The sequence below is a fragment of the Mesoplodon densirostris genome, chromosome 10, assembly GCF_025265405.1.
Source record: "Mesoplodon densirostris isolate mMesDen1 chromosome 10, mMesDen1 primary haplotype, whole genome shotgun sequence".
NCBI lineage: Eukaryota > Metazoa > Chordata > Mammalia > Artiodactyla > Ziphiidae > Mesoplodon > Mesoplodon densirostris.
In genome coordinates this window covers 60,821,204-60,928,328 of record NC_082670.1, presented here as the reverse complement: position 1 = coordinate 60,928,328, position 107,125 = coordinate 60,821,204, and the positions used below count along the sequence as shown (strand labels likewise).

The following is a 107,125-nucleotide window of genomic DNA, read 5'->3' as shown; positions in this document are numbered from 1 at the left end:
AGATTCATAATAACCTTGATTTGGGCTGAGTTTTGCCTTTCTCAGTACTGTTCAGGGAGCCTCAAGGGGGTGTGTTTGTTTGGACAGGGAGCACTAAAGTACATCCCACCTTGGGACCTGTCTCCAGCTGACTTGATGCCTGCAAGGCTTCCTATTTTCCTTCTTCTGTCTGATTATCACACCCCAAGGCCTTCACCAGCCTACTGATCTCCACGGAACTGTGTCACAACAACATTCAAACACTGGGCTAGACAGAGCTTTACCACACTCCATCCCTCCAGGTGAGGTTGAAGAAATCATTCTAAAAGCAAACCCCTCCATCATCTTTCTTGTAGAGAGGTGAGCACTTCTCATTCTTTTCTACTTCTCTGTGCTTTGGTTGAACGGATCTTACTTAGATTGATGTAAAGACACCTGGAATATTTGCACCATCTGCCCATGCCTCCCTGCAGACTCTCACCCCTCATTATCAGATGCTTATCTGAGGGGCAGGCACAGAGCTCCACTATCCATTATTGGGACTTCCCTGGCAGTCCAGTGGTTAGGACTCTGCACTGTCACTGCCAAGGGCTCAGGTTCAATCCCTGGTCGGGGAACTAAGACCTCACATGCTGTGTGGTGTGGAAAAAAACAAAAAACAAAATCCTGCCATTATTGTAAGGACAGAGGAGGCAAAGAGCTTGTGGATTCTTTAGAAAGTGGTTTTTAAACGATTTTGACTTCTTGGTAAGACAACCTCCACGTACAACGTATAATTAAATAGCAAGCGAGTAAAACAATTTAAGAGGAAATGTTACAAAAATATACATGGTTTTCATTCATATTCAGAAGTGACACATTTGGAAAACACTGGGGCTGCTCATGAAAAATAATAATAAAGGAACATGATGAATAATTTTGAGCCAATAAATAAGACAACTTAATGAAATGGATGGATCCCAAGAAAGATACATATTATCAAAGTTCACTCAAGAAGAAATAAATACCCTAAGTATCTGAGGTTTAGATACATCAGGCTGAGGAAGAACTTTACATAAATATTTAAGGCATGGTCATTACATGATTGATTGGATTTACTGGTGAATTGCTTACGTGGAAATATGCATCCTTTGTAAACAAAAGTAATGCCATGGATCCAATCTAAGAAAGATGCAAAGGAGGATCTTAAGAAGGACCCGTGTGTTGGACGCAAAGCCTGTGTGGGTGAAAATCTTTGCGTGTTCGATCTGAAAGGGCTGGTAGCCCAACACCCTCAACTTTTAGATACAACTGCTAACCAGAGAGAGTAAGCAATTAGCCCAAGGCCACACGGCTAGTTAGTAAGAACTGAAAGAATTCTTCCACAGATCCTGAATCTTTTGGAGCAATGGTTCAGACAGGTTTGGGGGAGTCATTTGTAACCATGGAATAAAGCAAAGCTCACGGGATCATCCAGAGGAAATGGAGCCGGACTCAGACTCATCAACAGGCAACAATACCTACGCAAAGCAGACTCACTTTAGCTTTACTCCAATTATTAAGCCATCCAGCATCCCAACTTGGTAAAATAAAGTCACCCAGTGTTCCTGCAGCTGGCAATAAACAAGTGAGCTTGTCCCTGATGTCCCTGTAGACAGGATGATCTAAAAAAACAACTCCCTGAAGTGAATTAAGATTCCAAACAAAGAAGAGTGATGTTAGGGGAAAGCAGATTAAGGTACAAACTTTTCTTCCTTTAGGGAATTAAAACTGGGTTTGGTTTTCCTCTCATTGGAAAGTAGGGGAAATCACAGTGCCAAGACCCTGACTGCATCCAACAGGTTCTGTAAAGCTCTACCAGTGGCCCCAATATCCACCCTGAGTGCCAGAGCCAAGGGGGGCCTCTCCTACACCTCTGCTGGCAGAGTACCTGGTGGTCCTCACTGCCATGGGAGCCTGCACGGCCACCACCAGCCCCACCTCCCAGGATGACTACAAAGACCATAGCAAGATGACAGGCAGAAGGTCACCTGCATATAGTAAGCATTCAGTCCCTCGTGGTTAAATCAGATTGACAACAGCAGCACCAAGGCTACAGCTCTTCTATTAAGAAGCCAATCTCAGTGCGCAGAAACTTAGGTGGTTCACTCAAACAGACCGACTGCTGCATCTAGGCTTTTCTGCGGCCATGGCTCACGGGCCCAGCCGCGGATCTTCCCGGACCGGGGCACGAACCCGTGTCCCCCGCATCGGCAGGCGGACTCTCAACCACTGCGTCACCAGGGAAGCCCTGCATCTAGGCTTTTTGAGAGCATCATTTACAAATATTTCCACAAAGACTGCTGCCTTCCGAGCCTTGATAGGGGTAGACCTTGGCAGTTCTGGCTTCTCCAGCTGTGGTTAAGCTTCTTCAGGATCCCCTGCAATGCTATCTCTTGGCGTTTGCCCCAAAATATACGATTTGCAGGGGTGGAGTCTACTAAGTAAATGGGCCTTGCTTGGCAAGATTCCAAACACCCAGCCCTGATGCCAGGCATGTGTGGTAGACCGTCCATAAACAGGTATTGCATGAATGAACCCAGTAAATCCATAGTCATGTGCAGGAAAACAGCCTTGCAGTTGAGTTCACAATCCTCAGAATGTGCCGGGTGATCAAATCCTGTACTCAGGATTTTTCAGCTGTTTCTGCCCCCAGTAGCTTTCTATCGAAAGCTACTCAGTCATCAACACACTATGGGGTCAGCACAGTCATGGACCCTGCAGGTGCCCACCCAGATGCTCTTACCAGGGGGCGGCTGCCACTCACCAGCTCTTATGACTGATGACGACAGGAAGGGTACAAAAGACGGGCTCCTTAGCCCACGGTAAGACCAGCTCCTTGGTGCAGTGCAAGCCCCAGAACTCCCAGCTGAGACCACATCCTTGCTTAGCTGCGTCTCCCACTCACCTCACTCCCCTACCCCCTTCTCCTGCCGGCCCTCCCCCCAAAATCACATGCACAAGAATCCCAATCTCAAGTTCTGTTTCTAGGGAACACAGACCCACACCACTGCCCCAAATTATGAGAGGTCTTTATATTTTATTATTTTATTTTATTTTATTTTATTTTGGTGGGGGGCCACGCTGAGAGGCATGTGGGATCCTTATTTCCCCAACCAGGGATGGAACCCTCACCCCCTGCATTCAAAGCACAGAGTCCTAACTACTAGACCGCCAGGGAAGTCCCAAGAGGTCTTTAAATTTAAAAAAAAGAATGAACACTAAGTGTTTTGTGTTTCGTGGCATTTTCCGAATTCGTAAGTAGAAGGCATTCCTTCTCTTCTGTTTCATTAAAAACAAAAGGCAATTAATTACCCAGAGATGACTGGAGTGTCTTCAAGCTATTTCTTTCACACACCATTCTTAGCTTTGTTCAGGTCTGCGATGGATCTAATATCATTTCTCCAAGAAGCCTTCAACCCACTCTCAATATGTATGAATATGTATATGTAACACGTATGAAGACCCTCAACTGGGTCCACCTCCCTTCTTCATTCATCTTGCTTCTTCTTCATGGAAACTTACCACTATTGGTGTTACAACATTTGCTTTTGCTCTACAACATTTACAGATGCTTTAATCTGTCTCCCCAGCTCTCTAGGTCTGTTCTGATACAATAGCCATCAGCTACATGTGGCTATTTTCAATTTAAATTGAAATTAATAAAAATTGCTGTGCCTACCACAGTGGCATATAGTAGACACTCAATAAATATATGTGAGCCAAAAGCAAGGGTACAAATGAACTTATTTACAAAACCGAAGTAGAGTCACGGATGTGGAAAACAAACTATGGTTACCAGGGGATGGGGGGGGAGGGATAAATGGGGAGATTGGGATTGACATATACACACTACTATATATAAAACAGATGACTAATAAGAACCAGCGGTATAGCACAGGGAACTCTATTCAATACTGTGTGATGGCCTATATGGGATAAGAATGTAAAAAAAAAAGAGTGGATAGATGTATAACTGATTCACTTTGCTGTACACCTGAAACTAACACAACATTGTAAATCAACTATACTCCAATAAAAATTATAAATAAATAAATAAATAAATAAATAAAGGTAAGTGAAAGAATGGTTCCTGGTGATCATCTGTGATTTCCTAATATCTAATTTTGTAACTTTTTACACTTTTTATGCTTTATCAGAACAGGATGGAGAAATAAAGGATGGGCTAACTTATGTGTTGGCACCCCACAGGGACAGGGCTGATGCTATGTGTCAGGTAGGTGCCTCAACTGATAAATGCCAAGAAGCTCAGTGGCTACCATAATAAAAGGTTCTTGTTCCTATGAAATCTCATGTGGACTAAGCAGCCTTCCTCCATAGCACATCCTCCTGGGTTGCCGCAGTGGTGGGAGAGACAATGGCAGTGCCTGCTTTCATGAGAAGTGACACACAGCACTTCCACCCATAGTCCAGTGGCCCCAACCAACCCAAAGGTCTTGGGTTGGACTCTCCCCAAAGCAGAGGCTGGGGAAAGGATTTGGGTTTATTGGGGAGGTGATGCTGGGATGTACTGGAGGAGGCGAAAGAAATGAGGCAGTACAGCAGCATGAATGAGCAGGTTACTGCTGTGAGCAACCTGGACTCAGCTCTGCTGGGAACCTCTGGGGAGAACAGTAGAGCATGCCCAAGGATTGGCCCACCAGTGGGGCAAGGAAACTGTGATATGTATCCACCCATTCCCCTCCATCAGTGGTTCAGGGCTGCTTCTAGGAGCACTAACTGCCCAGAACTTCTGGCTTTCCCCAAGAATGGTCCAACCATGCCCCTGCAACCAGAGAAAGCCCTCCAGTCGGATTGCAGTGCATTGTAGGGGAAACATCAGAACGAGGACTGTGGGCAGGGACTTATAGCATCTGCTAAAGAAGGGAAGCATGTGGATATCTGGAGAGCACCAGCTGTCTCTATATAAAGACCCAAGCTCCAGAGGATTCTGGTTGTAGCCAATCCGAAACCAACACAGCATGTGAATGAAACTGAACAACCAGCTTCATCCAACCCATTCCTGGAAAGACACTCCTAAAACCAAGGCTATTATTGCTGGGAGATCTGCTCATCCAATCGGCCCTGAGGTCCAAAGATGCTCCTTGAAGGGTGCCCTGGACTAGTTTGTGGGTGTGGAGATGGCTGTTAGGAAAAATGCTCCACAAGTTTGGGGGGATTCCAAGCCTGTTCACAAGTAGTATGTGGTCTCTGGGGGTGACCGGTAAGCACTTGCTTACAAACCATTTATCACAAGTTCCAAAGAGATGGAGCAGAGGAAGGGCACATGTATCCCTGGAGGGCCTGAGAGGTGCTGCCATGAAGGTGATGCCTACAAAGAGGCCAAGAGACAAGTGGAAATTTGTCAGGCATGAGGACAGGCAGGATGGAAGCCACTTCCAGCAGCTTGGTCCCGTTGGTGTGTTAGGTTAGTAATTCGCACAAAGAGGAAATACCAAGCTACCTTTTAAATTAATTAATGCTGAAAACTTTCATTAACACAAGATTTCACTCTAACCACCAGAGATTTGTTTCTGTGACATTTTTACTTGTGTGTTTGGGTGGCCTCGTGTTTTCTGCCCTCTGCTTCAACAAAGTGCAGTTTCCATACTTCTTGCTATGTTATTACCTAGAGACCATTTAACTGGCAGCACTCCTGCTCTCTCCTCAGAGAATTTTGAGCTTCTCTGTCCAAAAACACAGAGTGGAAAGTGAATCGTTGGTGCTCTTAAAAACAAAGACAGGGGGCTTCTCTGGTGGCGCAGTGGTTGAGAGTCCGCCTGCCGATGAAGGGGACGCGGGTTCGTGCCCCAGTCCGGGAAGATCCCACATGCCATGGAGCAGCTGGGCCCGTGAGCCATGGCCGCTGAGCCTGTGCGTCCGGAGCCTGTGCTCCGCAACGGGAGAGGCCACAACAGTGAGAGGCCCGTGTATCGCAAACAAACAAACAAACAAAAAACAAGGCAGATCACTAAGCTCACATGATATGGGATGACAGCTTCAATCTCAAAACCATCCCCAATTTTTCAAATCTTTTTCACTTTCCTCAGACATACAGAAGACAAAAAAAGTGTGTGATTAATTAGGCAAAGTGTTGCCAGAGCCCTCTCCCACGGGTCAGAAGCAGAGACAGGCTAACTCAGAGCATCTGAATGAACCCTAACTAAATGTCCTGGTTAGGAAAAACAGATACCCCAAGATGCAACAGCTCCTCGGAAACTGGTTCAGGAGGGCTCAAGTCAGTTAGCAAAGGTGGGATGGTGGATATGGCTGAACAAAGCTCTGCCCTAAAGCTCATCTGTTCTTCCCGTGGATGCGTGTGGTGCTCCCTCTCCTCCCCCTGGGCAGCGGCACCATCAACCCTGTCCCCTGCCCCCACCCCAACCAGGAGTCAGCTGGGACTCCCATTCCCTTCCTTCACTGACCACATCCAGTCAATCTCCACTCCAAGTCCTGGAGATTCCATTTACTTTTTTTTTTGGGCCACGCCACATGGCTCACGGGATCTTAGTTCCCCTACCAGGGATTGAACCTGGGCCCTCAGCCGTGGAAGTGCCAAGTACTAACCACTGGGCCGCCAGGGAACTCCCTCTACTTCCTAAATGTCTCTCAAATCTGACACCTCCTCTCCATTCTCTTAACTACTTGTTGCTTGAATGCCCCCTCCTCCACCATGACATCGGACCTGAACCATCTGTCTCTGGCTTTTCTTCCTACCCCTCACCTACCCACACACCTGGACAAAGTGAGGTCTCTAAACCATAAAGTGGGTCATCTTTCCCCTGCCCCAACTAAACACTCCAGTGGGTTTCCACCTGTTTCTCTAATTCTGGGGGATCCTCAGACATATCTGGGGGTTCACAAGTTCTCCAAAATTATTTTTTGTTTAACTTTGTGCTTTCACTTTAATGAGCATCTTTTTTTTTCTTCCGGTACGCCGGCCTCTCACTGCTGTGGCCTCTCCCCTTGTGGAGCACAGGCTCCGGACACGCAGGCTCAGCGGCCATGGCTCACGGGCCCAGCCGCTCCGCGGCATGTGGGATCTTCCCGGACCGGGGCACGAACCCGCGTCCCCTGCATCGGCAGGCGGACTCCCAACCACTGCGCCACCAGGGAAGCCCAATAAGCATCTTTTTAATAGAATATCAATAGAAACATATTCTGGAACATCCAAATGAGCATGTTATGACCAAGTGCTGCCACATAATTCCACTGTGTGTATTCCTGCATTTATGGTATAGTTGGCAATAAGAAATATGATTATTATTATTATTTTAATTGCCATAGGCTAATGAGAAAACAAGTCAGACTTAATACAGACAAAGGAAACTGATGAGAAAATTGAGCCATCATATAACCTATGTGGTATGGCACACAGCCTCCCATAAGAATGGAACAACTGTTTTTAGACCCAGAAACAGTGATTTGGTTTTAGCAAGAATATCTTCATCCATCACATTAAATTCATGCAGTTAATCTGAATTTACTCGATTTGTAGCTGTGTTGATATTTTGTTCATATATTTGTTTTGGTTTTATGGTCATATGAGAGCTCTAAATATAAAGTGCTTAGACATATTTGAATTGCACTATAATAAAAATAATTTAAGCCACCACTAGATGCTATAAGATTTCTTTTTCCTTTAAATAAATTCACATATTACTCCCATTTGAGAAACTCGGGCTTTCAGAATGAGGTTTAAGCTACAAAACAAGGCATACGTGGGAGAGACAGTGACATTCTCTGAACTTTCATCCACACACCCCTCATTGTTTCCCAGCCCCCTCACCAATGGTTCTGGCCAATGGGCTGTGGCATAAGCAACGATGCATCAGCTCTAGGCTGAAACACAGAAGAGCCAGAGAGCAACTCTCCCACGATCTCTTCCTGCGCTGGTGACCACATAGGCCAATTTTTCCAAATGGTGTGGCTGCAAGATGGGAAAGCTCTGTCAGCTTGGCCCTCCACTGACCTATGAAGGACACATAGTAGAAGTGAGAAGTAACTGTTGTTGTGTGAAGCTACTAGATGATGAAGTTGATTTGTTACTGCAGCAGAGCTTAGCCTATCCTGACTAATACATCTTCAGGAACAGCAATCTACCTCACTGGCCAAGCCCTTCCCATCATACTCCAGGCTGCAAACAACTTTTAGTTCAATGACTTGAACACATCAAGTTGTTTCATGGCACCACCTTACCTTTGCACATGCTGCTCCTTAATCCTAGAATGCCATTCCCCACACTCTTCTGCCCTCTTCCCTATCCTGCCATTGTGATTCATCCTTCAAAACCTAGTTCAGATATAATTACCACCAGGACATTTTCCTCCCCTTTCCAACGCTCTTCCCCCCTTCACCATTACCCATCAACTCTACAGAATGCTTATCTTGCCATGTGATAATTACATGTTTACATGCCTGTCCCTACCCCACCTCCAATCACACTGTGGCAGGGTCAGTGGTTTATTCATCTCCACACTATCAAGACCAGCATGCAGCAGAAGTAGGCAGCATTTGGCCAGGAAGAGTTTCCTCCAGGGGGCTGGTCCTAAGGCACTGGAAGGAAGTTAAGTTAGATCCATCACGCCCCTGGAGGAAACACCTGACTCAACAGCAACAAGTCCAGTGAGTCTCAGCTGTCTCTGCCCCAGTCCCAGGCCAGACACGCCAAGGAATCCTGAACCCACCCCATCATCTCCCCAAACACATTGCTCTTCAGCCCCCAGGAAGGACTCAGACTTTACCTGGGGCGGTGGGGTTGGGGGACGAGGGGAGCAGCATAAGGCCTTGTACTCAAAGTGTGGTCCACACTTAAGAACTGAGGAGCTAGTGAGAAAAGCAGAACCTCAGGCTCCATCCCGACTCCTGGGTCAGAATCCACATTTTAGCAAGATCCCCAAATGATTCATATGCCCAATAACATTTGAGAGGCACTAGCCCAAGGCACCCAAACAGAATCGCTCCAACCTGAAAGGTAACTTTAATAACAATACTCTTATACACTGATGTATGCAATTATATCTCAATAAAACTGGAAGAAGAAAAAAACTCATGAAAAAAATAACAATACTTTCTCTTCATTATAATATCTGAAAAGTGCTTTACATCAGCGGTCTCCAGCCTTTTTGGCACCAGGGACCAGTTTCATGGAAGACAAGATGGGGGGGCGGGGGGATGGTTCAGGAGGCAATGCGAGCGATGGGGAGCAATGGGGAGCGGCAGATGAAGCTTTGCCTGCCCGGCCCACCACTCACCTCCTGCTGTGCGGCCCGGTTCCTAACAGGCCACGGACCAGCCTTTTCAAAGAACTCCCCCACATACGAATCTTCAAAAGGGGCTCTGTGTTACCACCAGATGGTTTAGGCATTAACAGGAGGCTACCAAAGGAAAAAGTGGGAAACTCTGGGTAGCAGATACAGTAGTCCCCTGGATGCAAGGAAAGGAAACATCATCAGGCAAGAGCCTCTGACTAATGAAGCCTGTCCAAGCCCCTCACAATGACCCCATGTCAAGGCAGAGGCCCCCTGGAAGGCCAGGCTGGTGGAGACACACCCACCCTCCCTGGAGTCTGTGGTATTGTGGTTCCACTGATCAAGACAGCCCTTTCTTTCCCTTTATTGTCTTTAGAAAGAAGCTAAGACATTTAATCAGCTCCACGTGTAACCAGAGAAAAGCAACACACCTGCCTGAAATATTCAAATATTTAGGAAAACATAGGAGGGAAATTTCCCTTGAACTGGTTAAAAGGGGGATGAGAGAAGCCAAGAGTGAGATCTTGGAACAATGAAGCAACTCTCCATTTTGTTTTGCTTTTCTGAGCATTACACCCAAGCACCATGCCACCCATTGGGCACCGCCGAAGGCACCCAGATGAGAAGTTAATGGCCTGGGCACAGGGTTCCATCTGCTAGGAGGCACCTTGTGAAAATTCACACCAAGGCACTCTGCAGGCTAGCGCAGGCTACCCAGTGCTGATGATACAGCCCTACTCTAGAAATGTTTGATTGGGTTCCCTAGAATCAGATCCTGAGATAGGAATCCCTAGGAAAGTGTTTTATTGGGAAGTATTCCTAGGAAGAAACTGGTAGGGGAGTGAAGAAGTGAGTCCAGAAAGAGAAGCAAGCCCAGCAATGACCCCTGGAAATCAATGTGACACCACTCCACAGTGGATTTCTACAGACAGAGTATGTCACACCTGGCTGTGTCCCAATCAAGGGCAAGGGAGCGAGACTATATACACTCCGGCACCCATCAGGCATTGGTTAGGGGCTGCCCCCAGGGGAGATGGCAACTCCCAGGCCCACCTTGCTCTCAGCTCCTTCAGACCAAGCAGACTCCAGCAGCCCCAACAAAGACGGTCATCCTCCAACGAAGGGGAGGGGCTGGCGGCTGGGAGTGAAAGCACCCAGGGTACCAGCGTGCACAAAGGGCTCTGAGGGGACACTGTGTCACACTGAAGTACCTGTGACAGTCCAGGGTCCAGTATTCCTTTCTCCAAGTTTTGCCCAAAGCCTGACCATGATAACGCTGACTCCATCTCAGCTATTCTGTGGCCTCACGGGGTTCTCACATTTCTTTGAGCTCACCATTAATGTACCTGGCTCAAAGACCTTTCAGACCTTCATGGAATGAGTTACAGAGCACCTTTCAGATATCGTTTTCTGCCTCTCTGTTCTTTTTCCAGGGAAGCATTTTCTGGCACCACCCAAAGCAATCCAAATATTAAACTGAAATGCTTTTATGAAGTTGGGCTGCCAGGCAAACCCAACATCCTTTTCCTTTTTTTCTTTCTTCCTGGGGCCCCTGTTTCTTGCTACCTTGCCCCTTAAGGATAAGCACAATGCTTGGCTACTACTCTAGATACCCCATTCATTGTGATTGTGATTGTCAGCTCAACACTAGCCAACAGATCACCGCTGTAAGCAGTGACATGGACTAACTTCACAGCTCCTAACACAACCATAAAGGCCCAGGACCACTTAATGCCAAGATAATCAGGAAGGAAGGACCCAGCTTCAAGTTGACAGCTGTCGTCTTGGACAACACAGCAAGTAAATGAAAGGAGGTGGAATCCACAGGGAAGGGGGTAAGACAGAGGGAGAACTAATGTTGGAAATGAATAACAGCAGAGTTCTCTCCACAACTTCTCCTCACCCCCCACTCCCAGCAGGCGGATACCCCGAAAAGGTGTCTCCAGACGCCTCTGCCCAGCCCTGCACAGTCTTCTCCCCACCTCACAACACCTCGCCCCCAGAGCCAGACACCCAAGGCAGTATAAATGCTGTCCTATATTTGAAATTATTGATGGGATATTTCATGAACTCATTTTCTTTTTTCTGTTCATGCCCAAATGCTCTGCCTTTAGCCTTTTCCTCTATAGTCTTTAGTTCTTCTGTGTGTTTCTTTATCTAGTTCTAAGGAGAATTTCCTTTCCTTTAGCTGGGTCACAAGAGCTGTGGAAACCTGGGTTCAAATCCCAGCTTGGTCGCTATTAAGCCATGTGACCTTGGGAACCTCCGTTTTCTCATCTGACAAATGGGGATAAATCCACCTTCCTTACAGGTCTGTGGAGAGGATGGATGAAATGAGGTCAACTCTAGGTAAAGCACCTGACATGTCGACATGCTCAATAAAGCCCGGCTCCCTCGCGGGCGCCTTCCCTCTCCCACAGCCCCACCGCACCTCCCAGGATGCCCCCGCGTTTCCCAGGCCGGCCCCTCTGGACAGCGAGGGACAGGAACCCAGATCGGGACAACGTTAACCCCGACCCCAAGCAGGCGAGTTTCAGCTGGTGTGGCCACACACACACACACACACACACACACACACACACACACACACACGCACGCACCGCGCTTGCTCCGGGCACCCCCGCGGGACCGGCACTGAGGCCCCACAGCGCACGGAGCGGGCTCTCGAGTCGGGAAGACAGAAGGGCTCCCCCTTCCCCGGCGGCGGCCCCGACCTGGTGGGCGCCAGAGCCCATGGCACTTACCCGGGGCGGGTCGAGCGGGGCAGCTGGGGGCGGGTCGTGCGGGGGGCGGCGGTGGGCGCGGGGCGGGCGCGGCGGCGGGCATGGCTCGGAGGCCTGGGAGCTAGGCGCGGGTCTTGGAGGCGCGGTGCCGCGGCTCGACGGCGGGGCGGGCGCGGCGTGAGCGGCGAGGAACCCGCTCCGCCCTCTCTCCTCGTTCCCTCCCGACGCCCGCCCCGCGCCGCGCAGCGCCGGGCAACAGCCACGGGGAACGTCTCTGGGGGCGCCGGCTTAGCAACCGCGAGCCGCTCAGCCTCTCTCCCCGCACCCGCACCCTCCCCTCCCTGCTCCGCGCGCCGAGCCGGGCGCTGCAGGTGGGCGAGGCCCGCTATGAACTTGCTCCCGCACCCCCAGTCTTCTCCAGGGAGCGCCCGAGGTGGCCCTCGGGGACCCCTCCGCAGCCCGCCTCTCTCCGCTCGCAGGGCGTGCCCTAGAGCCAGGCGTGGTCGGGCTTTGAAACTGAGCCTCGCCCACGTTCTCTGTGGGTGGCGGACCAAAGGCGTCCCCAGGACCCGGGCAGTCCTCGCCCCTCCTGGTCGTTCAGAGACCAGGCTTCCCTCACTGATCCCTTCCTCCTACGCCATCCCCGCTACGCTCACACATTGACCCTGCAGCCGTCCTATATCCTGCTTGCCCCACAGATTCAGAGAACTGCTCACACGCCGTCCACACCCGTGACCTCAAAGATACAGCCTGCAAACCTCCCTCCAGCCTCACGTCTTCCTGGTACCATCTAAAAGCTGCTCAATGGCCCTTGCGTTGTTTTACCCCTTCCAAGCCCACCACATATCTAATCCTCCCACTTGCAGATAGATCCCCCATGTTTGCAGTCACAATCCCATCTCCTCAAAGACTGGCTCCCAGGCCCCTCCTGGGAGAGATGATTAATGCTGGGAAGACCATGCCCATGTAGGGGAGCAGAATTTGCCACCCCAAACGATGTCTCTTTGGGATATTATTTTAAGCTGGTTATTTTCTGAGAAACAGCAGACATGGGAAAAACTCCGAAAACCAAGTAGGAGTTACCCCTGTGTAAGAAACATTTACATTGTAAAGGAAATCTCCATTTATTAGGTGTCTCCTTCACTGTACCTGGAAGAGGAGAAGAACCAAATCTCTCAAAATTCTTTTTTTTTCTTTCATTTCTAAGTCTTTCCTGAGTATTGTCACCTCATTTCTGAGTTTTTATTTTTTTATTATTATATGAAACATATATTGTTATTTCTCAACATTTTTAAAAGCCCTTGATATAGAGCAAGTATTATTTTCCAAAATTATTTGAGCACACAGTTATATTAATATATCATGAAGAAATGGTTCTATAGAAGGAATAAAAGAGAGTTCATGTGCAAGAACTAAGGAAAGGTATTTAAAGACATTTTTTTTTTCCCTTTGGTCCACTCTGCGAGGCTTGTGGGATCTTAGATGAGCCCCAGAACTCAACAGTGAAAGCACGGAGTCCTAACCACTGGACCATGAGGGAATTCCCTAGAAATTCTAATCAGTGGAGAAAGCAATGACAAATCTGCATCACAACCTTCCCCTTGTTTACTGTGCTTTTCATGGTAACCTCTACACCCTCAAGATCCTCTTTTGTCTTTAGTTGAGGATGGTGTTTAAGGTGAGGGCTTCAGCCATTTGGAAAGTTACTCAAGTTCTTCTGGGGCTCTCTCATGTATACATATTATTAAACTTAGCTTGATTTTTCTCCTGTTAGTCTGTCTCATGTCAATTCTGAGACCAGCCAGAAGATCCTAGAAGGTAGAGGAAAATTTGTTTCTCCCCAACATCCACATCTCCACATGGCCACTGACATGATTACAGCAATGGTCTTGATGTTGCCTTGATCCATCAGGTCACAGAGTGGCCTTGTCTGATGCTGGTGTTTTGTGAAATTGTTCACGTTCTGCAGAACACTAAGACTGAGGCCAGATCTGCTCCCGTATGTCAGGGTCTGTCTTTCTCTTCCTCACACATAACAAGAAGTCTAGGAGAAGGCTATTCTGTGCTGGTTCAGCATCTCAGGGGTAACCTTAGGTATAAATCTCTTTCCAGGCTTCCACATGGCCCCCTTCAACATATTGCCTTTTGCCCTCAGACTCAAGACTGTTGCCTCAGGGTCACAAAATGGCTGCAACAACCTCTGGAAGCCATTGTGTGCAAAGGAACTTCTGCTTCCAGCTGGTTGGATGGCCAGACAACCCAAAGTGATCATCAAGGACCATTTTCAGCAATCCAGTTCACCAACAGTGAACAAAATGACAAAGGACCTGCCTCCCAGTCGCTCCCCTCTAGTCAGGGGAGGCAGGTAATGAATTAGCAAGTATGGTGATAAATGACGTGGAGAAAACAAAGGAAGGAGAAGGGAATAGGGAGTGGGGACTGTTGTTATTTTAAGTTGGGCAGACAGGAAAGGCCTCACTGACAAGGTGACATTTGAGCAAAAGCCTGAAGGAAGAAACTATTTGGAAATTTCTCTTGGAGGTAAGTGCCCCTCAGCTACTTAAATATTTCCTTTTTAGAAACCATTGCAGCTACTCTTCCTGGCCCTATGATTTAGGAGTAAACAAAAGTTTTAAAAACTGAGTTTTAGGGAAAGGTTTAACTCTCATGGAGGAGAATTCAGATGACTTGTATTTTCTTTCTTGAAAAGCAGCAGTTCAGCAATGTTTAATTACTGGCTAGATAATCATTTATATGTTCATTATATATACACATTAAACATACAAGGAACAACTTAGTTCAAGTTATCAGATTACCTCCCAGCAGTGAGGGATAAACATGATACATCTTTTTTTTTTTTGGCCACACTGTGCAGCGTGTGGATTCTTAGTTCCCCGACCAGGGATTGAACCCATGCCCCCTACAGTGGAAGTGTGGAGTCTTAACCACTGGACTGCCAGGGAAGTCCCTAAACATGATACATCTTCTCGAACACTGGAAGAAAATGCTAGTTACCTACTCCTATTTTCCCTTTCTGACCTAGTAACAGACCCCAATTTTAAGCTGACCACACTGCAACCTAGAATAAAGAATAGATTTTCTAGCCTCCCTTTGTTACTGAACCAAACTAGGGTCTGCTCACCCACCATGCAGCAAAGACAATCTACTGACACCAGATTGTGATGAAGGAAAGTACAGTGTTTATTGCAGGACACCACACAAGGAGAATGGGCAGCTCATGATCAAAAGACCTGAACACCTCCATGGCTTTTAGGGAAGGGTTTTCAAAGGCAACATTTGGGATGAGGGTTGCAGCTCGTGGACTTTCTTCTGATTAGTTGGTGGTAAGGTAACAGGGTGATTTTTCAGGAATCTTAATCATCAACCTTCTGGTTCCAACCCATCTGGGGTCTACTTGCTTGAGGTCAGCATGTAGTCACCATCCTCCATCTGGGTAGTTGGTATCAGTTTCTGCAGAACAATTTAAAGATATGCGTCGGTTCCTTGTGCTTGGTGGCCATGGCGGCAACAGCAGCAGACATTGGCAGCCCAGCTGCTAGGATCAGTTCCCCTGGGTTTCACCATCCCAGACTTCCTTCAGGGTGCCCCAGGCAGCAAACCAAGATGGAGTATGAGTGGAAACCTGACGAGCAAGGGCTTTAGCAGATCCTGCAGCTGCTGAAGGAGTCCCAGTCCCCCGACACCACCATCCAGAGAACCATTCTAGAAACTGGAACAACTCAATCAATATCCAGACTTTAACAACTACCTGATTTTTGTTCTTACAAAATTAAAATCTGAAGATGAACCCACAAGATCATTGAGTGGTCTCATATTGAAGAATAACGTGAAAGCACACTTTCAGTATTTCCCAAATGGTATAACAGACTTTATTAAGAGTGAATGTTTAAACAATATTGGTGACTCTTCTCCTCTGATTAGAGCTACTGTAGGCATTTTGATTACAACTATAGCCTCCAAGGGAGAACTGCAGAATTGGCCTGACCTCCTACCAAAACTCTGTAGCCTGCTGGATTATGAAGATTACAGCACTTGTGAGGGAGCATTTGGTGCCCTTCTTTGTGAAGATTCGTGAAGATTCTGCTGAGATTTTATTTTTTATTTTTATTTTTTAATTTTTTATTAGTTTCTGCTTTATAACAAAGTGAATCAGTCATACATATACATCTGTTCCCACATCCCTTCCCTCTTGCGTCTCCCTCCCTCCCACCCTCCCTATCCCACCCCTCCAGGCGGTCACAAAGCACCGAGCTGATCTCCCTGTGCTATGTGGCTGCTTCCCACTATCTGTCTACCTTACGTTTGGTAGTGTATATATGTCCATGCCTCTCTTTTGCTTTGTCACAGCTTACCCTTCCCCCTCCCCATATCCTCAAGTCCATTCTCAGTAGGTCTGTGTCTTTATTCCTGTTTTACCCCTAGGTTCTTCATGACATTTTTTTTCTTAAATTCCATATATATGTGTTATCTGCTGAGATTTTAGATAGTGATGTTTTAGATCGTCCTCTCGACATCATGATTCCTAAATTTTTACAGTTCTTCAAGCACAGTAGTCCAAAAATAAGGCCTCATGTTGTTGCGTGTGTCAATCAGTTTATCATCAGTAGAACTCAAGCTCTGATGTTGCACTTTGATTCCTTTATTAAGAATCTCTTTGCATTGGCTGGTGATGAAGAACCAGAGGTACAGAAAACTGTGTGCTGGGCACTTGGGATGTTGCTTGAAGTTTGAATGGATCGCCTGCCTCCTCACATGCACAATATAGTTGAGTACATGCTACAGAGGCCCCAAGATCAAGGTGAAAATGTGGTTTTAGAAGCCTGCGAATTTTGGCTTACTTTGGCTGAGCAACCAATATGCAAAGATGTACTCATAAGGCATCTTCCTAAGTTGATTCCTGTGTTAGTGAATGGCATGAAGTACTCAGATATAGATATTATCCTACTTAAGGGTGATGTTGAAGAAGATGAAACAATTCCTGATAGTGAACAGGATACAAGGCCACGTTTTCATCGATCAAGGACAGTGGCTCAGCAGCATGACAAAGATGGAATTGAAGAGGAAGATGATGATGATGAAATTGATGATGATGATACAATTTCTGACTGGAATCTAAGAAAATGTTCTGCGGCTGCCCAAGATGTTCTTGCAAATGTGTATTGTGATGAGCTTTTGCCACACATTTTGCCCCTTTTGAAAGAATTACTTTTTCATCATGAATGGGTTGTTAAAGAATCAGGCATCTTGGTTTTAGGAGCAATTGCTGAAGGTTGCATGCTGGGCATGATTCCATACCGACCTGAGCTCATTCCTCACCTTATTCAGTGCCTCTCTGATAAAAAGGCTCTTGTGTGTTTCATAACGTGCTGGACTCTTAGCCGCTATGCACACGGGGTAGTCAGCCAGCCCTCAGACACGTACCTGAAGCCATTAATGACAGAACTGCTAAAGCGTATCCTGGATAGCAAGAAGAGAGTACAAGAAGCTGCCTGCAGTGCCTTTGCTACCCTGGAAGAGGAGGCTTGTACAGAAAGTGTTCCTCACCTTGCTTATATACTTGATACCTTGGTCTTTGCATTTAGTAAATACCAGCATAAAAACCTGCTCATTCTTTATGATGCCATAGGAACGTTAGCAGATTCAGAAGGACATCACTTAAACAAACCTGAATGTATTCAGATGCTAATGCCTCCACTGATTCAGAAATGGAACATGTTAAAGGATGAAGATAAAGATCTCTTCCTTTTACTTGAGTGCCTATCTTCAGTTGCCACAGTCCTGCAGTCTGGCTTCCTTCCATACTGTGAACCTGTGTATCAGCGTCGTGTAAACCTAGTACAGAAGACTCTTGCACAAGCAATGCTGAACAATGCTCAACGAGATCAGTATGAGGCTCCAGATAAAGATTTTATGATAGTGGGTCTTGATTTACTCAGTGGCCTGGCTGAAGGACTTGGAGGCAACATTGAACAGCTAGTAGCCCGAAGTAACATTCTAACACTAATGTATCAGTGCATGCAGGATAAAATGCCAGAGGTTAGACAGAATTCCTTCACCCTGTTAGGTGACCTGACAAAAGCTTGCTTTCAGCATGTTAAGCCTTGTATAGCTGATTTCATGCCAATATTGGGAACCTACCTAAATCCAGAGTTGATTTCAGTCTGCAATAATGCCATATGGGCAACTGGAGCAATCTCCATTCAAATGGGTATAGAGATGCAGCCTTATATTCCTATGGTGTTGCACCAGTTTTGCACCAGACCCAACACACCAAAGACATTGTTAGAGAATACAGCAATAACAATTGGTCGTCTTGGTTACGTTTGTCCTCAAGAGGTGGCCCCCATGCTACAGCAGTTTATAAGACCTTGGTGCACCTCTCTGAGAAACATAAGGGACAATGAGGAAAAGGATTCAGCATTTTGTGGGATTTGTACCATGATCAGTGTGAATCCCAGTGGAGTAATCCAAGATTTTATATTTTTTTGTGATGTTGTTGCATCATGGATTAATCCAAAAGATGATCTGCGAGACATATTCTGTAAGATCCTTCATGGATTTAAAAATCAAGTTGGGGATGAAAATTGGAGGTGTTTCTCTGACCAGTTTCCACTTCCCTTAAAAGAGTGTCTTGCAGCTTTTTATGGTGTTTAATCTCATACACTTATGCTGCAGTCCCATAATTAGGGGTCCTTCAGTCTTGGAGACTATGAGGGAGCCTCTGCACCCAGGGAAGATGTTACCCTTTACAGGGAGGAAGGATAAACCAGTAGGGAATACAGTACAATCCCAGCCCTACTGGGAGGGGCTGGAGGGAGGTGTTGCCATCACTGTATTAAGTCGCTGTTGGGAAACGTTTTAACATCTGGAGCCTTTGTGGGTGGAAATCTGTCTCCAATTACAACGCTGCACTAGATGTGAAGAGGCAAAAAAAAAAAAAAAAAAAAGAAAAAGAAAAAGTTATTCAATCTACTCACAAAACAATACATCCTGGAATATTATGGGGAATTGTACCAAAACAAGAACCATATAAATGATGCATAGGGATGAGAAAGAGGAAAAATTCTATAGCACAATAAAGGAAACCTAAGAATGGGGATTAGAAAACAGTAAAGTTTTTTTTTTAATTTAAAGGTTTTTATAAAATTTCCCACATGATGGGGACTTGTTTTTGCATACTGATGAAGAACTACACAAATGAAAGCTAATAAGAGTTAAAATCAGCTTGCCTACCCATAGTAGAAGTAGGTTCTTGGAAGTTACAATTTAAGGTACCCCAAAAAGCTAGAAATAAAACAAAACAAATTTAAACAATGAAGCACCCTGTGAAATGCCAGATGAGTCACTCCTTTTAACTCTGTGGGATGGGCAGGGAGGGAGGAATAAATGGGGTTGGACATATCAAACTAAAGATTGACATCTTGACTTTGCATTAAGACATTAATGTAGTGGATATAATTTGATGGTTGTACTTCATTAGATTTAATTTCTCGGCCAAGAGGTCATTTTTAAAGTGCAGTTTAAGGTTCAAGCATGCATTCTGGCTCACAGTGATTGAAAGTACTTTAAATTAGTGGGAAAGTAGCATGCTTGCATCACATAGAGTGAGATTGGTATTCAGTTACCTCTGTTGCGCCAGTTTGTGTTGCAGTTTACCAATTCAATATAGCCCTGCATTTAAAATTCCTTTTTAAGATTTGTGGATTTTATTTTTATTAAGAATACAGATATAAAGTACTGTAGTTTACAGCTAGGCCTTGAAATATCTTTTTAGGATCTGTTAGGAATAAGATTGATATTGTATTGCGTGTAACCTGCACAATGTGGAAAGCTGATAAACCTGTGCAAAATCTTTGCCTCTGTGCTGTCAGTGTGATGTGCTTTCTGCATGGCTATATACTACTAGTGATTTTATCAAAACTTCTAAAACTTAAATTACATGGTAAAGGATCTGTAAGAGGCTGCATAAATGTTAGTTGGCACATAAACACAATTGTAGAAGTTGAAGACATGATTGCTATATTTCAGTGTTTATTCCCACTCAACATATTACCTTCTAAGCTTTCTTTTTTTGTTCAAAGCATGATCTTAAAGATATGTTTAAGTTAATGGATGTAATGTAGGTTTCCTACACTGTACTGGCACATGTTGGTGGCCCTCTGTGCCCTAGATATATGTACACAGGGTGCAAGTAAAAAGCTACAGAGTGAAAGTTGGTTTGGATCCTCTTCATTTCATTTGTTTAGCTTTTCTGTTATTTTTCTCTACTGACATGTATTCCTGTGAATAAATCGTTGTTAAGTTAAAAAAAAACAGATATGCGTCAGATTGTTATATATATTCCTTGAGGAAGAACCCGGACTCTGTTTTATCATTGAATTATTGTTTAAGCTATCCTTACTTTTCTTGCTTGACTGCTTTTCCTTTGTTTCTGCATTCCCTCACGTCCCTAATTAGTAACTGCTTGAGTCCACTTTGGAACTCAGGAAAAGCCTAGGAGACTAAAGCGTTTTTCTGCAAACAAGAAACAGGGGACCCAGGGGACTTTTGAATCTGGAAAGGGCCCACAGGGACCTTCTCAGTGTTACCCTCCCCCACCTTTTCTTTAATACTCCTCCATCCTGAGGGGTACAGGGGCAGGAGAAGAAAGGGAATAAAGCTTTGGATAGAAACTTAGCAGGGGAACTCCATTTTAGGGGGTCTCAGTTTCACTGTCTACCTCTCAGCCCTCACCTCCTGCCAGTCCTCCAGGAATGCTCTGGGCTCCAGCTAGTGCAAATTCCTTGCTTTGTCTTGGGCAGCATCTGTTTCCATCCACTGCTCCATCTGCCCCTGTGCGGCCCTTACTCAGTCATCATCTCCTCACCCTAAGTAAACTGCCAATGCATGATTCAAGCCCTAACTCCCTACTAGCAGGAAGATAGGAAAGTAGGGTGTTTGAAATGGCTGCATCGTGGTCAATCTGGTTTCCCTCCAGTACTGACAAGTGACCCAGTCAGTGGCACATTCCATTCAGCCGGTGATTCCTATCGAAATTGAAGTCAGTCAGAATGCCTCCGTTGGCTTCAGCAGACTCATCCCATTTGACCCAAGTCCACTCACTCCAGTAGACTTCTTTCAACAAGGAAGTCAGGGAATTCCCTGGTGGTCCAGTGGTTAGGACTCAATGCTTTCACTGCTTTCAGCTGCTGGGGCCCAGGTTTGAACCCTGATCAGGGAGCTAAGATCCCGCAAGCCGAGCGGCATGGCCAAAAAAACAAAAATCAAGGAAGAAGTCGAAACTCTTGCCTAAGATAAAATGAAGGATTTCCTGTGGAGGACATTGATGCATACGATCACTCTTCTCACTCTGGTTCAGATAACTGTGTGTCAGCTGTGTGTAGACATGATTTCAGGAATATATCAAAGATACGATACCACTTTTTCTGGATACAAGCCCCTGCTTTTAAACGAATCAGTTTATTTCCGATGTCTGCTAAACTTACCATCTGGGCCCTTCCGATGCCCAAGAATATGGCACTCGGTGCAGTAAAAAGCAAGATGCAGATAATTGTTTCTGTATTATAGCAATAAAAACAAACTCATTTGCAAAACTACTAAATGATCTTCAAATGTGGAATGGTAATAAAAGGCAAGTCCGAAATATTCTCCAGCCCTTACAGTATAGTAGCAGATTCAGGGCAAGATTTCAAGTATCATAGGACATGACATTCTCAGAACACTGCCTATAATTAGGCATAAAAGCTAGAAAAATTGGGCTTAAGTCTGAAAAAGATAGACTGTAGTACAAAAATATGTGTAATCTCTCTTGAATTACAAACTTGCCTTCAAAAAAAAAGAAGAGATAATAAGTAAATGATATCCAGTCCTAAGATTCCAGAATAAAACACGTAGGCACACAAAGTTAAAGCTGTACATATACACAAACATGTTTGCAAAATGTGATGTATGGTTCATGCCTATGTATGGGCCACACTGAAACTGAGAATGTTATAAAGAAATTCCTCAGTTAGGGCTCAAATTCTCTTACATAAAAATTTTAAATAAATATATTAGTAGGGGCCTCCCTGGTGGCGCAAGTGGTTGGGAGTCCGCCTGCCGATGCAGGGGATACGGGTTCGTGCCCCGGTCTGGGAGGATCCCATATGCCGCGGAGCGGCTGGGCCCGTGAGCCATGGCCGCTGAGCCTGCGCGTCCGGAGCCTGCGCGTCCGGAGCCTGTGCTCCGCAACGGGGGAGGCCACAACAGTGAGAGGCCCGCATACCGCAAAAAAATAAAAATAAAAAATAAAAAATAAAAAATATATATATATTAGTGATTCAGTTGGCCTCAAATAAATTCTTCCTGTTTGTCTTAGTATCATATAAAGGATAGAAGTTCACCTTGGATATAAGTGCTGTCCTCAAAGATAAACAGAAACAAAGTAGACAGACCTTTCCTGATTCTTGTATTTAGCTGAAAGTTGCTGCTGTGGGACAGGGGTCTGCAGACTATACAGACAGTGCAGCCAAATCTGGCTTGGTGCCAATCTGTGTAAATAAAGATTTATTGGAATACAACCATGACTATTCATCTACATATTGTCTATGCTGCTTTTGAATAGTTGTGGCAGAGACCATATGACCCACAAAGCTAAAACTATTTATTATCTGGTCCTTTACAGAGAAGTTTGCAGGCCACTGCTGTTGTGTCAGCACATTCTGTGTTCTGTCTTTGGCTGAAATGGAGAAGTGCAAGCCACCAAATTTTACTTCCTTATGTGTTGAATAATGATGAGAACTTTTTTGGAAAAAAATTAAAGTTTCTCATTCTCAGGTTCGCGACAGTCATTTTGCTTTAATCTAACCCTTTTGGCGTCCAACCCACTTGGTAGATTTAGCTCCTTCTCTGAATATTCTTAAAATCTCTACCAAGTGGAGAAGCCCAGTATGGGAAGAGAGATGAACATTTCTGAACCATCTATCAGGAGCTTCCACAGAGGGACTCCTCTTTTAAAACCCAGAACTCTGTGAGATGGGGTCATTTTTGCCATTCTTCTGAGGCTGTCTCCTGTTTTTAAACACTTGAGAAAGCCGAGAATCAGAGAGCTTAAGAAACTCAGCCAAGGTCACACAATAGCATAATAATATGCAGAGGCAGAATTGGAATCCAGGTCTGTCTGATTCCAATGCACATGCTCCTTCCACCATACCTTGCTGCCTGATCAATGTATTCATTTATTCACTCAGTGAATAATCACTGAGCACTTTGGGGGTATCTGCTATGTTCAGTCATTATGTCAGACCCCGAGGACACAAAGATCACGAAAAACAATGAAGAGGAATTGACCAGGGTTACATTTCAAATAAGATTGATGTGACCTCCCACAGGTCAGAATCCTCTCAATCCATAATTTAATTTAAAAAATTAAGAGTATCCATATCCTTATGAAAGATAGTTCCATGATTATATCTTCCTAAAAGATGTAGTGTTGACTAGTTAGATTGTAACCCTGAAGTATAAGCATAATATATAGACTGTTGACATCATATCAGAGAAGTTGCCTGGCTCATGAATTAAAGCAATTTCTCAAACCAATTTAGTTTTTAAAAATCTAGATTACCTTTGAATTTCTATTAACCACAATACCAGACTTAATTCTGGTGTCCTGTTGGCATGGTACCCACCAGACAGTGATGACATACATAGTCACTATTCCCTAGTCTCTAACTTGGGTGTCTTTATTTCTTCAATGTAGTCTTGGGCAATTTTTTTTGGTCTAATGCTGAAGATATTGGAAGTTCATTTTACAGTCTTGACAGAGCATCTTTAATTTCCAACAGCTGCTCTGGTTACTTAAGGGATGATTATATTATTTCTTTCCACTGAATCTTCATAGCTGTATGAAGCCTTTCATAGAATCCTCAAAGTGGTAAAAAAAAAAAAGTATTATACACATTGCAACTCTAAATAGTGTTTTATATATAAATAGTGAAGATTCCAGTAGAAACAGCAAATGTAAATCTGTGCTGGAACAAGTGACTGGTATGTGGTTTCACACAGTCAGAAAGGTTGTTTGTTTTAAAAAAGCAAGTAGGATGGGAATTCCCTGGCAATCCGGTGGTTAGGACTCGGCGCTTTCACTGCTGAGGGCCTGGGTTCAATCCCTGGTTGGGGAACTGAGACACTGCAAGCCAGGTAGTGCAGCCAAAAAATAAGATAAAATTTAAATAAATAAATAAATAAGCAAGTAGGAGGCTCAACAGTGAATATGTGAAATCTGATCATCACTGCATCAGCAATCTACTGACCCCTAATGCTCAAGAGCTGTCTATCTTGAAACTGTCAAACAGTTGGCAGGAAGTTATCTATACATTTGTTATTCTCAAACTAAGCACAGTGACAGAACCACAGTTACAGGTAAACCAAATCCTCCCCACTCACCCCAGAATAAGTCACATATTCCAGTGTGAAACTGACCAATTATTAATTAATGGCTGAAAAAAAAAGACTAAGGCTCTTGTGCAACACTCCACTTTGAACTCCTTACAGCAAAAACAGGAGTAAATATCTTGTAAAATCAACCACAGTAGTCAGGACAAAATTATGCCTAGAGACAAAGCAGAGACGGTTATTGGCAAAAGTCCTTACCAAATGACAGCATAGGAAGCCTCGTAAAATTGGTGGGACATACAAGAGGAAGGAGCAGCCTGTATTGTGTGTGTGTGCATGATAGAAGTTTCTTCAACTTAGATTGGGACAAAACACTGCAAAATGTAATCTAACTGTTGACACAAGTGTGGCACATACACAAGGGAGAAGCGCTCAATGACTTTCATGGAGCAGGAGGAGAGATTGTTTGGGCAGCTCTGTTGTAAACTAGAAAACAAGTGTTGGGTCGGGGTTAATGGAGCATCAGCCACACCTGAAGCAAAAAAGAGTATTTCTGTACAGTTCAGGGCCTGCTGCTGCAGGCCAGTCCATACACAGCTTTATTGACAGAGGTCAGGCAGTAGTCGTCAACATGCCATCTGGTCGGGGTATCATGTCAGGTGAGCCACTGAAAATCACGAGCATGATCAAATCACAGCGACTTAGCCTCTGCCCTCTCGGCATGCTGTGAGAAGAAATCGGCAACAAGAATCTGTTTTGCATGATTTATATGAAACATACTCAAGTATGATAGCAGTCAAGAAGAGGTGTGCTTCCATTAAATTATGGAGAGGAGGATGAGGTTATAATAATGGTTTTTTCATGTCGCTGATAATGTAAAGAAAGACCTCTTCTGTGATTCCAAGTGGCAAGTGTCAGTGACATGCTTAGAGACGGTTGAGCTTCTAACCTCAAACCTCACAATTGTAAATATTGAAAATAAGATAGGGGAATTCCCTGGAAGTCCAGTGGTTAGGACTCTGTGCTTCCACTGCTGGGGGCTCGGGTTTGATCCCTGGTTGGGGAACTAAGATCCCACATGCTGTATGGTATGGTCAAAAAAAAAAAAAAAAGAGGTATCAGAATTACACAAGGAGGTTGAACTGTGGTACAAAAGACTCTATCACCAAGTAGGATTTTTTCCTCAACAATTATTTTCTTCATTCATCAGAGAAAGAAGTCAATATATTACTGAACCTGTTAAAAAGTCACATTCAAACACTGTACCAGACCATGAAGAAATTCTTTCCTGGGCCAAGTCAATCAAGGGCGGAACAGGACTGCAGGCAGTGTTCCCTTCCAGGCTCAAACATTCACCCTCCTGGGATCCTAATGCAGTGTAACTGTTGGCCTAGCAGCCCTGGAGTACAGCCTTCAGTAAGAAATTGCTCCAATATCCAAACCAATTAACAGAGCTATCAATACACCTTCTGGTGTCCTGTGTGCCTAAAATTATGATTTAGTAGAAGCAAAGAGTTAGAAAAGAAAACAGCTGGAGAGTTAGCATGACCTGCTATTCAAGCTGGCAGATATAGATACCTTAGTGAGGGAAAAAAAAATACTCTTCTCCTAGGTGATCTGAAACTATTATTATTAATCTTGAGTTTTTAATGTCTTGCTTTGTAATATTTGAAAGTTGTGATGATTTTTTTGAACCTAAATTTGGTAAATGGTGTGATCCAAATTCCCATGAGTTGTCTAAATTTAAAAATAGAATAAATTCTCAAATAAGCATATTAAAAACAAACAAAAGGCAACTGCAGCATAGCTATTTTTGCATTATGAAAGCAGGGCAGCCGTGGCTGCATCTGGATAGCCATTGTTCTGTGTGTAGTCCTGTTCTTTGTTTTTCACACTTGTATAGAACTTTTCCAGTCTGAAATTTCAAGAATTTTGCAAGTGTTCCATGAACCTTTAGACCATCCCACTTACACTGAGAGTAGGTGGAGAACAGGAGACCCAGGGAAATGAAAGAGCCTCTTCTGTGTCAGAGAAGAGAATAAGGATGGGAAAAAAAATGTCCTAACTTTGTTCTGGTTCATTTTTAATAATGTCATTTCTTGCAGCATTTTAGCAACAAGAAAATTGGGGAAAAAAAAAACCAACCTTAGGGGTTTCCCTGGTGGCGCAGTGGTTGAGAATCTGCCTGCCAATGCAGGGGACATGGGTTCGAGCCCTGGTCTGGGAAGATCCCACATGCCGCGGAGCAACTAGGCCCGTGAGCCACAACTACTGAGCCTGCGTGTCTGGAGCTTGTGCTACACAACAAGAGAGGCCGTGACAGTGAGAGGCCCACGCACCGTGATGAAGAGTGACCCCCGCTCTCTGCAACTAGAGAAAGCCCACACACAGAAACGAAGACCCACCACAGACAAAAATAAACAAATAATTTAAAAAAACAAAAAACCAACCTTAAATGATCCCTAAGTTTCAGAGAAGGTAGAAAAATGTAGATTTTTTTAAAGCTATTTTCAGGAAAGCATTTAAAAATCACAATTATCTAACAAAGCAAAACTGATAATTATATAATTCCACAGCACTTGGCAGCAAGATAACTTTTGTTTAAAGGGACAGGCGGGATTCATTGTATTCCTTCCTGTCTACAGAACTTGGTGCCTCAGGCCTCTAGAGATCTCTAGTGCAAAACAAGGTTAACATCAATCAAATGCCTTGCAGGAACAGACACTATCTTAGTCTTTAGGAAAACAAAAGTTGAAGAGTATAAATGGAAATTAATGGTAATGAAAAAGTCAAGACATGGTTGAAAGAAGGCTTTCTCTAAAAAATGAAAGCAAATGACACATAATCAGTGACAGAAGACTTGGTTCCCAGAAAGATGGCACTTCCTACACCTTGAACTTTAAGAAGGTATCAGCAGGTCTTTGGAAGAGGTGTTGGGACAGGAAGACTTGATTGAGAAGTGATGAGCACAGCAGGGAAACTGAGGCCCCAGGAGTGATGGAGACGTTTGGGAGTAAGATCAGAAAAGACAGAAGGGAGGCAGAAGGCAGAGCTCAAAGGACAGCATTTATTACCGCTCCCACGCCCCTGCCAGCCAGTTGTCCAAGCTCCTCCAGCACATGCCGCATCCTAGTTGACCAGATGACTAAAGCCTTTGGTCCCCTTCAGTCAGCCAGAACTTTCATCCCAGGCTCTGCTCTCTGTGACTTGACAACTGAGGCTAATGGTTCAACCAAACTCCTTCTTCCTCGAGTGGCTCAGAAAAGCTGATGCCGTAACCTGGTCTATGGGCTAAGTTGTGTCCCCCCTCCCCAGATTTGTGTGTTAAAATCCTAACCCCCAGTACCTCAGAATGTGACTGTGTTTAGAGAGAGGGTCTTTAAAGAGGTGATTAAGTTAAATGAGGTCATTAGGGTGGGCTCTAATCCAGTAGGATTGGTGTCCTTATAAGAAGAGGAAATTTGGACACAGACACACACAGAGGGAGGACCATGTGTAGACACAGGGAGAAGACGGCCGTCTACAAGCCACGGAGAGAGGCCTCAGGAAAGACCAAACTGCCAACACCTTGATCTCAGACTTCGAGCCTCCAGAAGTGAGAATATACAATTTCATTGTTTAAGTCCTCCAATCTGTGGTACTTTCTTATGGCAGCCCCATATAAACAGACTAATATACCTGCTTATCATTAGTGGGGTGACAGCCCTAGCCAAGAAGGGCTCTAGTTCTCCTTCCATATGTAGAAAAGGCAGCCGCCTCTGCAGTGCACAGAACTCCCCCTGCCCCTCCCTGACGAACCTACCCCACACACCTACTCCTATCAGTGCAGGGTGAAAAAAGGGTGTGTAGACCCTTCAGATTGCAGGCTCTCACTTGATTTTTTAAAATATCTCCTGTAAAAAGGGTAGACAAACAGTGTTCATCCCTTGGCAAAGACTCTTTCTCAGATATATTTGCGGATTGCCATTCACTTGGACTAAACTGCGGTGGCTTCATTCCACCTGGACACCCCCAGGAAGCCTATGCATTTTTTCTTTCTTTGAGTTAAATACAAAGAAGGAACAGAAGGGATGAGAAATTCAGCCACATGCACCTTCTTCCTCCATGTCCTGGTCCCTATACACACACACACACATGCACACACACGCACGCACGTGTGCACACACACACGCATGTGCACGCACACACACACACACGTGTCCTGCCTACTCACAGCTGTGCCCTTGGGGCCAGGCCACATTCCCCCCTCCTGCGGCACAGGCAGCCTGACAGACTAACATCTCCAGAGTCTACTTTTATTCTAATGGGATTTCTTCTTCTTTCAAAATTTTATCTGAAAGCCCTTGATAGGAGGAAGATTAAGAGTTCTTCCAGAAAATGCCTGAATTACAAACTCAGGTGTCCCTAAAAACTCTAACCTGACTTGGGTCCTTAAGAGCAGAGTTTTGATGAGCTGAGAGAATTGATGATCAAGGTCACTCATCCTGTGGTTGATTCCAAGGATTCCAATGTTTGGCATCAGGCACACTGCATCTTCTCCCTTTTGTCCAGCTGTTCAGACATCTCGCAGTCCCAGAGGGAGGGATAAAGTGTTTCCCCCTCGCTCTAACCCAGAAGCTTTGAGTAAAACGGAAAAAGTCACCAACCAGGTCTGTTGTGTTTCCTCCTCTGTAAAGTCAGGAACATTCTACGTGAGAGGCTCTTTCCCTCCCTTGGATATGGCTGAGCCCTGTACTGGCCCCGGGGTCCCACTCCGGGGCCGATGAGACCAAAGACATGGTGGGAAAGAAGCCCTGAAGCTCTCACCCAGGGAAAGGGACTTTGTGAGCGGTGACAAAAACCAGATGCTCCCCCCACCGCTGCCAAATTAGCACCTGAAAGATCAGCAGTCAGAATGGTCAAAGGACCCCAGAAAATTGGAAACACGATGACATCTGCATGAAGGAAAACTGAAGGGAGGAGGAAATTGGTGGACTAGAAGATGGAAGAAAACTGTTTTTATTTCAAGAAAACTTCTACCCTTTTAATCTGTGTACAGTTCAAACAAACTTACCTGTGAACCCCACGGGCTAGTGCTGGAGAGGAGAGTCCTGAGGGACAGGGCTAGATGGAGCTCTTAGAGCCTCAGTTCTCACCTGTGTGATGGGTGTGATCATGACATCTCCCTCATGGGGTTGCTGTGAGTACTCACTAGGGTGGTACCTGCATAAGCCACCACTGAAGTACTCACTCACTAAACGACAGCTGTTCTTGTTGCTGTTTGCTCTCCCTCAAGCCCCATAGCTAGGTGAGTGTGTCCTTAGAGCTTAGGAAAGACACCAGGGAAGGCAGCAGGAAGATGCCATCATTTGGGAGACTCAAGGGCAAGGATGCTCTCGGGGAGTATCCTTGAATTAAGATTACTAAGAATAGGACATAGCAGGGTCAGGTGATAAAGTTCAAGGTGTAATTGATGGACAACCTTAGAAGCTGAGGTGCCCTCTTATTTACTGCTGGCTGCAGATGCACACCAGTTGGATGGGGATCAGTTGGATGAGAAGCATAGGACAGAGTTGATCTGTGAGGCCTCAAGGGGTGTCTTGAAGAGCATCCTTTCCTACTGGATTAGCATCACCTCTTAATATCACTTTGTAAGCACCTGAGTCGATGGGGGTCAAATTCTTCTCTGACTGCCTCTTTGAGCAACAAATATCTGCCCTCCTGCACCTCTCTGTTTTGATCTCCATAAATATCTTTATTGTTTTTTGTGACCACACGTAGACTCCAAACTATTTTTAAAATCCCACTTACAGAGTACTCAAGATCACCATCAACAATTTGGAATTAAATTTTTGTTTTACAAAAGTGGGTTGAACCAAAGAGCCTCCTCTTCATAGCTTGAGTTTTCAGGGAGCAACTGACCTTCGCCACATTTCCATCTTTCTAAAACCCGACCCATATTCACAATGTTCAGCCACACCCCAGCTGAATACTTGAGTTGTCTGCAATTTTGTGCTCTCCTGAGGCTCCAGAAGTAGACATTTATTTGGGCACTTGTAGGAATGTTTCGCTAATAGAAATCCCTAGGGAATTCCCTGGCAGTCCAGTGATTAGGGCTCTGTGCTTCCACTGCTGGGGGCATGGGTTTGATCCCTGGTCGGGGAACTAAGGTCCTGCAGGCCACAAGTCACGCCCCCCCCCCAAAAAAATAAAAGAAAATCCCCGGGCTTCCCTGGTGGCGCAGTGGTTGAGAGTCTGCCTGCCGATGCAGGGGACACGGGTTCGTGCCCCGGCCCGGGAAGATCCCACATGCCGCAGAGCGGCTGGGCCCATGAGCCATGGCTGCTGAGCCTGCGTGTCCGGAGCCTGTGCTCTGCAACGGGAGAGGCCACAACAGTGAGAGGCCCGTGTACCAAAAAAAAAAAAAAAAGCCCTAAAAGTAAAAATGCTGGTAATATACATACAATGGAATATTATTCAGCCTTAAAAGGGAAGGAAATTCTGCAATATGCTACAACATGGATGGACCTTGAAGACATTATGTTGAGTGAAATAAGCCATTCACAAAAGGACGAATACTGTATGATTCCACTTCCCTGAGGTCCCTAGAGTAGTCAAAATCATAGACACAAACAGTGGAATGGAGGGTGCCAGAGGCTGGGCAGAGGGGAAGTGGGGAGTTGCTGTGCAATGGGTACAGAGTTTCAGTTTTGCAAAGTAAGAAAGTTCTGGAGATGGATGGTGATGGTGGGCACAACAGTGTGAATGTATTTAACACTGAAAAATGAAGACGGTAAATTGCGTGTTGTGTGTATTTTACCACAATTAAAAATGACAGCAATTAAAAAACAAAATGTAGGAATGCTGGGTCCAAAGTTGAATCCATTTTTAAACTTAACAGATACTGTCAGCATGGCCTCCAGGAAGGCCATCCTGATTTCATTCCCGCTGCCATGGGTAAGCCCACCTCCTACAGCCTCATCAGGGCGGGTGTCGCCCATCTTTTCTCCATCATGATTTGGTTTTGGCAAACAGAATGGCAGAAAAATGGAAAAGAGGGCAGATACTGACTCTCAACTTGAAGTGTAAAAAGGGATGTTCATCTGGGGACTTCCCTGGCGGTCCAGTGGTTAAGACTCTGTGCTCCCACTGCAGCGGACATGGGTTCTATCCCTGGTCGGGGAACTAAGATTCCTGTATGCCGCGTGGCACAGCCAAAAAAAAAAAAAGGGTGTTCACCTGCTTGGTCCCTCCAGACACTCTAGAGTAGCCACAAAGGAAACGTCTTGGGAGTTATTCTCATTCTCTTCTCCTATCCCACTCCCTAACCTTAAAATGACTCCAAATACCACAGGGTGGCTGACACAGTTGCCTGAAACAGCTGTCCTGCAGAATTACAAAAACTTGGGCTAAAAATAGTCTCAGTCTCTAAAAAGGTTAGGCCCCTGGGAACAAAGCCCTCTCAGGAATGTCCCCACCTCCGTCCAGCTGACCCAGCTCTGTCCCCAGAGCTCATCATCCTTCGTGACCACCCCTCCCTGCCCCGGAAATAGATGCCTGGAATCTTTTTTGCATTCTTCGTCCCACTAGGGAAGGGAGGCAGGGGAGGAGGGAAGATAATGTAATTACATGCAAGCTCCAAGCTTGTGTCATTATTTCCATTTTATAAATGCCTGAATGGGCTCAGAGATTTTAAATAACGTGTCTGAACGCCCATTGAGAGTAAAAGAAGCCAAATTTCAATCTTAGTGGCTCACCTCCAAGATCCCGTGATGACAGTTCTCCTTTTAGTGCAGCCCATCCCCCCACAAGGTCCTATCAGATGCTCAGGTCACATCACCACTGAGGAGGGTGAGATGCTGTGTCTTAAGCAGAGAACATAGGATTCTGAGTACAGTTAGGATTCTGCAGAACCGGGAGGCAGGTCTGTCAACAACAACCCACCTAAAGAACACCCAGTACCTGGCTGATGGCTTTCCCTCCCCCTTAGCAGGCGAGGAGACACGTTTTTCTGGGCGGCGGGTGGGAGTGAGGCTCAGCTCTCTACTGCTGTTGGCAGGCCTGCTGTCCCTGCTGTGGTAAGGTGGGCAGGTCTGTCAAGTTCAACAGGGAGACCCCTCCGTGGATGTTCGACCTCTCGGCTGCTACGGGGGGCTGCTGGGTGGGGAGATGGCTCCTGGTGTCCCCACCTGCCTTGCACTCTACAGGCAGAATCCCCGAAGCATGTTTAGAGGGACAGGATCGGACAAAGACAGTCTCAGGGCTGAGGAAAGATACTTGCGGCAGAGGGAGAGAAACGTTACCTGCTGTGTTGATTTACCCATCCTCTGGATCAGGAACTTAAGGACGACCCAGGGGTGGATTTCTGGCAACTACATGGTATCGATCTGGGAACACGCTGAAGGCAACTCAGACCCTGAGTCAGCCTGCTGGAGACGGCCAGGGAGAAGTGAGTGAGTGAGTGAGTGAGTGAGTGAGTGAGTGTGTGTGTGTGTGTGTGTGTGTGTGTGTGTGCGTGTGTGTGTGTGTGTGTGTGTGTGTGTGTGAGAGAGAGAGAGAGAGAGAGAGAGAGAGAGAGAGAGAGAGAGGAGAGGTTAGGCATTGAGATTAAGATGGTGTCATAGCTGGAGAACCCATGAATGCCAGATTCCCATCTTGCAAAAACCCTGAAGGAGACAGATGCGTGAGGAGAAATGACCAGCACAAGAGGCACAATGCTGTGTTGTTATTAAATATCGTGCCCCAAACCTGCCACACCAGATCCCCAGTCCCTCGGGGGAGGTGCCACATTCTAGCCCTCAGGGAGTGTGGACCGGGTCTGACTTGTCCCAGGCTATACAGCTCCTTGGAGCAGGACCAGGATTCAATTCCTGGTTTCCCGTCTCCAAGGGAAATGTTCTTGTTATGGGGCATGGACAAAACCCCTTCCAGTCCACACCCTGCCTGCTTGGAAACACCCAAAGGGAAAGAATTTACACAGGCAGGCCCTCAAGAGATGGTGCAGTCAGCTGCAGCTGTGGGCCCCTGGATTTCCCAGTTTCAGAAGACACGGCAAGCTTCTGTCCACCAGCTGACCAGAAAGAACCTGCTCCATGATTTACGCCTTTACTCTCTAAGTAGAGATGAGAAATAAACAAGTGGAGAGAAATGTAAGAGAAATGATTTAACTTTATAAAAACGTGATAATACAGCAAGATTTGATTGTTTTTTTTTCTTGGCAAGTAAAGTTTATAAAAACACCTGGAATAAAAATTAGAACTATAAACTAATAAAAATTAGATACCATACATTTCAAGGAAACAGGGTCATTTAGAAAGACAATGAAGAAAAAAACAAAGAGCAGCCAAAGCAGCAGCAGCAGCATGGGGAGAAGGCTGGTTCTGTGGTGATGATGAAACAGCGACGGACCAATGCGAGCCTGACCTTTGGCACCAGGCCGGGCTGAAGGGTGGGGGACAGGGAGGGAAGTGACCATGAGAGAGGCGGAAGAGCTTCCAGAAAGGGACATACCGATGGCTCAGTGGGCAGCAACGGCCTCCTGCAAACAGGCCCATGGCCCCTTCTTCTTCCCAGGCCTGCTGGCCACAGGGCAGTGATTCATGGCCGAATCCTTATGGATGGGCACCAAAAGGCTGGCTTCTCCTCTGTCTACTTGTCCCCAACCTCCAGCTCTGCAGGTCCCGGTGCTCCCGTGGAGAGCTCAGTGGGGGAAAACTCATTGGAATGTCAAGCTAAGCTAGGACAGCTAACTTGCCAGGGAGACCCAAGGAAACTAGACGTAGAGGGCTACATACAAAACACTGTTTGGAATGTCTGCACCAGAGCCAAGGTAGAGTTGGGACAACCTTGGAGAGATAGGCTGGGAACCCCCTGCAACATCCCCCAGCCTTTCATTCTAGGGGGCTGGTCCTGAGGCTGGCCGCCCAGAAAACAACGGGGAATTCTTGACTACGTTCTGAGGTAGTCTAATCGCGACTTGCACGGGCAGCTGAGGATGGTCTCAAAAAATGGGGGGAAGGCAGGCAGAAATGTTGCCACCGAGAGAAAAGGCTAACATATATAGCAGAAGGATTTAAGCCACAGGTGGGCTCAGAGATGACCAGAGTGTGGCCTGGGGTCGGGGGTGGCCAGCAGCATGAACAGAGATGAGAGGATCCAGGGGCAGTGTTCCTGGGCCAGGGCAGTGGCAACACTGAGGCGAGGGATGTCCCTGCTACTTACTGACCAGTGTCATGGTGATGACCAGCCAGAGAACCTGGGGGCCTCGTGGGGAGGATCCCACTGTTCCCTCCAGCTATGACTCCTCTCGCCTGAGCCTCTTTTAGGGGGACCTAGTACTGCTGGACTTGAACTTGGAAAACACTTAAGAGGCCCCTGCTCTGAGGGAGCAGTCAGACCCTGAGCCACCACAGAGAGAGAAATAACAAGAATGATAAGCAAAGACATTGTTAGAGCCCTTCCGCCACTTCTTATGCTAATGTATATTCTTCTCCTCTGCCCCAGCACTCGGGATTCTAAGTCAGGATGGAACGGTCCTGAAGGTTTAGGAAGCAGCAGCCGTGTGAATGTTACTACTTTCTCTGCTTTGCACATTTTCGAAAACGCCTTCTGGGACGGAGCTCACCAAAGTCTTCCACTTCATTTTCGTAATCATCTTCTTGAACGACACCTGTTTAAAAAGCAAGACAACAGAAATGAAGTGCAGGATGGTGATCTTTTCCACTCTACTGCAACATATAACATCCTAGTAAAACCTGATGTCTCTGTAATCGTCGTTTTAAATTACAGAAAAAAAACCCCAGCCAGAGCCAAAGTAAACACCCTTCTCCAGAATGTTCTTTTACAGGCTAGTTCTTCTGGCCTTATTTTAGAGGCCCTTTAAATGAAAAATTTGTCAAACAAAGCCTAAGATCAACCACAGCCTTGAGTTGGTATCCCAGTTATATTCTCCTGTTTGAAACAATCACAAAAGTCATAGTGCCAGAAGTGACTATAATCTAAAGATTTCTTATTGGCACAGACATTTGTGTCAAGTCCTTTCCAGTTTTCCCCAGCTCGGGGGTCTGGATTTTCCAGCAGCCTCTGGATTATGAGGACTCACAGAAGGGCAACCTGGGGCAGGTGAGATACTGGGAGGAAGAAGAAATAAGGTCTCCCCAAGAGGGGGAGACTTTCCAGATCAAATAGAACTCGGCAAGATAAGTCTGACTGTCAGGAAAGAAACCCAACTCACTATACACCAGCCTTAAACCCTCTGAAGGAAGATGTATGCAAGTTTCCCCAATGATTTTATGTGTTTTGTTCACAAATTTGTTTTATATCCCCAAGCCCAGAACAGTACTGATACATTCTAGACGCTCAATACATACTCATGGATTTACATGAATGCTTTGCACAGGCAAACATTTATCTAGGGATGGCTTTGCAACACTTTGCCCACCATGGGAGTAGTGACAGAGCATCACTGATAACAGCTCATGAGTGGCAAACATTTTTGGAAAAGCAACTGGCACAAGCCCTGAATAACAGCCCTCACAGTCAGATGGGGGAACCCAGCCACTCTATCACTATTGACTTGAGTCACTGGGGGCGGTGCTTCTAGATGGTGAGCGACCACTGCTCACATCACAGGCGGCCCTACTTCAGACTGACCTGGGAGCCAGCAGAATCAAGGACCACAAGACCCAGAGCATCACCCTGGGGTGAAGGACTCCTCACCTTCTTCCTTCAAGTGCAGCTCTGTTTTCCTCAGCCACTCCCGCGCATCCCTGACGGAATGGATCAGGACGCTGACCAGCCGAGCCATGACCTCCTCCGCTAGGGAACCAAAGAACGAGAGCTCTGAGTGAACGGGAGGCTGTAGGGACCAGGACACTCAGTACTAGAGCCAAAGCCCTCAGCTCCTGGGAGCTCGTCTCTGCTTTCCCTGTGGAGAGGGGCAGCATAAGACCACTGTCTGCCACCAGGAGCAGAAACCACAAGTAGATGCCAGCCTGATTACCAGTCCTGCCCGCCTGGAGACACTGCCAGTAGCAAGCCTTTCGAGGAAGCTTTTGTTCAAACTGTTATTATCTTAAACCAGAGTGTCTGAATTCTAGAATGATTTAAAAATATGCAGTTTCACTGATTTTATACATAACTTTCATTCAGCATTGCTAAGACGTAGTTAATAAGGATGTCAGAGGAAATCTGATTCACAGACCACATAAGAATTCTTATTAAAGGCTCACACTGGGTATGGTGTGAGGACCCTCCTAAAAGGAAGAGACCAGCTACACACCTCTAGATCTTAGTCAAGGGTTCAGCACATAGTAGGTGCTCAAGAAACGATCACTGAATGAATGAATCAGGGGACGTTTAAAGAGTTTCCTCAGACTTGAAACATTCCCCCTCTATCCTCTACATAGAATTGGTTAGCAAACACTTTTCTTGTCTGTTGTGCCAGGGGAAACCATCCTGACCCAAGATGATGACACATTGTTAACTGTGGGAGGGATGGTCCAAACAATGGGGCTTTGCTGTAACTGGAGAACGCATGGTCCTCACTTGTATTTCTGCTAATGCCAAGATTCCATCATCCCCAGGTCAGACATCACTACAAAGGACTGGAGTCGGACATGTGTTCTCAAAGCCCGGGTTCTGACACCATCTGCACCCCACTTCTGAGGGCCCTTACCGCCAGCCCAGGCCTTCCGTCTGTAGAGGTCCTCCACCATGTCCGAGACCTTCTTGAGGTTCTCCTGGACCTTCCTCTGCAACACGTGGCTGTGCTCTTTGGAGCCCAGGTGGCTGCCGACCCACACGTTCTGCTCCATGTTCTGCACCACCAGCTTGCCTTCATCAATAGCGGGGTCCACCTTCTTGTGGAAAAAGTCTGAGTACTTCTGGTAGGCCACTTGCTGCCTCTGGTGGCTTTGCAGGCGGATGTGCTGCTCGTAAGACTCATTGCTCCTCTCCCGACCTTGCTCGTCTTCCAGCTCGGCCCCGGAAAGGGCCACAGCCTCAGGAGCCGCTCCCTCAAATGCCTGATCAGGGATGAAATAGTTCTCGGGCCCGCGGGTGAACTTCACCCCACACAGGTCGCACTGGGTCCTGTCCACATCGGCCTTTTTGAAGCTCCCAGCCCCGGGTTCCCTGCCCTCCTCCCTGAAGTGCTCGGCCTGGGCCCCCACCCTCCTCATCCAGCTGATGCACAGGGACACCACCAGGTACGCCCTCCGCAGCTTCCGCTGGATGAAGGCCTTCCGCTGCTTCTGCGACAGGATGGTGGCAAGGAGGTGGTCCCGGTCTTCCAAGGCCAGCTCCTCCATCTCGTCCTGACCAGCCTCACACTCGGGTTCAACAAAGCAGCCCATGGGGTCCACAGAGAACAGGCGGTTCAGTCTGACCTCCTCGTGGTAGAGGCCTCGGACCGTGGTCCCTTTGGTGTGCCCGCTGTCCCACTGCCAGTGGCAGTCCATCAGGTACTCTTCATCCCGCTCAAAGAGCAGGTCCTGCAGCGCCTCCGCCACAGATTTCACGTTGACTGCCAGCTGCACCCGCTTCACCGCTCTGAGGAGCCTCTCGGGGACCTGGCCTGGGAAGTCCATGCTCATCAGCTGCAGCCTGGCCTCGATCTCCTGGAAGTGGCTTGACAGAAGAGGCTTGCATGACGGTTGCAGCACCCCCTCAGTGTTCACGAGCATCACCAAGCACAGCACCAGGGTCCGCTCCGCCTCCCCGGATACCACGTAGTCAATTTCACTGAAGGCATCGAGCAGGACATTGAAGTTCTCGTTCTCGCGGCCGCAGAGCACCTTGACGAGGTAGGACAGGTGGAACCGGAAATCCTGAATGGCTCTGGTCACGTCCTTGGGTCTGTATTCCTGAATGATGGCGAACACATCCCCAGGCTCCCGGTCCTTCTTGCTGAACAGGAACTCCCAGTAGTACAACAGCGCGATGTAGCTCTTGGGTAGGCACAGGACGGCGTTCTTCCAGAGGCGGGCCAGGACCGCCCCGCAGTGGACGAACTGGAGCTCCAGCAGGGCCACCGTGTTCCCAATGCTGGGGATGAGTGGCTCTTTGCACCTCTTGACAAGGACGTTCATGAAACGGAAAAAGCGCCTCTTGTAGTCTTCTGGGTTCCTGCACACGTAGAACTGGTGGATGGAATCCTCCAGCAGCCGGATGAAGCACAGGTGGGTCTTCTCCACGCTCTCCTCATCCTTGTTGGGCGTCAGCATGCCAAATTTCCCTTCTATTCCTTTCATCCTGCTGCCTCTCCCCCTGCCCCTTTCCTCTTTTTCAGCCTGGAGGGCTTTGAGTTCCTGGTTGTAGCGGTCCTCCTCCTGGTGGAGCAGCTTTTCAAGCTCATCAGGGTAGCTAGAAGAGAGAAGGAAAGCCTGCATGGCGCTCAGCCACAGGTCCGTGGACTCCCGGCGGCTTTGAGCCCTTTCGTTTTGAAATAGGACATGGATGTACTCTTTCAGAGCAGACCTGTAGGACCGGAAGGATCTGTAAAGTGGTTTCAGGACTTCTTTGCATGCCATGGGGTTTTCTGACAATACTCTCTGATGGAAATGCTTAGGGAAGAGGACATTCAGCAGGGATTTGCAAAGGCCATATTTATCCGGAGACAAAATATAATCGATTTCTTCAAGTTCTTCAGCTAAGACTTTAGGGAATACTTTTTTGGCTTCCAAAAGCAATCCGTTGATCGCCACCAGGTGTATTTTTGTCTGAACCAAACACTTGGCCTCATGACGCCGCAAAGGCTTGTGGAAATCTTCACAGTGTCCATCCTCGCATTTTAAGCCCATGATAAACTTAGTGCAGATACCCAGGTAGGTCTTCCCAAGCAGGCTCTGTGTGATCTGACACAGCCTGCTCAGAAGGTGTTTGTTTAAGGCTAATTTCACCTGGTCCGTCAATATCAAGAAATGCTCTTTCGTTTTCTTCTCTCTCAAGTTCAAATCCAGGTCAGAAATGATTCTTGATATGGGTCCAGGGTTGTTTTGAGCTATCTGGCAGTACTTGGCATCCACCTGCGAAATCCCAAAAAACTCAAAGCAAGACTTGACCATCTCCTTCTCGGCGTTGTTGGTCACTCTTCTGAGGGCCCTGACCAGACTGAGAAGGACCTCCAGGCCCGCTGGAGCCAGGGCCAGGACATCTTCGGGCTGGGCCTCACAGTGGCTGGTGGCTTCATAGAGTGCCTCCACTGCCCCTGCTGAGTGGTTGAGGGTGTCAAACCTCAGGAAGGCGTCCTTGAGCTTTGGAAAGTCTCTCAGGATCACCCCCTGCAGGAAGTGGGCCTCGGCGATGCCGGATGCCTGATTGGTCTGATGGCAGAGGTCCAGGGCTTCTTTGAGGATGGCCTTGGTGTGGTCGACATCGGAATCCCTGGCCACATTGAGGCGGGCGGCCGCCAGCAGACATGAGGCCTGGAAGTCCTTGTCGGCAGTGAGCCTGGCAGCCTCTAAGAGGCAGCCATGTTGCTTCATCAGCAGGGCGGCCTCTTCCCTCCGACCTTCCCTGTTGAGCAGGTCAGCAGCCTCTGCAAGCCGCTTCCGAGACTTCAGGAACACCAGCTGGTCTTCCGTGTCGAGCTTCGAGAGCACAGTCATCATCTCCTTCAACTTATTCGCGCTCAGGTACTTGGCTGCAGCTTCCAAGTAAAACTGGCTGGCTGAATAGGGGAGCTTGGAAATGGGATGGGTCTTGGCCCTTAGCATTTCTTCATACCTGCAATGACAGACAGACATCACCAATGTCAACTCAGTATCACCCAACAGAAACTTTACAAAATGCAGCACAGAACAACTTATCATAAAATGACCACTTGTAGATAGGACCTGCAGAATAGGACCTAAAGTTATCCAGCATCTTTATCAAGGCTTCATTTTACACTGTTAAAATTAATTCTTTATTCCTTGAAGGAACCAAGCAATAGTATGCTTAATTAATGAAATATAGTGGCGTTGCAGAAAAAGAAAAAATACTAAAAAAAAAAACAAAAAAGAAACACACACACAAAAGAACAAACCCCTCCCAAAAGCCAAAAAAAGAATAAAAATAAAAAACAACAACAACAAAAATAAATAAACAAAAAAGAAAAAAAGAAATATAGTGGAGTTGCAACCTAGGCAAGTGACAATTACGCTGGAAAGTCAATCTGTAAGGCAGAAATTATGCATAGCCAAAATCATCCTTGAAAAAAATCCCTTAAACTTGCATAAAAGCTTGCTAATCACTTTGGGTACACAACCCTGTTGAGTCTGATACCTGATTAATGAGAAAGAGTGGAGATGGGGGCTGCAGACACACCAGCCATTACATCAATCTTCCTCTTATTAACCAACCTGTGACTTTTCTCTTTTGCCAGGAATGTATGCGGTTGAGTTAGTGTGAGATGAATGAAGCCCCGAAGTCCCCAAAGTCAAGCTCCTCTTGACTCTGCTGATCCAAGTGAATATAACCCACATACGAATTTTCAAGGCACTGGGCCAATCCAATGAAACATGCTTACTTTTGAACTCTCACAGGAGACAAAACACATTTCCTCACAATCAGAGAGGTGCCCAGGGACCTCCTGCTGCCCCAGGGTCATCCCACAAATATCAGATCCCTTCGTATAACAGGCCCTCTGTGAAGGGGTGTAACTGAGGATGAGCCTCTCTTGTGAGCTTTGGCTGATGGAGTAGGGGGTATTTACAGCAAGTTTAAAAATTTTTTGGGACCTCCCTGGTGCTCCAGTGGTTAAGACTCCATGCTTCCACCGCAGGGGGCCTGGGTTCGATGTCTGGTCAGAGAACTAAGATTCCTCATGTCACGTGGCGTGGCCAAAGGAAAAAAAATTCTTAAACTAAGAAAATTTTCTTAGGTATTTTCTTTTCAAATCTAAAATGTCCTCATTACATTTTGAGTCAGGCCAGTTAGCAACTGAATTCTACATACATTATGTAGAGCATTCAAAAGACACTCAGAAAAATCAAGTGTGAGGCTCCAATTAATCCTGACGACATTAGATCTCAACTCAACATATCATTAAAAAGAGTCAGTTGAATACCTCAGGAAAGCTGATAAAGATAAACAAAATTATGAGAGACCCCAAAAAAATGTTTCTGGGAAAAATCTATGATTATTCAATGCTCTCCTGGAAAAGTGAGAACAGATTAACTAAATAATTGAAAGCATAATAAAACCCTCTCAGGTGGTCTTGTCATATGGACTCACAAGGGAATTGGCCTGGTTGATTACTCAGCGTACAGAGCACCCAATCAATGTCACAGGGGGCGCCCTGTTATGGATGACAATTTGTGTCCCCTAAAATTCATATGTTGAAGCCCTAACCCTTAGTGTGGCTGTATTTGGAGATGAGGCCTCTAAGGGAGTAATTAAGGTTAAATGAGGTCATAAGGGTGGAGCCTTGATCTAATAGGATTAGTGTCCTTATAAGAAGAGACACCAGGGAATTCCCTGGCAGTCCAGTGGTTAGGACTCTGTGCTTTCACTGCCGAGGCCCGGGTTCAATCCCTGGTCGGGGAACTAAGATCTCACAAGCCACGCAGTGTGGCCAAACAAGAAAAAAGAAAAGTAAAAACAAAAAAACAAGAGACACCAGAGAGGGAGCTCTCTGTCGCCCACAATCTCTCTCTCCCTCCATGCTTAAACACCAGGGGAAGTCCACATGAGGACATAGCGAGAAGGCAGCTGTCTGCAAGCCAGGAAGAGAGCTCCCACCAGTAATCCAATTGACTAGAGCCTTGATCGTGGACTTCTAACCTCCAAAACTGTGAGAAAATAAATTTCTGTTGTTTAAGCCACCCGATCTATGGCATTTCATTATGGCAGCCTGAGCTGACTAATACATACACACTGTGTATATCTTCCACATAATGGAACCAAAGATCTGGATAAAGGAATATGCTCAATTACCAACCTTGGCACTAGACACCTTCTTTTCCATTTCCAAAAATAAAACTCTATTTCTTTATCTAGGTGTTGGTTACACAAGTGTATTTACCTTGTGAAAATTACATGCTTTTAAAAAATATATGATATACTTTAATAAATGCTAACTTTAATATAAAGTTCAAACACCTGATCAATCATGTTCATTTTGTCACATGTATAATTTGGTAGAAAGCAAAGAAAATACAGAACTAAGCCACAGCCTACTTTTCCAGGAGGTGTTGAGCAGAAATACAGAACAGCAGACTCTGCAATTCTAGCTGTTACACTCCACCAGGAAGACCTCCAACAGGCATCAACCACATGCTGTTTCTAGATTCCTTGTCATCCATTAACCCCACCCATCTGCACTTCACCTTTGGCACATCAGTTAGGCTGAAGGCTCAAGGAGGCTCTACTGGGTCATGTATGAAACTTGTGTGTCCTACAACTGAGGGCGTGTGTATATACATATCATACATATCATACACATATGTATCAGGGCCTGGCTGGGCATCTGCCAGTAAATCACGATAAAGCAGAATCCTGACCGCCCACTAGTGCTCTGACCTCTATCCATCCACACATCAGTGAAATCGTCAACTCAGCAGGTAAAGGTGGAGAGGACAGAACTATCAGTAAGCACGAAATTGCTGGGCATGTTATAGACACTCGTAACGCATCCTTCATCTTCTTGTGCCCCTTCTCCTCATGACGCTGTATTCAAGGAGTTCTTGACTCAGCACGGAGGCCATCACCCAAGTGGAAGGAGGGTGACGGGGTCAAGTCACTTCAGAAGAGCAAGACAATACCTCCTCAAGGAGCAACAGGAGGGCAGAGCTTGGGGGGATGTGGGGGAGAAAGGAAGAGAATAAAACCACTTACTTTTCCACTGCCACAGCAGCTTCTTCAAAAAGTTCCTCTTGGCAGTACATTTTGAGGGCTAGATCAAATTCCTGAATCTGCTCAAAGCACCTGAAAGCATCTTTGTAGCACTGGCTTCGCTTATAGAAGGAGGCGGCATCTCTTATCTAGGACAGAGTAAAATTTTACTCAGAGTATTTATAATATAACTTTTCATCTTCAAAGTAAACCAACACCATGAATAATAAAGAGGATGTTCCTATGTCTGCGGTTTATTAGAATCTAGTGAAAAACACTAAAACATAGGTAATTTAGGAAAACTACTGCTTTATAGGGAGAAAAATAAAGTGAAATCCCAACCTCACCATACACAAATGGAAGCTCCAGATGGGTTAAGGGTCTAAATGAGAAAGCTATTGGTGGAGAATGTATGAGAATATCTTTGTGACCTTGAGGTAAAGAAAGTCTTCAACAAAACTCAAAACACATGAACTTTGGGGGAGAAATTGATGGATTTGATTACAGTTGACCCTTGAACAACACAGGTTTGACCTGCACGGGTCCACTTACGCAAGGATTTTTTTTTCGATAATAAATACTACAGTGTGACATGGTCTGCAGTTGGTTGAATTCCTGATATGAAACCAAGGATACAGAGGAACCTCGGCTATGGAGGGACAACTGTAAGTTATACGTGGATTTTCAGCTGCACGAAGGGTCAGTGCCCCAACACCCGCACTGTTCAAGGGTCAGCTATACATCAAAACTGTTCAACAAAGAGCACATCAAATAAAGTTAACAGAGAGAAGACAAACATTAACATCTAGCCCAGCACTGTCAGACAGAGCCTTCTGTGAAGATGGAAATGTTCTGTATCTACCTATCCAATATGGTAGCCACTAGCCACGTGTGAACAGTAAGCACAGGAAATGTGTGGATAGTGTAACCGAGGAACTGTATTTTTTTTTTTTTTTTTTTTTTTGCTGTACGCGGGCCTCTCACTGCTGTGGCCTCTCCCGTTGCGGAGCACAGGCTCCGGACACACAGGCCCCGCGGCCATGGCTCGCGGGCCCAGCCGCTCCGCGGCATGTGGGATCCTCCGGGATTGGGGCACGAACCCGTGTCCCCTGCATCGGCAGGCGGACTCTCAACCACTGCGCCACCAGGGAGGCCCAGGAACTGTATTTTTGATTTCATTTAATTAATGTTAATATAAATTGCCACATGTGGCCACTGGCTACTGTACTAGAGTGGGCAGGTCTAGAACATAAAATGGATTCCTGCAAACACACGAAAAAGACTTTCCAGAAAATTAGGCAAAGGGTATGAACTGGCAGTTTGCAGTGGGGGGAACTTAAATGACTAACAAATAAATGAAGATGCTCAACCTTGCTAATAACCAGAGAAATGTAAAGTAAAGCCACAGTGAGATACATCCATGAGGTCTGCAAAAATTAGAAAATCAGAACCCTCTGAATGTGGTCATGGATATGGGGCACAAGGTCCCCTCATGCACGGCTTTCAACTTTCACTTGGTGAAATTAAACACATGCACCCCCTGGGGTCAGCAAAACCACTCCTAGCAGTTCACAGCACTGGAAGGGGATGTGCTGTGTCATAGTACTTGTGTGTGGCAGCTGGGAGTTGGTGGCGACTCGGATGTTCATCACTAGGAAAATGGGTAAGTCAAACGCAGTGGATGCCCATTCTGGAACACGAACAGTGGTCAGAAACCTGGCCGGAGCTTAACACCATAGCAGAGGGTGGAAAAAGTAGCAAACAGAACAAGATGCTATTTAGATAAGCTTAAAACAAATATGTACAGAGAATACAATACTATTTATTCTTCAGTCATGCACGTGGATGGGGACATATATTAACTGCATTGGAATGGTAGCCAACGAGAAGAGAATGGAAATGGCCACGAGGAGGAAGAGGATGAAGAATATAAAACGATGGTGGGTTTGCGTGAACAGAAGAGTATATTGCACTCCTCTTCCTCTCACGTTTCCTGCCCAGCTTATCAGTTAATCGCGTTGGCTTAGCTCTCCCAACATTTCCCAGACAGGACCCCTTCCTAGCCCCTCCACCACCATGGAGGCAATCCAAGCCATAGCATCTCAGCCTAAGCCACTGTTCACCCCTCCTAACCGGCCTTTCTGCTTCTACTTTTGCTGCCTACAGAGCTCTCCACAGAGCATCCCAATAATTCGTTTCATGTCACCCCTCCAATCAAAACCTTCCACTGGCTCCCCCTCAGCCCGGAACAAATCCAGTCCCTACCATGGACCACAAGGTCCTACCTGATTTGTTCCTGCCACACTCTGGCTCATTTTACCCGTTCGACCCCACTCACTCTGCTTTGGCCAAACTGGCTTCCTTGCTGTTTTTCAAACTCGCCCATACGCTCCCACCTTGGGGGCTTTTATCTGCAGTGTCCTCCGGAGGCAGCTGTTCTCATGGTCTCCCTGCAGAAGGCAGCTCCCTGACCCCGCCTACACCTAAAGCAGCAACGCTTGACACCCTCTCTCCCCTCCCCCAGCCCTCATCCCCGCTGACATCTTCTGTACTGCTGGCTCTGTCACCTCTCTCCCACACTAGAAAGGAAAACTACAAAGGCAGAGGCCCCTGCTCTGCTGCCTGTTGGTTGCCACGCGCCCACAGTGCCTGGTACACACTGGGGGGGCAGCGGGGGGGGGCTACCTATTTGTTGAATATTTCATTTCCTAACTAGACTGGCTGCACCTGACATCCAAAGAGAAAACAGAATCAAAATGGAACAAAACAAAATGCATAAGCCAGACTCTCTACTAAATCTCAGCTGCGTTTTATTTAACAAGACAAGCTACACGAAATGCCAAAATACGAACAAGATCCAGGTGTGAGGTTCTTCTATGTCCAGAGACCTCACAGACCAGGGAGCTACGAGACCCATTTTGCCACATCAATCAAACCCCATAACCATAACCCCTAGCCACCTTTACCTCTCCTTGACAAGGCTGACTACTCAGAAGAAAACCCCCAGGGTGAACGCAGGCCCCCTTAGGTGCAAGTGTGCACCCAACTGGGTCGAGAGAGAGGAGGGCTGGCTCTAAGCAGGCCCCCTGCCTGGGTCTCTGGGCTCCTGCCGCCCAGAGCAAGGGCCCTGAGAGGTTTCCAGGGAAACCAGTGTTGACCTCTGGAGAGGCAGGAAGCAGGCAAGGCAGAGGAATCCCTGAAAGGAAACCTTCTGCTCCCACAGCCACTTCACACACCCTTCTCCCCAGGGTCAGCACACGTCTGGGGACTGTGAACAGGGAGGCGGTGTGGCCTAAGGATTTTGCAAAGGGTGGTCAACTTGAATCATACTGGCTAGTTTGGTGGGATGACCACAAGAGGTCTGATGCTGTCTGAGGGTTGAATATCCTGCCAGGGAGGGGCCTGAGCAAAGAAAGGGACCAGACTCTTCCCTAGCTGGGGCTCAGAGCTACTGGAATGTGCTGGCGAGAGAAGGCGGAAGGAGCTGGCACCGGTCAACCCTGGGGATGTGAGGAAGGCCGGCAGCCTGTGTCTCCAGGACCAGGGAGGCCTCCATATCCTGAAGGCACTGAGGTCCTGGAGAAGGGAACGCGGGCCGGACATCTGGCCTGCTGGGCCCCACCCCGCTTTCAGAGGTGGAGCTCAGTGGGCCTCGGGGAGGCAAGGTGAGCAGACAAGGAAGGGGGCCCTGGCTCAGCCGGGATGGGCGCTGTCAGGCAAAGAGGGAAAAGCAACAGGTTCAGCCCTGTCCCCTGTCGCTGTCACTGCTTAGGGCCCAAGGGGGTGCCTTGGAGATGGAGGCCGGGGGACAAAGGAACATGGAGAGTTCAGAAACCATTTTAGTTCCCGGAATCTTATGACCCAAACTTCCTTCCCACGCTGAAATCCCCATTCCACCCCCTTCTCCCACAGGCTAACTAGTCACATCCCACACTAAACATGGGGCACGGAGGGCAGCCTTGGGACGGCCTTATCTTCTCTGACACTGACTTGGGGCCACACTTCAAACTTCCCAGGAAGTCCCACCCCCACCCAGCCCAATGCCCAGGGTGCTCTGAGGGTCCAGGAGTTCCTCCAGTTCACATACAGACATGAACAACCCCCTCCCTACTGGATGGTCATAACACCTGACGCAGGAGGAAATGCAGCAGCTGCAGCCAGGAACCCTATAGCAGTGCCCGTGGTGAGGACTAGATGGTTTGACGTCCAACCCACCATAACGGATATGGTAAAAATGAACTGCTTCGTATTATTTACGATAGCCAAGATATGGAAGCAACCTAAGTGTCCATCAGCAGAGGAATGGATAAAGAAGATGTGGTACATATATACAAGGGAATACTACTCAGCCATTTGCAGTAACATGGATGGTGAGTACTGTGCTAAGTGAAAAAAGTCAGACAGAGAAAGACAAATACAGTATGATATCACTTGTATGTGGAATCTAAAAAATACAACAAACTAGTGAACAAAACATAAAAGGAGGAGACTCACAGATTTAGAGGACAAACTAGTGGTTACCAGTGGGGGGGAGGGGCAAGACAGAAGTAGAGGATTAAGAGGTACAAAGTATTAGGTAAAAAATAAGCTTCAAGGATAGGGGCTTCCCTGGTGGAGAAGTGGTTAAGAATCCGCCTGCCAATGCAGGGGACATGGGTTTGAGCCCTGGTCCGGAAGGATCCCACGTGCCGTGGAGCAAGTAAGCCTGTGTGCCACAACTACTGAGCCTGTGCTCTAGAGCCCTCGTGCCACAACTACTGAAGGCCAGGCGCCTAGAGCCTGTGCTCTGCAACAAGAGAAGCGACCACAATGAGAAGACTGCGCACTGCAACGAAGAGTAGCCCCCGCTCACTGCAACTAGAGAAAGCCCACAGGCAGCAACAGAGACCTAATGCAGCCAAAAATAAATTAATTAAATAAATAAATTTTTAAAAGTATATATATATATATATATTTTTAAAAAGCTACAAGGATATATTGTACAACATGGGGAATATAGCCAATATGTTATAATAACTATAAATGGAATATAACCTTTAGAAATTGTGAACCACTATATTGTACACCTGTAACTTACATATTACTATACATCAGCTATATTTCAATTAAAAATTTTTTAATTAAAATTTTAAAAATGAACTGCTTTATGTACAGCATTGTGACTGTAGTTAATAACAGTGTATTGTATATTTGAAAGCTGCTAACAAAGTAGATCTTTTAAAATTTTTATTTATTTTTGTTTTATTATTTTTTATCGAAGTATAGTTCACTTACAATATTATATTAGTTTCAGGTATACAACACAGTTATTTGATATTTGTATAGATTACACGCTATACAAAGTTATTATAAAATACTGGCTATATTCCCTGTGCTGTACATTATATCCTGTACTTATTTATTTTACACCTGGTAGTTTGTGCCTCTTAATCCTCTTCACTTATTTTGCCCCGACCTCCACTCCTCTCTGGGAACCACTGGTTTGTTCTCTGTATCACTGAGTCTGCTCCTGTTTTGTCATTTTTGTTCATTTGTTTTATTTTTTAGATTCCACATGTAAATGAAAACGATCTTAAATGTTCTCATCACAAGAAAAAAGATCATCACTATGTGTGGTGACGGACATTAACTAAACTTACTGCGGTGATCATTTTGCAATTTATGTATATATTGAATCATTATGCTGTACAACTAAAACCAATTTGATATTATACATCAATTATATCTCAATAAAAAGAAGAAAAATGAATCACTAAGAAAATCATCACCTCTCGGATGTCACAGCAATGCCAAATTGCCATAAAAATCTGTCTACTTTCCTCTTTGGAGTTTATCTTGCTGTGGATGATATGAGTCTGTGGCCTGTGCCAGCCTGCAGACCACACTGTGAGCCCTGTGCTCTGGACCAGCAACTCTGTCCACTAGCGCTTCTAGAACAATGGAAATGCTCTATCACAACATGCACTTGAGATGTGGCTAGTGAGACTGCGGAAGTGAATTTTTGACTTTATTACGTTTTAGTTAACCTAAATGTTTAATTAAGTAGCTACATGTGGCTAGTGGCTGCCAGATTGGTCAGTGCAGATCTAGAGTAATTGCTGGGACACAGAGAAACCACCATGTAACTGCCAGACCGTCCACCCAGGCTGACTCCAGACTGAACATGGAGAAAGAAAAGGCAGGAATATTCTAAAACCCATCTTCCCTTTGATGTGAACATTTGGCCTCCCTGTGGTTAATAACGGGTCGCAAACATTCGCAGACATGGACACGGACACACACACACACACACACACACACACACACACACACACACAGAGTCCCTGAAACCATCTAAATGTTTGAGCAGATGGAGGAAGAAGGGCCACCCACAGAGTTGACAGGGCCAACCTCTCCCTCTTGGGAGGACGGAAGCCCTTCCTGACACAGGCAGAGGGTGGGGGCCACCCTTCCATCTGCCCCACGGAGCCCAGTTCTCCTAGGAGCAGCTGTGGGCCAAACATACCTTTCCCAGCCTCTCGCATAGCTGGGCACACAGCTGGAACTCCTTGGCGTAGCTCAGACACTTAAGAGACAACTTTGGCTCCTTGCACTCCAGATACGTCTTGGCCAGTTCCAAATATTCCACCTGCTTTTCCCTGGGAGGGGGAAATAGAACAGAGTTTCCATGGAATATGATACCAGTAGATTGAACCGGCAGCTCTCTCTCATCAGAGCAAACCTGAAATGACCCTCGAGGCTCTTACTTGGGGCTGACTTTCTTGGATTTCATGTTCAGGGCGGTGCTGTGGGCCAGAGCCAGCTTCTCCTTTTCCAACGCACCTCCCTTTTGGAAACACTTGGCTGCAACCTGGAATAGACCAAAGGTTTCTGTTTCCAGCAAGGTCACGGAGGTGACACAGGAACAAGAGTTAAAGCACGCATTCCATGTTTGCATGGACAAAGCACTGGGTCTCACCCCAGCCAAATCCGAGGGGGAGGGGCAGGAAGGTGCTGAAACACTAAAGAAAACAGCCTCAATTGGGACTGACATATACACATTGCTACATATAAAATAGATAACTAATAAGGACCTACTGTATAGCACAGGGAACTCTACTCAATACTCTGTAATGGCCTATATGGGAAAAGAATCTAAAAAAGAGTGGATAGGGCTTCCCTGGTGGCGCAGTGGTTGAGAGTCCGCCTGCCGATGCAGGGGACATGGGTTCGTGTCCCGATCCCGGAAGATCCCACATGCCACGGAGCGGCTGGGCCCGCGAGCCATGGCCGCGGAGCCTGTGTGTCCGGAGCCTGTGCTCCGCAACGGGAGAGGCCACAGCAGTGAGAGGCCCGCGTACGGCAAAAATAAATAAATAAATAAATAAATAAAATAAAAATAAAAATAAAAAAGAGTGGATATATGTGTGTGTATAACTTACTATGCTGTGTGCCTGAAACTAACACAACACTGTACATCAATTATACTCCAATAAAAATTTTTTTTTTTTTTTTTTTTTTTTGCGGTATGCGGGCCTCTCACTGTCGTGGCCTCCCCCGTTGCGGAGCACAGGCTCTGGACGCGCAGGCTCCGGACGCGCAGGCTCCGGCCATGGCTCACGGGCCCAGCCGCTCCGCGGCATATGGGATCCTCCCAGACCGGGGCACGAACCCGTATCCCCTGCATCGGCAGGCGGACTCTCAACCACTTGCGCCACCAGGGAGGCCCTCCAATAAAAATTTTTAAAAAAGAAAAGAGAAAACAGCCCCAGAGGATAAAGCCTAATTGTGTTACCAGCTAACACTTTGGACTCAAAGCTTCCCTTTGGAAACACCTAGGAGCCATGGAAAAGGCACATATTTTTACAGGTCACCATAATAACACCCTCATCTGATCTTCAATAGCCGCGTGAGATGTTTCATCCTTCCCAATGTATTTGGTAAAAACCTCAGGTCAAGGACATGGAGAAACTGGCCCAAGGTTGCCCAGTGGCTTTTCTGTGCTCAACATAGGTCTCCTCTAGTTGGTAACAACCAAGGCTAGTGGGCAGTGTTGGTGGAGCAGCAGCAATGCACCTATTATGGTAGAAACGGGGACAGAGATGGTGTCCCAACACATCCCAGAAGATGACTGACCAGATCCTTGGCACATGCAGACCTGTATGTAGCAAATAGAAGATGGGCAGACAAGTGTCCCAGGGGAGTCAGTCTGCTCCCTGCTCCCCACCAGCAGAAAGCTGCTGACATCATGTCTCCAAGTACGGACTACAGGGCAGAAAGTTCATGTTCTGCCCAGCATGTAGAGATTAGGCCTCAGTGTGGGCAAGAGAAGGATTAAGTGGCACTTACTGATAACACAGACAGGATGGCATCTCTGCCCCCCGGGCTCTCTGTTCCAGCCTCCTCAGCCCCGTGGGCCTCCTTTCATTCCTGTGACATGCGAAATGCTCCTTTCTGCCACAGGGCCTTTGCACACACTCTTCCCTCTGAGTGAAATGCTCTTCCATCCCTCCTCTGCCTGCTCAACTTCATTTACCCTACAGGTCTCAGATCAAGGCTCCCACTCAAAGTAGCCTTCCCTGGCCACACCGTCTAGGACAGGTGGTTCTGGAGGCAGCTTATTCACACGTGACATCAGGAACCGCTGGCACTGTGACCTTTTCTGTACACCTGTCCTGCCCACTGTCACATCCCCATGACCTAAATGCAATGCTGGGCCCACAGCTCCACAGGATATACTGAATGAATGGATCTCAAGGGTTTCCACTTGTACGGTGGTTCTGAGACACTTACTGACATGCAGCCAAAAACAATAAACTCCCTGAGTCCCAAAGCCCTTTAGCAGAGTCAAAATAAAGTCAGGTGAGGAGGAGGCTTTTTATAACATTCTCATCTGTGCTACTCCCCTCAAAAGACTTTAGATTCAAACATTCAAAAGGTATCTTTCAAGGGATAAAGAATTGGAAATCCATGGGCAATATGTATAACACCAGCTGTGTTCTGAAGCGAGAAAGGGAAAGACTTTATACGTTTCTAATTTCATACCCACACCTGCTGCCCACATTGTCCCGCTCGACCCCCTCTCTGAAAAAAAAAAAAATCTTGGTTTTATAACAACAGCCAGGTGTTTAGTATTCCTTGCCAATTACAACAAGGATGGGCAGTGAATACAGTGCAGGACTCAGTCACCTTCTGCAGCTGCATATTTATGGAAACACTATCCCGACACGACTAAACACACAACAGTGCAAACTGTTTTCTCCTCCCTTACACCTGATTGCAGGGGTGACCACAGGCCTTCACCCCTCTCTGTAACCATCCTAGCCCCCTTAGGGAGCAACTCTGCAGCTTCCCCCATCGGGAGTGCAGCCTGTTCCCCATCCCTCCCGATGGAAGGATTCCTCAGCGGGCAGAGGCCAGGACCCTTCCTCTTCCTATGATCACACGCTGGCACTTGGCCAAAAGGAAGGCTTGTCATGACCGCATGGGGGTGGTGGGGAGCGGTGGGGTGCATGGCGGGTGACCTGATGTCACAGAAGGGGCAGCAGCACAAGTACCATGACCCCGACCCCCGCCCCGTCCTGGTGACAAATGCAGTGATGAGAAACCTGCTGGCGAGGCTTGACGAGGCCACAGGTCACCCACACCTCTCTCTCCTTACCTTCCAGCACTGGTGTTTAGCATAGTAATCTCCTTGGGTGATCCACTCCGCAGGGGTTGAGGTTTTAACAAACATGCTATCATCGAGGTCTAAAATGAAAGAGAAATGTGGGTTTGCTTCTCTGGGGATCCCTTCACTGAAACCTGTTGTTATGGGCTCTATTTTGTTCCCCTACACCCAGAATGTCAAGTGTTGAAGTCCTAACCCCCAGTCGCTCGGAATGTGACTGTATTTGGAGACAAGGGTCTTTAAAGAGGTGATTAAGGTAAAATGAGGTCATATGGGTGGGCCCTGATCCAAGAAGAGGAGATTAACACATATGAAGAGACACAGGGGGCTGACACAGAGAAAAGGCCATCTACAGCTAAGGAGAGAGGCCTCAGAAGAAATCAAACCACTGACAGCTTTATTGATCTTAGACTTCTCGGCTCCAGAACTGAGACAATAATTTCTGTTGTGTAAGCCACCCAGTCTGTGGTATTTGTTATGGTGGCCTGAGCAAACGAACACACCTATGTTGTCTGTCTAGCGTTCATGTAAGGTAGAGTGTAGTTTAGCAAGCCAGGTTGTGGTGGGTTTTGGGAGAAGGAGGTGGAGGTAAGAAAAGATGCTGTTTGATTTTTGAACTTTGGTCTGCCTTCCTTTCCTAGAGATACGAATTAGAAGACAGACAGCAATTTCCAGCTCCTCCTTGAAAACCCAAAGCCATGTAGTTCTTGGCAAACTCCCGTGCCGGGGCCTTAGCAAGGGAAAAGGTGATAGGATGTGACAGTATTTCCAAATGTGCAGACTTTGCCCTCATCACAGCAAGCGATCGGACACATTCTGATTGGTGGACGTTGACTACTGCCGCCACCTGCTATTGGTTCCGTCTGTCAGCCTCAGCAGCTGGCGGTGACTGTGCTGGCCCCCCTTGCCGAGGACCCCCGAGCACCACCAGCGGTGCTGGGGGTGGGGGCGGAGGCGACACTCTCTGGGGATTCTGAGCCACAGCCTCATGAAACACACGAAAGGCTGAATATCAGGATGATGCGGAAGCCAAATCTGAGCCGGAAAGGTCAGAGTCCCCTCAGCCAACAGATGTCAACCAGAGGGGCCAGGCAGACAGGCCAGCTTTGTTTAGGTGGTGCAAAAACACACGCCGATCCTTGTAGCCCTCCGCACGCACTGTGTGCAAAGCTGACTTTGCAGCATCTTGTTCTGGTGCTGTGTGCACTGTGAGTGTCCAGGTGACATCTTATTCCCACAGCAAAGCCCCACACAGTATCTCTGTCTGGCCGGTGACCTCTACTGGTGCCGCGTTCAAGAGACCCCCAATTGCAAAGTCACCACACTCATCCCCAGCTCCCCAGAACAGTGAGAACAGATGCCCTCAAAGACTTTACTACGTGCAACTCGTAACTCACAATTAAGACGGGACTTTTTCTTGCATTCTTAATGCAAACAAGAGATAATATTAATTGTAATCCTTTTTCATTTTGAATTTTTAAATTAAAAAAAAATCGTCAATCTTGATCTCTTATAATGGGTTGCCAGAACATATTGTGAGAATAGAAGGACTCGGAGCTGCGGGGAGGAATAAGAACCACCACGGTAGGCCAACGCGCTCGTTTTCCTTTTAGTAGGGGAAGTGGAGGCCCAGGGGGAGAAAGTGGTAGCTGAATTAAGTCCCATGGCTGCACAGGTGGCAAGTTCTAATGAGAAGCCAGGTTAACCCCAAGCCTTAGACTTTTCACATTACGGCACCACAGTCAGGTCCCAGGAATAGAGCTTCTAATCCTGGTCCCCAACTGAGCCACTGGCTGTAACCAGAAACAGTCTCCATAAAACTGGCTGGAAAATGCTCAGGAAACCAACAAACCTCTCTGCAGCCACAGAGCCGGGGCTTTCCCCCAGCTTTGGAGAAATTCACCATGGCCTGGAGCAGCCAACTCAACAGCTAACCCCCAAAAAACAGAACACTTTTCTCCTTCGTGAGGGCTGATTATTTATCTCCCAGTTATCCCATCAGGAGACCTTCATTCCATTTTTTAATTAGCTAGCTTTTGTAAATTATAAAAAACGATACATAATGATGTTGGTTTTCTTTTTTTAAACACTGCAAACAGCACAAAAATGGTGAAAAGTTAAAAAGAGGTCCACATCTAGTTAACAACCTCACACTCACTGGTCCCAGCACCAGAGGAGCCACTGCAGACACTTTCACCTTCATGGACACGTAAGTCATTTTTAGTTTCTTATCATTACAAACAGGGCTGTAATGAGTGCTCTCGTGCATGTTATCTTAGAGATTTTATAAAAGAGTATCTCTGGATAGATCCTTAGAAGTAGAATTACTGGGTCAAAAGGTATGTGCATTTTTTATTTTGATAGATATTGCCAAACAGCTGTCCAAAAGCCCACAGTTAATTTGTATTCTCCCAACAAAGCCTATTTTGTCTGTTCTTTGCCCATGATCCTTACCTTTTAGGACAAATAAAAGTTCTTCCCTGAAGGAGTTAACCCTCCCAATCTCATTACAACTTCAGTCTCCCACACACCTTAGCAATAAATAGGAACACTCATTTCTCAGAAGAATGTGGAAAGAAAGTGCTTTCCAAAAACTATACCCTTTACCCTTGGCCATAGAGCAGCTGAGAGTAACATGCTTTCTGTCCAACAGCCAGAATAGTTTAATGGGCGCTTACCTTTATTTTCATCCATTTTCACGACTTCGACAAAATTCCTTTTCATGAAATATTTGAAAGCAGGAGCCCGCTTCTCTGGGTTTTCGTCAAAGATCCAGAGGTTGACCCGAGCCCGGGTGATGGCTGTGTAGAGCTGCTTCAGCTCCCCGTTCAGGAGCTAAAGACAAGATCAGGACAAAGGCGTGAGCCTTCAGGCTACAATACAACGTGTCTCACTTCAACGGGCTTATTCTGATTTTGGAGAAATATTCAAAAAGTAAGTTTTATGAAGCATAGCCCAGGCCTGAGCAGGACGTGGGGAGCCTACTGCGGCTGCAGCACAGGGAAGTGAACTCTAGAGAGGGGGGCAGTGTTAGTACAGGCCCACCCTTGAATCTGCTGTACTTGTCCACTTTGAAATAATTATAGATCCCTAGGAGGTTACAAAGATACTGCAGAGAGGTCCCATGTACCTTTCACTCAGTTTACCCCAAAAGTCACCTCCTACGCAATTACTGTAACTTATTTTTAAAAATTGGAGCAGTGGGAATTCCCTGGAGGTCCAGGGGTGAGGACTCCACACTTTCACTGGCAAGGGCCAGGGTTCACTCCCTGGTCAGGGAACTAAGATCCCACAAGCTGCGCAGTGCGGCCAAAATAAAAAAAAAAAAAAAAAAAATTGGAGCAGTCCCACGCTGCTATTGTGACTACTATTAGCACTATATTACTCCTGACCTACCCCATGACTGAGGACTCTGGGTAAAAGGGGACTATGTCTTAGACCCAGGGAGGACCTCCTTGATTAAATCATGCACATTTCAAAACAACAACGGATTTGTGGCTACCCAGGGGTCTGCACAGCTTGGCGATGATTTAATATCTATGTACAGAGCCTTTCGGGTAGTTACAGAAATAGCCGGATAACTGCTCTTCTGTTTATTTGTTTTCTACTATGCAGGAGACATAAAACTAGGACAGTAGTTTCACCCAAAGCTTTTGGTTTTTGCTGGTTCGGTTTTCTGTGGCATTGCCCTCACTCTCGAGGCCTCTGTCGGCCTTCGTCGGTCTAGAACTCCACAGAGCTTTTCGGCTCTGGCCTACTTCTCGGTGATGTAGTGGGACGCCCAGGGGAAGGGAGACAGGGTCCCTTCACAGACAAGGCTGGAAGACAATGGTCTCCACTGACTACAGTCACGGACTTCACTTCTGAGTTCCCCGTCAGCAATGTCAGAGTTTCTGAACAGAGCTCCAGAGGCAAACAGAAGGTGCCACCCTCCCCCTTCACCCCCCCCCCCCCCCCGCCCAACATCAAGCCTGGCTCTCTGCTGAGAAGAGGGGGTCGCCAGCGTTGAGCCGACCACATTCCCTTTCCCATCCTCCACCCCCCAGTGCTGACAGACAGGAAGACCCGCAGCACAGGCTCTGTCTTTAACCCCATCTTATCGGCCAAGCCCTGCTTATTGGCTCCCTGTCAAGCAAGCTCACGGACCCATGGCTGAGGACCCGTGGCTGATACTCACCTTGTACATTTCCAGATTCACCATGAGAGCCCTGCCCTGGGAGGAGCTGCATTTCTCTAGGGGCACCTCAATCAGCTGACGGCTTTCCTCTCTGGACTCAGAGGATGAAGGGGTAAATGAGGAAATGATCTTCCATTCCTTGTAAGCCTGAACAACAAAGACAAATGAAAGACCAGCAGAATATGCTTCTGCCGTGCACACGCAGCCTCCCTGGGCCTCACAGAGAACCGAGCCCCCTTTGCCTGGCACGGCGACCAGGCCTTCAGCACCAGCTGTGAGGAGGTGGACATCCTATGGCCTCAGAGTGGGGGTTGGGGCCCAGGTGGTGCAGGCAGGGATCAGGGCAGCTACCGAGAAGACCCCCAGACACTCAGCTAAGACGGCCAAGAAGCAGGCACATATGCTCACTTCTAGCATGAGTGTTTAGGGGCTGGAGGTTCCTATTGTTGAAAGAATGTCCACAAGCAGAATGGAGAGAGAAAACCAGTGTCCTCACCTCTTTTCACAATGTGTTTAAAAAATGCCACTTAGGGTCAGTCATTAAGACACATGTGATGCTTAGGGTGGTACCCACGGTGTCCATCCATGTTGTCACAAATGGCAAAATATCAACTCTATGGTGACAAACAGAAACTAAAATTTTTTTTTTAAGGTTCACTTTATTTTTCCTTCTTTCCTTCCTTCCTTCAATTTTTTGGCCACGCCACACAGCATGTGGGATCTTAGTTCCCTAAGTCCCGGAAACTAAATTTTTGGTGGTAAGCATGCTGTAGGCTGTAGAGAAGTAGAAATACAATCTTGTATTTCACGAGCGACTTATATAATGTTATAAACCAGTGTTGCCTCAATAAAAAATAAGTCTAAAAAATGTAAATACAAAATAATTTGTGTTAAGCTTTGGGTTTCATATGACTAAGAGTCACAAATAACCAAGATAATAAAAATATAATTACTGCTGTTACATGTGGATAGTTTAGCCATGTTTAGCTGAGTAATAAAGATGTCATAATTCATACATTATTTTTACATCTATTCTATAAAATAGAGTCTTGCCCTTATGTCAGCAAAATTACTAGTTGTGTTATAACGGAATTTTCACATAATTTGTGTTATATTAAATGCCCAGGATTAAGAGATGTAATTGCATTCAAAGTGTAAATAGGGCCTCCCTGGTGGCGCAAGTGGTTGAGAGTCCGCCTGCCGATGCAGGGGATACGGGTTCGTGCCCCGGTCTGGGAGGATCCCATATGCCGCGGAGCGGCTGGGCCCGTGAGCCATGGCCGCTGAGCCTGCGCGTCCGGAGCCTGCGCGTCCGGAGCCTGTGCTCCGCAACGGGGGAGGCCACGGCAGTGAGAGGCCCGCATACCGCAAAAAAAAAAAAAAAAAAAAAAAAAAAAAGTGCAAATAATTTGAAACATTTTCACTGAAAATATGAATGCTAGGAAATATAAGAATAAAGAATTAAAATTATTTTCTTCTGATTAAAAAAAAAAGACACGTGACAAAATTTCCTAACCAAGTGATCCGATCAAGGATGGAGCTCGGGAATTCCTTGGCAGTCCAGTGGTTAGGACTCTGCACTTCCACTGCAGAGGGCCCAGGTTCAATCCCTGGTTGAGGAACTTATATCCTGCAAGCCACAAGACCCCCCCACCGTCCCCCCCAAAAAAAGGATGGAGTGAAATTCAGGAGCCGTGGGGTATGCTGTGCAAGGTGGACTCTGAGGTCAGATGGAACAAATTAAATCCCAATTTGTCCACTTATTATGTGACCTTGAACAAATGCCTCTTCTAGGTCTCATTTTCCTGTTCTGTAAAATGTGGATGACAGAACTAACCACATTTGTTGGAGAAATAAAAGGAGAAAATCAATGTCAAGTGTCTCTACAATGCTTGATAAAGAGTTGACATTTTAGCCATTTTCCCCTTTACCCAAATCAAACCGCAAAACCACGGTGACTTGTAGATCAGGGTCTGTAAATTTTTTTGCTAAAGGGTCAGATGATAAATATTTTTGGCTTTGTGGGCTATATGGTCTCTATTGCAACTACTCTACTCTGCTACTGTAGAGCAAAAGCAGGTCTAGTCAACAGTAAATGAACGGGCAAGTGTGATGCAATGAAATGTTATCTTGTGCCACTAAAATTGAATTTAATACTAAATTTTCGCATGCCACAGGATATGATTTTCCTTTTGATTTTTTTAACCATTTAAAAATGTAAAAACCATTCTTAGCTCACAGGCAGTGAGCTAGGTTTGGCCCCCCAGGCCATGGTTTGCAGACCCTGGGGAGGCAAACGTGACCAGATTATACACAGTATCTAGAGTGAAGAATTCCCATGAAATTTCAGATTTCATACTTTATTGTGTGTCTTGGGGGAGTAGGTAATCAATTCTCCTATCCTTCAGTTTTTTATAAAATGGTGCTACTTGCCACCTGTGTATCTTTTCAAGGATGATGGAAAGGTGGAGTGGATACAGTTCATTACCTCCCTTCAGTTCCTCTATAATGTAAACTCTATAAACATTAGGTTAGGGGCTTCCCTGGTGGCTCAGTGGTTAAGAATCTGCCTGCCAATGCAGGGGACATGGGTTTGAGCCCTGGTCCTGGAAGATCCCACATGCTGCAGAGCAACTAAGCCCATGCGCCACAACTACTGAGCCTGCGCTCTAGAGCTGGTGAGCTGCAACTACTGAGCCCACATGCCACAACTACTGAAGCCCGCACGCCTAGAGCCCGGGCTCCGCAACAAAGACAAGCCACAGCAATGAGAAACCCATGCACCACAATGAAGAGTAGCAACCACTCTCCATAACTAGAGAAAGCCCACATGCAGCAACGAAGACCCAAACACAGCCAAAACTAAATAATAAAATAAAATTAATTAATTTAAAAAACCACATTAGGTTAAATGCTTTAAACACTATCTATTAAATAAGAGTGGTTATGCTACTAACCAATTAGGGAATTAATTAATCTCTTCTCTCTGAGAAGAGATGTGAGTCATGTAATCAATTTTAGTAGTTGGAAGTTAAAAAAAAAAATCTTCAGGACACATCTGTGACTATCTTTTCATCTTTGTAAAGCTGTTTACACAACTTAATTGTTTGCCAAAGAAAGCAGGCAAGAGACACACATGCTAACATCTGAGGAGGTTCGGCAGACAGCAGGAGGTGCAGGCTGCCTGAACTTGGAAGGGCCAGTGAAGCACCTGTATCTTTTTTTTTTTTTTTTTTTTTTTTTGCGATACGCGGGCCTCTCACTGCTGCGGCCCCTCCCGTTGCGGAGCACAGGCTCCGGACGCGCAGGCTCAGCGGCCACGGCTCGCGGGCCCAGCGGCTCCGCGGCATGTGGGAACTTCCCGGACCGGGGCATGAACTCGTGTCCCCTGCACCGGCAGGCAGACTGTCAACCACTGCGCCACCAGGGAAGCCCAAAGCACCTGTATCTTAAAACTGCTCGAAGGAGATGCAGAAGCTGCTCGTATGGCTCACGACTAACCTGTCTCCATGAATAAAACACATTTCACTCTCAAGACAGAGTCTCCTAGGAGAGAGCACACGTGTTTACGGCAAGAATACAGGCCTGCAGCACTCGCGGCAATAAAAGGAAGAAGCATCTAGAAGTCTTCCAGCTTCTTCTCTGGGGATTAATAATTATGAAGGAAAAGGACTTAGACTCTACCAGCAAGGCTTCTTTTGTGGGGCCTGTTCTCTAGGTTAGTTCAGCAACTCTTAAAAGTTGTGGTTTTGAAAGCCTCTCCTGTCCTGGTCACACATGAGTGTGAAGGAAGGGACTCCCCACTGGGGCAGAGTGTCAATGGCAAGGACCCCTCCAAGTGCCCATAGGAGGAGAGTTTGGAGGTGACCAGAGAATGACTGCCCCTCCCCCAAATGAGGCAAAATCCTACAAGAGAAGGCCTTGACATAACCATTCCTTGGTTCCTTTCTCATCTCAGAAGATGACCCTGGTGTCCATGTGGTTGAACAGGTAACAGTGAATCCTCTGAAGAGAAAAATCACAAGCCAGGGCAACAAGAAGGCGCGCGCGCACACACACACACACACACACACAGACAGCACCTGCCAGACACATAAACGGGGGTGGAAGCGGAGGCCAGGGATGGAGAGAGGAGTCCTCTACAGTCTCCCATGTCAAACAGCAAGTACTGTTCAGCAGCCTTCACCCGTCACCCCCAAAAGAAACCCCATGTGAGCAGCCAGACCACAGACGCATGGGGACTTCTGTGACCTCTGTTTTTCCTCTCCTTTGATTGTAGCATCTCCTCTCATTTGCTGACTGGTGCCTTTTGGTCCTGTGGTTGTAAATGATAAACTGAGGGTGTGCTTTGTGCTGGGGAATGCACGATTCCATTCCCTGGTAATTGGGAAGCATCACATCAGAAGTCTTTTTAGAATTCTCATTCTGTGTATAGGATGAAGCGGATGTTACCACAAGACTTAATTTGTGATTGTTTTAATTTCATGCAACTCACTGACCCATTGGTGGGAGCTTAGGGTCAAGGGATCCAGGATTGTGCCATTCCAGGGTCAAGGTGAGAGAGAATTAAGTAGATTTTTCTTTCACAAAGAGTTGACCGCAAGTTACCGATCCATAAGTCCAGAGCTCCTGGAGCTTCTTACTAGCACAAGCATACAACTGGCACTTAATAAAGGACATGAACAACAAAGTCTTACCCTTTCCTCTTTTAGGAGAGCCTTGGTCCAACCATGACCAATGGATGTATTATGAGAAAAAAAAAGTTAGTCCTCGGAGATTAAAAATGGTTCCAGGATTAATGAGAGTGCATCTGATTTTATCAGAAAAGCCAATAGAAAAGGAGTGCACTTAAGGTATGGTAATGATATATTCATCGTGGAAGGTTCTGGAAGCCGATTTGCATGCAAGGTATTAAAAGGAAGGGAGTACAGTGGAAAGATCTTGAGATTTGGAACTCAAAGCATCTGAGCTCATCTCCGAACTCTGCCACCTACATTACGACTACAGGCAACTTATGTAACTTCCATGACCCTCAGCCTTATGTGTAGAATGAGGGTAATAAAAATACACACAACGTCAGAGGGTTGGTGGAGGGTAAATTGAGACAATGCCTTCAAAAAGCACTTTATAAACTGTAAAACATCCATAGCAATATTAGTCATAAGTATTATCGAGGCAAATGTGACATTTAAAAAAAGACCAGAAAAAAAAAAAACCCAAAGGACTCCATTTAAAGGGTCAGTTCTGGGGCAGATTTTAAGGAGTCAAAGCTAACAGTGCTCATGACTTGGGTATGAAAACAGCCCCTTCAAGCATGCACTGTGCACAGCGGGAAGTCTGCAACGGGGACCAGGGTACAGCCAGCTAAGTCCCCAAAGGAGACCCCACAGCATGGTCAGCAGCCAACCTGAACCTCCACCGAAGACAGTGGTGAAGAGAAGGCAGTGGCTATGAAACTGAGGACAATGGCCTTGAGCTGGCAGCTCTACCTATAATGTACTGAGGTCGGGAAGAAAAACCATCACAAGGACTCAGGAGCCAAGTCAAAACAATGGGCTGGCACAGGGACTTCCCTGGTGGCACAGTGGTTGAGAGTCCGCCTGCCGATGCAGGGGACGCGGGTGCGTGCCCCGGTCCAGGAAGATCCCACATGCCGCGGAGCGGCTGGGCCCGTGAGCTATGGCCGCTGGGCCTGTGCATCCGGAGCCTGTGCTCCGCAACGGTAGAGGCCACAACAGTGAGAGGCTCGCATACTGCAAAAAAAAAAAAAAAAAAAAAAAAAAAAGGGCTGGCACAGAGGTCACTGGGGTCAGTCCGGGGAGTCTTCTGCTGCCATTGTAGGCAAGGCTGGCAAGCCGTGGTAGCAAAGCCATGCCTGGAGGGAGCTCAGGCAGGATGGCTGTTCTCGTCCCCTGCATTACCTGATCCTGTGGGCAGGAACCAAGGCTCATGTGTCTTCCCTCAGTTGTCTCCCTATGAATGACCTTGCCCGGTTCTGTCCTCATAGGGTGGACACTGCTAACCTTGCGTTCATTTGTAAGGCTCTCCTTAGACCTTGCTCCAACTTGAGGATCCTTGGGAGTCAAGGATAACAGTAGCTAGTGAAAACCGGAGCTGGCGCTTGGGTACCAGGCATTCAGAAAAGACGAATAGAAGAAAACAGGGAAGGGCAAGGCACGGGGATAGCCATCCCACAACACACTATGAAACAACCCACAGACATTGTCAAAAGCCGCATCCAAACACACAAAACCCCACACCAAATGGATGATGCTCCAAAAGAGAAACGGTCACCTGTGACAAACTCTCATCTACTCAGCTCCTAAATTCTCTTTCCTGGAGTGGAAGTAGAGCTCATACACACACATGCGCTGTGAGAAAAAGAATTCAGTATGACATACCTCAGAATCAGTGAAAAAGTTGTAAAGGAGGACGTCATCAAATTCTAGGCCTTTGGCTTCGTAAACTGTTAGCACAAGCGCTAATCCCAGCTCTTCTGGAATTTTCTCCTTTGCCATTTCATTGGCTACAAGGATTACCTAGGAACCAAAGGGGGATAGAAGAGAAAAAACTTCACATTGTACAAAGAGAAATCTAGTAAAGCTGAGTCTATTTCTGTGGGAGGCAAGTAATGTCTTTGAAAAGGAGCGGCCGTCGTGGTGGGAATATTAATAACACTTAGTCACTCACCCATCTCTGAAACTTCCTCGTTCTGGGACAGGGGCTACTGAATTCTACCTTGTGGAAGAACTCGGCTTCTCAAACCTTTTTTCAACTGCAAACTGCCTTTTATTTTATTTTATTTTTTTTTATTTTTTTTGCGGTACGCGGGCCTCTCACTGTTGTGGCCTCTCCCGTTGCGGAGCACAGGCGCCGGACGCGCAGGCCCAGTGGCTATGGCTCACGGGCCCAGCTGCTCCGCGGCATGTGGGATCTTCCCTGACCGGGGCACGAACCCGCGTCCCCTGCATCGGCAGGCGGACTCTCAACCACTGCGCCACCAGGGAAGCCCCTGCCTTTTATTTTAAAACATACAATCTCAAGAAACTCACCTGGTGGGCTCCAAATTCAATGGGCTGGGTTTTTCTTTTGTTGCCTCGAAGCAATATTGCCAAGTCACTTACACTACAGGACTCTAGGACAATTGGTCTGGGACCATCAAAGAGGCCAGAATCCCTTGGAAGGCGATCAAAAGATTCCGGAAAATAGAACTGAAGTAAATCTACCACTCCAGATGCCAGATTGAGGATTCCTGGGATAAAAAAAAGTCAGATACTGTACAACACGCCAACATGGCTGGGGTTTTTGGTTTGTTTGTTTTGTTTTGTTTTTGGCCATGCTGCACAGCTCGTGGGATCTCAGGTCCCTGACCAGGGACTGAACCCAGGCCACGGCAATGAAAGCCTGGAATCCTAACCAACTAGGCCGCCAGGGAACTTCCGTGCATTTTGTTTTCTTATTTTGGTTTTGCTTTGCTCCTGAGAAGCAGTATTGGTCCTGAGAGTACATACAATTGCAGCCAATTTCCAGATCCTGTTAGATTATCACTTTGGCTCCGAGCTGTATTACTCCGGGTACCACGGACAAAGGCAGAGATGTGTTTGCTGTCCTAAGAAGGTTTTGTAAATCTCATTCCTGGACTACATTCATGTGAGAGAAAATGACCTCATGGAGAAGAGTCAAGGCAGAAATGTAACTAAACACTTAGAGCTGTTAGAATGCTAATACAGGGGCTAACATACAGTTAAAAAACAAGAACTATCCTGTCCCCTGTCGTTGGTACTTAGAACACTGGAAACAACATTACATGGTAAGAGCTGGATGTCAGGTGGGGCAGCAACCTCGACTTCCATTGCCGTTTTCCACCAGGTTTATACCCAGCAAAGAGAGGAGTATACTAAATAATTGTCAGAGCTGGATAAAGGATTTTCCAAAGAGCTTTCTCCTTGGGTCCCATTTTTGTCTAAGTGCTAAAGTAACACTGACAATGATGTCGACTAAACAAGAGGCACCTTCATAAAGATTAACCTGTTTAATTCTCACGACAGCCCCGTGAGACAGACCAGACAACCCCACTTTTACGAACAGGGACTCCAAGGTCCGAGAAGTTAGTCAACACCTCCAAAAGACGCTGGACTGAATACAGATCATCCTGGGTCTCCCACTATTCTTAGGGGCCATGTGCCCTTTGCCCAACACCAGCTAGAATTCTATGAAATGGGCATATGTGTACCCATTGCTATTACCAAACAGTAAAGGGAAATTTTACTATCCAATGCTATTATTATTAACACTATGCAATATAAAGAAATCAAGAATACAAGTGGAAACTGTTGAATTTAAGCAGATCAGCTGCGACTATGGTTCAGAGATGTACATTAATGAGAGGATCAGAAAAAAGCATGGAAGTGTTCATTTCAGTGAAAAACTGGAATCCACTTAAATGCCCTTCTAGGGAACTAGATAAAATTTTTTATACAAACATGCTCAAAGAATAAAAGATGGTTCAGCTATAAAAAGCAATGAAGTACTGATACACGCTACAATATGGAAGAACCTTGAAAACATTGTGCTAAATGAAAGAAGGCAGACATAAAAGGTCACATATTGTGTGATTCTATTTATATGAAATGTCCAGAATAGGCAAATCCACAGAGACAGAAAGTAGATTGGTAGTTCACAGGGGTGAGCAGGGGACAGGGGTGAGGAGGGGATAAGGGTGACTGCTAACGGTTATGGGGTTTCTTTTGGGGGTGATAAAAATGTTCTGGAATTAGTGGTAATGGCTGCACAACCTTATGAATATATTAAAAAACCACTAAATTGCACATTTTAAACAGGTGAATGTTATGCTATGTGAATCTCAATTTAAAAAAGAATAAAAGATGGGGGGAAGTATTCACTAAATATTCATTAAATATTCACTAAATTATGATTGATTAAACAATGTTAATCCATCATAACATTGATTATGTAAATACACATAACCAATCAATAAATGTGTGTGATAAATGCATATTTGTATATGGCCAGTAAAGAGATCAGAAGGAAATGAAACAAAATGTGAGTAGTGAGTAGCCTTACAGGCTTGAATTTTTTTTTTTAATGTTTTATGTGTTTTCTAGTCTCTCAAATCTAATACATATTATTGGGGCTTTTTCTGGTTCTGTACACAGAAACATTTATGCACAGTCTTCCCTCTATCCTGACAGGAGGTGGAAAATGGAGTTTATGTAGATTTCATCTGGGTGGGTTGCTTACTACGTAAAAAAAAGAACAAAAAAAACAACTGCTCACAGGACAATTCCCTTTGCCATACTCTATCTTGCTGATCATAAAGGCTGCTGCCCCAGACCAGTGGTGCTGAACCCACGTACACCATCAGAATAAGGGGCTCATTCAACTACTCATGTCAGGTCCCCTCTACAGAGTCCGACAACAAAAAAGGGGGTGCCATCTGGAGCTACCCCCTGGGGACAGAGAAATGTGAACGTCTTGGTCAAGCCCCCACACAGTGCCAGGTAGGGGAGGAGTTCAATATATGTTTCCTGAATGGATAAAATCTCGTATTTCCTGTTAAGAGCATAAACTTCTTTGTGCACAGCACAAGTAGAAGGTCATGGAAGAGCAAGAAGCTGAGCTGCTCAGACCCAGGCAGACCCTGTAATTGACTGGCAACATCAGGAAGACTGTGAGGGCCCTGGAAAGCTGGGCTGAGCTGTGTGGTGTATGCTACACTCTGGGAGGCCACCTGGCTTCTAATTGTTTTCTGAATCCTTGGCTAAACAAATCAGAATGTTAATCTACTTTTACATTGTAAGGGTGTTAAGAGTACCAATGTGTGTGTGTATGTGTATGTACGTGTGTGTGGCCTGAGTGTGCTTTCTCTTTTCACCAAACCATAGCCTACCTGAAATGCACCCAGAAAAAGAGAATCTATCAAAAACCTACAATAAGCACCAGACTTAAATGGTGAAATGTTAAAAAAATATTCACATTAACTTCAGGAATAACACACGGATGCCTGTTACTGTTTCTGTTTAAGGTCCTAACCAATAAAATATAATACAAAAAAGAAATGACAAGTATAGAAGAGAAGATCAAACCTGCCCTTACCTGCATAAAAATGTCAAAATCTAAATGGTAAATGTAGTAAGAGTGTTCAGCAAGATTGTGAGATATCAGATCAATACACAAGAACCAACAGCATCCCTCTATACCAGCAAGACACGGCTAGAAAATTTAAAAAGAGAAAAAAGGCACAGCCATGATAGTAACAAAAAGTATAAGGTTCCTGGGACAAATCTAACAGCTGTGTAAAATGTCTGGGGAAAATTATAGAATATTATTGAAGGCAGTAAAAAAAAATCTGAACAGAGAAATATGCCAAGGTCATGGTTCAGAAATCCCTACAATGTAAAAATGTGAATTCTTCCCAAAGAGTGAGAACTTCAATTCCAATCAAAATTACAAAGAGTCACTGGAGAAATTTGATAATATAGTAAATAAGACAGTGTGATAATAGTACAAAAATAGACAAATTAGGCAAGTCAAAAAAAATAGTGAGCCCAGAAACAGACTCACAGATATTTGAAAAGGAAGAATTGCAAATGAGGGGAAAGGATGGACCATGAGGTAAATGGCATCAGCACAACTGTTTATCCCTATGGAAAAAAGGAAAATTAGATCACAGAAGCGTTATTTCAATAAAGACAATGTCACACCACACATACATTTTAAATTGAATTAATTAAATTTACCTAAATTTTGACACCTACCTAAATATAAGGAGCACAATTTAAAACCATTAAAAGACTATATAGGAGGTTACCTTAACCCCAGGTCAGAAGGATTTAAGTAAGACAATCATCAGACCACCGATGGCCAGTTTCAAGATGACTGTCAGAGCTGACAGTGCTGTTTCTGCATGTAGCCTCCTCCCTCCCTCTATAAAAGCTCTTGCCCACTGATTGGCAGGGTCGGGGGAAGGGGAGTTGGCCTTGGGACGTGAATCTGACACCCCAGCCCCGGGTTGCTGGTCTCTGAAATAAAGCAAACTTTCCTTTCCACCAACCTTGCCTCTTCATTGGCTTTTTTTTTTTTTCCCCCGGTACGCGGGCCTCTCACTGTTGTGGCCTCTCCCGTTGCGGAGCACAGGCTCCAGACGCGCAGGCTCAGCGGCCATGGCTCACTGGCCCAGCCGCTCCGCGACATGTGGGATCTTCGCGAACCAGGGCACGAACCCGTGTCCCCGGCATCGACAGGCAGACTCTCAACCACTGCGCCACCAGGGAAGCCCTTTATTGGCTTTTGAGCAGCGAGCACCTGGACCCACTTGCAGGAAGTTTTTGACACCCAACGTGAGGATGTGCTCTCGCGATATCTGGCTTCCGGGGTTTTCCTGAGAAGAGCTGCTGCCATGAAGAAGCACTGGGATGGCGGTGAGGAGCCCACTGCTCGTGGCTCACTGGATTCGGGAGGGGGATTTGGGGGGATGTTCCTAGCAGCTGCCCTAACCATTTGTTTCGGAGATCCTCCCTGTTTCCTCCCTGCTCGGCACTGGCTGCCAACATAAGCTTTTCCTTGGTGCAACGGAAACATGCATCTGGACGAGCTGACGAGCTCCAAGACTGAGTAAGGGCACCGGTGGGCACATGGCAAACTTTTCTTTTGAGCATGAGGTGCTGTTTGGGCATTTTGCCAGTTGGTTCTGACGTGTGTCTGACGTTGAGGACCATCTGTGTTGGGAAGTGTTTGTCTGGGACTCCGTATCGGTCATCCTCTCAGTGCATTTGTGACAGTTCTGCCTTCTGGTGTGTGTGTGTGTGTATTCCATTTGTGTGATTGGTATTCTTGTTGCTTTTTGTAAAATGGGAAATTCAGGTTCAATTCATTAAGAAAAATTTTGGCTATGAACCTATGACTAAGAAAAAGACGATTTTCTTTTTAACACTGTGGGCCAACAGTATTCTTCAGACTCCAGAGAAAATTGGTTAAGATGAAACTCTTCTGATACTCTAAACTGGTTCTTTTTTGCATATGCAGTTAGAGAAAGCTAGCTTGATAAAATACTGTTTTCAGAATTCTGACCCTGAGAGAACAAAAATATGCCTAGGAGAAAGCTTGAAGTTAACTCTTAGCATGTCCCTGAAATACAAACACAGCCCACTTTGCCTGAGACTTCAGCCTTGGGTTAATTAGCAGAACTACAAAAGGTGTTTGGGTTCCTTAAACAGCATGTTGTACCACATTAAAGAGAAATTGTGCTATGAGAAAAATATATGTTTTTAGAGTTTATGGAATATGTTATGTTCTTAAGCTTGCCAATCAGAAAATGCTGATATAAACAAACAGCTCAATTACTTGTTTCTTGGTTTTGTTAAGCTCTTTTAAGTTAAAAACTGTAATATGTAAAAATGATAAGGGAAGGGCCTCCCTGGTGGCGCAGTGGTTGAGAGTCTGCCTGCCGGTGCAGGGGATACGGGTTCGTGCCCCGGTCTGGGAGGATCCCATATGCCGCGGAGCGGCTGGGCCCGTGAGCCATGGCCGCTGGGCCTGCGCATCCGGAGCCTGCGCATCCGGAGCCTGTGCTCCGCAGCGGGGGAGGCCACAACAGTGAGAGGCCCGCATACCACAAAAAAAAAAAAAAAAATGATAAGGGAAGCATTTCAGTGTGTAAAGCAAGTAGGATATGTGTTGTCAGCAAGAGAAGTAAAAAAAACGAAAATATTTTTGTTGAGGGATAAAGGAAGAATAATTTTGTCTGGAAAGTGGATAACAAAGTGTGGTGCAGTCATGAATTAGATTACTAACAGCACTGAGAAATGCATGGACTGCAGCTCCATGGTATCAACATGCAGAAATCCCAAAACATTATTATAAGCAAAATTACAAAGTTGCAGAGAGGTACATCTGGTATGAGTCCATTAAACAAAGTTTTTAAACATGTAAAATAACACTCTATGTTGTTCATGGACACATGCAGGACATAGGAGGTGAACTGGTGACCATTCTATAAACCACAAAGGAAGTATTCTTTGTGCCTCAGTTTCTTCCTTTGTAAAATGGGAATGATGTCTACCTTGTAGGGTTTTGGGGAGGATTAAAAACAGGTACCCATGGGGGTTCCCTAGTGGCCTAGTGGTTAGGATTCCAGGCTTTCACCTCCGTGGCCCAGGTTCAATCCCTGATTGGTGAACTAAGATTCCACAAGCTGCACAGCATGGTCAAAAAAAAAAAAAAAAAAAAAGCAGGTACCTATGTCAACTGCCTGGCATCCTGCCTGGCACAGGGAAGGGGCACACGTGAGGCACAAATTAAAAGCACCTGAGAGTGCATTATCTCCCACCACCTCCCGCCCCCACCCCCATCTTTTCTTGCTTCTCTTCAGAAGAAAAGCTGCTTTCTTTCAGGATTGATGACTTATAATTGACGTATTACTTTATTTTATTTTTTTTTATTTTATTATTATTTTTTTTTTGCGGTATGCGGGCCTCTCACTGTTGTGGCCTCTCCCGTTGCGGAGCACAGGCTCCGGATGCGCAGGCCCAGCGGCCATGGCTCACGGGCCCAGCCGCTCCGCGGCATATGGGATCCTCCCAGACCAGGGCACGAACCCATATCCCCTGCATCGGCAGGCGGACTCTTAACCACTGCGCCACCAGGGAGGCCCTGACGTATTACTTTACATTTTAGAAGCAGGTGCTTCCAAAGTGCTTTAACAAAAGTTCTTAAGCAGTTTAAATGTTCCCCTGAAATGTTTTCATGTCATGGCCAACACCTTAAGCTGTAACTACTTAGAGGTTCATTTCCATTCAACCACAGCTTAAATCATCAACCTAAGAATGAGTAGTGATGACTACTGAACTTAATGGTTACCAAAGGGGGAAGGAGGAGGGGATAAACTAGGAGTTTGGGATTAACATATACACACTACTATATATAAAATAGATGACCAACAAGGACCTACTGTATAGCATAGGGAACTATACTCAACATCTTGTAATAATCCATAAGGGAAAAGAATCTGACAAAGAATATATATATATATATATATATATATAACTGAATCATTTTGCTGTACACCTGAAACTAACACAACACTGTAAATCAACTATACTACAATAAAAAAGAGAAAAAAGGGGAATTCCCTGGCAGTCCAGTGGTTAGGACTCTGCGCTCTCACTGCGGGTGGCTCGGTTTCAATCCCTGGTCAGGGAACTAAGATCCCACAAGCCGAGTGGCCAAAAAAAAAAAAAAGAGAGAGAGAAAAGAATGAGTAGTGGCAAAAATCATAAGATCTCTTGTTCATGTGGGTAGTTACTAACAAACTCCAAAATATTATCCTTAGCTACAAGAACCCAACAAAAGCTAGGCCACAGCTTCAAAAGTAGCCCAAGGTCAGTGCCCAAGCACCTCCCCTGTAGGGAGAGCCCAAGGCCTGGACGTACCTGAGTGGGACCTGTAGTTCTGGTACAGCTGGTAGATCTTCTTGGGCTTGCGCACCGCATACCGCTTGTCCATGGTGTTCTTGCTGGCATAGTGGAACAGAGAGCGCAGATCACTGAAGCGGAAGGCCACGCCCTTCATGATGCTCTGAGCCGTGTCCCCGGTGAGGAACATGGCGTTGGGGTCATTGATACATTTCATCAGCAGCGCCAGCTCCGCTTGGGTGAAGTCCTGGATCTCATCACCATAGAGCTCATGGATGGACCATGGGAGCACCTTGAGCTTCGACAGCCTCCGGGACAGGTTGTATAGCACATCCTCTTCATCAAAGTACCCTTTCTGAGACCTGATCTGCTGATACAGGCAGAAGAGGCCATAGATCTCACTCCGGTCTTCCTTGAAATTGGGGCACCGCTTCCGCCCTAATTGCTTATATGCTTCTTCTGTGAGTCTCCCCTGGGGGCAGCTGAGGGCCTCAAAAGACCCCTTCAGAAAAGACTTTATTTCTTGCCAAATCAGGGCAGGGTTGTAGGAAGTTTTCCCTTTGATCATTTTGGGCCATATTTCATTGGCAAACACCTCAAATGTCACGTACACCCGGGGGTCACTGTCACATGGGCGTGTCTCCACAGTTGTTTCCTCCTCACCATAGTCCCCGTCTGCCTCAGCCTCCTCCTCATCTTCCTGCCAGTTGGTGACAGTCAACTCTTCCTGCATGGACCATCCTACGATGGATCTTTTCAAGCTGCCGTCTTCATTTCTCAGAAAAAATGGTTTGGGCAGAGAAGCATCAAGCAGGAGGAGCAGCTGCTTGGAAGTGACAAACAGAGGAAAGTTCTCATCCCGCAGGTCCTGGAGTTTGTGGACATTGGGTTCCAGTGGTTTGTAGTGACTGGTGGCCTTGGTAGACTTGGAAAGCTCAATGAAATTCCTCTGCACCTCCTGGCACAGGACGTGGTTCTTGGTCACGAAGATCTGATGTAAATGCTCCAGCTGGTGGGGCTGTTCTGGGGTGGGTCCTTCCACCCCTTGTTTAGGGTCCCCTGGCTCCCCACTGGCTCCCCCTGCACAGGCTTCACTCTCCTGCTCCTCTTCTAGGCTGTCCACTGTTTCCACCTCAGTGGGTCCTTCCTCCTCATCCTCGTCCTCCTCCTCCCCACCTGGACCCTCCATTCCGGGTTCCAGTTCCAACCTTCGCTTCAGCCAGATCTGCCTGGCCAGCAGTGGGCTTCCCGCCTGCTCGGCTTTCTCCCAGTAACCGTGGAATTTCTTCCACAGCCTGTACAAGCAGCAAGTCGTCTTGCCGGTGCCGCTCCGCCCAATGAGGATGATGGTTTCCGGTGGCCTGGGGTTGAGGTCGATCACCGCGTACTCGAGCTCGCCCACCCGGAAGGGGTACTCCACTGTGGCCGTCGTGTCGTTGAGGATGTTGGAGGCCATGCTGGTGCTGAAGCTGTGGAACTTCATAATGTTATACTCTGTCTCCACTGCGCTGGCAGGGGGGAAGTACTCAGGATCCACGTGCGCCCCGCCTTTCTCGGCCTCCGTGTCCTCCACGTAGCAGCGGGGTATCCGCTTTTGGATTTTCATACTGGCGGACACCTGGTCCTTGTTGATACCCTTCAGTTTCTTGCGCAGGATGCAGGACAGGCCCCGGTTGTAGGCGCTGCAGATGGCCCTGATGGAGTCCGACAGTTTGCTGTGATCTAAGATGATGTCCCAGATCCGGATGATTTCCGTGTAGACCTGCCTCGCCTTCTCGGTGGGGTGCACGCTGTGCTCCGCAGCCATGATCTTCTCGGGGTTCTCGCTGCACCGCGGGGAGAAGTCAATGGCGAGCTCCCACAGCATCCGGGCCCCTTTGTCCAGCTTGGCCTCAAAGAGCTGGATGCTTCCTTTCAAGTTCTTCAGCCGCTTCCGCAGGCCCCTGGTCCATTCACCATTGCCGAGCTGCTGGATGGCAAGGATAATTTTCTTCTTCATGAACTTGGTCATGACCTTGCTGGACAGCTTCTTCAGCATCTCCGAAGTGCACTCGATCTCCCACGTCATGTTCTCGAAGTCCAGGAGGCAGGCCTCCATCTCCGGCACGTTCTGGTCGTCCTGGTCGTCGCTGCCCTCTGTCCCCCTGCGACCAGCAGGCACGAGCTGCGGGGTCCCAAGGCCTGCCTGCGCATGTCCCTCTGCAGCCTCAAGGACTGCGGGGTTGTTCCCGCTGCAGTCAGAGCCCCCTGCCCCCAGGGCGCCCTGTAGCTCCTGTTTCTCTCCTGCAGTGCCAGCTTCTGTCTCCAGAGGCTCGGAGTCCTGTGGACAGTCCTCCTGGAGTGACGGATCCAATTCCACCTGCTGAATCAAAGCCGTGATGTCCTGCACAAGGCGGTCTCTCTGTGAACAGGGCCTGGCAGCCCCAGGCTCTGGCCTCGTAGTCTGGGCATCCGGCAGGGTCTCCCAGCTTTCAGGGACCCCGGCTCTTCTGGGTGGGGCTCTTGCAGTGCCGCTGCAGGGCAGTAACTTGAAGGAGCCCTTGAGTGGAGCTGTGTGAGCCGGGGCTGCACAGCGTGGGGGCTTCCCTGGGTGGGCGGCAGTGTCCTGTCGGCCCCGGCGCCTGCTCTCCCCCAGGGCTTTGTTCCAGGCCAAGAGCAGTGCGTCGTTCTTCTTCACCCGGTGCCGGGCGTCTCTGCCTTCCTTGTTCTTCAGGTTGAGGTTGATGTCAAACTTCACCAGCAGATCTATCAGCTTCCCCATGCGCTTCAGCATGCCCTTCTGGAAGAGGATGTGCATCAGCGTGTTACCGCTGTTGTCCTGGATATTAGGGTTGAGGTAGTAAAACTCGGTGGGCTTGGACCAGAACAGATCCAGCAGGTGGCTGAGGAAGTTAAAACCGATGTCAGCTGAAAGACACAAAAGTCCTGTGAGTGCTGAACAGCTTTTCTGGGCAGCAGAGATGCCAGCCGGGGGTCCTCAGAACACAGAACTTCCCCAAGGATTTGATAACCCAGTGGTTCTCAACTGGGGGCGATTTGCTCCCCAATGGACAGGTGGCCGTATCTGGAAACATTTTTGATTGTCACAGTTTAGGAGGTGCAACTGGCATCTAGTGGGTGGAGGCCAGGGATGCTGGTAAATATCCTACAGTACACAAGACAGCGCCCCCAGCAAAGGATTTATCCTGCCCAACTGTCAATAGTGCTAAGGTGGAGAAACCCAGAAATCACCGTAAATATTCCAGTAAGAGCCTTTAGGTCAGGACCCTTGAAATGGTGTAAATAAATGGAAAGTATTTGCAGCTATAGACAGCCAATTCTTAAGTTTGGAACTTAAGAATCCTCCTCCATCAACCCACCCTGACTGTTCACCGTGATGGTCACTCCTTCCCATCAAGCTATGGGTGAGGGGCCAGGAGATACAGGCCTGGCCAAGAAATGGGCCTTTTCCAGATGGTTAGTTTTCCCAGTAGGAAAGACCAAGGAGCACAGCATCCATTCTAACACCCAGCTTCCTCCTCAAGAAAAAGACTGCTTACAAAGTAAAGGCCTACCTTTGATATCTAGAAAGATGTGGAGCGCGGCATGCAAAGGAGTGTCGCCTTCCGTGAGAGAAATGCTACGGGGGTCCGCACCCTTGGTCAAGAGGAAGAAGGCCAGCTCAAAGTCCCCGTGCTTCAGGCACATGGCAAGCGGCTGCTCCTGGCTGCCCTGGAGACCCTCGGGCGAGGCTGGGGGAGGCAGAGAGAAGGGCCCGGTGAGCAGCATCCCTGAGCCAAGGTCAGCAGGGCCCACCTGAAGGGGGCGGTACCGATTCTGCCCTTTATTCCAAATCAAGAGGGGGTGCTGACCTGACTTCTGAGAGCCTCCTGCCACTCCCCCTTTCTGGGAGGCAAGGGTTTCCCAGTGCCCTTGGAGGGAAAGCCTGCCCCCTTCAGGTGTCCTGTCCCTGGGCCTCACCTCCTCTGTCTCTCCATCTCCCCCTCCCACTCCGCCATGGAACCACCATCAGCACTGGAGTAGGGATGGCATGAACAACGGAACTCCCAGTGTTTGCCCAACACAGTCCTGGACATACACTCAGTGACCAGGACGTGAGCGTGCTTCCCACATCCTTTGCTTCTAGGAAGCTTCTTCCCGAGAATGCCCATCGGCCCTGATTTGCCACGTTCCCTGACACATCCCCACTGCCACATTACCTTCTTTTTAGCTCAGTCCACACCTCCCCTCTGCGCTGCAAGCTCCCTGACCTCCACCCCCTGAGGACTGCAGCCCTCCTGCATTGCCACCCACCGGCAGCCGTATGTTCACTGTCCATCCTTGGGCCCAGGCACCTGACCCCAGGGAGGCCCTCAATAAGTGCTTGCTTCATCAGGAACAAAACAGGAATTCCCTAACCGCCATCGTTTCTGGGCAAAGGTAGTAACACTCCACGCAAGGAATGGGTTTGAAGACATAAACCACAGGCGGCCTTCCATCTATCTCCTGAAACCCGTGGGTAGAGCCAACGCCTGAAGGCGTTGTAAGTCACTTTGAGAGTTGGGACCAATGTGGCATCACTCCTTCTGAAGGTCATTTCCCCTTAAACGGCAAGGCAGGCGGAAAACCACACAGCCAGGGCGCTCCGCCAAGAGTCTGCATCCATGAACTCATTGAATATTCAAAACAGCTCTTAGAAAGGGGGACTAGTTTCATTACCATTTTATAAATGAGGAGACCGAGGCATAAATAGCATGCCCAAGGCTAGTTAGTAGTGGCCTAAGTGGCGGGGGGGTAGTGGGGAGCGTAAGGAGGAGGTTAAAATAAAACCTGATCCAGCAAGACTTGTGCACACTCCAAACATACATCCAGCCAAGTCTGATTGTGCCGATTAAAACAGCAGATCTTTCCACCCACCCATTATTTGGCTGTTTCTTTAAAAAACAAGCATCACAGGGCTTCCCTGGTGGCACAGTGGTAGAGAGTCCCCCTGCCGATGCAGGGGACATGGGTTCGTGCCCTGGTCCGGGAAGATCCCACATGCTGCGGAGCGGCTGGGCCCGTGAGCCATGGCCGCTGAGCCTGCACGTCCAGAGCCTGTGCTCCGCAACGGGAGAGGCCACAACGGTGAGAGGCCCGCGTACCGCAAAAAAAAGAAAAAAAGAAAAAAAGAAAACAACCCCCCCCCCAAAAAAACAAGCATCACAAATCCCAATCCATGGATCAGAAAAGAATATCACAGAGTTTGACAAGGACCCATGCGGCATACTGAGTGCAGGGAAAAGTCCAGTCGGAGGTTGGGAGGAAATGACCGCTGTGGCTACACCAGGGCCCAGGCCCCCTCCACAGGCCTGAGGTTTCTTACACAAGAGAGAAAGGGAAGAATTCACAAAAATGCATCAACCCTATCACTGTTTCCAATGAGAAGATAGGGAGGAGGAAGAGAATGAGGCAGAATTTAAAGGAGTCTCTGAAATCAAGCGAAAAGCCCCATGAACTGCAGCACCTGGACTCCCCTGGGATGTCCCCCCGGTGCTGACTCAGCATCTGGGACTCACCTCCGTGGTCTATCAGGTGGCCCAGGAGCAGGGTCCTCCGCTGGTCCCAGGTGCTGAGGTGGGGGAGGATGGCACAGAGGTCGAGGTTCGAGAGGTCACAGTCTTTGATGAGACAGTCCCCAAACGGTGGCTCCCCGCTCACTTTGCGGGTCAGTAGCAGAAGCACTTCAGGCCATTTCTGTTTTTCCAGTAGAAACTTGATGAAGGCGTTGGCACAGTCACGGTCAATGTCATAGACCAGGTCGGGAGGGATTTCTTTCAAAAACAAGAACACACCACACTCCAGAAAAAGATTCACGTGATTTCTGTCCCCAGCCAAAACCCAACACACAGGGACATCATCACCCCAAGTTACGGATCAGTATTTTTAAGACGTGGGGAAACCATAAACAAGTACTTAGTTATTTGGGTCATGCTACTCAACCACGGGTGAACCTCAGTGTCAGCACTGGTGTGTGAGCTTCTTGGGAAGGTTGGAAATACCCAAGGAGTGTAGAGTGCTAGCCAACAGAAAAGAGAAACATCTGTGGTATTTTAAATAGGATAGTATATGCAAATTCCAGGAGGCTGCATGAAAAACTAATAAAGAGGTTGCCTCTGAGGATGAGATTTAGAGACTGAAGTTCAGGGGTGGATGATCGACTTTTCACTGAAGAATGTTCTGTGTTGTTTGAATGTTTTACATGTAGATCATGACATTTATTTTTTAATCAATGTTTAAACAGATAGTAGAAAAGAGTTTTAAGGTGCATAGAGCATCTTTGAACACTACTGAAGGTTGTGAGAAACCTTACCTTGCCGAGAAGAAAGAAGGCGCAAGAACCTCTGAACCACTTCTTGCTTCAGAAATTTTTTCTGCAACAAGGGGCTTCCTGAATTCATGTATGTCACTAGCTGCTCAGAGGCCTTCCGGAAAATGTCGCCCTCGCTAGCTGGTGCCCCGCCATTGCTCAGTCCTGCAAAATACCCCCGAATGATGCTTGTGACTGCAGAGATCACAGCCCCGTAGATTGCAAGGATGACCACACCTCTCCACTCCTCTGTGGAGCCAGGAGACTTCGAATTGCCTGTTCTCCTCCCCAACCCTGACTCTGGCCTGGCTTCATGACCTGCTGTGACCAGGAGAATGCAGCAGATGTGATTTCTGTGCCAGTTCTGAGCCTGGGCCTCAAGAGGCCTTGTTTAGTTCTATTCAGGTCCAGGCTAGATAGGAAACATCATAAAACAAAGAGGAATCAGTTCAGTTGTCCAAACTGAGCCCCATAGATGTGAAAAAGCCCAGCTAAGATCAGCAAGAAGCAGACACTTGAAGGAGTTCTGTTAAGGCTATGAGAACTGCCCAGCCTCAATGGCTGAGCTGCAGGATCACGAGCTAAATAAGTGCTTGTTGCTCTAAGCCACTAAGTTTGAGGGCTGTTTGTTATGCAGCAATGGATAACTGATACAACAGTTCAGGGAAGTGATGGCAGGAGGGTGGCTTACTGCAGCAGCAACATCCATCTACATGCCAGCCACCCATGCATCTAACTGGCAAGTGGAAAAAGCCAAGAGTAAGGAGCCACCTCTCTGGCCATAAGAGGGAAAACATTATCCCCTTGGTTCAATTTACTGAGAAAGTAGTCATGATTAGAAATCAACCACTGAAGAAAGGTTGAAAAAGGGCAAATGTTTTATTTGGTATCAGATTATACACTCAGAAAGCTCTCTTGGTTAAAATGGAATCCTACTGAACAGATAACTGGACATCTGTTTTCACACCCAATGAGATGGGCCTGGCCCACAGCATAAGTGCTATCATGTGATGAACAGGTGAACGCATGTTCAATGTCAAGTTCTAACAGAACAGGAACACTTTAGGGATGGAAAAATAAAAGCATCCCATTATCAGCCACGTCTCCCACAGCAGACCCTGAGGCAGGGATTTGTGTGCAAGTAGTTTATGAAGGAAGAGACCAGTGAGGGTGGGGGGAATCAGGTCAGGGTCGGGGAGGAACCAGGCAGGGTGTGAGCTCAGGCTGAGTCCCACGGGGTGGGGGTGGGGGTGTGCCTTGCCTGACCCCTGGGGGGATCTGGAGTGAGTCACACCTCAGAGCTGTGCCATCCAAGGCAAGAGAACCGGGCTTTCAGATTCTCACCTCTTTCTGCCACTGGCCACAGCCTGCCTTGGGAGGATGTAAATTCCCAGGCACTTCTGGTTTGAAGGAGCCTGAGCAAAACAGGCGCCATAAACCCATAGGCTGTTCTCCTTGAGAACGAGCCTTAGGTGCTGGCTTTGCAAAGTGAAGGCACACCAGGGAGCACACAACAATGGGAAAGGACCCAGGGGACCCAAGCAGAGTTCCGATGTCAGCTGCTTGCTTTCCGATACACACCTGGATCACCTTTCAACAGATCAGAGCACCAGAAACACACTCCCACACACACACACCCCAACTTCTGGGGCAAACGCCCACTGCCCTCTAATCAAGAGACCTTCCGGTGCCAGATGGAAGCAAGAACTAACATTAACCCTAGCACTAACCTCCAGAGAAAAGGAAATGGAAAACCTTGGCAAAAGAAGACTATCACCTCAGTGAGCTGCCTATTCTGAGGCAAAGAACATGAACTGTGTGGTGTAACAATGATCGACTAGCACCCCTGGGTTCGGCATCCCACCTTCATCCTAGAATGCCTATGAAGACACAGAAAACAGTGAAAACTCACGAATCAGGAAAAGAGGACGCTTGGTAAAGGAGGAACTTCCTTCACCACCAGGCAGATGCAAACCTGCCACTTGTCCCCCTGCCTCATGCCTCAGGGCATCATTCCTCCACCAGGGCAGTTAGTTTAGTACAAAAGTCACTTGAAACTGAACAGAAATATACCAAGCTTGACAAAAGACACAATTAGATGCAGTTGTATACTAAAGGCATGGTTGTGTGGTTCAGAATAATTAAGAAGGCGGTCAGATCAGAGGAGTTTCCTGAAATCAGAGAAGAAACCAGAGAGTGATATATCAACAACATAAAAAAGCATAGAAGGAAAGGTGTGAAACACTGACAATGGTAGCCCTGAGTCAGCATCTCTGGGTAGGTACCGGGTGATTTGTTTATTACTCTGAACTTGTCTGTTTTTTTTCTTTTTTTTCTAAATTTTCTATAAGCTTAATAAGAGAGAAAAGAAACATCAGGATATAAAATTGCTTATACATGATAATCACAGGTTTTTAAAAAAGATGACTACGTAAGTACTGAACAGCAACCAAAAGACTGGATAAAAATATGCCAAGGTGTAATTACAATAAATTTTTGTTTTTATATAAAATGAAATTTTTACAAATTTTCTACAATGATCATATTTAGTAGATACATACAAGCAGATTTGAAATTAAAAATTAAAACTACAAGAGATCTTCCGAAGCTGCAAGCACTCAGAAGTGTTAGAAAATAGAAATAAATCATTTCAGAGATTTTGTTTTTGCATGAAATCTTCCTTTTGAGCTAAAAAAGGTGAAACTGGTAAGTTTTATTACATATATTTTATCAATTGAAATTTATGTAACCATCTCATTTTTATAAAAGAAAATAAAAATGTGTAACTATAAATGCATGGAATAAGAGTAAATGACTAAATCACAACTATACTAATTTTTTCAGGCAGGTGGGCTTATGCAGAATTAATATTTTCTTGTTTTCCTTTCCTACATTTTGTAAATTTTCTTTTTAAAAAAATAATCTATTGCTTTATAATGAGGAAGAAGTATCATCAATACCGCCCATCTGCATTTACTGAAAACAGGGCATTGTGTGGTGCTGAGGGATTTGAGGATGACACACCATGGCCTCTGAGTCACAGGCTCCATTTATATGGGAAACAGACACACACAGAAGGTTCGCGTCCTCTTAGTGCAGAGCTAGAGGCCCCTTAACAGAGCAGAAAGCAGCTGGCGCCCAGGGCAGGACCAGAGAGAAAGGCTTCAGAGGCTTGGATTCGTTCTTACTCTGAAAGGCCACGCACCAGTGAATCAGAGAAAATCACAAACAACGAGAAAAACAAAGACTCCAATCTTGTTGGTCTTGAGGACAGTCGAGCATCAGCTGCTGGAGAAGGTGGACATGCTGCCATCTAGTGGTGGCTGTGAGAGGCCGGGAAAGACAGGTAACCCTGACCACTCAGGTTCACACCCCCACCCTGCCCACTCCCCGTGGGGTCTGGCTTCCCCCAGCAGCTAGTGAGAAAGGCAGAATCAGCAGATATTTAAGATTCTATTATACCAGGAAACTGAAAAAAATCAAAACTTTAAAAACAAAAACAAAAGTGCATGACATGCTAAAGTCTACAGCATTCTAAGAATTAAGATTAGAATTAATGAACAATAAATTTGCAAGCGCATCAGCCATTTTCTACCATTCAATGGTGGTCCTTCTCTAAAAGCTTATTTTAAAACCTTGAAATTCATTGGAAGAGAAATCTGTTTGGTTAGTTTCAATTTCTCAAACAGTAGAAAGCATCCTGAAACTGAGGTTACAGGTATAAGCTCTCAGGAGGCCTCTCACAATAAGTTATTAATTACACCACCTCACAGAATTACAATTCCTTAAAGCAGAAGTCATTTAAAAACTAAACATGGGGCTTCCCTGGTGGCGCAGTGGTTGAGAGTCCGCCTGCCTATGCAGGGGACACGGGTTCGTGCCCCGGTCCAGGAGGATCCCACATGCCGCGGAGCGGCTGGGCCCGTGAGCCATGGCCGCTGAGCCTGCGCGTCCAGAGCCTGTGCTCCGCATCAGGAGAGGCCACAACAGTGAGAGGCCCGCGTACCGCAAAAAAAAAAAAACACTAAACATGACATATCACAGCTTTAAAAGAACATCCCAGAAAAACAGGACTCTGCGAATACATTTATTCCCATGTTCTCACAGAAACAACAGGAGATATTTTAAATAAATGAATAAAAATTAAAACATAGATGGGGAAACGGGGCAGTGTTAAAGGAAAAGCAGCTTCAATCTCCCTCACATAAAACTTTCCTGATCCTGAAAATTGCCACGATCCCCAGCCTGGAAGGGTGCCTCCCACTCTCCCCACCACACACACCCCATGTGCTGCCTACAACCTGCCGCCTACTCACCCATTCCAGTGGGGGAGTGTTTCTGGAGAAACACATCCAAATAACTTCAATAAATGCACACTAACCATCTATTAAGTATTAATAAGTCTAGTTGTTCATTCATAAATACAAACCATCCAAAGATCAGAAGATAAAATAGGAAAAGCAATAGCACAAAAGAGAAGCAAGAAGAGGGATCAACTAAGCCCCCCAAAAACATAAATAACTCACAGAAGAGAGGACAATGGTCTTTAAAAAAATTGTCACCATTCTTTTTTTTTTTTTTTTTTTTTGCGGTACGCGGTCCTCTCACTGTTGTGGCCTCTCCCGTTGCGGAGCACAGGCTCCGGACGCGCAGGCTCAGCGGCCATGGCTCACAGGCCCAGCCGCTCCGCGGCATGTGGGATCCTCCTGGACTGGGGCACGAACCCGTGTTCCCTGCATCGGCAGGCGGACTCTCAACCACCGCGCCACCAGGGAAGCCCATTCTCATCATTCTTAAAGGCCATTCAAGAAGAAGTGGCAAATGTCAATCAAGCACAAGTTGTCACAGGTAGGAAACAATCAGAGAACCAGAAAGAGTTCTTAGAAATGAAAACTGAGTTTCCAAATTAAAAAATGCAATAGGCAAGCTGAATTATAAAAGGAAAAGCTAAAGTCCTAGTTAAAGATCTCGAAAGAAAATGTTAGGGAAAGTAGAGAGATGTTATAAATTCAGGAAGCTCATCCACGTGAAAGTGGTGACAAAGAGATGCTGGAAGTGAATGAAATTATAGAAAATAGTTTCTCTGAGCTAAAAAAAAGTTAGATTGAAAGAGGCCAGCAGGTACCAGACAAGAAGAATGAATAAGGACCCACATCTAGACACATCCCAGGGAAATTCCACAACTCTAAGGACAGAAAATTCTAAAAGGGAAAATGAATGAAACTGACATCTAATCAGTAACGGAGCCTAGAATACAAAGTTGTAAGGAAAGAGGTTTTACAGAGTATTTCATAAGTCTAAGAGACCCCAGATTGTCAGACACACCAGAAAACGCTGCCATTAAACTGTGTCATGTCACTGATTGTGAAACACATTCCAGTTTCAAAGATGGCACAATGTGGGGGGAAAGTGCAACTGAGGATCGATAAAATACAATGCCTATCTGCAGACCAATTCTCAATCTAAGGATAAAGACATTTTCAAAAACACCATAAGTCTACTATGCATATCTCCTCCATGAAAAACTTACTGGAGTTGGTACCTAGCAGAGTAAGAGAAAAATCTAGACAGACAGTGTGAGCCACAAGAGCCACATATGAGCGCAAGAACTAAAAGAAGCATAATATATATGTGCTGGGGCTACCGTCTAAGTTAAAGTCTAAATAAAGTCTAAAAATATATGTGTGTACATACATATATACACATATACAATAATGTGTATGTATATGGTTCATCAAGCCAGGATGCTCAAAGAGTATCACATTTAAAGAGCAAAGTTTTCGGGGCATTTGGTGATTCTTTTTTATGAGTCCAACTATGCTACTATTTGTAGAAATCATACTACCATGTAAATGTGATTTAATGGTTTTCAATGTTCAGAATCAATCTATAGATGAAACACAGAAAACCCAGAGTTAAGGAATAGGATGTAAATGACAGAAATAACTTTACTAGACAAAATTCAACAACGAGGGCTGACTTGTTGCACTTTACCTTATACAGCAGTTAGTCCATATATGCCATCCCAAACTGACAGATCAAAAAATAGAGCTATAGGGCTTCCCTGGTGGCGCAATGGTTGGGAGTCCGCCTGCCGATGCAGGGGACACGGGTTCGTTCCCCGGTCCGGGAAGATCCCACATGCCGTGGAGCGGCTAGGCCCGTGAGCCATGGCCGCTGAGCCTACGCGTCCTGAGCCTGTATTCCGCAACGGGAGAGGCCCCAACAGTGAGAGGCCCGTGTACCGCAAAAAAAAAAACAAAACAGAGCTATAAGTATAGTTTTTTGTTTTTGCGGTACGCGGGCCTCTCACTGTTGTGGCCTCTCCCGTTGCGGAGCACAGGCTCCGGACGCGCAGGCCCAGTGTCCATGGCTCATGGGCCCAGCCGCTCCGTGGCGTGTGGGATCCTCCCGGACCGGGGCACGAACCCGTGTCCCCTGCATCGGCAGGCGGACCCTCAACCACTGTGCCACCAGGGAAGCCCTAAAAGTATGGTTTTAATTGTTAGCTATGGTTGTTTCTGAAAAGTGGGCTTGATTTTTGTTATCTCATGTTCTGTCTGAATTTTTTCTTTCTTACTGTGTGCATGCATGGGAAAAAAAAAAATCACCCTTACTGCCCAAAGGTAGACTTGCCAAGTTTCCAGAAAGTGGTAGACACTCCCACAGTAAAAGTTGTCTCATTCTATCTTTCACAAAAAGCAAACAAGGTTTCCAAAGATTGGGGGTGGTGGTGCTCACTTCCATCTTCATGTACCAAGAAAAGATAAACTGATTTATACCTAATGGCACAGAACCAGTTTTGCCCCCTCTAAAAAGTTAATTCCCTGGAAACTGTACCTGAGAGGTCCTTAGAACACGCTGCCAGCTTTGCCAAGTGACTGTTGATTTTCTCAATGGCTCTGAAGTTCTTGCTCCTCTTCAGGACATCCACGGCAGACTGGGACTGTCGATCCAGCAGAGTGGGGTCTGCCCCAAAGCTCAGGAGCATCTGCACATCGTCTGTTTGTCCTAAAGCAGGCCAAAGTGAGAAGCGGGGTGGGGTTTGTCATGGCTTCTTCCATAAGGAGACGTCCCCATGAGTGCACTTCCTCCCAGTTCCCGGCCTGAGCAGCCTGGGGCAAGGGGACCAGTGTCCCTCTCTGCTTATACAAACTGACGGCCTTGGGCAATTCAGCCACGTCCCCAGAGCAAGGAGTCCTATGTGGAGTGGGAAGGACAATAGCTTTTAAGAGGTTCAGAAGTGCGCTTCTCTCTACCTTTCTCCCTTCTCCTTGGCAACAAGCAAGGAGAGGGGGAATCTGGTTACTAGGCAACAGTTACAGCTGTAAGGATGACAGCAAGCTGTGACTTCAGATTTCTTTATTCCCTAGAGAGGAAACAGAATATACTCCCAGAAAAAAAGCCTGTCTGGAGACAAGAGAAGAAAGTGGCAATTGCTTTTGCATCAGTCTTCTTGTCACTGTTTCAACCCTTGCACCTCCACCTCTGGCTGCCAGCTCCATTTGCTGCTTTGACGTATCTATTTGCCAAGCATCAAGGTGTCTCTGTGATCACAGGTGCAACAGATTTCAGAATGTAACAGGTGTATCCCTGGAGGTACCAAGACTTATGTGAGCACAGAGGGTTAAAGGAATCAATGCCCAATTCCCAGCTTCCATACCCGTGCTTTCCTAAAATTCACCACCTTAACAAAGCACCTCCACTCCAGGTATCGTCCTGCTGGTGATGCTCTCCTTCCCCATCTCCCCAGTCACAACTGCTTTTCTCCCATTTTACAAAAATAAGACAAAATTTAAAAGTCATACTTCTTACCCATCAAGTACCTCACTGTGATAGGCAGAATTCTCAGACAGACCCTGAGATTCCCAACCCCTGGTGTACACACACCTTCTCCCAGTTACCCATTTAATACTAATCTAAACTCTGCTATGATGAGACTTTGCAAATGTATTTAAGGTCCCAAAGCAGTTGACCTTAAGATAGGGAGATTATCCTGGCCTGATCACGTGAGCCCTAAAGGTCAAAGGTTTAGAGGTCAGAGACAGAAGAGGGCAGAGATTCAAAGTATGAGGAATCTGATGCACAAGAAGTTTTCCCCTGCTGGCTTTGAAGACAGAGGAGGCCATAGGACGAAGAATGTGTGCGATCTGTAGAAGCTGACAGCCAGCAAGAAAACAGGACCTCTGTCCTACAACTACAAGGAACCGGATTCTGCCACAATCATGTGAGCTTGAAGGAAGGCCTGGAACTCCAGATGAGAATGCAGCCTCAGCCAGTACCTTGATTACAGTCTCAAGAGACACTGAGCAGAAAACTCAGTCAGATCATGTCAGACTACTAACCCACAGAGTTAGAGTATCATAATAAGCCACTAAGTTTACGGTGATTGGTTACATAGTATAGAGAACTCATGCAATTACCAAAGTATTGCCCCAAAGGAGGTGAAAGCTCCTGACCTCCAGAGTATCAACCTAAGGGAAAATTACGTAGCTGCCAAGCCCCTTTTAAAAGGCACCATGACACATCCTTCTCTCACCTACCTCCCAAATTATTTTTTTAACAATTACTTACAGAAAATTTAATGTATTTATGTTGCTTTGGTGATCTCTGTAGTAATAATAATTTTGTAATAATTAAATCCAGAAAAAAATTAATGCTTAGAGTCTTAAACCACAGAAAGTTTTTTAAAATTTAAAGCTACGTAAGTACTTTTGCTCAAGAAGAGTATCACTGGATAAGACTTTCAAGGATAAAATATATTAGAGTAAACTTCTTTCTGAAAAGCAAACTGAAAATATGATCCCCTCAAAAAAGGAATGCATAATTTGGTATTTTTGACTATTAAAGCCTGTCACAGATGGCACGGGTAAAGCAGTCAGTTGTGTGGGTTCCCGAGCACCTGAAGTCACTCCACCCACAGCACAGCTCTGAGTGGTGCTGCCACTTACGCTTGGTGAGGTACCCTGGGGAGTGGGCGGCAACCACGTGCAGGACAGTACGGCCATCCTCGTCCTTCTGGTTGATGTGACCTTTCCACTCGGGCTTGTAGTCCATTAACCACTTGAAAAGATGGTTTTCCCCTGAAGGAATGAGTTACTGATGTTATTTTCAACACACAGAAGAGCTGCAAAGCAAATCACTGTGCACCACACCGAGGGAACCCAAGGGGCATCCAACACACATTGTCACTTGCCACAAACAGGTGTGGAGACACAGAGTCTGTGCATTGAAAGGATGAGTCATATAAAGTTATTCATAGGAAACTTAAGTCAGATTCCCTAGAAGCAGAGCCTGAGACAGGGATTCTTGTACGTGTGACTTATTGACAGAGGGAGAAAGACGGGGAGGGAAGCAGGGCAGGGCAAGGGGATGAAGGCAAGCAGAGATGTGGCCTCAGCTGAGTCGGCTTCAGGCTGATCCCACAGGGAGCTGTGGAGCAGGAACTGCACTACAGTGCTGACCCGCCTTGAGGCAAGGGCACACCTTTTGTACCCCGGTGTCAATCAATCCAGAGCTACAGAACCGCCTCCAGAGAGGGAGATGGTGCCTATTGGCAAAGGGCAGCTCCCTGGCCAAGGAGGCAGCTGTGATGCAGCAGGTGGGGCTGGGGGCACTGGTCAGAAAGAGGACCTGGGCAGGGCAACCATCATTACCCCACTCCATGACTATCAACAGGACAGAGATTTCAAACCCTTTCCCCAGACTCCTTCCTTGTAAGACCTGGAAAGCCACATAATTCTGCCAACTCTGTGGACACCATTTGTCACCATGTCAGTTTTCCTCTGAGAGACGAATCGGGGATAAACGTGAAGTCCTGATCTCATCCACCTCATCCTGCCTCTAACCGCAGGAGCAAACTTAAAAAATAGACACAGAGAGGAATTGTGAATTTCATACCCAGAGGCACACCTAATTTGAAACTGGGAGGATTGGATCAGATTGCTTTTCATCAGACTTCATACTTTTAAATGTTTTATCCACTGTATAAGAGTGAAACCTTTTATGGATTCTCCAATAGATGAAATGTACAACAGGGCAAATCTGGCTGAAGTAAAGATGGGGGCTCAGGTCTTCAAGCCACTGGCCACCCCCACTCCCATCTTGAGGAGATGCTACAGCCTAAAAGAGGAAGACAGTATAGACAAGTTCTCTTGGCTCCTTCTGGCTCTAAGATAGTGTGGGTCAGTGTCCAACAGTGAAGCTACATATGCTTAGAAAAGAAAAACAGACTTCTATCTAAAGTGTAAATGTGGATATTGTATGTGTGTGTGTTTTAATGATAAAAATATTTTAAAATTCAAATCCTATAGCCAGGTGGTGAAGACTAAAAAAAGAAAAATTGTATATACATATATGAAAATAGGATTCCTTTCAAAGAACCACAAGCAAACTGTATCAGCAATAGCCAGTGTTTCCCTTGGGGTTTCCCCCCTCCCACTCCCCACAGTAGTTGGTCCTCTAGTCGAGAGAAAATGAACTCGGGAAAAGACCATGGCTGCCTTTGCCACCGGGAGGAAACTCCCTCCACAGCTTCCCTGAGAGCTCTGTCCAGCAAAGGCTGTCTGTCCCAAGGCCTGTCCTTGAATCCCAGGGCTCCACTCTGCTGCCAGGATCTGTCTGAGAACACAGAATCCTTTCAGTGTGGGCCTCTAGCTATGAGGTCCCAGGAGAAGGAAAAATGATGCTGTTTCCCTGCTGCCTTCATTTATCTGAATGATCAAGTCACGAACTATTCAAATCATCTGAATATTCCACATTCTGGTTTCACTTGAGCTAAGCACAGTCCCTGAGGTCCGAGCTGGAGGGCAGCGTGGAGGGCGTTCCATCAGGAGAGAACTCACTGGCCTGGATGCAGAGGTGCATGAGGGCATGCAGAGGGTACGGTCCTATGGTCTCGATGCTTGCACCCATGGAGATGAGCCACTGGACTAGCCTGGGCACCTGTTCCATTTTCTCATAAAGTCCGATGAAGACATATTTCTGGAAAAAAAAAAACACAGGAAGAATTATGGCAGTTGCCATATCAATATGAAACTTCAAACTCCTTCCCCATAAAGTTTGGGGTTCTTTTTCTTCCAGTTTTATTGAGATATAGTTTGACATACAGCACTGTATATATTTAAGGTATATAGCAGAATGATTTGGCTTACCTACATCGTGAAATGATGACCACAAGTTTAGTGAACATCCATCATCTCATATAGATACAACATTAAATTAAAAAAAGAAAAATTCTTTTTGTGATGAGAGCGCTCAGGATTTGCTCTCTCAACAACTTTCATATAGAACATACAGCCGTGTTCCTTATATTCATCATGTTGTACATGACATCCCTAGGACTTATTTATCATATAACTGAAGTGGTTACCTTTTGACCGCCTTCATCCAATTCCCCCTTCTCCCACCCCCCACCCATGAAGTTTAGAATCAGTAAAACCCTGATTAGCTGTGGCACCAGCCTAAGATTACTATAAATAACAAATGTGCAGTGAGATGGCTGAAGGGGAAGGTCCCAAACACCAGAGGCCGGAAGTGGCCTGACTTGAAACCGTATGTGTCAAGAAGCCACCTTACCTCAAAGAGACTTTTCAGTGATAAATTTGGGACGTGGAGATTTCTCGGTAGCCGGTCTTTTCTCTCTGACAGAAGTAGAAATGACTGATGAAAGGGGAGAAACAGAAAAAGCTGGAACAATAATGGTCTCCACATGGGTTATTAGAACAAAATTAATCTTAAGCTTTAAAACACAGAAACAAAACAACAGAACAAGCCACCCTCTAGCCCTGTCTCTTTTTTTAAGTCACCTGCCAAGCTCTTCAGCCTGAGCCATGATAACCAAAGTGTCTCTGTCTGGCAAACTTCCTGTTGGTGCCGAGAGCTAAGCTCTCTCCACCTTTCCTCAAAGCCTGCTGAGGACAGGAGCAGCCGATGGCAGGCAGCATTGGGACAGTACAGGAGCAGGGAGGTAAAGAAGTAATTTCCTGCAAAGTTCTTAAAGCTTAGCAAGTAGAAGAATCAAATCCTTTTGAAATAGGCCATCCCGATTAATTCTTTAGCACATTACTGCTATTTGGGGTCCATGAGACCCTATCGAGTGGTGTGCTGGGGCAGCTCCTGTCAGTGAGAGCTCACTGTGCACATCTCTTCCCAAATCTGAGTCCTCCAGTCGACTTAGCAGCTTGAAACTGGCCGCTGAAATTGAGAGAATTTACACTACAGGAAGTGGCAAATGCCACAGATCAGGACTTTTTTTTTTTTTTTTTTTCTCAGAAAGTCCGTTGTTAAAACACTGACCCTCAACTGAATCCCAGAGAAGTTAAGCAACTTTCCCTAGGTCACACAGAGAGCAAATCCTGAGAGGCCCCTACTGGGATCATCCAGGTACGCCAGCTGGTCCAGGAGTTCTAGGCTTGGCATGGCCATGACTGGAGACCCAGTCTCAGAATCCACATCCCTGACATATGTTCTTGCCGGTGGGCGTGGCACCACAGGAACTCAGTCTATGGCTACATCTTGCTTCCAGCTTCTTTCAGTTTGATGCCCACTCTTAACTGCTCACCCTAAACAGATCCCACTGCCCAGACTCTCCCAGATGACAGGTTCAGGGCTCTGACAACCCTGATGGCTGGCCTGGCTTTTATAAGGTGCCTCCGTCTGCAGTGTTTGAAAACGGCCTAGGCTCCACTGCTGGTAGGATATGGGACCACCACTTGGGCTGGATTCCTGGGCCTCCATGGCTGGCTGGGTGATAGCCCATCAGGAGCTACTGGGCTCCCACTCCCTCCCTCCCCACATAGACTACGGAGCTCTATTCACGTTCATCCCACGTGGGGAAGAGGGGACGTAAAACATTCTTTCCTGGAGGCTGTAAAAGGAACTACTTTCCTGTTAATGAGGCCTAGGGCCTCCCATTCACAGATCTACCCTAACACTTGGAATCACAGAATTTTAGCACTTTTTAAAATAAAGCTAGAAAGATCTCTTAGTTTACCCATCTTATCGGAAAAGAGAAGATCCCAGATTTCTTGTTAACAGGGCCCCGGATTTCTGATTCCTGGTTCCCCAAGAGTGCAGCCTGCTTTCTGCCTCCTCACTGCCACGTTCTCGAGACTGTGATATGGGGATGTGCTTCTGGGAGCCCGTGGCCAGACTTTAGGGGGTTCCCATGAACTCCCTGAAGCTACACTCGTAATTGTGTGTATGTGTGTGTGCAAAGAGAGTCCCATCGATTTCATTAGATTCCCAATAGCACCTGTGACCTTCTCAAAAACCGAAGAATCCTGTATCCTACAGTCATCCAGCCTTCCTGGGTCCAGAGTCCTTACAGGCTGCCCTTGCTTTTGGTGACTTTTCTGGACTACCTGGCTTTAAAAAGCCTGCAGGCCCTTTCTAACCAAACTCCCAGCCTGGGCCAGCCCATTCTCAAGGGCGCTTATAGGCTGCCGTCAATGACAGCTACTACTCATTGGGCACTGAGCATACAGGCGCCAGGTGTTATTAAACCCCTTTGGCTCAGTGTCTGGCACACTGTAAACCCTCAATGAACATTATTATCAGGTGCTTTTGGTCCATTATTTCTAATCCTCACCTCAACCGGGAGGGAATAGGTTTATATCCTGCAACTTCCAAATGAGGAAATGAGGCTCAGAGAGGAAGGAATTAGCCCAGACTAGACTGGGGAGGATTTGGATTCAGGGAGGCACCTGTGTGGCACTGAAGCCCAGTTTCCACAGTCCACTGGGCTCCTCCATCCTATGGATTCCTGGCTCTGGATTCAGGTCCTACAGCCTTGCTGCTACCTGAGGGTAACAGTCCCTTGAAATCATACAGCAACCCTCTGAGAAGCACAGGCACGTTATCAGGCCCTGGCTAGCAAATGCCGCATAAAGAGGATTATGAACATGAATAGGCAATTGTTTATTTCCCTCATTCCACATCACCATTAGCATCTGGACTTTACACTTCTTTGATGACAGTGGAGACACAACAAAGAGTGAGGTTGCCACAAACTGTTTTCCTAGCTTAAAAAATGGAAACTGGCGAACTAATATATCTCGGTGACTTTTCATCTTTAATGAGGTTAAAGTTTAAAAGTTACTTTGGCATCAAGATAAGCAAGTACTAAATTATAATCCCCCAGTGCCAGCAGAAAGAAATCATTTAAGCAAGAAAGTACTTTCCCCACGAGAGCCATCTCCTTTCACTTACATGCCATAATCCTTTCTTTGCCAACTTTTCCATTACAGATTGCCACACTTCAGTTGAGAATCCAGTAGTGAAAATATAATCAAAGCAGGGCAAGAAACTTTGCAAAACAATAGGGTCACCTGAAAGAAAGTTCCAGAATTTAAAAATTTTAACTTAGGGAAAGTCTAGAACATCTAGGAAAAGGTCCTCCAATTAAAACCACACATAGACAAATGATAAATTTAAGATATCAAAAAGAAAAGAGAACTGGGAATTCCCTGGTGGTCCAGGGGTTAGGACTCCATGCTTTCACTGCACGGGGCAAGGGTTCGATCCCTGGTCAGGGAACTAAGATCCTGCAAGCCGCGTAGTACAGCCAAAAAAAGAAAAAAAAAAGGAGGGGCCATATAGGGGTGGGGGAGTGGGAGGTACAAACTATTGGGTATCAGATAGACTCAAGGAAGTATTGTACAACATAGGGAGCATAGCCAATATTTTATAATAACTGTAAATGGAAAGTAACCTTTAAAAACTGTATAAAACTTTTTAAAACTTTAGGGCTTCCCTAGTGGCGCAGTGGTTGAGAGTCCGCCCGGGAGGATCCCACATGCCACAGAGCGGCTGGGCCCGTAAGCCATGGCCGCTGAGCCTGCGCATCCGGAGCCTGTGCTCCTCAACGGGAGAGGCCACAACAGGGAGAGGCCCGCGTACCGCAAAAAAAGAAAGAAAGAAAGAAAGAAAGAAAGAAAGAAAGAAAAAGAAAGAAAGAAAGGTGACAAATGTCATTTTCATCCAACAGTGAGAAACTATGAGAAATGAGATCAAGCTTCGTGGCTTATTGTGCCGGTAGTTCATGACAAAACCAAGACGGGAACCCAGGTCAAGCAGCTCTTTGAGTCAATTTGCACTCTTTCAAGCTAGTGGCCTTTTGCATTTCATGACCCTGCAAACTCGTGGATGAGAACATCCAAGGCGACAGTTCACAGGCCAGAATAACATGGCACCTCTTCTAGGATTAGCAATTTCCAAAAATGAGTAAATAGCAAAACAAACATATATTGTATAAAAAGGATACACAATTTTCATAAATACATTTTTCAAAATTTAGAAATTGGGCCATGGGCATAACATTCATCCTCCAAACAGGTATACTTTGGTAGAAAAGTCTGAGATGCATTACCCTAAGAAATCCTGTTAATTGCCCCCCTCAGGATCCAGATTTCTTAGAGGGGCAGTCACCAAGAGACAGTTGTCTGGAATTCCCATAATTCTGGCCTGGCTTCTGACAGAACAGTGGCTTTTAAAAGACACAGAGGAAGTGTAGGGAGTGGGTCAAGCCATCAGGTTCAGAGGAAAGGGAAGCAGGCTTTAGTCACTATCGGCAAAAGGCTGACGGGAAAGCTGCGACCCGTTAGCACCTGTCTGGACACCTATTTCTCTGCCGGGAGACACAGCTGAGCCCACCTCTAACCCCTTCCCACCCACTGCCTGACACTGCTCTCTCCCCTTCTCTGTGCCGAACTTCCCAAAAATCTGTAGGATCCCATCCACAGAGCACAAAAGTTGCTTTCCCACAATTGCAATGGGAAGAGCTGGATCTATATCAGTTGAATCTATCGTCGGCAGTCATTTCCCCATTTCTGAAGCTGAGAGCATTTCCCAGCAATTCTAACATGTGTCATTGTTCACATTCTACCGTCTCTAGAATCAGGGCAGGTGCTGCTATCAATGCTGTCTCAATGGCAGAACATAAATGAGTGGCGCATCTTAAATTAGTGCAATCTTAAATTTGACCAAACACAGTATTTGAGAACAACAGCCTGACCATTGGCAGAACTTTAGACTGCGCTGTGATAACCAGGGAAAGAGCTCCTTTGTCCCTGGCAGGGAGCATATTACATTGTGTTTCAGAATTGTCTGTTTTTGCCAATTCCAGGCCACTGACAAAGCCATCTCACAGGCCAGGTCTTCAGACTAATAACCCAATAAGTGATGCAAACCGCCACCCCCCGCCCAACCTGGTGTGTCCCTCGTAGACTGTCAGCTTCCACAGGCCCCTCCCTCAGCCTTTTCAGATTGTTTTCATAGCAAACAGGAACATTTTCTCGACACACTGGAGAGATACATGCAAAAATCACGTAAAACACGTAGTATAAGCAGGGAAATCCCTATGGTTAGCAACACAGAAAACTTAAGAAGTTTGAAACAAAACTGGAAAATTGGGACAGCTTTAAGTGATTTGTGCAAAAAGACCCAGTTGTTTTCACAAAGGCCCCATACAACAAAGCTTCCCATGTGCTTTCTAGTGTAAAAACCAGTTTCATTCAAGCTACATAAATAAGCCACAAAGAAAAACACCCTGTAATTATCTCCCCAGAAACCTGAGTCCCCAGGAAGCTTTCAAAGAAATCACAAGCACTTTAAAAGAAAGAAAGAGGGCGGGGACCCACCCCAGTCCTGACTTACTGCCCATCGTGGTGAAGACTCCCACCAAGAAATCAGCAACCTGGGTCTGGTCCTGGCTGCTTTGCACGAGTCGCAGACCCTTGAAAAACATGTGAGCAGCTTCATAAGGCTGGAGCAACTGCAGCAAGGAATAACCAGCTCGGTAGTATCCCTGCAACGAAGAAAAGCAAAACCGTTAACACACCCATCTTTTCTGACCTGCTGCTGAAGGCAAGATTGAGGCTGTGAGGAAACAGACTGCAGGAGTCTGACTTCTAGGTACATACAGATTTCTAACAAGCTCTGGATACAGGATTTCCACATTGTTCCTGCCATTTTTTAACTGGCAAGAAAATAATCCCTTTGGGCTTCTCTGGTGGCGCAGTGGTTGAGAGTCAGCCTGCTGATGCAGGAGATGCAAGTTCGTGCCCCGGTCTGGGAAGATCCCACATGCCGCGGAGTGGCTGGGCCTGTGAGCCATGGCCGCTGAGCCTGCGCGTCCGGAGCCTGTGCTCCGCAACAGGAGAGGCCACAACAGGGAGAGGCCCGCATACCGTAAAAAAAAAAAAAAAAATCCCTTTCAAGTCCATGACATGTACAGCATCTAACATAGGACCCAGAGAGAAGGGACCAGGCCTGGTTCCAATGACATGTGTGGTTTGTGTACTCATGCTTCAAATCGCAGCCTGGCCAAGAAGGGAGGAATGAACCAATCCTACGAATACAGTGTTCTGGAAAAGAATGAGATTGTCATGTCAGCACAGGAGTTATTCCCTGCTCCTTTCAATCAAAGTAAACACAATTTCCAAAGGTAATGACAAGCACTGAGGTTTACCCAGCCCCACATTATAGGCAACATACACCAGAGGCCAAAAGATTTTTCTGGTTTCTGGAGAAAGAGGAAAATTACAATGATTAATACAAGAAAATGGTCAGTTTTGCCTGTATACAAACTGTCAAACTCTTGAGAAGGAACAAAATGATTCATACTGCTTTCCCCACTTTAACCATCAAAATGAATCAGTATCAAGAGCTACCAAAACAATTTTCTGTCTAAGATAACACAAGGTGTTCACCAACTGGGTTCATAAAAAAGCAAACACCTGAAATTCCACTTAATACCAAATCTCTGATTATTTACTTATTTGTTTTCACCGTCATTTAAAAGTCTAAAATAGTAGATAACAATCAGAAAAAGGAAAGAAAAAAAGGTGTTGTGTTTTTTTCCCCCCCAACCAAGCAAGCTGGTACAGAATTTCCCATTTCTTTGCCTTCCTCAGTTCTAAGTTTCACCTTTTATTTTGGAGGGAGGTGAAGGGGATCAGAATACATCACCCCAAAATGTGACACTTTGGCATAAGGATTCTTTTGAGCTGAAGGCATCTGAGATTCAACAGATGCAGAAAGAAGCCTTCCTGGGACTTCCCTGGTGGCACAGTGGTTAAGACTCCACACTCCCAATGCAGGGGGCCGGGGTTCATTCCCTGGTTAGGTAACTAGATCCCACACGCATGCCAAAACTAAGAGTTCGCATGCCACAACTAAGAGTTTGCATGCCACAACTAAGGAGCCCACCTGCCACAACTAAGGAGCCCACCTGCCGCAACTAAGGAGCCTGCCTGCTGCAACTAAAGACCCAGCACAACCAAAATTAGAAGCAGAAACTCCAAGAAATATAGATTGCCATAAATCCCCTCTCCCGGAGAATTCTTATGGCCACAAAGAAGGCAGTGAAACTTGCAAACTGCAAAGAACATGAACAAACTATGAATTTTGGTGCAACTACATCAGAACAAAATGAGCTCCACCAGGATCTCCACTGGGCTCCATCCGCCAAAAGGCCCGGCTGCACTCTCCCCTGCAAATGCCTTTCAACACTTGGCCACCGTCCTTCTTGCTCTTCTCCAGATACAGCACGCATGCTCTGTGCACATCTGTCTTAAGTGCAAAGGAAGTTGAATGAGCACTCCTAGCATTTCCATTTTAAAAAGAAGGAAGGGAAGGAGGCAGATTAAGAGGAAGAGGCAGCAGCCGCAGCGTCTGGCGGCCACCATACCTTCACGTAGGTTGGATCCCACTGGAGACACTCCTTGGCGGCCAGGTAGGCCTCGTTCCATTTCCGGAGGCTGTAAAACGCATTGGATTTGTTGCACAGCAGCAGAGCCAAGTCCCTGGGGGGAACTCTGTGAGAAAGGACAAACTGGTGGTCAGTAAATAGTTCTTTCGTCCTGCAAATACAGAACCTTGAAGGCCACCACTCTGGTGCTGGTTGCTGCCATCGTGATAGGGTTTCAGCAGGAAGTGTCCCAATGATGCCTATGACATCTGACCCTCATAGCCTGGAAAGCCTGGGATGTTTGCAATGTCCCAATCTCCCTTCCTCACTCCCAAATCCTGTTCCCATCTTTTCGTGACAAATGTTCTCAACACCTTGGGTCTACCTCCTCCTGATCTCCACAGGTCTTTTTACCCTTTAGAGACCATTGGAGAAGATGCTGAGAAAGGATGGAGAGGATGGGAGTTCCCACCGAGCCCTCGCAGAGAACAGACACCGTGGGAGCCACCCCACATGCATGGACGCAGAGCTCATCAGAACACACGACCACACTGTCCCCACGGGCCCTGCGAAAGATGCAGGATGAACGCTGTTCTACTACATAGGCAGGGCCACCCAAATGCGTGCAGAACCCAGGGCCAGAGTGCAAAAGGAGGCCCTCACACCATGTGGCTAATCCCTGTCTGATACAGTAGCCACAGGCCACGTGTAGCCATTTAAATTAAAATTAAAGAAAAATTAAAATTCAGTACCTTAGTTGTATTAGCCACCTGTTAAGTACTCAATAGCCAAATTCTCTACTATAGAACTTTTTTTTTTTTTTTTTTGCGGTACACGGGCCTCTCACTGTTGTGGCCTCTCCCGTTGCGGAGCACAGGCTCCGGACACGCAGGCTCAGCGGCCATGGCTCACAGGCCCAGCCGCTCCGCCGCATGTGGGATCTTCCCAGACCGGGGCATGAACCCGTGTCCCCTGCATCGGCAGGCAGGCTCTCAACCACTGCACCACCAGGGAAGCCCTGGATACATTTTCATCATCACAGAAAGTCCTATTGGGCAGTGCTAGTGTAAGTATTTGAAGGCCATAACTCAAGCTTACAAATGTTCAATAAAATATCTTTTAGCCTTCTACTTCATAATAACTGAAAGGCAAGCTTCAGATTTAGAACACAGGCACTGTCAGGGCAGGGTGAGCCAAGCTGGCACCCCTGCCCACTCCCTCTTCTCTTTCCATCTCAGCCTTCATCCTGCACTGCAGAAGGCACAATCCCAAGCTCTGTCCACACTCCTGACCTTGGACAGCGCTCCAAAGAATAGACTGCAGGTAAGAGGCCTGTGTAGGCCCTAGGAGCAGGGTCCGTGGACAGGAATTCCAGGGGCCTGGTACCCACAGTGTGGACGAAAGAGGAGGCAAGGGCTCTGGCTGGGTAAAGCCCCTGGCCCCAGACTCCCACCTGTGGGGAGGGTACAAATGGAGGACGGCCAAAGCAGGCCTGTAAAGCCTGGCAGGGCAAGGCCCCTCCTGCCTGGGTCTAGGGGGTCACACAGCTGCAAGGTTAGTGCTGAAACCAGGGTGCAAGAAGCAAAACACAAGATATACCATGAGGTCAACAGAAGCTCAAGTGCTGTTGCATTCAAGACACACAAGGTGGAAAAGCAAGGCTTATGCTTCTTTTTTTTTTATTGAATACTTTAACTGTAAAAATAATACAAACAGAAAAGTTAGTTAATAAAGATACCCACAAAAATAAAGCAAAGCAAAAATCTCCTCTACTACGTCCCTACCTGTAGTGCTTGGTGTATCCGGCTCCTCTCACTGCCCATCATTCCCTCTCAGTGAAGCATGAGGACCCAGAAGCACAGAAGAAGCAGTGGGGCTGTCAGAGGGTAACTGACAATGGGGCCATGGCCACAGCATAGTAGTCGCCATGTGTCCTGCCCAGACACCCTGGCCAGTGCAGCCGACCCCAGCAGGAATGAGTGTTGGCTGCAGCTAGGGTCTCCTGATGCTCCGTTCTCCAGAGATTTATCCTCAGCCTAATGGGAGCTGCCTTCTCCCCAGAAAGTTACACCCCCGTTATGGACTGTGTCCCTCCCCCAACAAATTCATACATTGAGGCCCCAGCCCCCACAGTGATGGTATTTGGAGAGGGTGCCTTTGGGGAGGTGATTAGGTTTAGATGAAGTCAGGAGAGTGGGTCCCTCACGATAGGATTAGTGCCCTTATAAGAGACGGCAGAGGGTTTCCGTTCTCTCTCTCCACCATGCGAGGATGGATTGAGAATGTGGCTGGCTGCAAACCAGGAAGGGGGCACTTACCAGGAACTGAATTGGCCGCCACCTGGACCTTGGACTTCCCAGCCTCCAGAACTGTGAGGAATAAATTTCTGTTGTTGTTCCACCCTGTCAGTGGTAATTCGTTACTGCAGCCTGAGCTGACTAATCCAGCCCCACTCCCTAGGACAACTCCTGGGGCCAGACAACCTATGACCGGTGACTGACTGACATGGGAATTAAAAGGTCAGCCTCCTTGTCCTAAAGTGGGACAGCTCTGCAGTACAGCTCAGGCTCCAGCGCTCCCCAGGGGATCAGGCTGCAGCTGACTCCAGCAGAGACACCATCCCTGCCCCATCCTGCTTCTCCCTCAGTCCCCTTCTCCTGAGAGCACCTGCTCAGTTAACCACAAGTCCCTAAACCCCTATGTCAGCTGGCAGCAGCAGGAAGGCAGTGATGGGCACGGGGAACTGTGTCAGGAAGGTCCCATGACAGGCGACATGTGAGGGTGCAGGCAGGTGTCCCGTTAGTGGTCACACAGCTTGTAAGTGGTGGCGCTGAGATCTGAGTACTCACAGTGTGGTCAGTCTATGGCCACAACCACGACACAACATTAACTTTTCAAGAAAGGTCAATGTTTTCCCCCAAATGAGGAGCTCTAGGCCCAGCTCTGACACAGCTCTGACCTGCACCAAGAGGGGGCAGAATGACAGAACTACACAGGCTCAGGCCAAGTACAGTCAATTCAAGTCCAGCTGGAGTGTAGACACCAAGGAGGGAGGAGGTGGGAGCCATGTGTCGGGAATTCAAGTCAGTGCCCCTCCTCGGTACACGTTTAGGCTGCATACACCCTACAAATGCCAACCTCTGCTTCCTCTCTACTACAGCTGTCCCCAGAGTATGATCTGGGAACCTCTGGGGGTCCCCAAGGCCATTTCAAGCAGTTCCCAAGGTCAAAATATCTTCACAATTGTAGTTGGCTGAATAATGGTTTCCAAATGATGTGTTTTTTTTGTTTTGAATTTTTATTTTTCTGTACAGCAGGTTCTTATTAATTATCCATTTAATACATATTAGTGTATATATGTCAAATAATGTTTTCTTTTATGGCAAAAGGAACTCTGGAGATGGGATTAATTTAAGGATCTTGAGAGGAGGAGATTATCCTGGATTACAATACAATCCCAGAGGTCCTTATAAGAGGGAGACTGAGAGAGCCGGCCACAGCAGAGGAGAAGGAGATGTGACGACAGAAGCAGAAACTGGAATGATGCGCTTTGAGGATGCAGGAAGGGACCACAAGCCACGGATGCAGGCAGCCATTCGAGGGTAAAAGAGGCAAGGAAATGGAGTCTCCTCCACAAGGAACCAGCCCTGGTGACACCTTAATTTTAGCCTCGTAAGACTCCTTTTGGACCTCTGACCTCCAGAAGTGTAAGATAATAAATGTGTATTGTTTTAAGCCACTAAATTGGTGGTCATTTGTTAAAGCAGCAACAGGAAACTAATACAACAATACCAAGACAGTGTGTGCCTTTTTCACACTCATTCTCTCACACGTGGACAGGGAATTTTCCAGAGGCTACCTGGCGTGTGGTATCACAACAGACTAAATGCAGAAGCAGATGTGAGAAGACAGACATCTTCCATTGAGACAGACATTAAAGAGACTTGCGAAAATGTAAAACTCTTCTCACCAAATTTTTCATTTTGAAAAATAGTTATTTCTCATAAAAATGTTGCTTATGTTAACGTCATGGGTTTATTACTGCTATTTTAAAAAAGATGAATAAATACATATTTTAAATGTTTCTCAGTTTTGAGTTCTCATACGGGCTTTATTGATAGTTACAAACTACATCAACAAAAGCTCTTTGGGGTCCTCCCTGTAAGCAGTCGTGATCCTGAAATGTTTGGGAACAGGTCTGCTAGAAGTTGAAGGGGCAGTGGAAGAGGTGAGGCTTAGTTCCTGGTGGTGTGCCCTGTGGCCAGGGGGGTGATGGCACGGATAAACAAGATGAAATGAATGACAAGGGAGGGGCTTGGGGGCTTCAGTCATCCCAGGAACTCTGATCCTGGAACCAGACAGAAGGGGAAGTTTGTAATGTTTATCAACAGTCCGCTGCGTTTCACTTTCCGTTTCCTGAAATCCTCTAGTCTCAGAGCTAACACTGCAGAGAAGATAAATAGAAAGTGGGAGGAGAAAGGAAACAGAAACTAGGTGGTGTGGTAACAAATGAGAAAAAAACAAAAGGAAGAGAGTGAGTCCCCCTTTACTTAAAACAACAACAACAACAACAAACAAAAGGCAGGGAGAAAATCCAAACACTTACCCGCACTGGTATAAGTGCAGGAGAATCTGGATGGCTTCATCGTACTTTCTGATGGCCAAAGAGAAGTTCCCATTCTTAAAAACCTGGTTGCCAGATTCTTTCAACTGCTCAGCGTAAGCTATGGGGTCCATCCTGTGAGGAGACGGAGGAAAGGCTGGCTGCCCGCCTGAACAGGGCTCCTTCCTCTCCACATCTGCATCGCTGAATCTGGAGAGGCAGGTTGTTCATCCTGGCCCCTCCCACCGGCCTAGGTTACACCCTGACCACACCCCTCACCACCGGGGAACCAGACTGGGTGTCTGCTCTGATGAGACGGTTTCTTCCTCAGTTCTCTTCTGACCTCAGGAGCAGCGGACAGAATGATTCCATTTATTCTGTGTTAATGACCAGCTAGGCTCTGGGCAAGGAGGCTGCTTCCATGCACAAGCCGACATAAAGCTGGCAGGTAGTGGCAGCTCTTCCCATAACCGCCACTCGTATTACTCCCTGATTTACCCATCACAGCAGCCCAGAAGGAGGCTCTGTCCTCACTGTTCAGATGAGGAAACTGAGGCTCAAAGAGGTTCAAGTCACTTGCCTAAGGATCTGCTAATGGCGTTCCCCGATTCTGACTCCAGTTCCAAGTTGCTGCCCTTGACCCTGTCTTGCATCACCTACTCATACAAGGAGCTGACAGTCCTTCCACTCTCTTAGAAGGAGGGAAAGGGGAGGGGAGGTACAGTCCTAAAGGCCTCAAGGGGCTAGGACACGGGGCCACCACCACTGCCTCTCCCACCCTCCTCTCTTCCTAAAAACACTAGTAAAATAAGCCTTGGAGTATTTGTCTCTGAGACTGCCACTGCCTACTTACCTGTCTGCATCCCCCAGGAAGCACCTGCCTCTTTCATGACTCTTGTTTTATTTATTTTGTAATGCTGTGGCCTAACACAGAACGAGTACTTAAATATTTGTGGTGTAATGAATTTGAATGCCAGACTCAGACAGACTCTCTGTTACTGATTCTCTCTGGTGCGGCCTCTGGGTGGTTGGAGAGAAGGGCCTGGAGCCCTGCCCACCTGATGGGCCTCAGCAAGTGTTTGTTGAACCAAGGTAGTGGAGAGGAGAGGCCTTGGAGAGCCCTGAGAAGCAGCTGCCAACGAGGCAGGGAACAGGTGGGGGTCAGAGACTTCCATCACGTCATTTCATTCTTACAGTCCAGTGGTTAAGACTATGTGCTTCCACTGCAGGGGGCACAGGTTCGATCCCTGTTGGGGGAACTAAGATCCTGCATGCCGCACACCGTGGCCAAAAAACAGGTAGGGGTCAGAAGAGATGTCCCTTAGAATTTTCTCCTCCCAAGACGGCAGCAGCAAAGGCAAGGCAGTGGGGAGGGTCTTAAAAATGAGGACACTTCAGGTGGCTGCATAGGCCCTGCACCTGTGGGGTCATACAATTACCAAAGGCCTTCTCCACCAGCACAATTCTTGGATAGAGAATAATTCTTATTGTTCTTATTTCAAATCTTGTCCAGAGGCTTTGGGGCTGGGGAAGCAGACTCAAGCAGATAGAAGTGGTGGCTTATTTTAAACCCATATGAGCTTATTGGGCTTTTGAACTGCATTCCTGCATTCCTCAGGCAGAGCTGTACCAGAATGAGGCATGTGATTACTAAACAAGTCAGAATATGAAATTCCACCTAGACTTTGCATTAAATAATCTCTCAATTTTATGGCTCACATTTATACAGAGATGACAGAGTAGAACATGAAAAAAAATTAAAGAATTGATTGAATAGAGAATAAAAACATGTTTCTCTTTCAAATATTGCAGGCCAGTGTGTCCAATAAATAATTTTAAACTGGCCATTTTTGGACAGCTAGAAAAAGGAAATGGCTGTAACAATTGACAAAGGGTTAATACCCCACCCCTTTTTGTTGGCCACACCACTCAGCTTGTGGGATCTTAGTTCCCCGACCAGGGATTGAACCCAGGCCCACGGCAGTGAAAGCGCTGAGTCTTAACCACTGGACCGCCAGGGAATTCCTGATACCCCTCTTTTATAAATACCTTTTCACTGCAAGAAAGGACCAACAACCCTGACCAAAATGCATAAGGCCCTAAACAGAAAATTCACAAAGGAATATAAGTAATTGCTAAATACATGGAGAGTGGATACCCAGGTCCACCGTCACTAGTAAGCAAAGAAATGAATAATTAAAATGACAAGGTACCACTGGGAAATACTTAAAAGAATGACCCCAAATGGTGGGAGCAGTCATAGCCTTTTTACAGGGTAAATACACTACATCGCTGATATATTTTTAGCCTCATGGATGTTTGCCACAGTGAAAAACCAGAAATAACCCTAAATATTCCATAATGTATAACGGATTTGAATTAGTTGTACAAGATCCATATGGTAGAACACCACACAGTTATTTTTAAAGTCATGTTGTAAAAGAACACTTAATGATAGGCTAAGTTAGTAAATGAAAGATATGGGCTACATAAAAAGGCGTATAATCCCAAATTAAATTTTAAACACATCTAATGTATTGAAAACACGCCAGAATGTTAACAGCCACACCATAGGGATTAGGCAGGGTTTTAATCTTCCTCCTCATGCTTTTCTGAATTTCCAGTTGCCCAAGAATGTGCCACCTTCATAATCAGACCATAAATGTTATTAAATGAGACTCTTTAAGGGCTTAATTGAAGAATTCAAACCCAAAACCTTTCCACTGTACTTACAAATACAATAAAAACTATTCACGTCAGAAATTTTTTTTCATACTCCTCTAGAAACCAAGAGTGAGCTCTTAACATTGTGAGTAGACATCAAATGTATTAATCCACTTACATCTCTATTTTTTCTTGGTGCAATCACGTGACAGGGGAAAGGGAGATTGCCAACCACAGGGAAGGCTTTTTGTTTCTCAGTAGGATTTATTTACAGTTACATCCTCATTGCAGGGGAGAATGCTTTATATCTCTGCCTTCGAATACTTAGGGCTCAGCTATTGAGTCTTCTTTTTAACAAGTGAGCAGTCTATTTATAGGATGAAACCGTTAAATACAAGTGGTAATAATTTACCATAATGTCAATACCCTTGAGAACAAATATGTAGTTAGCACCTGCTACATGCTTTACAACATCACGTCATTTCATTCTTACAAGAAGCCCCAGGAGGTGGGCTTGACTGTGTCCCCATTTGACACAATATGGGGAAACTGAGGCAAGGAGAGGTAAATGCCTTGCCATAGTCCCAGGGACAGTGGTAGTGCTGGAATCCAAACGTAGGTGGGCTGACTTTGGGAGCTCGACTCCACTCTGAAGAGCCAAGGCAGAAGCTAAACGGTCAGCAGGCAGTCAGACCCCTCAGAGTGTGACACTTGCTGGCACCGAGCGATCACACCCCTGCACTTTCAGTTTTGTCAGCGGGGCTAAAGCTAAAAGATTAGAACGTAAAGGCAGTTTCACAGGGGTAGAGTTGTCTTTTGCTCAGTTTCACTACGTCCCTAGGAGGATTCAAGGTCCAGTTGTTGGGAGGTGGCCAGGGCTGCCTGGCAACAATGGAGGAAGTAGATGCAAGAAAAATGCAAACGCACTGGGGAGGTTCTGAAACAAGCAAGTTTGAAACAAAGCAGATGCAGGTTGTTGTAGTTTTGTGTGGGGTGTGTGTGTGTGTGTGTGTGTGTGTGTGTATGTTTGTTTTGGTTATCGAAGGATAGTTGATTTACAATGTTGTATTAGTTTCAGGTGTACAGTAAAGTGACTGGGTTACACATATATATGTATATATCTTTTTTTTCAATTCTTTTCCATTATAGTTCCATTGTGTATATACACATGAAGTTTTCTATAACTGACTTGTAGGAGCAAAACTGAAAACTGGGGTGGGCTCGGGGCAGCTGAAAGGGGCAGAGAGACGCTTTTCCCCTATCTCTTCTCTGGGTACGACTTGACATCCTAACAGCAAATGTGTTTACTTTTTTTGGTTCTGGTGGTGGTTTCTTTTTTTATTACAATTCTTTCAAAACACCCCAAAATTAGTGGATGATCCAAGATCAACTCTGGAAAGCTGGGTGCAGAGACAATTGTAGACTGAGGCCAGAGACAGCAATTCTTAAAACCGGCTCCTTCCTGCTCCCCACAGGAAGGCGGGTACAGACAGTCCGGGATAAATATCAAAAGTCAGAACTCATTCTGGGGACTCCAATTTGTTTTCTTTGTTTTTCTTTCTTTTTCTCTTGGGGGAAGGGGTGCAATTTCCACGCTCCTTGCATTATCTTATTCCCACCTCTAAGCACCGTGCTGTCTTTCTATCCCACACAACATCTAACACATTGGGATGAATGGTATCTGTCATCAGGAGCTAAGTTCTCATGGAATTACTTCTGCACCACATTTCGGCATAGAACGTGGGGTCACAGGTTGCCATATATCCTCCGTTTAGTGGCCGCAGTAGTACAACTAGAAACTAGCTCACTGTTCCATAGCTTCCCCATAAATACACAACCTTAAGTTTCCATCATACTTATTCCCTTAAACAGAGCAAAGATGTGCAAAAGCAAGATACAAGTCAATTAAGCTGTTATTGACCTTGCAAAGCAAGCATAAAGAAGAAAAGGTTCTGACATGATTTCATGAAGCAGCTTGGTTTCTGTCTGAGGGGGACAGAATAGTTTTAGTCCACTATTCAAGTTTGATCCCTACTGTTCAGACCTGTCAATACAGCCAACTGAAAGTCCTGTTTCCCCTGATATTCATATTAAGACTCGATTCACCTCAGATTGACTCACTCCTGTCCTGCAACTAACCAGTACTTCAAAGCATGTTTTCTGTTAAATTCTCGATTACAAATGGAACATGTCACTAGGTGCAGAAAAGCAGAAGCAGGACTCCTGGGAAGTCAGTTATATTTACACTGCTTTACAATTTGATGTTTACAGGCTTAAATTAACACAGGACCAAAAAAAAAAAAAACCCATATAAGCAGAAACAAAAACCTTGTATCTGTCCAACCTGAGGGAACAGACACAGATTTTCAAAGAAAAAACAGAGTAATAAGAAAAATTTTAACTAAAAAATGTAAGTATATATTACACATAAAAATCTCATAGAAACTTAAAAAAAATCTCCTTATAAAATAGCCACTAGCACTCTTAAAATTGCAAAACTGATATGGAAAAAAACAAATAAAACTTTACTCAAAAAAAGTCTTGAATTTTAACTTTTAATACTCAACATTATTCTGTCTGGAGAAATTCACTATTATAAAATATCAAATCCGCTCTAAATTAATTAATGTATTTTCAACAAAATTCCAATTAAAAAACAGGATATTTAAAGAAATTAATGCAAGAATTCTCAAATTCATCTCAGAATACACAAGACAGAATAGCCAAGATATTCTTAACAAAAAGAAAAGTATCAAGAGAAAAACCTTCTCTAACATTTTAAAATGTATTTATAAAATTTAACAAATTTTTAAAGTTTGATACTAACGTGAAAGCAAGCAGATCAGTGGAACAAAACAGAATATCCAGAAATAAACATACACTATAAAAGAATTCCATGTGTGAAAAAGGTAGCTTTTAAAATAGGGAAAGAATGAATCCGTTGGCACAACTGGTGAAATATCTGGAAAAGAAGTCAAATTGATAGGCCGAATAATAGACACACACACACACACACACACACACACACACACACACACACACACACACACACACACACACACACACACACACACACACACACACACACACACACACACACACACACACACACACACACACACACACACACACCCTCCCCCAAGGATGTCCATGCCCCAATCTGCAGAACCTGTCAATGCATTGTGTAGCAAAAGGGCCTTTGTAGATGTAATCAAGATTACAGACTGTAATACAAGGCTATTATCCTGGATTGGGTGAGCCCAATCTAACTACATGAATCCCCTAAAGCAGAAAACCTTCTCTGGCTGGAGTCAGAAAGATGCTGGGGAAGAGGAAGGCAAGAGAGATGCAGCAGCAGATGTGAAACCCGAGAAAGACTAGCCCCATCACTTCATGCCTCGAAGATGGAGGGGAGGCATAGT

At 46.3% G+C, this 107,125-nt stretch overlaps 2 protein-coding genes and 1 non-coding gene across 3 annotated transcripts; 2 read left to right on the top strand and 1 right to left on the bottom strand.

Annotated features, from left to right (window-relative positions):
- Positions 1-15,589: 15,589 nt before the first annotated feature.
- LOC132496997 (transportin-1-like) lies at positions 15,590-18,769 on the top strand. Its single transcript, XM_060109816.1, is given in 3 exon segments — positions 15,590-15,696; positions 15,698-16,061; positions 16,460-18,769. Coding segments are annotated over 3 exon segments (2,652 nt in total). The 5' UTR covers positions 15,590-15,595; the 3' UTR covers positions 18,647-18,769.
- A 15,910-nt stretch (positions 18,770-34,679) lies between these two features.
- Positions 34,680-101,220, bottom strand: TRANK1 (tetratricopeptide repeat and ankyrin repeat containing 1). The gene is given in 24 exon segments (XM_060109685.1): positions 34,680-35,012; positions 36,062-36,160; positions 37,020-40,069; positions 43,163-43,308; positions 49,665-49,797; positions 49,906-50,009; positions 52,800-52,888; positions 55,487-55,643; positions 56,986-57,132; positions 63,387-63,524; positions 64,038-64,237; positions 71,436-74,324; positions 74,972-75,148; positions 76,955-77,209; positions 77,749-77,910; positions 84,586-84,756; positions 86,697-86,828; positions 88,590-88,728; positions 89,323-89,406; positions 91,957-92,075; positions 94,402-94,552; positions 96,437-96,563; positions 98,755-98,805; positions 101,043-101,220. Coding segments are annotated over 24 exon segments (8,949 nt in total). The 5' UTR covers positions 101,174-101,220; the 3' UTR covers positions 34,680-34,914.
- On the top strand, positions 58,535-58,607 carry TRNAG-UCC (transfer RNA glycine (anticodon UCC)). Its single transcript has one exon. It is a non-coding gene; the product is annotated as a tRNA-Gly (tRNA).
- Positions 101,221-107,125: the final 5,905 nt, after the last annotated feature.